The sequence below is a fragment of the Python bivittatus genome, unplaced genomic scaffold (assembly GCF_059951505.1).
Source record: "Python bivittatus isolate LINGU-HERP-01145 unplaced genomic scaffold, Pbiv_v1 ctg000560_np1212, whole genome shotgun sequence".
NCBI classification, from domain to species: Eukaryota; Metazoa; Chordata; class Lepidosauria; order Squamata; family Pythonidae; genus Python; species Python bivittatus.
Window position 1 is genome coordinate 4,093,019 of NW_028277083.1, and position 110,898 is coordinate 4,203,916.

Genomic DNA, 110,898 nt, shown 5'->3' on the forward strand with positions numbered 1-110,898 from the left:
TCTGGTAGTCTTTAAATGCATCAGGACTATATCTTCCAAAACTCCCAGCTGGCTGGTCCACCTCTCAAGACTTCCAAACTGGAAAAAGAGGCACTGGAAGAGCCCTGCATGCAATGCCCTGCTTCAACCTGCTCGCCTGCTGTAGTCATTTTCCTCCCTCCTTTTTTTCCTCCCACCCCTCTTCCAGCTCTCCCCTTCCTTTGCAAAGCAGCGCGACGTCCCGCGCCCAACGTCACCCGGAACGCTGGAACCAGGAACCTTGCGCTCAGCCCGGGCGGGTTTTAGGGCAGGACCTGCGCGCATGCGCAGAAGCGGCTTTCGCTGGGCGTGAAAGCCGCCCCCGGGCGTTGGGGGCTCTTCTCGGGTTTTTCCTCCTCCCCCCGAGTAGCCTCGGATCCGGGGAGGGAGAAGGGTGGGATGTGCTCAGCGGGGACGGGAAGCTTGCTGCGGCAGGCCAGGTAGGAGAAAGCGGAGGGAGAGGAGGAGGAGGAGGAAGGGGGCATAAGCCAGCTTCTGTCTGCTTGCTGGCTTATGAGGGCTCCCTTGATTCATCCTGGCTTGTCCTGATCTTCCTGGCTGCCTGAGCTCCGCCGGACCGCCCGCCCGGGGGCCCCATCAGCTCCCCCCTGCCTTCGCCCAAGGGGCTCAGCCTCGCGGCTCAGCGCCCCCACTTTCTGGCTTGGCCCCCCCCCCCCAAGCAGGAACCGAGTTTGCCCGGCTGGCTAAGCCAGGCAGTAGCCAGCCACGGGGGTGGCGCCCCCCCCAGCTTGTGCAGGGGCGGCGGGACGCAGCCCCCGCGTGGCAAGCCGGCCGGGCAGGCTTTCCCCGGCAGGAACGTGGCTCCGCGGAGGAAGCGGCGCGGTTTAATCCGAAGGAAGGGCGCCGTGCAAACGCAGCCCCCCAGGCTGGAGGGGGCGGCCCTGCGGAGGCAACGGCGCCGGGGGGACCGGCTAAGCTGGTTTAAGGGGCCGCAGGATCGCCCTTCGCGCCTGGCGGTTCTTGGGGGCAGCCGCGGAAGTTGTCCCTTGCGTATTCCGCGAAGGGGAGCGGCCGCTTTAAAACAATTCCCAGTATAATGCTTGCTCCTCGCTCCGTTTCTCTGTGTTGGGCTTCTCGGGGTGGTGCTAGGGGGCTGGGACCACTTACAGTATTTATTTTTATTTTATTTATTAAATTTCTCAGCCGCCCATCTCCCCCCAAAGGGGGAACTCTGGGCGACTCACAACAGACATTAAAAACATATATATAAATACATAAAACACTTCCTAGTTTCTGGTAACAAGGTTTGTTCTGGGGGAGCACGCGTGCATGTGGGCGCGTGCGCCTTCGAGTCTGTCTTGATGGTTTTTCATTTCTCTCCTAATGATGCTTTTTAAAAAAAAAACTAAAGCCCTTCAACTGCTTTAACAGATTAAATCAGCTGAGGAAATCCAAACTAGATGGATTTTAACAATGAAGTAAAAATAAAAAGCGCTTCTTTTCATCGAGTCAAGCCACCGATCCCTCTAACCTAGCTCAGCAGGGAATGCCGTGCATTGTAAAGGGAGCCAGATTTGCCTCCAGCCAATAATTTGTTCCATGCTGCTTCCCATGTTAGCATCCATTGGGGTGAAACGTGCTATCCTGCTTCAACTGTGGCGTGCAAGGTATAGGTTGTCCTCCGGCCTATATGAAGCCTTCTGGCCATCTTTCGATATTTTCTTCCTCTGCCTCCAATGGTCACCTGCTTACTAGTCTGACTAGAAGTGTATCTCTGTGGCGGATAGCAACAGAGCGCGTGACGTACGGAGGTTGTACAATTTGGTTGGTGACCTGAAGTTCTAAAGAGCATCTTCTCCCTTCTGGAGAACAGACCGTTGCCTTCGGTCTGTTAAATAGGTTTGGCCCTGTACTTGGAGTCTATCTAATCTCGATGTGGTGGGATGTATCTACGAAGGGTGGTGTGAGAGATCAAGGCTATCAGGAAGGAGGGGGTGCATTCCAGGAAGGGCAGAGAGACAAGGGACAACACAGTCCGGAGCAGGAGCGTGGGAAGCAGAAGAGGTTCAGGACAGCCACTCCCTAGAATCTCCCAGGGTAGATCCACTAGTTGCAGTAATATAGATTGAGTCTGGCAAGATCCTGCCTATAAGGTGTAAGCAAATAAAGGAACTTAACTCAACTGGACTGTTTCACTGTTGTTCTTGGGCTGGGCCTGACAATCTCTAGAGTCATCAGTACCATGGTCTTCCTGCTAATTAAAATCAACCAACTGGAACTGTTGGGAACAAGCTAGCATCTTTTCTTGGCCCTCTATGTGTTTTGCTATGAAACCTTTTGTCACTCAACCAGCGTGGGGTGTTTGGCAAAAACCTGACTTTGAGTTTTATCAAACATGGCATTTCTTAACTTGTATATTCATCTTTCCTGTTAGAGAGATCCAGGATGACGAACTTAAAAAATTCACTTCTCGGATCTCAGCCTTCCTCCAAAATCAAGACTTTGGAAATGAAACGATTGATTCCTTGCGAAGACTATTTCTTATTGTCTCGGCCACCAAATATAGTCGGAAGTGAGTGAGAACAAGCACTGAATATAACATGCATTGTTCTTTGTGGAATTTATTTTCCTAATCCAATTTGCTAATTGTTTATTTTTGTCTTTTGTGGAAGAAAGTAGCCTTTTTTCAGTATCTCTGCAGCATAATTTTAAAAAAAAAAACGAAATGACATACTCATTGAATTAAGACAGGCATCAGAAATCAGGAATTTGTTGTACAGAACAATGGGGAAAAATCGAGAATACAATGAAGGCATGGCAATTGTAATTAGATCCAGAAATGCCTTTTGTTGGGGAGATTTTTACGGGAAAATATCAAGTTGATGGTATATTGTTTAAGCATTGCTATTATTTTAAACTTCCTTTTTCTGGTGGGTTCTTTATTTGGATGGCTTTTTTTATAGATTGGAGGGCAAAGTTGTTCAGCTCCTGCAGACAACCCTGTACCTACCAAAATCTCCCGAGCAAGTACAGATACTTTGCAGTGCCATATTGAGAGAGATATTTTGTGAGAATTTATCTCTGCCTTGGGATAAATTCCGGGATCCCAAGCTCTTGAGCTTAGCTTTCTCCATCGTGCAACCCCAAGTAAGCAAGGCATTTTTATTATTATTTTTAATGCACTTTTTTCAATATTGTCTGTCTGTGTGATGGCTAGGAGTCGGAAACGACTTGATGGCTCGTAATCCATCAAGGCGGCTCCAGATGTCCATACTGTCCTACCATATGTAATCAAGATTCAAACAGCCAAACAGTAATCAATATTGCACAATAAAATATTGCTGTTTCTTTTTTGCAGGGGGGGGAGGCTACAGTTTTACAATTGTTTTGCTCTTGACCTCTGGCCGGGTTAGATTTTGGACATGATAAAAGCAGTTGCTGGATGAATGTTCTTAATGCTTTCTTTAAGCTCCCCCATGTGGTGGGAGTGGATATTTTGCAAATTCTGGAAATCCACAAAAACTAGAGGCTCTCTTGCATTAGGGCAGTGTTTCTCAACCTCAGCAACTTTAAGGTGGGTGGACTTCAACTCCCAGAATTCCCCAGCCAGCCATGCTGGCTGGGGAATTCTGGGAGTTGAAGTCCACCCACCTTAAAGTTGCTGAGGTTGAGAAGCATTGCATTAGGGTTTTTAAGTAGGCACACAAGCAATAAAATACGTTTCCAGAATTCAGATAGCTTTCCGACTGACTTTATTCACTTCTGCTGTTGACTATGGAATAACTGCTTTATCCAAAGCCCAATAAAAAGAGAACTGTTGAAGCTATGGGGCAGTATGTGATGAAAATTCTGGAAGGCAGACTTCCTGAAGACCAGAATGCACGGCTTCTTCTCCCCCTCTTGTCAAAAGTCATCAGTTCTGCACCGCTGAGCCTTAACGAAGGTGAATATATGAATTCTAAAACCATTACGCAATTTAGCATGATGAAGGATTCTGAATATTTGCTCTGCCGTATGGTTCTCATACTCCTTGACAATAGGGCATATAGGCTGGAGTTTGTAAGACTTGTTGCTAAAATACCTTGATCTGTCACAATGCCTAATTGTGCAGTGAGGCTCAGGAAATCAGTAAACATTATAGTATAGCTGCCTTGGTTTAGTTAAAATAACTAAGAAACAGTTGCGCAGAAGTGATCTTTTAGAAGCTGAGTGATGATCGCTTCTGCAGGCTACGTCTACACCAAGGAAGATCCTTTGCAGGAACAGGATGAGGTGGTAACAGGCACAAAACTATTGCATAGATCTTATGGGCAACAGATTTCTTTTACCCAGCAGAAACTGAAATAAAAGAAGTGAAGTAGGACTTGAAATAGGACCAAAGTTTGTTTATGGCTACATCCCACATTTTAGCCAAGATTCATCACTGCAAGTTGGATCCAGACTAAGTTCATTGACTTTAGTTCCCACTGAAAACAATAGATTTAAGTCATGGAATCAGTGTTACTCATTCTCCTCAGCCATGGTGAAACAACACAAAATTCTAACAGTAAAGATGGGATAGGTGGGGGAGAGGGGCACAGAATTTGAGGAAAAGGTAAAAATGGTAGCTTCTAGTGGAGGTGGTTGCAAAACACACATTGATATAAAAGAGGAAAAGTCAAGGAGATTTGGATAAGCAGGGCCCCCGTCTGCTGTTTCAGGGGGCTGAGTCCATTGGGGGCTGTTGGTTACTTCCTGATGAACTTAAAAAGTAAAAGTCACCTTTGGGTTGAGCTCATCTCCAGCTGACTGACATGGACATCACCATGCTGTTTTCTGGACAAGAGACTGGGCACTGCTTTCTATCAGGGTGTTTCTTTTCAACTTTGTGATCTAGGCTGCAGGACTAGGACCCTTCAGGCAGGTCCTTCACCATGGAGTAACAAGGTTGACCTGCTTAGCTTTCTAGATCAGCCAAGGCTACCTAGAGATTTAAAGCCTGATGAATGTGACCCCACTAAGTGCACAGACCCAAAGTTCAACCCACTCTGTTGGCTTCATCTCAGCTTGGGTTTTAGGGAGAAGATTAGTCTCTTTGGTTCCCTAATACAATTCAGGTAATATTTTCTTCCCTCCAAATAACACAGGCAGAAGCAGCTGCGAGGTGAATTTGGGCTGGCATATTGTCAGCCCCTCGATGTAGGCCAGATCGCAGAACTGATCGATAACACAAGGACCGCTGGAACTCTATTAATATAGGATATATTAACAGAATCCTGAAAACCTGTCAGACTTTGCCCTCTCTTATACCAAACTGAATCAAGGCGGGACAATCTTGAGTTTCCTTCTCACCCCGTTTTCCGTCCCAGGGCTAAGCTGATGTTTACTTAATGATTCTTACATTAAGCACCCTTATCAGTCAGACTTTGGTTGAGGGGGTGCAGTGGGACGTTTGGACTATGAGTTGTCTGGTAGAAAACATTAGAGTTGCCAATACAGCTTGCAGCCTCTTTAGTTGCATCTTTGTTTTGGGTCCCTAGACCAGATCAACCTGCTCAGCAAAAGGATGGTGGACTGGCTGCGGTACGCCAGCCTCCAGCAAGGAGCGTCCCCAGCGACCGGTGGCTTTTTCAACCCCAGAGCCAGACAGGTATTCAACCACGCTGTAGGGGCTCACCCCTAGATTGCTTTGCACGGCTGGAGTTGGGTCAAAGTCAAAGCGCGCTTGGGTAGTTTGTGGTTCGGTGTGTATGTGGAGGTGTGTTAGGAACTCTAATATGGGCTATTTGGTGGGATATAGCTTTGGTGTAAATCTGTGAATTATGTTTTGTTAACCGTAGTTAGGTTTAGTGTCTCATGTAAATGTCCCTCTGTTTGGGTGTACATGGACATGTTGGATTGCAAGTCCCACCCTGGGTCCCCTCCAAAAATAGGAAAATTCTCAGCAAAGGCCATACCGTCTGAAAGTTGAAACATTCTGGAAGCTGGATCCCATGTCTAAGGGTGCCTGGGTTGAGAAAAGCTGATGTAAAGGATCGTGGGGGAGGGTGGGAGTTGATGGGATATCGAGAGTTGGACAGGAATGCAGGACTCTGAAAAACACAGGAGGTTAGCTCAAGGTGGTTGAGGAAGGGGATCTTTTAATTAAAAAAACGCAGCTACTTTCTTCTTCTTCTGGGAAATAGCTGTAATGTTTTACAAGGCCATCAAATGTTCGGAGTGGGAAAACAAACTAAGCAGAACTAATGAAATACAGGTAGTCCCCGGGTTAAAAATGCAGATTTTCAGATGATTGTCTTACAGATAGTTAAGAACAGAGCCTATTGTAGCAAAATTCGAGTTAAATACACAATGATTCGAGTTAAATACACAATGGTTCCAGTTCATTACACAATACTACTTATATGATATTAATACTGTTCCGGCTTATGTACACATTCGACTTAAGGACAGACCTTGGGAACGGAACTCGTTCTTAAACTGGGGACTACCTGTAGTCCCCTTTGATTTTTTTTCTTTCCCCACCCCTTTTTTTTTTTGCACACCAATTGCATGTATCAGTCACCAGCACAAAGATTAACATCCTTTGCAGCTGGCATGCATTGTCCAAAAGCTGAGATATTCCCCCCACCACCACCTTTTTCAGCTTCAAGACTATTCTGTCCCCTGGGGACATGTGTATGAGAGAGCCAGCATAAATATGTCTGTAAAAGAGTGGTAGGGAAGAGAGAGTGAGTCTAACCAAAAATTGTTACCTACTGCTGACATCGTATTTTTGCTTCACTGGGCTTGAGTTCCTGCCCCAAGCCTTTGAATGGGCAGGAATCAGATATAGAGGAAAGAGTGGGTGAAAATGCAAAACTCTTTTAAAAGTCACAAGGAGCAACACAGCTGTTTGAAGCTTGAGGCCTTTTTAGTTTAGAAAAAAAAGATAACCAAAGAGCAGGAGAGATAATGGGATTTTTATACTGCTGAGAGGCAGCCTGGGAACGTGCACAGTAGCAAGAGAGAAAAGCAGAATTAACAGTTAAAAGCTAAAAAGGGTACCTCTGTTTGTTACACGCTAGGGACAAAGAACACGGCCCAGAAATTCTTGTGCCTTTCTCAGAGGCGGCTCTGTGAATCAGGATTCTGCACTTGATGATTTCAGTTTGATCCTACAGAGCTTTTAGATTTGCAGGCCTGAATCTGCCTTTTTCTGCCAGACGGTGGGGAAACCTTGCATTTAAACCTGGAGCTATAGTCCCGGCCTCTTGATAAGCTCCTGAAATCCTACAGTTTAACCTGCCTTTTGCCTTTCTCCCAGCCCGGCCCCATCACTGAGGTAGATGGCACGGTGGCCACCGACTTTTTCACCGTGCTCTCAGTGGGCCAGAATTACACCGAGGACCAGTGGCTCAACATGCAGGCTTTTTCCATGCTGCGGAAATGGCTCTTGTGCTACGGGAGTGACGGAACAAGCAATCCAAATTCAGGTGAGGGCTTTTCTGGGGACCCTGCAGTGGAAGAGAAATGTGCGTTTCCACATCCACGGGAGGATTTGGACTTGGTGTTCCAAGATAAGATGGGCCCTCCTGTCGAAACGCTGGGAAAAACTGGGAATTGAAAATATATATATATGATTTGCGTTCTCTCCTCTAGGAGCTCCCAGACCAGGTCCAGAAGCCACAAGCAAAGTCAGTGAGACTGATGAGGTTGTCTGTTGTCTCTCTGGATGATTTATTCCTCTGACTTTTTTGTTCTGCAGATAGGAGCTTAGGCTAGATCCCAGGTGTGGATTAGGGCTAACTGATGCATAGCCCAACAGTGGTGCTCCTCAATGGAAGCAAAGCTCTCATACCATGAGACGGAAACAAACATAGTATCTGACTGCACCTTCAAAACCAGACTTTTAAACTTGATCGATTGATTGAATCAATTCGTACAGCTGCCCATCTCAGACAAGTGACACTGGGCGGCGAGCAAAATTAAGAACAGAATAAAAACAATTACAATTACAACTCTGCGAAAATTAAAATATATAAGAGCCAAGAATAAATCATACACCACAGTCCCTCACTCTGCCAAAGAAAACCTTTTTTTAACAATGTAGATTAACGTCGAACAAGGCAGATAAGAACCATTACAAAAAATTCAACTAATGTTGAGTGGCAGTGAAAGAGTTAAGGGCGTAATCGTTGGGGGGAAAGACTCTGTGGTGCCCCCCTTCCCTTGGGGCCCTGAGCATGGGCTTGTTTTGCTTAATAGTTCCTCCAGGGGCTGCTTGAACCCTGATTGGAATACGGGCAGGTCATTCAGTCACTTGCAGTGCAGGGACCAGTAGAGTGACACTGAGGATGGCCCATTGCACTCCTGCACACACGTCATTCCTATGTCTATTTCACACAGGAGCTTAAGGCGATGTAGCTGTTGTTCCTCCTGTTTTTCCCCTGCAACAACCCTCTGAAGTAGATTGAGAGGTGACCAACCCAAAGTCACCCATGGAGCTTTCCTGGTCAAGGGTAGACTTCAACCTGGGTCTCTAGAATAGTCTTCTCCTGGAGATAGGTTGTCAAAAATGCCACTAGTGACTCACCTAAGAAGGTTGGGGAGGGTCCGCTTTTCTGAGGCTGAGCTTTCAACCCCCTCACCTTAGTTTTGAGATGGAGCTAAATCTCCACACGTGGGTCATAGGAAGTTCCTCCTTCCATTTGAATCCCTCTCGTTCACCTCGTGTGGCCCATCCAGCACCAAGGCACACTTCGTTCTGCCCCGTCTTGTCTCTTCTCTTACAGACGACAAGTCAGAGGTGGACGGGTCTCTAGTATCGATGGTCTCCGTCACGTCCACTTCGAGTCGGCTCCTCCCACCGAGGGAACGCTTGAGGGAAAAGGCATTTGAGTACTGCCAGCGGCTTCTGGAGCAGAGCAATCGCCGTGAGCATACCCCTTTTCCTGGGGGGGGGGGCAGGGGCCAGAACTGATGGTGGGTGGAGTTGGCAACTTAGCAAATCTATATCCCGCTCTTCCTGCCGCTGAGCAGCGGTTAGGATCCAAATGGGTTAGGGTTTGCCGCCTTGCGAAATCACCCGCCACGCTTGTTTTGGGTAAGCTGCGTGAAAATAGCAGGCAGGATTTGATCCTGGCGCCAAGGGTTCCCCATCCTGGCAATCAGGAATCTGAACTCAGTTAATTTTGTCCATCAGGGGCTCTGAAGAAAGCAGATGCGGAGCTGCAGAAAGCTGTAAGTATCGCCGAGAGATAGGGCTCTGGTTTAGAGGAGCCAGGGCTTGACTTCTGGCTCTCTTCCCCTTCCAGTGTCTTGTGGAAGCCGTCACCGTGATGGACATCATCTGCCGGCAAGACTCCTCTTATGTTTACCGCTCACTCTCCTGCCTGAAAAACCTCCACGGCCGGATCAGCGGGGATCTTTCTTATGCCCGCGTGCTGATCCCCATTGCCCAGTTTTTTCTGAACCACAGTGAGTCAGGAAGGTGGGGTTTTTCCAACCTTGCAGCTCAGGGCCTCTTTTTAAAACTTAAAAAAAAAAATCTTTGACCCCTTTTTGCAATTTTTCATTTTTTGGAGTGGGGTTTAAAACTCCACATCTCTCTCTCTCTCTCTTTTTTTTTTATTGTTAAGGGTTAAGCAAAACATTTCATGGCTGCGATTTGATGCTTTGCCAGGTTTGAGGGGCAGAGCATGTGCTGCAAAAAAGAGGGGGTGGCTTTCAGGTTGCCCACTTCTGGCATCAGCCTTAGCAGGGGCTTGCAGTCCAATTCGGCCTGGTCCAGAGCTGCATAGGTACAGGTAGTCCTCGCTTAGCAACCATTCATTTAGTGGCCATTCAAAGTTACAGCGGTGTTAAGTGACTTACAACTGGTGCCCAAAATTATGACCTTCCCAGCACCCCCAGTGTCACATGATCACGATCCAGGCGTTTGGCCACCAGCTTACACTTATGATGGTTGCAGCATTCCGGGGTCATGTGATTGCCATTTGTGACCTTCTCAGATGGCTTCCAGCAAGCAAAATCAATGGGGAACCATGTGATTCGCTTAATGACCATGTGACTCACTTAACCACAGTGATTCACTTAATGACCGCCATAAAGCAGGTTGTAAAATCAGGTCCAATTCGCTTAACAACCGCCCAGCTTAAGAACCAATTATCCGGTCCCTATTGTGGTTGTTAAGCGAGGACTACCTTATTTAAAGCATTTCTTTGCCACCCAGGTGAGACAGCAGCTGTGGACTCCGAAGCTGTTTACCGGCATCTCTTCAGCAAAGTTCCTGCTCAGCTTTTTCACAACCTCATCCTGGCCTATGAATTTCTCCAGTTCTGCCGGCAGAATGCTAGACTTTTTACTGAGAATTTCAGTGTCTTCCAACAGAGCACCCCCAATCTATTCAAGGTACGGGGCACCTGGCCCTTCTGGCCTTGTGAACTTCTGGCCCCCCTACAGGGGCGTCCGCAGGAGGTGCTTGCCAGTTTTAACACACACGCATCTCCTGTGGATGCCCTTGCCACCATCGGAGGTCACGTAACTTCCCGATTTCTGCAAGAACCCCGGAAAACGTCGGAGTTGCCAAAAAACTGGCAGCGTGGTTTACCATGATTTTGGCCTGGGAAATGCACTCAAACGTTAGCAAAGTTTTCATAGTCTTAATCAAGTTTTAACACCTTGAAAACTCAAGGAGAAGCAGAAAGTCCTGGCTCCGCCCAGACCTATTGCTTTTCCTCCTTGCTCTGCCCAGTTTGCCTTCCCTGCAAAGTTGCCTGTTTTGTAGCAGGCGGCTGAGATGGGAATGTTGGACCATTTCTCTTGCTTTCTGCCTTCCGTTGCAGCCATTCTTCCTTTGGCAGAAGACTGGACATTCTTTGCAAGCTGTTTTGTAGAAAACGTTTGCTTTCCCTTATCTTCCCCTGTTGGAATTCCAGTATTTCCTGACAGAAAGTTTAGCTGCTGGATACATTACAGCAAATTCAATCTTCCATCTCTGAACTTTGTTACACGTGGTCCTCAACTTATGACCAATCATTTAACGACCTTTCAAAGTTACAGTGGTGTTGAAAAAGTGACTTGTGACTTGTCCTGATGCTTATGACTGTTGCAGCATCCCCACGGTCTGGCATGTATTTACAACGGTTGCAGCATCCCGGGGTCACATGATTGCCATTTGCGATCTTCCCAGGGGGCTTCCAACAAGCAAAGTCAATGATGGAAACTGGATTCCCTTAATGCCCGCATGATTCACTTAATGACTGAAGTGAATTGTTTAACAATTGCAGCAAAAAAGGTCGTAAAATCAGGCACGACTCACTTAATGACCACATCGCTTAGCGACAGAAGTTCCAGTTCCAGTTGTAGTCATAAGTTGAGGACTACCTGTATTTGAGGGAAGGATGTAGCTCTGTGGCAGACAGCATGCCTTGCCCAAGGGACTGGGTATGCTGGGGAAGATGGGAGTCTTCCCAGCACCTCTGAAGGGACAAGCTTGGCAAAGCTGATGCAAGCAATAGGCAGCATTGCACACGGGGGTGGAGAGAACTCCCGTTGGGGATTTTTTCCTTGTCTGTTTCTTTGGATCCGCTCTGCTTTCTTCTCAGGGCAAGGTTCTCTTGAGATCTTCTAAGAAATCGATCCCATTCACGGCTGTTCATGTTGCTTCCCTTTGCAGCTCCTGGCGTGGAATAGCCCAGCCCTGATTGTTGAATACATAGATCTTTTACCAGCCCTGCTCAGCCCAGATAATGCCTTGGAGATCTTCCACTTGCTGCTTGATCTCCCTTGTTTAACAGCTGCACTGGACACCCAGCTGAGGTAACGTGGATGCCACCAGTCAAAAATTAATTTCCATTCTGGTTCTTGTAAGAGAAAAGGAGTTTCCTGTAATCCACGTCTAGGGACTGGTGGACTGAATGGGGCAAAGCTTTTTGTGAGAAGTGGCAAACCAAGATGCACAGACAAGCTTCAGAGGATGCGGGGAAGGGACTGACTGACCGTTGCAGTGGTCCTCCAGATGTTGTTGAACTACCCTTTCCAGCATCCCACCATTGGTTGGGGTGCTGGAAGTTGAAGTTGCGCAATATCTGGAGGGCAGTAGGTTGCCCCACTGTGGTCTTATCTCCAAATTCTTTGTCTGTGCATCTTTTAGTGGATGTTACAACTCACAAGGCTTGCGTATATGTGGCTGTATTCTCTCAAATCTCTCACTAGGTCTGTTCTGACCCCCCTATCTGAGAGGTCCACCACGGATCCAACTTCAAAGCCCGTCACGTGCCTGGAAGCCTTCCGCCACCCACAATACAGGGGCCTCTTCCATTATCTCCTGCGGGTTGAGTCCACTCCCGGTGACCCTGGCAGGTATCGTTGAGATCGAGTCCTTTTTATTGGATGCGGCTAATTTACACAGCCTCGTGTTGTGAACCGTGGCTCGTGTTGCTTGATTGTCAGCAGGCTGACTCCTCTCCGGCAGCTTTTGGGATCCATGGCCAGTAACCCTCGTGTCGGGCAATGTGCCCAAAGCGTCCCAGTCTTACTGCAGCTCTTCTTCAGGTCGGTGTCCAAGGTAAGATTTCTTCTCCAGGGTGGCCCATCTCCACGTGGTTCAAGAAGGTTTTCCCTAGAATGGCTTGAGGCGCATCGTCAGCCAAGGCCGTAGCATTCCAGTTGGATAATTGCTGGCCACATCAGATAAAAACGACCTGATTTGAACTCAGATTTTCCTGGTCCAAGCCCAGCATTTCATCCCTTGGAACACACCAGGAATCAATATTCATGGTTTGTTTACTTGGGTGTGCCAGACAACATCTGCAGCATTGTGGCTTTTTAATTAAACATCAGCCTTAGTCATAATGCTTAGCCACAAGGTAAGCAATAGCGAAGGAATCCCAATTGTGGCTTGCAAATCACAGTCTCAGGTCCTCTGTCCCTCTTTTGCAAAATAACTGCAGCACTTAAGAGAGCAAACCGTGGGATATATTCAAATATTTTGAAAAATATTTTCAAAATAGCCGCAGCACTTAAGAGAGCAAACCGTGGGATACATTCAAGACCTTAATCAGGTTTCCTGCAACAATCCGGGGTAAGCTCTGATGAAAGGCAAACACAGGGTCTACAGGAGAGTTGCCCCAAGACTTTTTTTTTTTTTAGACCTTTTTAACTCCTTGTTTTTATTTTACCAGTCAAAACAGGAAAGAGACAGTCAAAGAAAAAGGGTGCTAAAATGTGTTGTAATTGTTATTACTCAATGAAAAAAATGAACAGGACGATTCCAGGATTCTTTTGAGTTTCTTCTCTAGTTTGCAGATGACGTTCTTGCCAACAAACTGACTTTGGCAGCCCTGGAAAGGAGTGACCAGCTTTATGAGATCCCGTGGTTCAAGGCAGAGGTATTCAGGTGAGCAGAAGCCCTTCTAAATCAGAATAGAGCAATGTTTCTCAACCTCAGCAACTTTAAGATGTGTGGACTTCAACTCCCAGAATCCCCCCAGCCAGCATGCTGGCTGGGGGGATTCTGGGAGTTGAAGTCCACACATCTTAAAGTTGCTGAGGTTGAGAAACACCAGAATAGAGGAAGTTTACAGCAGAAATGGGGACCCCAGAGCAGGGCAGAAATGCATCATTTTCAGCCTGGTAGCAATGCAAAGTCCTGCGTGACACAAGCTGGTCACCCCTGCCCTAGATTTATTTATTTTTTAATTAAAACTTTTTCTTGTTGGGCAATTGTTTGTTGGCCCAATTTTCTTGTTGGGCAACAGAAGCAGCCTCTGTTGTTTCGTTTCTTTATTGGGTTTTTTCCAAAGGTTTATGGTTCTCTGCAGTGGTGCCCACAGTCCTCCCCCTTCTGATATGATCCCCACCCTCACAACCCTGTGATGTAGGTTGGGCTCAGAGTGATAGACTGGCCCACAAGCTGAGGGGAGATATGCACCTGGCTCTCCCCAGTCCGACATCCTCATTGCTAAGTGGCACCGATTTCATCACCAGCGTCCTCTTGAAAGTATTGCCCTGTGTCTGAAGGGTAAGGCCATCCAGGGTAGCAGCTGGATGCATCCCTGATGAGACGGGAGCTTTAGACAGATCAGCCCAGACAGGCTTCTGCTGGAAGCGTCTTCAGAAACTGGAGCTCATTTTTGTCCTCTGCTGGACCCTCAGGCAAGAACTCCCTGCCTCTCTTTGGGGAGGATCCTCCCTTTCTCAATGTCTCGCTTTACCTGGCAGAGTGATGAGTTCCCAGCTTCAGGTGTTATGTAAGCAGCACCCCTCCTCGGTCATGGACCTGTCCAAGCAGCTTCTGGAGTTTTCGGGAACAGTTTCCAACATTCAAACCAAGGAGGACCTCTTCACTCACGTGGTAAGGCGATAGCTGCACGTCCCAGAGAGTGGGGCCCCCAAATGTCCTCTAGCCCTTTTCCATAAGGAAGCTAAAGTCATCCTTGAATTTAGTGATTTTTCTGATCCTGCAGAACTATGACTTCCAGCCTCCCTCCCTGTTGATGGAGGCAGCTGGGAGTGGCGGTGCTGGTGATTGTATTCCATTTCTATCCTGCCAGCCTGGACCATTGAACAGTTGCAATTCAGCCACAGCTGGTCAACCCCACGAGTAGTTGCCTTACTGTTTCTAGCCCTTCAAGTGAGAAAGGAGGCCTGAATGGACCATCCTTCCTTGTCGGTCATGTTTTCCTCTAGGTCTGGGCCATTGGTGAATATGCATCAGTGTCGCATGATAAAAGGTGCACGGTGGAGCAGATCAACACCTTCTTTGAAGTTCTGGAAGCCATGCTCTTCGAGATCACCCAGCTGCGACCCTCAGCTAACATCCCCAAGTACTCCCCCCGTGTGATTGCGGTCCTCATGACTGCATTGACCAAGCTAGCATCTCGCAGCCAGGACCTGATCCCCAGGTTTGAATGGGCTCTGAGGAGCCTCTCTACCTCATTTGCTTGCAGGGACACAGCTCTTGATCTCTAGGGCAGCATTATGTGGGTTCAGATGCATGCATCACATTCCCAGATTTAAACTCCGGGTTCTCGGATATCAAGGCCTGGAAGACCTAAGATCTTTGCCAATCTATTTCCAGTCTTGAGAATACCATGGAGTTATCTCCATGTGTGGAAACTTGTAACCTTCCAGCCATAATAGAACTCCAATCCCCATCGCTCCTGCTGAAGATGATGGACATTGGAATTCCACTAACATCTGGGGGAACATGATCAAAGTCACCTGCTTTAGAATAAAACAGCTTCCTGTGTCTTTTGCCAGAATTCCTGCTCCCACACCAGTACTGATTCTATAAACCCATGCTCTTCGTTCAAAATGACTTTGTTTGTTTTGGCCTCCATGCAGAGTTTCTCTCTTCCTGTCTAAGATGAAGATATTTATCCAGACCCCAGCCGTTTCCTCTGGGTACAGCGCTGAAGATGTGGAAGCGATCCTATCCCGGGCTACAGAACTGACGAACTTACTGAAAATGCCCAGCGTGGCTCAGTTTGTGCTAAGGCCATCGTCCGAGGACCAACGTCACCGGGAGACCCACATCCCTTTGCTGCTTGCCATGAAGATGACCAGCCAGCTTTTGGAAGGAGGAACTGGATCTGTTCCTGGGTGAGGAAGCCCTCAAGACAAACCTAATGATATTAAGGGTCTCTTCCTGGTGGGGGTAGATCTTGCTTGTGCCTTCTCCATTTCTGAGGACTCTTAAGGCCCTTCTTCACCGTCCCCCAGCATCCTTGGGTGTCTTTACCATTGATGGCACGCGTTCCCTGCATCGGTACATCTTGCACCTTAGTTTATTAAAAGCATTAATAGTATACGCATCCTCCTCTAGCTTTAGCTGGGTTAAACGAACAAAGTGTCCTTCACTGATTAGTGACCTTGGGAAGGAGCTGGCCCAAGGAAGAAGCCTCCCAGGTCCACCTCTGGGAGAGTTGGCCTCTGGATTCCCAGTAGCGAGGGGAGAAGAGCAAACGCTGTATGATCCCTCAAGGACCAGCTTCCCTCCCCCTTCTGAGTTGATCTGGGTCCAGATAAAAGATGGGTCTCTCATTCCATGCCTGACTATAACAATACGGTAGGTTAGTCCCAACTGGTTATTCCTTGTCTCCACCCCACCCCCACCCCTTAAATGGGTTTGGAAGCACAGACTTGAACACAGCGATGCATTACGTTCTCCCTTTACTTCATCACATTCTTCATCACAGAAGGTAGCAGTTGGAATTCACCCACCTAACGTCCTTTGCCACATTACAACTATATACATTCCCCACCCACCTCCAAGATGCAGAGCAGATGAAGAAATACGAGCATGGGAAGGCGGTCGCCCTTAGCTCTTTACAAGCCAAAGATTCTCATTCTGTGGAAAAGGAACTGGCAACCTCTATTTCCCCCTTCAGTTTTCAGGAAATGGTTGTGAAATTTGCCTGGACAATGGTAACACGTCTGCTGTTTCTCGGGGTGAGCAGAATCCTGGGAGGCAAGTTTATGATCGATCGGTTGACTCTATGGATCTTGTTTACCGCTTTGTCAATAGCACCAGAGCTGTGAAGGGAGGGGATTTGTGGTTCAGGAAGGATGGAAGAGCCACAGGGAGTCCCCGGGTTAAGAACACCCGGGTTACAGACAACCCATAGTTAAGAATGGAACCTGTTGTAGCAAAATTCGAGTTAAATACACAATGATTCGAGTTAAATACACAATGGTTCGAGTTCACAATACAGCTTATACAGTATTATACCATAATACTGTTCCAGCTTATGTACAATTCGACTTAAGGACAGACTTTGGGAACGGAACTCGTTCCTAAACTGGGGACTACCTGTAGATACTGCTGAGTATTTGTTGTTGGAGACAAACAGAAGAGATGGACTATTGGTTGCAGTCCTGCAAAGAACTTGATATTAGCATAGAACAAAACAACCCTTGGCTTAGCTGAAGTACAGGAAAGGGCTGGGGGAAAAAATCCAGCAAATTTGGAGAGGTTGCCCCCACCACCTCAGTCTTGCCATCCACTTCTACGTGTCTTTTTAAGTGCAGACACCACCTGAATTTGCTGTTTTGAGCAGGATCTCTCAGCCACTTCTGTTGTCCACGACTTCCCACCTTTCAGATCGAGTTAAGACTACTCTTCCAGCCTCCCCCAACCTAGGCCCCCTCCAATCCAATCCAATCCAGTTGGATTGCCAATTCCCAAGAATTCCCCAGATAGCACTGATCCCTTGATCCTGAAAACGTTGGCATTTTAAAACTAAAGCATCTGGATAGCACCAAGGTTGGGGAACTATTTTTTTTTTTTTTTTTAATCTGCGCTCAGTCGTTACTGACTCTGCAGTGACTGCTTGGACGAGTCCTTGCGGTTTTCAAGGCAATTGTTTCAGAAGTGGTTTGCCAGAGCCTCCTTCCTAGGGCAGAGCCCAGCTGGCGAGCGCAGGAGGCGGGGTTTCCGTTGCTTCGCGCCCTTTTCGGGCGCGCACGGTTTTTCACGCTTACCGGCAACTGCTCCCGACTCCTTTTTGCAAGGCGCCACCAGCACTTTTCCTCCCACCAGAGTGAGAGTACCCATTTATCTACTCATGTGAGTTTTCGAACTGTTGGGTTTACAGGAACTGGGGAGGAAACAGGATACCATGATCTTAATTGTCTACTTTCCTGCAGTCTGTGGCAGATGGGAGGGAAGGTATTAGGTAGCTAAGGAATGAAAATCCACTTTATTTGAGGAGTTATTTTTGCAGCACAGCTACTGGCCACAAATCCCATCTGTCTTTGGGCTGGAAATCCTCCTCTGTCCTCCCCTTCTGATTGCAGTGGGACTGAGCAGCCCACCAGAGGGCAGCATGGCCTTGACAAAGTTGCAGCTCACGGATTGTTGCTCTTGGCATCCAGTGATGGTTGGAAGAGCTGAGCAATCCTCTTGGCTGTCGGTCCTCAGCAATTCAAACCATCTGATGTTCCTAAGAGGAAAATATTTGAATTTGAGTCTAGTCATACTTGAATGTCATCACCTGCCTAGGCGTTGGCCGCTGGTCTTTCAGACTCTGGCGAAGCTCATAAGTGAGTTCTGTCTGCCAGAAGTCCCAAAATGGAATGTCTTGGCCGGAGTAGAACAGACAGTCTTCTAATGGTGGGTTATGCTAATGGATAGAGGCACTGCCCCTTTAAGAGTTCTGTACAGGCAGACATCAGATGGTTTTCTTGACTGCTGCATCTCTGGACAGCCACTGGATGGCAGCAGAGATTTTGTGTGTTCTGGGTATCTGCTGCCATCTAGTGTTCATCTGGCTGGTTGCAGCCCAGATATGACAGCTCTACTGAAAAACCCTCTGAGGTAGGCTAAGCTAAGAATGATCACCCGGAAGGTGTCTTCATCTGACCCTCTAATCATGACCAGGCATTCCTGTAACGTTCCTTTCCAGAGCTATACCCGATATTGTTTTCAATTTATCACATGAATGACCCAAAGGTGGAAATCCTGCATGTGAGCTGGCCGCATTTGCAAGAGAGAACCACCCTTTTTTTTTTTTTAATAGCCCACCTTCCCTTATGTACACAGCAGCGTACTCTTGTTCCTTAACAAGGGAGGGGTGTGTTTTTTTTAATAAAGCATCCATCTTTGGTTACCGGCATGCAATTATTATTTCCCAAACCTAGTTAAAATGTCCTGATTTGATTTCCACACCCCACAGCAGGCAGCTGGTTCCAGACAAAGACCATTCTGAGCTGAATGCAGAGACCATTAGGGGAAAAGCAAGACTCGTGGCAAAGTTGAAAGCTCCAGGGCTTCCCAGTCAGGTGTGATGGAAACCCACCAACCCAATACTGTACCCTTAAAGTCCATTCATTTGACCAGTAGTTGCAACAAACACAGGTTGGTCCAGAGGGCCAACCAAGATATCTGTAACCAATGAACTTCTTTGCAGGAGCAGGTCCAGAATGACCATTTGAGGTCAGTGCAAGCTTTGTGTTAAAGGACTGTGTGACACAGACTGAATTCGTCGCTGTAAAACAAAGCGGAGGTGGGCTTGGCTTGTTCCAAACCCCAGTACCTGGTAGTTGCTAGAAGATCAGTGTTTCTGTCCTCTTGAAAAATGCTTTGCAATTGATGCTGGGGCACTTAGTGGAAAACCTCTGGATCTCAGAAGACCATGGCACTGTGTCCCCCTCCCCACACACACCCCTATTGACCAATTGCAACTCCAGGCAACATTTTGAACTTCCCAGGTGTGGCAACTGCTGCTCCTACCAGCTTACTCTGTTACCCTTGCAACACGTTCAACAGTCGATGAGTACAGAAGGGCGCTTGTGACCAGTTTTTATGGAGAAGGAGAAGAACTATAGCTGATCTTCTTGGCAACCTCCAGATCGGACTTGGCTACCAGGAAACACAGTTTCTTTCCCCCAGATCGGATGAGGTCTACAGCGCTGAAAGAGAAGAAAAGCTAAAAAGGATGAGCGAAACATGAGCTCCTTTGGCCATACAGCACTTCTCCCCTGAGTTTTTCATCATTTATGATGGGTCGCTAAATGTAGGATGGGGCTCCACAAATTAAGTGCTCCAGAAATCTGCAAGTTCTCTCTGGAATATTAAGATCTGCGATCTGTCTGCACGCGCAGCCTTCCCTTGGGCGCGAACAAGACCTGAATTCTCCCTTGACCAAAACATGCGGCTTGAGCCGTAGCGCTGATCTTTTTGAAGTTTCTAGCCCATCTAATGCAAAAGTGTGCTTGAAAACATGGGCTAACAATTCACAAATAAAAATAAAGCTTCAAGGTTTAAGACGCAGAGCAACCTTTCCCCATGTATAAAAGTTTTTCCAGAGAGGTAGCTGTGTTAATCTTTCACGGCAAAACCACTAACAGATTAATTACTTTTCTGGATGGCAATCCACTTGCAATAATGCATTTGTTAATCTTTACATGGCCATGAGACTTTTTCCCCCCTCCCTTTGGTAGAGGGTCTAACCATTGTATCTTGAAAATTGAATTAAGCAACGTTTGGGTTTTCTGGGTACGGAGTTTGACTTCTTTTTACATATAGCCTAGGAAATAAGAAATTACCCCAAGACCCAAGATTTGCAAGAACGTTCAGTATTTCTACTGGAGAGAAAGGAAGGAAAAATCAATGCCCCGTAGCAAGCACAGGCCTTGGGATAGCACGCTCCCAAATTTGGTTGCCTCCAAAGAAGTCCAAACTATAATTCCCAAAGCCTCTGTCAAAAGCTGCCACAGAGAAGTCAATGTCACACACGGGCTTCTTTGTACTGAAAAATCCATCTGCCTTACTTTGCCCCTACCTCTGATAATCGGAGCCAATGAGGCTTGTGCCGTTGACGGCAAGGATGCGGTCCCCAATGGAGAGTCTGCCATCTGCGGCCGCTGGGCTGTCTTGGATCAAAGTCCGAATGTAGATCCCAGGAGAACTTAAAGGGGTATGCTGCAGAAGAGGTCAGGGAAGAGCAGAGGAATATAAATGAGTCCTGGTATACCAGGTGACCACAAGCGAAGTAGAGAAAAGCCTCAAGGGGTTGAGGTTGAGAAGCTGCAGATCCTCTGTGCTACCTTATTTCCATCCTTCCTTACGAAAACAGATGGTTTTTGAAGTCCTTCCTCAAACCAGCAATCTCCATGTGTGATGGATTGGAACTCTCACAGGAGGGAGAAAAAGTGGGGCTAGCAGTTGTACAACTTGATCCTCACATAAGAACATTGCAAGACTCTTGTGGTGCGAAGAGAAGGTTCAGAATATCTGTCCCCTATAGATAGCTTCTGAAGGAGCACTGTTAGCCCAGTGGTGATCAAAGAACCTGTAATCTTAGACAAAGCAGTGTTTCTCAACCTTGGCAACTTGAAGATGTGTGGCTTCAACTCCCAGAACTCCCCAGCCAGCCCTGCTGGCTGGGGAATTCTGGGAGTTGAAGTCCACACATCTTCAAGTTGCCAAGGTTGAGAAACACTGGGCTAGAGAGAACACTATTATGACAACTTGGCAGAGAGATGATGGGACTTTCTCAAAGATGTGGAAGGTGGCCAGCCTAAAGGAGACCATTTTGTTTTTCCTCTCAAAATGCCAGAACTTAAGTTTGGAAGGGTCAAATAGATGCCACTGTGAGGAGGCCCAAAATTAGGCTTCTCAGTGACTTTTGTTTCATTGGTGAGCTAGAATGTGGTAAAGCTCATAAGCTTCGCTTCTCACCAAGAAGGATCTAACAGACCCTGGAGGTTATCCATTAGCAAAAGGAAAACAGACAAGCCAGACTGGAGGTCTGTTAAATTTCTATCTCTGGCTCTGATTTAGAGAGATGCACATTTTTGCTGATGCTCTCTGGGAGAAGAGATCAGTATGCCTTGTTTATACCTGCTCCACCTTATTTATAGAGGACACCATGCAGTAACTGAAGATTCTTCCTGTCAACTTCCTTCAGGACCAGTTGATTATAACACCTAAGTTAAAGCAGTGGGACATACCCAACATGTGGCCCCAGGGCCAAAGGTGCCTCCTACCAAGCTTTGCGAGGGGACCCCAATCTTTTCCAAAACCATCACAGGAGGAAAGACATGGAAGGAAGCCTTTCATTATCCTTGGAACCCAGCTTGACTCCAAGGAAACTATATTTTTATAGGATTCATAACTCTGCTGAGTTATGCAAACCAAGGCAGAATCTAATTTGTGAAATTCATTGTCTTTCATTGATGTAATTCAAATGGAAGGATGTTTCTGTTAAATCAAATGTGGGCTTTGTCTTGGTCCCAGACATTTTGGGGAGCGTGGCCCCTGGAAGCCACTCAGAGACCATTGTGATCCTTGTTCTGAAAGAGGCCTTGCCCCTCTTAACCCAGAAAATCTACTTACCAAGCCATCAATCAGTCCCATTCCCAAGCCGATGGGCCCCTTTTCCAGCTCCACCACAAAGACGTAGCAGAAATCATCCGTGGCTGAGCTGCGACTCGAAGAAGCAGGCGTAGGAAAGTCATAGGGTGTGGGAGAAGATCCTGAAGCCAAGAAAAACAATTTGGCCAGATGGTACTTTTATGAACATCGCACACTCTTGGCAGTTCCTTCTCATCCCATAATCCAGCCTCCCCAACCTGGATCTAGCTGGATTTCTAACCTGCGCAATCACTGGGAATTTTGAGATTTGCTCCAATGCACCCACAGGGTTGGAGAGGGTTGTGTTCTATTCTTGCCTTTCATTTTCATTCCTCTTCCCTTTTTCTCCTAAGATGGGTAAGGCTGCTCCAGGCACGATTAGCACAGTGGGATACAGAGTACAAAGCCCCCACCCCTGCTTAAAATAGCCCAGAGCTAAAGCAGCATTAGCCCAGCAATTTTTATAAAAGCAGCAGCAGGTAATCATCATCGCTATAATAATGTCAGCGGTTTGGAAAAAGCATGCCTAAATAAAACCAGATTGGCTGCTCCCCCAAAGCATAAAATCTTTGCACATTGCTGGGAAACCGTTGAAAACCCTGGCACCCAGGTTCCTCCTGCCAGGTGGGAACAGGAGTCAAAGGACCATCTCTGGTTTGGGGGTCTTGAATGGACTCATTTGATTCTACCTTGGCTACTTGGAGATCACTCTTGTCAAAGCCCCCTGTGTTTGTGCTCACGGTGCTGGACATCAGCAGCCTTCTGAAAGCACAGGGTCCTGCAAGTTAAGTTTCCCACAATGCTCCAGTGGGATGCTACTTTGAGCACCCAGTGGCTTCAGCAGCTGCCCAGAGGGGCCCAACAATGCTGCTGTTCCTACCTCCCCAGCATGGATCGCCCAACTTGATCTGCCTGTGGGATGTATCATGCAGTTGACTTGCTTCGGGGCCATTTCAGCACAAGCGTGGGGTTTAGAGGAAACCCTCTGGATTCTGAATGGGGATGAACTTTCAAACAATCTAAAGTTGGAGTTCAGGCAGGCCCGGGTCAGCTGGAGCTCCACCATGGCCAGAGAAGGGTTGACCGGCTTCTCAACTTCAACCTCCTTTTTTTACAGAAACAAGAACTTTTCAGATGAAAACTTGGAGGAGTGTCCAAAGCCACCAAACCTGTCTCCAGCCTTGAGGCTGGATTCTGCTGCTCCAAATGAACTTGGCAAGAATCCTCTCCAGCTGCCTCCATCCTCCAAGGAGAAGGACCAGGATAATGCATTTGCATTCCTTGGCTCTAGCCTTGAAGGCTTGGGGAGAATTTGGTAACTTCAGTCACCTTCATCAGCAGCTCGTTTTTCACCAGGGTTGGAGCTAAATCAACCCTGAACCATACAAGGGATTGTACCTCCCTGGGTCTCCTTTTTTCCTTCCTGCCCACTGACATTTGCTTTGCAAACCGAGAGGTAAGCAGCGTCTTCCCCGTGGCAGTCAGAAAGCGTGGTAGAATGAGAAGGTAAGAAAATGAACTCTGTAGCTGTAGCTTGCAAGTAGGTGAAGAGCCACTAGAAAAAGCTACTGATCAATATGGAGAATCAATCTTGCAAGGCGATGGGCAGAAAACTGCCGAGAAAGGAGCACAAATTCACAAAGCCCCACCACTGGTTTGTCTCAGCTGGTACCCGGGTTGGCTTAAATCTTTCTCCTGGCTGAGTCCATGCATTGAGGCTAAACCCCAACTGAATGAATTACAGCTTCATGCAATGGATAAACTCAAGCACAGTATCCATCTAGAAGTCAAGAGTACAATTCCAGCCGTTTGCTTTTCTTGCCTCTGCAACAGTGCCATTCTGGGCAAGGATCCTGACCCCCGGAACTAAATCAAGGTTTCCTTTCAGCATTTTCCTCATTGTGAAGGTCAAACCATTCACCATCCAACCCTGATGAACAACCCTTCATACCTTCCTGGGTTGCAGCTTGGGTGCCGTTCAGTCCATTTCTCCGAGGGTCTGGGATGTCCTTCCTAGGAGCCGTTTCTGGGGGCGATTCAAGACCAGTGGAGTCAGAGATCAGGGGTGTATTGGGTGGGGTCAGCAAACAAGAGGAATCGATGGACATCGTGACGGCCTTGGTCCCGTTCTTTCCCTTAGTTCCCTCAAGATGTTGCTGTTGGAGAGTTTTCGGTAGCTGTGTCTCACAAGTCCCGTAATCTGGGATGGATCCGTTGGTACCAGAGACCAGGGAGATGTTCCCCTCCATCTTTGGATTCTCACAGCTCATCGTCCGCCTGCCATCCGTCCAGTCAAAGGCGCTCCCCACCGACCCAACTATTGTCTCGGACTCCCCTGGGGGTGTCATTTGGCAGCTGACCGTTTCAGTCTGTAAGAAAAAGGTATGAAAACAAAGAAAAATGACTCTTCCCCCATAAAAGGATTGTTTTATGGTTTTCTCCCTCGCCAAGACATTTCTATTGATGCCCCACATTATCCTTGGAACCCAGCTGGACTCCAAGGAAACTATACTTTTATAAGATTCATAACTCTGCTGAGTTATGCAGACCAAGGCAAAATCTAATTTGTGAAATACATCCAGATTGAAAAGTGGGGTTACCTTTGGGGGTTCTGCTTCCAGAGAGTCACTAGAGTGGGGGCTTTTGCTGCGTAGGCTCCACAGGAAATGGCGGATGTAGAGGAGATGCCGGTAGACGTTGTCATCAAGCTGATCAGTCTCCAGGTCCACCTTGAACCCTCCGGTGGGCAGCATGATAGGGGGATGGTTATCAAAAGACTCCATGATATCATCTGCAATGACACCCCCCATCCAACAATTTTATTTCAATCTATGCTTGAATCAGGTTTCCCTCCAAGGCCGACTAACATATCTGGACCCACCAGGTTGGGGAATGCTCTTCCATGACGCTGCAAGAAAGTGTCTACTATGTGCTCTTTCTCCACATTAGCTCTTCCACGATGGAAGAAAACCCATCAAATGCTATGATCAGTTTAAAAAAAAAAAAACTTTTTATGGATTTGACACAAAATTATCCCTGGATGGAAATAGTTATTACCAAGGTTCTCTTTGGAAGGGGAAGACATCTTTTCCATCACAGCAGTCTTCTGTCATCTTATCATTTTTACGCTTCCCCTGGCATGAGAACACCCTGGGAAATAGCTGACATTCACGCACTGAGACAATTAAGGGGAGAGTCAAGCGTTGTGATGAGCTCCCTTGCACAAAAACCGGCAAAGAGTGGCACACTTCACACAAGATTCGTCAAAATACCTGAGGAATCATTAATTCTAAGACCCCAGAAGGCTTATCTGAATCCTGTGCTGCTAAATAAATTAAATACCAAATAAATAACGATCTAATAATGCATTTCTGAAATAAATAAAAGGTAAATAACCTTTGCTTACAAAGGAGGGGAACATTTTCCCAGAACAAAGAACACAGAAACGTTAGATCTTTCCCGAGGTCCCAACTGAATCCTGCAGACCTTTATCCACAGTATGGAAAAATTAAGGCCCATTTTTGGATTCTGAGAATGGCAAAGGACAGCACGTCAACCCTTGTTTGTTAGGCATGGGAGGGTTGGAAGGGGGTTAAAGGGCAAAGTGTTTGATTTGTGCCATCCTGAAGGGGAAAAATCAATCCTGGTTCAAGGAACATATGCTTTTTTTGAGGGGGTTGCCAAACTGAGGCTGGAGTGGGCCATGTGCATTGCTCCTACATTGTGTGGGGTACAACATCCATCAACTCAACACCCCATCAAGCTTTGCACTCCATGTCAAGTCCAAAAGTGGGCAGTGCCAAAGATCCAGTTTGGGAGGGAGGTTTGGGGCCTATAAACATCTGCCAGGCTGAGTGGCACCCATTTGGCCTCAATGTCTCACAAATGTAGAAAAGATCCAGCTGTTTTCCCCCACATCCTCAATAAAGGAATGCTGGGGCATTGCGGATGATCCCCAGGGTGCCCCTTTGAGGGCCATGTTATTTCGCTAACTAAGACTTCAGCTTCTCTTGGTAGCCAACAGGTTTGGGAGAACATGTTAATGGATCTCTGCTGAAATTTCTCCACGGTTCTAGCCTGAATTTTTCCAGGTCAACCAGCCCAGTCACATCATCTCAAGTCTCACCTGTCCTCACAGCTGCAAGAGCATCATTGTTGCTGGGTTGCCAAGCAGGAATGCACCCCATGGCAGATGAAGCCTGGTACTGGGTCAGGACGTGATTGAGCTGTGCTGCGTTCAAGGCAGGAAACTCACTTCTCAAGACTGGCCAGGTCATCTGAGCAAAGTAAGGAAGCGTCAGGTAAATTCTGTTTTTTCAACTCTGCTTATTTCTAAGTTTTGTCAGTTGTGCTCATCTCATGCATGATAACATGCAGGTTTTGAAAAACTCCCCAGAAAGAGCCCCACTGCAAGCCAGAGCAAACACAGTAATTGAATATATTCTTTAAGAAAAATATCGCAGCAGAAGAAAACAAGCACCATTTATAAATGCAGAAATTTATAACCCTGTAAGGTGTTATAAATAGTGGGAACTTTTTTTCCCATTTACAAGGTGGTGACACATATTTCTAGCAGCCTGGCTGCGCATGGAAAACCCACATTTTGGCCTTCGCTGACGACAGATCAAGCATGGCTGGGTGCTGCTGAAAAATCAGTTTAGAAGACTCTGGTTGTGACAAAGCTTCCTGGAGTTCAAAATGCAAGTTAGGCCGGAGGAGCTGTCTGGGGTCCCAAAAATGCCAGGACAGAGTGGCATTTTTGGGCCTTCCCCTTTGGTTGTGTTGCACTGCATTGTGGGACAGCACCGAAAGGTCTATCCATGACCCATCTTGATAAGAGGGTGAATGGCCTCAATGGAAGAGTGCCTGAAGCCAATGTTGTCTTATGTCAAACCAGCTGGTCTAGGAAGATGGGCATGCCAAACCTTCCCCATCCTAGAACTTCTGGATGTCTGTGGCAGCCCTTCACTATTTTAAGCAGCCAGCCACACCTGGTTGTGAGCTGACCCATGTTTCTGACTGTGTGGCCTTCAAAACGTCAGCCATGCAGTGCTCACTCCTCTGCAGACTCACCTGCAGCAGCTGAGAATTTGGCATAGCTAACAAGCTTGCAATGCTGGAGAGCTTGCTGAAGAACTGGTCTGCCAATGGCCCAAAGCCCACACTCTGGGCCCATTCCAGGAGAAGACGCAGGGTGGTCCGGATCCTGACACCTTTTGACCAGTGGAAACAGCCCAGAGAAGAACCTGGACATGAGAACAAGAACAGGGATGGATCTACCACATCTGGCCAATATATTTTTTAGAGTTCCTCAAGCTTCGCAAAAGCAAAAGACAGATACTGCCATCTTTGCGTTGTAGGCTCACTGGGGGAAAGAGCAAAGTGCCCCATGGTTTTATGAGTTCCCCAAGCAAGGATGAGCCAACTGTTCCTGCCTTTGTGGAAAGCAACTCACCTTTTTCCATGAGCTGGTTGAAGAGGAGGGTGTTGGAGAAGAAGAAGAGGTAGGCAAACATCTGGGAGGTGACTTCAGGGTGGACATTGTACTGACGGAGGAGGTCCAGGGCAGCTTGGTAAATCAGCACCACTTTGCGGATTTCTTCAGGCACCAGGGGTGAGGAGAGCCAACTGTCCCGGCCTTCACTTTGGAAGGGGTCACACTCCAACAAAGGAGGCAAAGCCACATACAGAGACTGAGAGAGGGTAGGAGAGAAAGAAGAAAACCAGCATTTCTTTATGGTTTCTGGTTATTATCTTCTGCTCCACCCTCCTTGCACCTCATGTAGGCCACTGTATCTTGCAGAGAACATCTGCTTCCACCTTCACAAAGAAATTACTGAGGGTTAGGCTGGGGGAAAGAATCTTGCCCCAATGTGTGACCAGCACAGCTTTGCCATCCTGGGGAACTCCTCGTGATACCTGTAGGCTACAATCTGGCTGAAGTAAAGCCAGGCTTTGAGCTGGAAAAAGCTATTCAAGATCTTTTTCTCTGGTTGGAGCCACTGGTTGTGTGCTTAAAGGACAATCATAAGCTGTACCATGCACTAAATGTCTCTGTTCATTTATTTTACTAAAATGTTTCTAGCCCATGCATTATCCTAAGGACCTCAGGGCAGGCTTGGATCCATAAAAGACACCGGAAAACCCTAGGGTAAAAGAAAACTAAGATTGTTTAAAAGAGTAACGCACTGTAACCATCCCATCGTAACAGAGAGGCACAGATTTTTTACAAGGGGCAACAGATCGTGGCTAGGCTGACTGGTAAATCTGCAAATGCAAGCAGGGTTGCCTTCCAGGAGCCATAGCAGAAACGTCTCTCTCTCGCATCCTCTTCCTTGCAGGTCTTAAATGTTCAGGCAGGTACATACAAACCCTTGTTGGGTAGCCTGTGATCCTCCAGATATTGTTGAACTATAGCTTCCAGCACCCCACCACTGGCTCTGCTGGCTGTGGCTGATGTAAACCATGGTGCAGGAACATCTGGAGAACCATCAGTGGTGATGGCTCACTTCTGCAGTGTGGAAGTGAATTAGATCCCATGTCTTTGCATAAATGATATGGACTGAAAAACTAAGAAATCTTGCAGGTAGTACCACCTAGCTGATCTTGACTATTCTTAGAAAGGTTAAGTAGGGCTGGACATGGGTTGTAGACCGCCAAGAGCTTTCAGTACTGTAGATTAAACAAGGAAACTGAAGCCACATTCCAGTAGGACACAACAGCAAAACATTTCCATGTTGTTCCTCACTGGTCCAGCTTGGAGGGAACTGCCCAACTGGAGAATACGGGAGAGGCTGTTGGAAAACTGACTTATTCTATGCCACAAGGAAAGGAGGGAGATGGAAAGACCAAGAACATGTGAAAGGAGAAAAATCTGGGCAGCTTTCCAAGTTGGGGGAGGCTCAAGACTCACCCCATGCCAGAAGTCAATCCCTGAAACTGTATAGTTCATCCTTGGGGCAGGACATCACCCCGTCCTTCAGACAGAAGTCTCCTTTCTTCCCCCTTGCACACTGCCTGTTCTGTTTAAATTTCTTCCCCCTCTTGTTCAAATGGCAACCAGAGATCCCTTCTCCTTGGGGGCCGGAGTGGATTTCAGAGCACATTTTTCTGGACGGGAACGCCATCTAACCAGAGTTTTTGCCGCACAGCAGAAATGTAAGCGAGAGGAAGAGAGGGGATGAGAAAGGCTTCTCCCCAAGGAATTCACAACCCAGATGTTTGATGGGGCAGAGACAGCAGAAGAGAGAAGCAATTCTGCTGCATAAAAAAACCCGAATATATTTCCCCTCTTCCAGAAACAAAGAAACAAGATCAGGAGGCAGTTAGAGACCTGTGGGGCTGACCTTGCGCCTAGGCAAGACCCAGATGTGATACTGAGAGCTCCACAGCAGGGAACACAGGAGGAGCATCTCCCCAGCGTTCACCTTCCCATCTACCTGAGCTGCGCTCCCAACCCAATTCAACGCCTCCTGCTTCTGACTCTGCTCGAAAGCATCTGTGTTTTGCTTTTTCTCCAGCCCAAGATGCAATGGAGAGGTCAGGCATAGCTGTTTAGCCCTCATTTGGGGATTTCAACCCCACTCATGAACATCTTTGCAGGCCTCTCCCACCCTTTCCTCCAGCAGTGTGGGATGATATTCTACCAGCCCCACTAGGTAGACCAAACCAGGAAACCATCTCCATAGAAAGACTGAAACTACATCTATTGAAACTGGCTAGAATAACAGAATCTCGCAAGCCTGATGGTGCTGAACCTTCTTCTCCTTCTTACACTCCAGTGAATCAGGGAGGTGTCTACCTGAGAGACTTCCAAATCTTATATCTCAATGTTCTGGGCTTAAAAAGTGTTTCAGCCCCTTTTGCCTAGGATACGGTGCCTGCATCAAGGTCATCTTCCTTACTTCTCTACATATTCCTAGATCTTTACCCTCCCTTCCTTTTATCTACACAACGGTCCTGCAGTGTCCACAGGCCTGACCAAAAGCTTGGTGGCCAAACAAGCATCTCAAACCGGGTCTCTTTGCTCCTGACTCAGCACGCCGATCCCGATCCCAGAAAAGCTTCAAGAGGAGGTGGCACGCGACCGAATCGGGTTCTTCGAGGAATTTTATTGGCTGAATTGATAGCTTCCGCACTTGCCAGCCCAGTGTTCTTACCCTAATGAAACTCCTCTCTCCGAAACGGTGCTTGTAGACTATAAGGCAGCGGCTGGCTTGCCCCTTCGCAGAAAAATTGGCTGTAGAATGCTTGCTCTTTGTTTTTTGTGGTTCATTGTGGTTAGTTAGGACGGCATGGCTAGTTCAGCTGGGGGGAGCACTGCAGGGGGAGCACAGCCACGCGGGCAGTGGCGCTTTCACCCTTTCACTTTCACGCTTCTCTGGGCACAGGGCAGCCGTCCGTGCAACCCAACTGTCATCGGTGGACCGAGAAGTTCTCCTCCTCCTCTCTTCTCCAGCTGCGCTATCCATGCCGATCTAGTCTATACGTTCCCCAAAACGAGCTGGTTTTTGGAATGAGCTGGAGATTGTTTTCCCAGACCCTCCCCAGTTCCCCGTGCCCAGCAAACTCTTAGCATCCTTTCCCTGACATGCTAGCTTGCAACATGCAGAGAACTAGAGCCTGCAGACCTATCGTTCCCGGTCTTCGCCAGCTGCAGAGTATTGTCTTTTAAGTCCATAGAGTGTAATTTTTTAAAATCTTGTTTTAAACAGAGATGGCACTTCGTAAACTCTTGCTTTGAGTTATTTTTGTTAGCTGCTTGGGGTGCTCTTTAAAAGGAAACGTCGATTAAAAACATTTTAACCACTAAGCCCAGTTCTCCAATCGCTGGATTAAACACTGCTGAATTTGAGTGAAATGAGGCTTGGATTTTGTTCCTCCTTCCAGCCAGCCATCTGGGCGGCTTACCATCTTCTGCCAGGCCTACTTCACAAGGTTGATGTGCAGATGAAAAGAGGAGGGGAGCAACTGCAAGAAGCAAAAGGCTGGAAATGTAGCGAGATGCACTAGAATCAACTTTTGAAGTGGAACGAGGCGAGAGAGTCCTCAAGTCGCAAAGAGAAGAAAAGATACAACTGGGAAATGCCCCCAAAATAGACAAATTTAATTATCTTGGGGAGATCAAAAATGAACTCCCTGTTGGTTAAAGCCCTTATCCATGGGCCCGGTTGGTGGTGGTGGTGGTGGGGTTAAACCATTTCTTTTCCGCTTCTGCTCAAGCTAGTGAAAAATCAAGGCTAAGCTGGGTTCTCCACTCGCAACAGAGGTGACTGTGGTCTCTTCAGACCAAACAAGAGAATCACCGTTTTCCAAAACTCCTCTAGATTGCGGGCATTCCTCTACTCACTTGCAGGGAGAAAGCTAGCATCAAACGTGGGCAGTTTTCTCCTTGCAATACACACTGTTCTGTTTTAGCCAACTATTTAGCTGGGGAGGAGGATCCAGTGGCCAAACCTCAGCCAAACCCCCACTCCCCTTGCTCCCTGGAGCCAGCTTGGGTTGACGTACCTTGGAGATGTAGTAAACGCACTGCTGAAAGGTGTACATGATAACTTCCTCCAGAACCGTCATGGCTTCCTCGCTGGCTGTGATGGTCAAGGAGAAGAGAGATTCCTTGGAACCTGGAGGGAGAGGAAAGACGCAACCCGTACATGGAGGTTTAGGTAGACACTTGCTTCGGGATCAGTCCAGCTCAACCCGCAGCCCCGCTTTTAGAAAACAAGTTTTCTTCCTTCTGGGATGCTAGCTTTCTACTTTGAGGAGGGAGGGAAATAAGAAAGGGGGAAAAGATGCTGGGAAATATAGTACAGGAATACCCAGAAGGCCACAGGTTCCCCACCTCTGCTCTAGAGAGGGTATCTCAACCTTGGCCACTTTGAGAGGGGTGGACTTCAACTCCCAGAATTCCCCAGCCAGCATGTGTGGACTTCAGTTCCCAGAATTGATCTGAACAGGTGACCAAAGAACAGGTGATCAAAGAACCTGTAATGTTAGACAAAGCAGTGTTTCTCAACTTTGGCCACTTTAAGAGGGGTGGACTTCAACTCCCAGAATTCCCCAGCCAACATGGCTGGCTGGGGAATTCTGGGAGTTGCAGTCCACCCCTCTTAAAGTGGCCAAGGTTGAGATACACTGTTCTAGACCAACATTATCCCTGATATGTTACTTCCATATGCATGAAGCATGGTTCAACTGGGTCAGTTCTCCTTGGTGGTTTCAAGCAGGACAGCCAGGACCAAGACTCGAGCCCATGTTATGATCATGATCTATTATTATTACTGTTGTTGATGATGATATTTCACTTACAAACTAAATTTGTTGCCTGTTATTGTTATCTCACTTCCCCTAACTTTTCTAAGTGCTCTGCAGAGATTCAAGAACAAGCCAAACTCACAATATAAATGGAAACTAAAGAAGAAAACAAGCCAGTTCAGATATGAATGCTCAGAGTCAGATTTCCTCAGCTGGATTCTTCAATCTGGGACTTAAAGACAGGCAAGTCCCAGACTGAAGGATCCACTTGAGGAATCCTTAAGTGCTTCCACATAGCTCCAAAGATTTTATTCCTTTGGGAAAGTCAAGAAGGAGACCTGGGTCCTACATTTCCTGGAGTTTATCACCTCCTCCTTCCACCGTCCTCAGCACACTCCCTCTTTCACTCTGCCAGGACCTTCCTCTTTTGCTAGAGGATCTGAACTTTGGTTGGAAACCATAGCGGAGCTTGAATTTTCCTGCCTGACCTTCTTTGGTGTACTATCAGCATGGGAACTGAGATAGGACAAAAACATGGAAGGCATCCAGAACATGGTTTGCTTGCTCTACTTTTCCCATTGGGATGAAGCTGGGCATGGAGGAGGAGAAGCAGAAAGATAACACAAGGTCACACAGCTGAGGAATTAGACAGTTTTCATCCAATTTGAGTTTGCTTTCCTCGCACTGGGAATTGTTTCTGTTAATCTGAGGGGGGATTTCTCTTTGCTGGGCAAAAAGATGCCTGTGTTTTCCTTCTATGACCTTTCATGGTCCAGCTGGTGGCCCATAAAAGAGTTGTTTGCACAGCAAAGAGAGGGAACTAGTGACCCTCCAAAATGTTGAGCTCTTTGCTTCCTTAAATCCCAATTTAACCACAACAGATCTCCAGGTGGGGTGCAGTGAATAAAACCAAGGGGCAAAGCAGCTCAAATATCACTCACCATGGGCCTCGTTGGCTGAGGATGGAGGGAAGGGTAGTTCAGGAATATTTGGAGGGCCACCAGTTTCCCCAACCCCCAGAAATGGCACTGGATTAAAGTCAGGTTCCACCTGACGTTCTAGTTCTATCCAAATTTCAAGGAAGCAATTATTGACACCTCAGATCTATTAATGGACATCCCACCATTTACCTTTGATGTCCAGCTCCTCTTCCATGTTCTGGATGTAAACGGGGGATTTCTGCTGAATGAAATACAGGATTTCGATGGAGTTGGACATCCAGAATAGCACATGCTGAAGGTCGGGCAGAAGGTCTGTGATGGTAAACCGGGAAAGCGACACTGGATCCTGGCTGACAAAACACACCAAGAATTAAAAGGCATTCCAAGGAGTCTAACCTGGCTATGAGAGCTCTCCTGGACCTGCCTTCCAGATGGGCTGGGAGAACAGCTCCCAGCATTCTCACTTGGTCCTATTTTGGGAGTTGTGTTCCTAGCACATCTGGAAGGCAGTGGGTTGGGAAGGGTGAGAACTGCCTCTCCCTACTTCAATCCCCAGTGGGATTTTTGCCTCTATGCCTGCTTGCAGCCAAGGACAACCCTGATGGAAATGAACTGAGTCTTGCAATTAATGGATTGACCATCCCAGCTTCTCATGCAAAACTGCAAGTCTATTTATGGATCTCACTTGCACATAGGCTGCCCTCTCCTGATCCAGATAAAGTAAGATCTGTGCAGCTGCATAGCCTGCAGGACCAGCTCACCTCCTCCCAATGTGTCCAGGATGAAGAGGGCTTAATCTGACAGAGTGGATCATCTCTCTGCAATCCAGAGAGCAAAGATGGGGAATAGAAGACTGGGGATTCAAAGGGCCTGTGTGCTGGGGGGCACATTCCCCAAAGGAGCTGGAGCCTGGAGCAAGAGGAGATCAGGGAGGACACATCCAAGGCTTTTGAGGAGCACCGATTGTGCACCCCTGATATAAATATGGAGCATCCACCTACTGATCTGCCTTGGACAATCTGTCCCCTTGGACAGACCATGGCTTACAAGCAACATTCAACTTTGCAAAGTCAGAAAACTAGGAGGAACAGATCGAAAAGTTCTAGCCTGACTTCTTTTAAATCACACATTCTTCTCTGGGCTTCTAAAAGCATTAGCAAAGGGGGACTGTTGCTAAAACTTGGATGAATGTTTCCTTCTGCCCTTTCAAGCACTCTCAGAGCAAAGATTATTCTTCTCGGCTACGTGGGCAATTTAACCAGGAGATGCTGCAGACTAAACTGAGGGCCTTCCGAACGAAAAGTACACGCACAGCCGTGAAGCGACAGGTCTTTCTCGATTATCAACCTCAACAAACTCCATTCCTCTTGACTTACTCTCCTAAACTGCAAAATTGAAGACGATTTCTAGTCTTCCCAGGCCATCAGCTTCTGGCTGTTGGACTGGCCAGAAGGAACCGTTGTTCTGTTGATGACTTTGTGCTGAGCCAACCAGTTTGGGCAACAGATCCCACCCTATTTGGTGCCTGCAGACAGATGTGTTGTTCTCACAGCTGTCCAAACTATTGCAGAGATCACATTGCAATTTCTGCACTGGGAGTTATACAAACCAAGCCCACTTTCCATTTGTAGGGTCCTGCATCGCCTGCCTGTTCAAATGCAGCTTGAACTGGGTCATTTTGCTGCCAGATTCCTGGGACTGAAAAGGGTTTCAAAAGGCCACCCAAGCTGTCTCCTTCTATGGGGAGCCAAATTACAATCTTTCCACTTCACTTTTGGCCTATTTTTCAGCTTATCAGTCTTCCAACAGTTTCTGCTCTCCCTGTTGGCCTGAGCAGAACATAATGCGCTGGTTGTATTTATTTCTCTCCTCAAATGACTTCATTGGTAGACCATGCTTCCTAACAGCACGAGACAATTGTCCTGGGATGACACAGATCTCTCCCCAACCACCACCCTGGGAAGTATGTTGGGTTGTGGGTTAAGGACAAACACAAAGCCAACCCAGCGAGTTCTGTCATCCAACAGCCACTTGAGCAATCAATCGAACATAGCTCTCACACTGGGCCCGTGGTGCAATTCCACCAGGAAGAAGAAGAGGAAGAGGAAGAGGAAGAGGAAGAGGAAGAGGAAGAGGAAGAGGAAGAGGAAGAGGAAGAGGAAGAGGAAGAGGAAGAGGAAGAAGAAAAATAGGGGCAGAAATGAACCCAAATATTGGAGCATGCTTCTTCTGAGATCCATCCCAGTTTGAACTTAAGGGGAATCTGCTTCTGGAAGGACCTACGTAAGACTGTGTTCCAAATATCATCTGGTTTTTTAATGGAAGGAAGTAAGCCAAGAGCAGAAGAACGTTGGGTGGCAAACAGCTGCAAAGAGAGGCCAGCCTAGCTCTTTCTCTAGGCTTCCAACTCCTGTTTGCAAGGGGAGACATGCCCTAGAGCTCAACGTCAGTCGCCCTTGTGCACCTCCAAAGGAGCTGGAATTACCTCTCCCCAAATGCTCAGCCAGCACAGGAGAAGTCCGTTCCATTCCTTGGTCATCAGCTTGACCACCAAGAAGCATGTGTGGGATTGGATGCTGGGAGAGAGCATTTCTTCCGATTAGACAGCTCATCCATCGCCCTGATAGGCAAGGAGAGTTAAAAGAAACCTCAGCTGGAAATTAGGATGACCGGTGAGCGGAAGTAAAGCGGGGATTTGTTTTCTGCAGAGAACTCTGCAGAACAGGTGGGCCTCTACTTTTCAAGGGTCCTACCCTGTCTGCTAGAGTGGTGAACGCACAGGGGAGAAAGAAAATAGGGAAATTCTTGGGGGAGCCCGTACAGTCCTTCACATCTCTACTAAAACAACACAATAGGTTAGACCAATGAACTTCAAGGCCGGGTGGGGGTTGAATCTGGGTCTCCCCCACCAAAATGTTCCCCTTATCCCTACACAGCACTGATGCTTCCTCTTCTTTGCTGGCTCAGATTTATCCCTTTTTAAAATACGAGCTCTTTTCTCATGCCTGCTGTGTTCTATCACTGCTCCCCTGTATCAGATCATTAGTCTTTTTACAAATGCCAGCAAAGGGAGGCTTCGAAATATGAAACATAAAACCGCAGGGGCTTCTTTCTCCGTTTCAATGAGGTCTGCCAAAAGGACAGCCCCCACCTCCCCACCCCCCAGTTATCCAGTAGGAGTGCTCCAATTATCTAAGGAAGACCGGAAACTCTGGATTAACTTTTTCGTGGATTTTTTTTTCCCACTTAGATTTTTTTTTTTTTTAAATGCTGCAGTCATAACTCAAACCTTTCTGAGTGGAGAGTCTCCTCAAAGCTATTTGATCTTGTGGAAGATATTTTGGGGTGCTGCTATCAAAGCTTTGCCTACAGGACAGCAAAAAAGGACATTTGCTCATCTGATAAGTGAACATCTGCTGCTCAAACATGATGAGGGATCGGTGTGTGCAAAGAAAACAGACTGATAGCGGTTGCAATTCCCCAAAAGATTCCATTGTCTCTTTCATGCGTCACCTGTTGCAAGCAACAACAACAAAAAAATCCAACCTAAATTTTGCTCCATGGGAATGCAAATTCTACACCAAGACGGGCAAGATTTTTTAATAGGCAAAGATGTAGTGCGTGACAAGATCTCTAGGGTTACTCTAGGGAACAAAGTATGGATAGTCAGACTGACATCATGAGAAGATTGCCAAGCAATACTAGGGACAATAACAAATGCCATGAGAAATAAAAGCTCTTTGTTGATGGTCTAAAAGTCATCAGGTGTGAAAGTTCATCTAACCTCCCTTTAAAAGGAATGACCAAATTCTGGTGCTACCACAGAGAAGGCCCTGTTTTGTCTTGCCACCAACTACATGTTTTTTTGATGGAGGGGATTTCCAAAGGCCCTTAAGATTCTGAAGAGAAAGATCATAGGCCAAGATGCCATCCTTCAGAGATCTTGGGCCCCACCCTTGCATGGGAGGTGACCCATTTTTGAAAGAAATAGGAATACAGAAAACTTACTGTAATGACTGCTTTTCTGCAAGCTCGTTTGTTTTCTCCTAGAACCAGGAAACACACCAAAACAAATAAAAAAAAATTAAAATATATGCCAGTGACATAAGGGAGTAGAGAAACAGACAAAGCTATCTCTGATCTCCAGGCTGGGTGTGTGTGTGTGTCTCATTGTGTGTAAACCAAAACAGCAAAAATTACGTGCAAGAGTCAGTGTTCTTTTCATGCTTGACCCGCACATTCCAGTTCCGGTGGCAGTTAGGAGGATGAGCGAGGATTTCATCTACATTTTTAAGAAGACCAACCCAATTCACGTTGCCTAAACGAGTGGGGCCATCAGAATGGAGTTTCCGTTCAGTGTCTGCACTTAACTTTGGTGTACGGGAGGGGCATGCAAAGCATTTCAACGTCAACCTGTTTGGAATTCAAAATGCCCCATTGTTAATTCAAAACGGTTGCTTCAAGTTGGAAATGGGCATTTGGCATTTGAAAGAGGCTGCTTTGATGCCTCTGCAAGTGTTTTGATGTTGAAACAACCATTCGGAATTCGAGCCGTTGTGCAAACCACAACTTTCCATTGAACGGCTTTTAAAAAGAAAGCAAAGCTGATAAACAATGCGTATAAAACTGATAAACAGTGCGTATTCTGAGAATAGGACACACACCATAAAGGCTTACAGTGGCATGGGTACAAAACTGAGGATCTTAGCATGATCCGGGTAAAATAACTTGCATTTTCTGAAAAAATGGCATTCAGAGATCGTGCAAATTTTGACACGGAGAGAGGGGAAGTGAACAGAAGAAGATGTGAGAGGCGGTGAAAACAGACTCAGGACTGAAACTGGCAAGGACTAAAGGTGCCCCACCATCAAAGCCCAAATCGTTAATCCTACCTATCCCCCACTTCCTCCTTTTAGCCAACAACAAAGCTACTGACCCACACACTCTTCTGGATCATTTTGGTTGACTTGAGAAGCAGTTGCCCAAAGTCTCCCAGCCCAAAGTGGGTGGCAGAGTGCTGGATGCAGAGACACAGTAAAAAGGCTGGTGCCAACTTGTGGTCATCTCCTGTGGGTTCGATGAGCGTGATGATTCTTCTCAGCAAGAGATCTTCATTGGCCTTGTCAAATTCCAGTTGCAGCTTCCTCCGGCCACCCTTCCGGCCAGAGGGGGGCTGGCCCTCCTGCTTCTTGGAAGAGGAGGCCTTGTCTTTGAAGTGGCTGCCACACATCTTGCAGGTTGACGACAGCTCGGGTTCAGAAGCCCGACGCATGGCTTTCAGCCTCACCAGGGTCTGAGTGGGCAGCAGCTGAGTTTTGAGAGGGTCCTTATAGAGGAACAGGTAGGAGAGGCCAAGGGAGATGAGATCGCCAGGACGGAGCACGACCGTTCTTCCCACCTCGGAGAAGTTGACGGAGACCCCAGCGCCCGGGATGGGTTCCAAGATGAGCTTCTCCTCGGAGCGGTGGTGAGAACGGCTGGGCAGCTTCACCCGCCGGATGGTGCAGTGGAGAGGAAGGATGTCCGGAGCCGAAAGGCTAATGCTCGGCTTGCTGGCTTGGGTCCTTTGGCCAACTGTGTGCTGTTCGCGGTTCAGCAGGTACACCAGACTGTCCTACGGAGTCCAACACACAAGCAGGTAGAAAGGGCCAAGCCCGGGGCAATCTGTTCTGACTGGGGGACCCCCATGTCAAGCTCAGGGGACTTGCAGAGAGGACTTCCCTTTCACAGCCCAAAAGAAGGGCCTCCAAAAGCAACACAGAGCTTCCCTCCCACACACAGACGGAGGACCCTGGTCCTACCAAACATGCTGGGATGATGGATGTCTTCTGGGGTGGGCCAGGATGGATGCTGGCTGAGAAGGGAAGGGGCTGAGAGGAGTGAATAAGTAATGGGTCTAGAGAACAGCAGGACAGGGAAGGATGCTGGCTGGGGGTAATGGGAGTTGTAGTCCAACCCTCCTGGAGAGAGGGAGTCACAGAACCTGGCTAGAGGAATACAAGTATTGTTGCAGTCTAAGGAACTCCAGGATAGGGGAGCATCCTGGCCACCAAGAATCACGAGCATGGCTATCCAATGCACTTGGAGGGTGGCTAGGAATAATGGAAGGTGCAGTCCAAGGCATCTAGTGGGGGGCAACTTGAAGAAGGCTGCCTCAGGTGAGAGGTGACACTTACATGCTGCTGGCTGTACCCCTGCAGGAGCAGAAGATGCGGGGACTGGTAGAGCGAGAGTCTCAGGCTGTTGCCTCCGTTGGGCTCTTCAGCGGGAGCCGCCCGCCCGTCCGGCACCCCCTCCAGACACCGGAGGGTCTCTGGCAGCGTGGAGTAGTGCCGCCGAAGGGGGCCCTCCTCTTTCTGGTCCTCTGGTGGGCCTGCCTGGCTGAGGCTGGTTTCGCTGACGGTGCGCCTAAGGCTGGGGGGCGAAGAGTGGCAAGCCGTCAAGAGGGTCATAGTGCCTTTGGTCCGGTTACGCTGGAGCTTCCGGGCCTGGGCGTTAATTCCTGGGGATGAAGAAGAAGTTTGGAAGGTAAGAAAGAACCATCTAACCATCTGCACCATCTAACCTAGCATCCTGTCTTGCCCCCTGGGCCTGGATGCTTCTTCCCTTACCCATGATACATTTCTTCTAACCTTGGAGGCTCCATACAGACACAGCTGAGATCCCTGTGGACAGCTGGCCTTCACCCCTTCTTGTGGCAAGGAATTCCCTAAGGAACACCTAACCCTACCGGTGTTACTTCCCAATTTGTTGGAATGAGGACTACAGCCCAGCTAAATGGATGCACCTCACTGATGCTGGCTGATCTTAAAAATGAAGCAGGATGCATGGGAAGCATCAGGAGATCCTAGGACCGCAAGCTGGACTGGGGCATTTAAAGACATCCAAGAAGAAGGCAAAGGTAAGACTTCCATATCATTGCCAACAGAATGTCATGGACATGTCCATGAAGTCCCCAGAAGACTTGAGTTCAGTTCAGTGACCACTCCTGTAAATTATAGTTCTGAGCCTTGATTGTGAAGAACAGTGCTAAACATTATTTCAGTCATCCTTAATATTTCTATAGAATAGTTGGGTGATTTTATACCTAAAAAAGCCTTCCTTACCCAAATATTTTAACTTCAACTGTCTATCTCGTTCCTAATCATATGAATGTGATACACTTAACAAAGCCTACTCAGTTTTCCCAATAGCCTTAATGACTGATTGCTTAATTACAGCACGATTTTCAGCCTAGAACATCAGGTCATTCTCAATACCCATCTGCCTCCTGGATATTCAAGTTGGGTTATTTATTAATGTCATGTCACATTAGAAATGAGCAACCTTTCGGCTGTGTTTTCCCACAATCAGCTGAAATCACAACACACATGGCCCAACATCCAGGTCATGATACTTGTACAATGTTCATTCACAGATCAGTCCAGTCCATTAAAGGCCCCCTGCAATGTTAACTAGTAGCTTCCTGCTTCAAGCTCTGACCCTTCTTATGTTCAGTTCAGTGTGATTAAAGAATTAGGAAAGAACAGCCCCTTAATTGCCCTTTCATTATTTAGATGATGTTCCATTATTCATTATTATTATTATTATTACTACTACTATTATTTTACTCTTTCATTGTAAAAGAATCCATATAAGTCAAGTCTGGTGGGAAATACCAGGATAACAAAATGAGAAACCCCATGAGTCTGAATTTAATTAAAAGTAAATGAAAAAAGCATAATTCCAAGGAGAAGATCTAATGAGGAACTTGGAGTCATTTTTGGATGGCTGTTTTACCCCATTTCACCCACTTTTTGTGGGTACCCCACCCCCACCCCCGCAAGTAAATAAATTTTTATTTGTTTGTTTATTTATTTACATATATATTTATTTATTTATATGTCAAATTTGTCACCGCCCATCTCGTTAAAAAAAACCCAACTCCAACTGCCAATTTCATCAGGAACATCCTTGGACCTCTACCTTTTTCCTGCTAACCTGGATCCCCCTGTGACCTCTTCGCTCTTTCAAATCCCAACGACATGCAGATTTTTAACTTCAGGAAATACGTAATTTAAAAAGGGAAAAAAAAAAGTTTGGGATGGTTGAGGAGGAAAAGGAGGGGACGACTCATCTGTCGTCAAAATCAAGCCGGGCAAAGATGTTTCCCTCTTCCTGCTCTCCATTTTGGCCTCCCGCCCAAACCCTGCAGCAAAACAAAAGCCAAAAATATATTCCAAGACAGATCACCCCCCCGCCCCTCCCCAAAAAAACATTTGGCTTGGTCATGCAAATGACATTCCTCTCCACTCCCCCCTCCAGCAGCCTTCTCCAGATTGCCTTGTGCCCTCTCTGCAACTCTACACTCTTTCTTCTTACACCCCCCCTCCCAAATTTCAGATCTTGTGCAGCAATCTTTTACAGCTGGCTTATGTTATGGGGAAAAGCCTCTCCTTCCCTTGCCCTCCCCTCCCCTCTTCCCAAATCAGAGTAAATAAGCCACAGCCGGGATGCAGAGCGTGACCTGCTCCTCTACCACGGAAGGTTGGAGGGGATAAATGCCTTACCGCAAAGTTGAACCAAGGGCTTTCCAGGGTCTCAGCCTCTCTAGCTAAGCTAAGCTTATTTGCCGGCGCACTGGCTGGTCGACAGGACCTGCTGACTGCAGTGGGAACTCTGCGCATTAGCCGCAGAGGGAAGAAACAGTTAACTTCTCCACACCGTCTCTGCGAGAGAGAGAGGGAGAGGGTCTGCCATGGGGCACGGCAAGGCTTGTGAATGCAAGCGCAGAAGTCCAGTGTGCCTTGTCCAGAGACAGGAGAAGCATCTCTCCCGCTTTTTCCCCGAGTGAAACACTCCTGTCTCTAAAATCTTTGCTCTTCAGCCTCCGAAGGAACCTTCTTGCTGGATTGAAGCAAAGTTCAAGGAGGCTCTGTAGGCACTTGGAGAAGGAAGCCCCAAGACCATTTGGGGGGTGGAAAATCCAACTACGCCAACCTTACGGTGGGGCAAGAGAACAAAAAACCCCCCAAACCATTGAGCGAATTCACCTTTTCTCCTAAAATCTGTCCTCTCTTCTCTGCCCAATGGAACAGCTGGCCCTAGTGATCCGTTCTCATGCCGTCCATCCGCCGTCTTCCCGTAGAGGCAGCGCATCACCTTCGGCTTGAGGAGCACCACCGTTTTCTGCAACTGCTTTCATTATTTTCCCCACCAAAAGCCCAAAAGGAGATTTCTCAGCTTTTTCTCACAGTCCCTCAGTGGGTGATTTAAAAAAAAAGAAAGAAAGAAAAATCCGCATTCCCCGGACATACATGACATTTAGAAACGGGACTCTTCCCCTTGGCAGAAGATGGAGAAAGAAAGAAAAGACCCAGCTTCTCTGTGGACGAAACAAGAAATCAGGACCAGAAAATTCTCCAAGCCCATTTATAAAGGAAACGGCTTAGAGCCCAACATGCAGTCTACCTTATTTGGTGAGGAACGGTCTTGCAGTTCTTAAATACATTTTTTTGTTTGCTTTAAAAACTATCTTTCCCTTTGCTGGGAAACTTAAAGAGGTGACTGGAACAGGGAAGGGGCAGAGAGGCTTGCTGGGACTGTTTGTAAGTCTCCAGATTGGCAAAAAAAGGACAAATAGAGCAGAATATTCTGCAGCAGTAACTGGAAGAGATTTCAGGTCAAGCTGGACCGAAAAGGCCTGGTAGCAAGTGGAATTCTGCCACCATACAGCAGGGCCAAAGTTCCCTCCCGAGAAGCAAAACCAAAGTCTAGAAGGGAAATGTGGACTTTTGTCCCTTAGGGTTGAGATGTACCCTAAAGAAGATTCTGTACCCCTAGGAAGAGCAGTTGGAAAACCAAACGTCATCTAGGCCTGGAGGCAAAGCTATGGTTGAGTTTGGATTCGGGTAGCAACGCTTGCCCCAAATCTTTTCCCCACTGGCATTTCCCACAACCACCCTGATCCCCAGAAACGGTTGGGAGGATGGGAATGATCCTCCAATCCATCAGCAGCCCAACTGGTCCTTCTTGATCTTTGAGGAACCTTCTTGATCTTTGAGCTTTTCAAAGCTTTATCACGGGACCAGGCACTTGCCAAAGCTGAGATCGGAAGCTCTGATTTTTTCTAATTAAGGCAGCCCCAGATGGGATGGGTGGAGGCACAAGAGCTCCAATTTTACTTGATGGGGCAGCCTGGAAAGAGATAATATTTTATCTTTTCCTCTTCCATCGTTCTCCTGATCTAAATAATCTGTAAAAAAAATACCAGTTCACCTTAGAAGTCGATCCCATACTTTACCCCAGAACGTGACCTCTTAAAAGCAACTCACAAGAGGGACTCAGATGATGAAATACAGAGATCAGGAATGGTCAACAGGTTCTTCTGAAGCCCACCTAGCTTCATGGCTTTAGCTAAACCCATTGCATGGGAAGATAATGCACAGACATGATTGTCCCATTTGTCCAATAATAGAGCTGGTTCTGGACTTTACTTTCCATTCGTTCCTTGGGGGGAAAATATACCTGTACAATCCCATCTCTAGAGAGAGTTAGAGGCAGAGATGCCTAAATTGGAGAAATACACAGGTGGACACTTTCACATCTAGCCTCTAGGCCCAACCTAAATTGGGCCTTTTTCCATGCATTTTTTAAAAAATCTAATCATACATGTCCTCCCCACCCCCCATAAGTAGCTTGCCATTATTCATGCCCCATCTGGCACATGCCAAAGCTTGCGTGTAAGAAATCCTTTTTAAAAGTTCTGGATTATTCACATTGCTTATGATGCCTTCTTCTCCATTCCTTTGCTGTTGGTAACCACGGCCTGAAAGATCTCAAAACCTTTCCCTCCTGTTCCGTGAGAAAAAAAACAAGCCTGCCCCAAAGAAAGGCTCAAGTGAAAATTAAGAAAAAATGAACTTCAGCACTCCGTCTCCAGCTTCTCCCACTAAAGAAACCCAACTTTTGATTTCCTTATCGGTAGGAAAGGAACCTTCTGTATTTACTTTGCGTAGGAAAAACCAAACCGGGGGGGGGGGGGGGGAATAGAGAAAGAAAAACAACAACATGGAGTTTTCACACTAGAAAGAAGGCTAGTGTTAGGTGCTGTCGAAACTCCCCAAGCTTTTCTGGAAAAACAAACACAGGACTTTTCCTGGATGTGGCCAAATCTTTCTATACCTCTCTCTGTCTGGGCTGCGGGTCTGAATTTCCCTCCCACGCTGCTGCGGATTGACGCTCTGCCGGGCTTCAGACAAAAACCCGGGTCTCTGGGCGTAACGTGGCTCCTACCGCTCTCCTATTTTTGCCGAAAAGTTTGACTTGGCCTACAGCTGGTGGTCTTGTTTACAACAGCCAAGCGTCCCCCACTTTCAAAGCCACAACGCTGCTTCGTGTAAAGACTGCACTCTTTCAGCCTAGCTGGCTTGCTCTTGAAAGATCGTGCTCTTCGAACTCCACTGGATGAGCAGATGCACCCAAACCTAGTTTGTAGACTAAACTGGCTTCCGCCAACCCAGAGAACCCCAAGCAAGGGTTTTCTGCAGCCCCGGTGAGCCTCCCTCTCTCTTTTGCATGCCCAGAAGCGCTCTCACCATTCTTGCCATTCTGGTGGCCCCAGAACAGCATCTGAAGGCAGATTCAAATTTTGCAGGTGTTTCCTTCCAGCATCCCTGTCCAAAATTTCACCCACCCCATTTGTTTCCTCCATTCCTCTTGCCCCCCTTTCATTCTAAGATGGGTAGCGGTCATTAAAAAAAAAAAATCCTCCAAAAAGGCCACACAATTCAAAAGCATCAGGAAGGCACAGTAGCCCTCGAGGGTCAATGCTCCACCTGGGAGCAACCTGAAGGGACCCCAAATCACTCCTCCCTCCAGGCTAAGGGATGGATGACCTTGAGGGAAGGCCATTTAGGGGGCCAGATGCTGCTCTGTCCCCAAAGAACATGTTGGTGACACGGGTTAGCCTGCAGGAGGAACCACAACAGAGTTGAGGCAGCAACAGATATTAAAAAAAAAACATTTCAGCAGGAATTTGGGCCATGCATAGTGACCATCAGTCCTTTATTATAAAGGACAGTCCTTAATGGCTGAAAGCTGCCCTTTAGATTTATTTATTTTTCAAAAACTCCCTTTGGTCCTTTCTTTGGGTCATTTAACTTTTACCATACAAATGGGGCCCCTTAATGCTCCGTCTTTCACATTCATGTGAAAAATAGAGAAATAGAATTCTTTTTTAAATACATTGACATCTACTGTTTGATTTTAGATATTTTTATTAGAATATGTGTCTTTGCAACGCTTTGCTTGGTTTTGTTCTCAAATTTTCCTTTGTAAAGCAAAGTTATTCATCATAAGCAATTAAACCATTTTTTAATGAAACCATTAACATTTTTTATCCTTCGGAACCTCTTTCAGATTTGCCCCTTTTTCAGGCTGGTCCTTTATTTTTTCCAAGAAAATAGGGTCACTGGTAGCCATACAATACGCTCAATTATTTCTGCCCAGCAGAATTTTTTTTTTACTGGATTTTAATCCTTGCATATTAAATATCCCCATAACTTGTTACCAAGGGAGGGGCTGCTTTTAGCTGCTGCAAGGAAAACACATAGGAGGGGTGGGTTTATAGACAGGTACCTGGAAAAGGTGAGAGAACCACTAGGGCTTTGTATAGTTTTAAAATCTAATTTTTTAAAAAAATGTGATGAGGTTTTTATTTTAATAAAAACTTATCTTTTCACAATGCTTGTTTTTATCCACTTGTTATTTTATTCCATGTTGTACGCCACCCAGAGTGGCTTTGCATGAAATGGGCAGCTAAATGGGACATAGAAACAAAGAAACAAATAAATTAGGCCTCGATTTGCTTCCCACCGACAGCGCGGTGCGATATTCAGAATATTAACCTGACTCAATGTCCTGCCCTTAATATCTCGCATCGTTTCTATGGTATGCAAAAGTGCAGCATTATGAATAAACTCTGCAGGAATTGCCACTGCATTGCAGTCCTTCTCTACCAGCAAGGAATGGATCCAGCCACGGTGCTCTGCTCCCCAAACCACCCACGTTTTAGGAGACAGAGAATGAAAAGAGCAGGGAGGGAAGAGGAGGTTGTAGCTGCTATGGCGCAACACAGCTTTAAGAAGGGAGCTGTGGGGGGGGGGCAATGCAGTGTTTGGCTTTTCCCTTCTGATTCCACCAACGAACCATCAGCTTTGCATCTTCCTCTTCCTCTAAGGAGCCCTGTGCTGTGTTTGACACTCGCACCAACGGCGAAGGGCAAACTAGGATAGTGAACCAATTAGAAGGACGTCTGGCCAGGCAAAGATTTCAACCCAGATCTTCTCCCCTCCCACCCCCATAGTCCAAAACCTAATCCCACCCCTCTGTGGGAAGTCCCAGAACTTCACCTCTCTAGCTATACCTTCTAAAGCTTAGTTATAGGTTTAACTAGGCTTACATATTTGGCTGAATAATTCATCTACACCCAGGTTTGCCTCATTGTAGATGCTTGAATGACCACAATTCTCTAGGTCTAAGCAACATGTTTATAGCACACACACACCCAGCAGTTTGCGCACTATGCTCAAACCCAACAAACCACAATGATGGCTTACGATATCGTACAGGCTGAATCTCAGTGTTGTAGACAGCAGTATCATCTTCCCAAAAGATCTTCTGTTCCTCACCTGCTGTGATGGTATCTTTGTCCTTGGCTGTCAGCTCCTCCACTTCAGATCTCTTCCGAAGCTCAAATCTCCGAGAGAAACCTTCTCGGGGCTTCCAAAGGTCCTGGATCAAAAGAGGTTTCTCATTGTCCCGAAGGATTCTCAAACCTTCCATCTTCCACTGGTTTTCCGAGCCAGCAAACTTCCCAACAACATCGCAGAGAACATAATGGCCCACATCTACTCTGCTGAGTCCATACCGCTCAAGAGCTTCTTTCAAGAGTTCTTGGGCACTTGAGCTCGCAGTCGCCAAGACACTCTTGTAGTGAGTGCCCACGCAGATGTGGCATCCAAAGATCTTGAGAACCCCAGGGGCTGAGACCTGGGTGGACAGTTCCGATGGGTCCTCCTTGCTCGCCCCTGAATAAGTGGCCACCGAGCTGCGGTCCCTATAGCTTAGTGTCCGGTACAAGACCTGGGAGAATATCCGGCTTTGTCGCTTGAATTTGCTTTTGGATGGTGGCGACATGGCTGAGGGTGACCTGTAGAACATCGCGCAGGAGGGCGTCATGGGTTGTGGCTGGACAGAAAGAAAGCAGAACCATGCAGTGTTGTCAGAAGGCCAAAAAAAGAGACAAATTGCTAATAAACAACAGATGTTCACAGAACCGCTGCAAAAGAGAAAGAACAAAAACACTGGAGCACAGGTGGCTTCAAGATCTTACGTTTGGCTAGTGTCCCAGAGGCAGCTTACTAACATTTTTTTGCAAATGGTACAAGAAGGACAAGAGGAAGCATGGTGAAATCACTTAAGGCAGTGTTTTTCAAACTTGGCAACTTTATGAGATGTGGACTTCAACTCCCAGAGTTCCCCAGCCAGCATCTTAAAGTTTCCAAGGTTGAAAAACACTGACTTAGGGCTTTCAAATACCATACAGTATACCCCACCTCTTTCTTAAGCACTGGGAAATGTCGTTTGGAGGAGAGCCATGCCTCCCTATATATGTACACCAGCAGTGGGCAACGTACAGCCTACAAGCCTACTTTTCACAACTCCAACCGCTCAGTCTTCAACCATGTTGAGGAGAAAACTGCAACCCCTAAAACAGGCTTTCCATGTTTTTTTTAAACAAGCAAATATAAATCCTTACCTCCCTCCAAACTTGAAAACTTATCCCTGGAAAATTTCAGCCCCACCATAGTCAGAATGTAGCCATGCCCATTTTGCAATCTTGCCTGACCCATGGCCACCCTTACTCCAGCCAAAAATGTTACTGGTAGCTTCCAGCTACCCAAAGTTTCCTCGCTTCTCATTTACTTGCTGGTAAAGTACAACCAATATGTTTTGTTTTGAGCCTGGACTTCTTATTCCTTTTTTCTAGACTGGAAGGTAGATCTCTTCCAGTGAGGGCTCAGAGGTATAGAATTCATACTTTTTTACTGGACGCAGAAAGATTCCAGGCAGAGCCTATTTCAAAAGGCAGACACTTAGAACTAGTTGGAATCACTGTCTCTCCTTAATCCATTCCTAGTATTCCCCAAGGAGTCTGTTTTGCCTTCATTTCAGTAGTATAACGTAGAGAGAGAACCACATTGCGGCTGCTATTGTTAAGAATAATTGGGATAAACACTTACTACTCTACCAAAAATCACCCAGATCCAAATTTATCTCCTGCCTACCCTGAACCAGAGCGTCTTATAAGCTGTGTGTTTTCCAAATATTACAATGGTCCCAGTCGTTCTGGCCCATCCTGTGGGTTGCCCCAATCTTTGCTCAGTCCAGCAATGTCACTGCAAGTCAAAAAAGTCATTTTGTCCTTGCAATCATTGAACACAACAGCAAACCATCTGGAGATCTTCCAGCAAATCCAGATCCAGTTATTGCCCATCCTTCTACCTAGTTCCTTCTTCTATCCCATTGCCAACCAAAGCCAGATTCTGGGTCAAGAGAAGATCGATCTTGCAACGTGTAAAAATTCCCCAAACAAAATGTCAAGAATTTTATTTACTTGCATCATTTATGCCAACAGCACCAGCCACCTTTCTCTTTGATACAGAATTTGGATCGTCTGGATGCGAATTTTTAACTTGTCTGAGCTTACAGTACACGCAAGTTCCTACGTAGGGTTACCAAGTTGGTATTCTTCAGCCAGGCAGGGGGACTAATACAGCTGCATGCTTTCTCTGAATCCTTTCTAAATATATATTGCCTTTTCTCCTCCACAAAGAATGTGGAGGACATTCCAAAGGCCCCTTTGCGGGTGGGACGGACATCTTCTCCCTGTTGGGAGGTTAATGAAACCTGTAGGGTATCTGCCATCACTTTGCTATTTTATCAAGCTCCCGCCTTGCGCAAGACCACAGCTTGTAGGGACGTACAATTACACACCAAAATCTCAGCTTCTATTTTTAGGGAAAGAGAGTCACCCCGCCTGGTGGCTGAGATCAATTTGAAACGAGGTCCTTTCAAGTTTCCACACAAAGGACGTATTAAAGCTTGGCTGGAAAGAGGCGGGGGAAGAGAAGGCAGGGAAGCAACATCCTGGCTTTGCTGGATGTAAAACTCAGCTTCTTGACAATCTTGCAATTCATTCCCACATACAAACATCTATCATTTGATATTCCCACCCTGGAAAACACGTTCTGCAGAATAATATGAATGCTTGTTCGGCAACCATCCGCTTATACAGCACGCTTTCCTATTTTGACCCTGCTTATCTTCTGCCTATCTGGACTGGGCTGTGGGGAGAAGCTAGGGATGACCCACACCTAGGGACAGGCAATGATTCAATTTAAATTACAGATTGGTGACTTGCGCCCTACCTCCAAGCACACTGCTGTTTTCAGCAGAGCTGTCAAACTCTATGTTCTGGATTTTTCCCAGCGAGCTTACAAATCCACTTCCTCTTGGGCGGCTTTGAAAGACTAAATCCTGTGTGCCACGCTGACTTGACAATGAAATAGTAGCAACGTACAACAATTTCCCAGTCAACAGCTCCAGAAGGTAGACCAGCACCATTAACCCAAACGAGGTGCAGAGTAGTGACTATTTGGAAATGCAATCTCTGAACTGAACCCGCCACTAACATGTATCAATGCCTTCCTTGCTCACAGATCATGCATTTAGCCACAATTCTAGACGCACCCTTGGCATCTTAAGGGTTTGTGCTGACATTATTAAATTACCTATTTAGCCTCAAACATATTTATCTGTCACACTCTGGGGAGAACGAACAGTCTTTATTCAGCAGATGTGGGGACCCAGCCTTTACAGGTGACTCTTATCAAACCATAAATGCACTGGTTCAGTTTTTGCAGGGCACTGACAAAAAGCTGTATTTAGTTGGCCGGATCCCTAATCATGTTTGGAGTGCACAAGGGCTACATAAGTGGGATGAAAAACAGGCAAGGCTCTATCCCACACGTGGACAGATGTTCCTTTATTTGAGGAGGAGGAGGAGGAAGGATGATTTGGAGTTGGAGGCTTTTGGTTTGCCTTGTTTCCCCTGGTCAAATCTTTGTAACACTACAGTTCTGTGTGTTTCCTGCTCCAAAATGTCAAGAACCCACAAATCCTGCTCTTCAGTTAGCACATCTCTGACATTTGGCACCAATATCAGAAGGTGCCTTGGAGAATACTTCTGGTCCAAAGGCCCATACTACAAGGCTAGTATAGGAATGAGCAATCAGCAATCTTCTGCAGAGTGGACGGAGGTGTGTTCTAGAGAATAAGCACTCGGAGGCAAATTTTAGGGTACAAAGTGCCAAACCCAACTGGTGTGGTTTTGAAGGCGCTTCCCATCCATACATTCCCCCAACTTTGGCTCCACGATGCCTCACTAACTGGTTTTGAAGGACTCAGCTGCTTGAGGCTCTCTTCTTTCTTATCCCCAGCTAGTAACTTTGGGTAGGTTCCTGATCTGCCATGAAAGGGGTATCTTCCATCTCCTGTCTGGCACAAGCTTTGCTGCATACACCATTTGTGGGGCTTTGGCAGCAACGGTGGGAAATGATTTGCTGGGCTGGGATCTGCCCAGTCTGTAAGGGCTGCCTTCAGCTGCTCTATGGGCTTCCCCATCCTTCTGGTCACTGCTGTCCTCCCTCCATGGTCACTTGGGTTGTGTTCTGGATTGACCTGACATCAGGAGAGGAGTAATAGCCCCAAGTAATCTGTACAGCAACCTGCCTGTACTGTGACATGACATGCATTGGTGTCTATACCAGTCTGACCGGAGGTCGCTGTACAGAGATCCTGGTCTACCAGCTATTGCTAGAGGAAGTGGTAGACCAGGAGATCTGCAAAGTGACTTGCTTCTCAGTCTATGTCAGCCTTACTAGGTAGATAGACCAGACAGGAAAAACAACCAGATGAGCTAATTTTACCTTATTGTAAAGCTACATCAACAGAATCATGCAAGTCTGAAAGTACAAATCTCCCACCGTTTCCTTTACAGCCCGAGAAACTAGGGAGGGTCTCTTCTGAGCCTCTTGCCCCACCCACTATCCAGCTGCAGGCTATGCCCCCCCTTATCTGACCATTCCCTAGGCAGCATCTCTTTGCCCCATCTCTCAAGGTCTTTCCCACATACCATTACAGTCTGGGGCAGTGTTTCTCAACCTTGGCAACTTGAAGATGTGTGGACTTCAACTCCCAGAATCACTGGGTCTAGGGCATTATTTCCTACACACGTCAGACAGGCAGGTTGCACCCAGATCATTACAGCACTGCTTATACTTAATGGTTCAGACCGACGGCTAAATCTGCAGCTCGAGCCATCTGCCAAAACTCAACTCCTCCCATAACCCTGGTCCAAATTGGAGGGAGCAACTGATGGATCTTTTTCCCACCAGCAGGGAAATCCTCCAAAGGCTGAACCAAAATTTGCTGCAGAGTAACCTGGTGACCCAGCACAGCCCATTGGCCTTACCAAGACACAGCTGAGAACAGCTACGGGGCAGAGCAGATCCTACCAACACAGTCCCTCTTCATGGACTGGAGGAAAGCATATTAAACCATCTGCCTGGATGCACCTGGCTCATCCAAAGCTAGATCTCTTAAGGGGAGGGCAAAACAAGAAACCTGTATAGCTTGCTTGAAGCAAACCATTGCTCCTTGCAACCCAAGTGCCTATGTTGATTTTGACTCTTCCCTGATCCTTAGCAATGCTGAGGGTTCTTCAGACCCAGGGTTTGACAAATCCTTCAAACACCTATCAGCCAGATGGTCCTCTAGCTCACAGCAAAACACAGCGTCAACGCCCTCCTCCCCCTGATTTCCAGGCAGTGCTTGCCTGGACTCTCAAGGATGGTTGTGTCTGCCTGAGACAGCACAGAGAACCACATCCCATAGTGGACATCTATTGGCAGGGTGACGCGTCACACTCTGCTGGCTGCTGGAAAGATTCTTTGCACCCTTGGTTGCACACAAGTGTGTGTGGTGGGGGAGGGGGGTCCTCTTCTTCTAATGCTATTAAAAAAAGCTTTCTTGGCTCCCTGCTGAGACCCTGCAAAACCAACTTTCCAAAGGTCACCTTCTAAAACCAGATTGCTTTCAAGGTCACCTTGAACTGAGCCTCCCTTGCCCTGCTTGATAGATGCACACATTCCCAGCTATGTTGTTGCTGTTGTTACTCCCTAATTATTTTAGGAAAATCTGATCACATTCCAAATTGTCTGCATTTCAGAGGCTAGAGCCGTATGGGTGCTGAGTCCCTGGGGTGCCCCTCACTGGAGACTACCCCAATTATAGTTGCTAATTGTAAACTTTAATGTGGCAGAAGAGGATAATTGTTAAAATACATCCATTTGCTATATTTAATTTTAATTTAGGCTAGTTAAATTTTGATCTGGTCACATACACCCCCTGCATACATATACTGCTTTCCAAATTGAAGTGTCCTGTACACATCCAAGGGCACATAACCCACAAAAACATGCACACCTTTGCAATAGCTGTTTTGCTTTTGTGATGCCAAGAACAAATATACAGGCTGAGTTATATCCAATGGTTAGTAAACAGTAAATTTCTCCCTGTAGTCCAGTTTTCCAGCCAGTGAGCGCAAATGCATGAAAGCTTGAAAGCGACCTTCTATTAAGTTAGACTCTTGGTTCATCTAGTCTTTATTGCCAACACTGACTGGCAGCAGCTGAGATGCCACACTTCAAACATGGGCAAATAGGAATTTGTCTTCTGAGTTAGACTCTTGGCCCATCAAACCAATATAATCAGCACTGGTTGGCAGCTCCTCTCCAAGCTTTCAGCAAGACGTTTTCAAGAATCAAAACTCAAGAATCAAATCTGGGTCCTTCTAAAGACACATAGAAAATTTCCTTCTGCTGAGCCAGATCGTTAGTCATCTAACTTCTGTTCTCAACTCTGACTGGCAGTTGCTTTCCAAGCTTTCCAATAGTAATTTTTTCAGCCACACTGGAGATCTCAAGGATCAAACTCAGGATATTCCTTAGATAAATAGAAACTTGTCTTCTGCTCAGTTGGATCTTTAATCCATCTAGCTTCTGTTGCCCACACTGAAAGCTGAGGTGCCAAACTCAAACTTGCTCCTGTCTACTGATGAACATGAAATGGTCTACGAAATCAAAACCTTGCTCCATATAGTCCAATACTACCAACATTGTTTGGCAGCCACTCTCCAAAATGTTGGCCAAGACTTTTTTCCAACTCTTCATGGAAAGATTGGGGTTTGAACCTGGGACTTCTACCTGCAAAATATGTTTTACTGTTAAGCTATAGATTCCTTTTCCCACCCAGATAATGGACCTGTACTCAGATCTGATTATGTTAGGCATATTGTATTATTTTGGTAACTATCCTGCTTCCCATCATTTATTCTATAATTATTTGATTGAACATGTTTTTGTTTCATTAGCCATTCTAAGGACTATAATTTGCTGATGGCCCTGCCAATAAATCAAATTGGTTGAGGGCAGGGTTTCTCAACCTTGGCAGCTTTCAGATGGGTGGACTTCAACTCCCAGAATTCCCCAGCCAGCAAGGCTGGCTGGGGAATTCTGGGAGTTGAAGTCCACCCATCTGAAAGCTGCCAAGGTTGAGAAACCCTGGTTGAGGGGCTATATTTGGCATCACTGTACTTTGATTCCCTTTTCCTTTGCCTTGATATCTAATCCTCCCCCATCCCCTTTTTGCCTTGTGTATGGAAATCAATTAAACCTTCACTGTCTTCATGGAACAAAAAAGCAGGCAAGAAACTAACATGTGGAGGGGAGAGAGAGGGAGGAATTGTTATTCCGGAGTTGCAATATGGAAAACATAATATTTCCAAAACAGCAAAGGAAGTAGAAGGGGAAAAAAATATGAATCCAAAGCAAAACTATGCTTTCTGCCAAATTATATATCCTGACCTTCTATCGAGCCAAACTAAGCATTTAGCCACAGGGTGACATCAACTGTTTGCTGCTGGTGGAGCATCCTTGGAAAATCTCCCACCCTGCGTCTTCCCTGGTCTTATCCCACTGGCTTGAAATAAGTAGCAGATGACAGACTCCCAAGGTGTGGTCAAAAAATGTCAAGGTGGTGGCCACAATGGTGCAGTGGAAGCTCTGACATACTTAAAAACAGACCGAGCTTTGATGGCACCTTCATGGTTGCCATCTTGACTACACCTTGGGCCTCTGCTTGTGTAATGGTAAGTGGAAATGACCTTGGGAGACAGGAGGAAGAGCTGCAGACTAGGCAACAGTCAGATAAGAGGCAGCTTAGCCCACAGAAGCAGTGGAGGTGTGGAAAACATCTCAGAAGGGACCCTCCCTAGTTTCTTGGGCTGGAAAGGCGAGGTGAGGGAGATGTACGTTCAGACTTGCAAGGTTCTGTTAATGTCACCTTACAATAAAGCTAGAGCTAGTACTTCTGGGTGTGCTTCTTCTCTGGACTACCTCGCAAGGCTGACAGCTTGCTTTCCAAAGAGATCAGTTGCTCCTATTTAATTGGGAACTGGACCAGAGAAGCCTGTGGAAGTCCTCCCCTCTCTGAAAATTTGAACGGGGGCTTCTTTCCTTTACGGCAGATCGATCAATCAAGGTGTGCATGTCACTCAGCCTTGGTTATTCCAAGCTTTCTTCCTTTCTGTAGGCTAAGTTACAGTGGTACCTTGGGTTACGAATTTAATTTGTTCCGTGACTCTGGTTGCAACCCGATTTGTTCACAACCCGAAGCAAATTTTCCCATAAGGTTCAATGTAATTACCATTAATCCATTCCAGCGTCCACAGACCACGCGTCAAGGGCGGAAAAACGGCTGCGGACTGCGCAGCAGGGTGGAAAAACGGCCGTGGACCGCGCGGCAGGGTGGAAAAACGGCCATGGACCATGTGGCACAGGCGGAAAAATGGCCGCGGACCATGTGGCATGGGTGGAAAATGGCCGCGGACCACGTGGCACAGGCGGAAAAATGGCCGTGGACCACGTGGCACGGGCAGAAAATGGCCGCGGACCACGTGGCATGGCGGAAAATGGCCGCGGATCCAGTTCGTACCCCGAGGCGGAGTTCGCAAACCGAGGTAAATTTTTGCGGCCGGAGCTGGTCACAACCCGAAAAGTTCGTAAGCAGAGGCGTTCGTAACCTAAGGTACCACTGTACTTTAAGGCAGTGTTTCTCAGCCTTGGCAATTTTAAGATGTGTGGACTTCAACTCCCAGAATTCCCCAGCCAGCAGGGCTGGCTGGGGACTTCTGGGAGTTGAAGTCCACGCATCTTAAAGTTGGTAAGGTTGAGAAACACTGCTTTAAGGCATAGCTTTTTTTCCTTTTTTTTATGGCCATCGCCCTCCATCTGAGGACCGAGAGCCACGCTTGTTAAGTTAAATTAGTTCTATGATGTGAATGCCATTGCTCCTTGTGTTTAAAATCATTCTCCCCTTTCTATCTCATACAAAAGTCTGGAAGGATTTGTGGGGGGGGGGAGTCCCACTCATAATTTTCAGGACCTGTACCTGCAACTTAAATCTGGAGCTTATGCATTTGGACAGAACTGTCCTTGGGGGTGGGGAGGAGCGTCAACTTCTGCAAACTCCTGGGGAAAATCACAGAGGTTTTTCCAGCAAACCTTCTGAATAAAAAACCTGCTTTGTTTCTGCTGACCAAGCCCGTTCTAAAAGGCTTCAGAGCAGGACCGTGTTAAAAAAAAAAAAAATCTGAAGATTCATAATGCTTGTGCCAACCAACTGGCTGTGAAGATTTCGGATCCAACCCACCCCAGCCAGTGGGCTAAACCAAAAAAAATCTCATCCTCTGAATCACTTAAAACGGAGCAAAGAAATGAAAAAAAAAATGCACCCAAAGCTGGTGCTGGAATCTTGTTGGCTCTTTAAAAATTCATGCTGGGCGTAGGAATTTTAAATGATTTTCCAGTCCAGGCACGGGCCACTGAGCTGCTACGCTGTTTGCCTCTCGAAAGGCCCAACGCAAAGACAAAAAAATGAGTTGTGTTGGTGTTCCAGCTCTTCCCAAACACCACGGTCTCTGAAGGCTGCTTAATGACGGTTTTATGACAGCCGTAATAATGATACAACCGCACAGAGCGCCGGAAATGGATAGTCCCACAGAATCCGCTACTGCTCCCATCCTTAAGGCTGGTCAAGCGACGCCACAGGCCCTGAAAAGCACCAGCTTTAATGCTGGCTTTTTGCAAAGCCCCCTAACACGTAAAACAGAGTCCAGTCCTTGTTTTGACTTCATTTTTCTCAAGCGACCTCTTCTGTTTTTGAAACCGCTCAGAAATTACACACACCAAGGAGGAGAAAATTCACCGCAACAACAGCGAGGTTTTTGTTTCTGCCCGCCCCCCTGCCCCGGCCTGACCAGAGTGCTTGGGTCTCCATGGAGCAGAAATGTAAGAGGTAGAGTTCCTTCTCCTCCTCCTGTTGAATGTTAGTCAAATTACAGCACAAAAGCCAACATTGAAAAAACAGAAGATGTGGATGGTCACCTCCAAATCTTTGATCTAGACCCAGTTGAAAGACTATCAAAGCATTTGGGGAGGGCAACCAAGCCCCCAACGGTCCAGTTCACCGTAGCTGGCACAATTTAGATCCGACTTGAGAGCAGAAAAGTTTTCATGATGAGTCTCACTGGCATAGCTAAGCCCAGTTGGGTCACCAAGGACAACCAGACCAGCTTCTACTTGCCCCTTTTGTGTGTGTGTGTGTGGGGGGGGTGTTCCTAGCTGCACTTTCCATGAACACAAGAAAATAAGCAAACGTCTTGGGCCGCTACTCATGGAGCGCATATTATTTGGGGAAGAACCAAAAATGAAAGAAGGAAAGAGAATCACATTTGCTTTGCTGACGCCTGCAAGAAAAGCTGCTGTCTTTGTGTCTCCTAATCTCTATGCGCTTGCATCACATGCTCATTTCCTACAGAAACGGTCGCTCTCTGATTATGTTCCCACGTGTTCTTTCCTCTTGTGATTCCCATCTTGTCTGTGGCTGGGGAATTCTGGGAGTTGAAGTCCACACATCTTAAAGTTGCTAAGGTTGAGGAACACTGCTGGAGACCATCTCTTTTGAGCAGGAAGGATTATTCAATCCCATGGATGTAGAAGATTTGGGGGGAATTACTGGACAACCTCACAGAAGCCACTCCACCACCACCACCCCATCCAGCACTGAGACTTTGAGGGCCTGTTCTCATAATGCCACTAGTTCTTCATAGCAACGTTCTACTTAAAACCAACGCCACACCCGACCTGAGAAGAGACAACATGTGGGAAGTCAGCCCTGTTCAAAGTCAGATCTTTGGTCACACGGCTGGGGGAGGATAGGAGCTGTAGTCCAACCCCTCTAGAGTCTTGTGATATAGAGAAAGCCAGTCGACCATGGTGATATGGGGAAGACTGTTCATAGTTTTCTAGGTATCCAGGCAGAATTCCTTCACCTCCCCACAAAAGGAAGAGCTACCTAGCTTTTCCAACTGCAGATACCGGAATTAAATCTTGGATTTAAAGAAGTAAGGGAAAGATTATCTCGAGTTGCATTAAACTTCTGGACAGACCATATACTTTTCTTTGGCAAAAGTACAGAAGTAGTTTTTTATCACTGCTGACTTCTTATTTAACCTACAGTCTTGGAGATCCCATCCAAATATGAACCAGATCTGACCTTGCCTAGCTTTCCAGAATCAACCAAGGTTGGCTGGATACTGCCAGCTAGCTGGGATGAACCTTGGATTCTCCACCCATCACTCTTCCAATGCAAGAACCATGTTATTCTTTGGGTTGCCTCTTGTCTGGCATGGAGAGACCTTGAGAGTAACCACATCATAGGTTTGCTCGGGGTCATTTCTTCTAGCTCAGCATGAGCTGAGGAACAAAACTGCAGAAACAAAAGCGACCCCCCAACTCGATAACGTCAGAATGGGTCTGTCCATATTGTGCCATGAGGTCTGCCCCAGAGGAACAGGATGCCTTGAACGTTGTCCAACAAACATGGACCGTTTTGACCATTCTGCACAGATAGCCTTCAAAACAAGTTCCCAAACCCCAAAGGAAACAGAGCAGAAGCCCCTCTCGGCTGGGATCTCCACACCACCATCCACGCGAGCTTCTGTTGCAACGGGCTACGGTGGCAACCTGCACAGCACATAGGAGACCCCTGCCCGGGTTCTAGGAAAACCGTTCACATCTCAGATGTTACAGACACAAGAGTCCCAACCCAACGACATTTCAGAAGAGGGAGGACAGGCGGGAGGTCAAGCCCCGCAGCGATGGCATGCAGGGGGGCGGGTGGGCCTTGCCAGAGCTGCCCTCATCTGCTTCGAGCCCTGCCTTCCCACATCAGATGCATTTAGCCCTGTGTCCTGACACCAGAAGGACAGCCAGCGTCCAACTTCCAAACTCAGCCACCTAACAAAACCCAGAGTGTTGATTGACGGAAAGGAGCATTTTCGAGCGCATTCGAGGGGGCAGGCAAGCAATCTCCAGTGCCAGCAAAGTGTCCTACCGAGGTGCTAATCCTTTTAAATCGGCTTTAAAGGACTTCCAGGCCTTCTTGGGCACAGACCTTGGGCAACCCCCCCCCCCCGCCTTTTCGTTGAGGGCTTGGCACTTGGGTTGACCTCCCTCCGGGGCCCCTCCTTCCCCCTCCACCCATGACACGCGACCAGCAACTCGCTTCCCTTTGTGAATTCACTTTGGGGGACCCCGCAATCTCCCCCCCACTCCCCGGGATTTTGCTCCCCAAAGGTCTTTAGCTCCGGCTCCCTCTGCCTCAATCCTTGGCCACTCTTCTTCCCGCTGCTCCAAATCGTTCTGCCTCCGTTGTGGGTGCCAATTGGAGAAGGGGGGCGGGGGGGGTAGGACCGGCCTATCAGTGCATCCTGTCTTCGGCCCCCCCACCCCTTCCCCCGAATCCGACTCCAGAAAAGCAGACCCCAGCCTCCGACTTGGAACGGGGAGGGGGCGCACCTCCGCTCCCCCCCCCGCCCCCGCGACCCGGACTGGCAAAGTGCGGCAACTTCCCACTCACCTTCCTCGCCGGGGTCTCCGCCACCGCCCGCGGGGCATCGTCCCCGTTCGGCGCCGTGGCGGCTCCGGGCGAGCCAGCGAGGCTGAGCCGAATTAAGCCCAGCGCAGGCGAGGCGACTTCTCGGCACGTCCCGGCAGCTGGAGCGGCGGAGCGCCACCTAGCGGCTGCCGCGCCCCGAAACGCGCCCCAGCAACGCGTTGGCGGTGCGGACGGCTGTTGCGGGCGGTGCGCGGCGGCCGAGGGCTTTCGCCGCCTTCCGCCCCTTCCCGGGCTGGATTTCTTTTCTCTGCTGGAGCGCAGCGGGGCACGAGTGGCGCGAGCGAGGGTCCCGTTCAGACGTGCGCTGGGCGTGCTGCAGCTCTGCGAGCGGAACGGCGAGAGAAGCCCGTGGCCAAAAGGCCGGTGACTCGGGGGAGTGTCGGTGGACCCCAAAGGCGTTGCACGTCGGTAAGTGCGCTTCCCCTTTCTCGCCCCCTCCTCCTCCTCCTCCTCCTCCCCTTTTAATTTGGGCAACCAGCTCTTTGCGCTTGGACCCACCGGCGCTTTTGACTTCCTGCTCAGCGGCTTTGGGGGAAACCGGCCGCCCGGCTTCATCCGAATGAACCCAGATTTAATGACCCAGGTTAGTATGCCTTTAGAGGCAGACAGCAGCGCTTTCCAGATTCCTAAATTCTCTTTCTAAGGCCCTTTGACCCCGTTTTGCTTCAACTTTCCCCTGAATTGGATTTCTCCCACTCTGGACCCTTCCAGGAGATGTTGGAATCGTCCCGTTCAACTGTTCTCCAAGGTGGTGGGAACCTGGGTCTTTCCTCTGTGTGGGCTAGACAGATCTCCTGTTTGGGCCGCCTGGAACGGGAATTGAAACTTTTGAGGAGGAGCTGCATGTCAGCAGCTGAAAAAGCAGAAATGTAGACCGGTCTCTAGCGAGTGGCAATAAAATACCCAATGGCATTTTGTGGATCATGGTTCTGGTGTGCCGTGACGATTTCACCCTGATGGTGTCGCTTCGCTTTGCTGATAAATGCCACATCACACGTCAAGCGAACTCTGAAGCAATCTTCCCCTTTACATTCATTTCCCCTGTAATGATCTTTGTGTACCCTGTTTGCACAAAAATGAGGTACCGCTGGTTATTCCAGCCGACTGCTAGGCGAGCTGCAACGTACAGTTGCAACGTGCGGTTTTTTAAAAAATCTATAAAGACGCTGGAAAGCGTATCAGATGGACGTTTTTAGTCCAAAAAACAGAAGCCTTCGCATTAAAAGGGTAAAGAAACATACTGTGGTGCATCAACTTTTGAGGAAACCTATTCCAGATTCATCCATAATGAGAGTTAAAAGCTTCAGCTGCCATAGCAATTTTTTTCACAATACGGGTCCTTCTGCAGAGAGAGAGAATGAACTGTTTTTTTATTGAACGGGTTTTTTAAGGCAAGAATATAATAAGCAAAGGGAAATCTAAAACACAAAGAAAAAGTAAAAGAACAAAATACAAATAATATGCAAATAGGTGAAAAATCATAAAGGCTATTTTCCAATTGTTCTTAATTATTTATGATATTATAACATGCCAGTTTAAAAAAAAAAAAATTCAGGTCTCTAACACACAGTATAAATCCCTAACATTTATACATTAAATCAGTACTAGAAATTTAACTTTCCATTGTTAAAATGTAAGTTCTGCATGTAGAGAAACCCAAATTTTGAGTATGGAGCAAATCCATGTATAAAGTTACAGTCCAAGAATGGTTTCCAATTAGAATTGAATTCTACATCAGATTTATGAGAATTAATTGTTAACGGTCCATGACCTGTAAAGCTGGGTATCATCAGCATGTTGATGATGGCCTCCCCTTTATAAAACTTCCCAAGAAAACTCCATTTCCCATTCTCATAACAATAAATACGAACACAAAGGAGTTATTTTTTTATTATTTAAATCTTATTCCACAAGAAACCATCTTCACTAACGTGACTGTATTACAACTGGCATTAAATAATACTGTGTTAAATATAAAATACTTATTTTTAAACAAGAGACAAACGGTTTAAAATACAGGACTTCTTTTTCCAAAAAAAAAAATCAGTCAGAAAGTTTAACCCACCGACATTCTTCTAAAGTTACAAAGTCATGAAAAATTAGTACAAAACACTAGGACGATCAGTATAACCCAGCCGTTCCCTTGATGATAGAGTACAAAATGGTCACAAAACAGAAAAAAAATACAAAATAGCCAAAAACAGAGATTTCAAGGAATCCAAGTTTGTTTCAATGAAGGGTTGATAAAAGAATTCTCAATTCTCATAAAGCGAGGGAGAGCATCTGGCTGACCTCTTTGAAGCTTGGAAGCTAAGCAGGGTCAGGCATGGTTAATACTTGGATGGGAGACCAGCAGAGAATTCCAGTGCTGTAGGCTAGAGTGGAAATTTGGAAACTCATCCTGGCTTCCATATTGTTGTCAAGAAAACTACAGGAAGTCACCGGCAGTGAACCTGATGTGATGGAGAATCACCTTTGCCATTTCATGAATGGGAAAGCTATAAGTTATGGACCCAGTTTTTAACTGACTCTTATTCTCCTTGGGAGGAAATCATAACTGCCAGTGATCCAGGTATGAGCACTAACTCTTATCTAGCCAACATTACACCAAGCAAGCTCAAGAGAGGTACCAACGGCCTTCGAGAACTCTTAAGTTTGTGGCAACCCTAAAGGTCTAGTCCAGTGTTGTCCAAACTTGGCCACTTTAAGATGAGTGGGCTTCAACTCCCAGAATTCCCCAGCCAGCATGTTGAAGTCCACTCATCTTAAAGTGGCCAAGTTTGGACAACACTGGTCTAGTCTATCCAAGAAGCATCATGAGGTAGTCAGAATCCTGGGGTGGGTTGTGCTCTGGACGGCTGCAGAAAATTGGGAGGGTGGACTGATTGCACCTTCTCCCAGCAAGTAAACATTGACAGAGAGACAGAGAGAGAAATTCAGAGCCTGCTCGGTGCTTACATGGCTAGTTGGGATCGGAGAGGAATTTTTACACACGGGGAAATGTGAAAAAGAGAATATAAAGCGACGCGGTCTCTTCCGCCATCTCGCCATATGCCTTCGGAATGAGATGGTCAAAGGGCTTCAAAATTGATTTGGTGCAACCCTTTTGTAACATATCTTGATATCTGACATGATTACCTTCTATTTAATCATCAAACCACCTCTCAAATGCATGCACGACAAAGAATTCAATAAGTTGAAATTTGGCTGAACATTAAACGTGGCTGAAATTTCAGCATTATCTGCTTAGGACCAGGAATAAGAAGAGACGGTAATAATGGTTGGTGTAACTGTGAGACCATCTTTTTGTAGCCAAGAGTCATAAACCTCTTCTGGACATCATTGCTTCAAACCCATTAACACAGATGTTTGCATGGCTTGATTCAAAGTGCATTGCAGTTCAGTGAGCAGCACTAAAGTGCATTGGAGTGCATTTTCATTTTCTCTTCCACAGGGAGTAGTCTAACAAAAGGAATGGCCATAGAACCAAAGGAAGGAGAGCTAGTGGAAGTCTATCTGGCATGCTCCATGGTTAACCTGGCTTTGCCCATGGCTGATCAGAACTAGCGACAACCAGTGTTGCTTTTGGAAGTTAAAAAACCAACATTCCTCGGTTTTAACTTTTTTTAACATATAATTCTGTCCGTTTTGTATAAGTTAAACTCTCTTTTGGGGTCTTTAGGAGAAACTGCAGCCAAGGCCCAGTAAATTCTTAACAGTCCAGAATCTCAAGCAGTCGTTTGCTCTTACCTTCCGTCCAATTATACCTGGACTCTTTTTACATGCAAAGCAAGTACTGGGTCTCTGAGCTGTAATTCTCCCTTGAGTTTTGCACTGCAAACTGTATGAAGGGAAAGAGTTTGGTAGGAGAGAGGGGACTGAAATAAAAATGACGGTCCCGTTCTCACGGAGGCGATCAATTTGCATCTGCCTGTTTGCAGGGTTGAGTGGGATTTTCTGGGACCAGCGCTATTATGTCTTAATGTTCGCTTGTCATCCTACGTGGCAAAGCTGAGAAACATACCTATCAGCTCATCCTCTGCTTGTGTAACATTTCAGGATTCTGTATCAATCAACCAAGGAATATTCCACACTCTAGGTATTATTAATTCCTAAATCTTCAGATATTATCCAGATGCTGTTTGTCATAAGCAGCAATGGAACACCATCACAGTTCCTTCACAATGCCTGGAAATTGCTCAAGGACACCGCCGTGGTGTTCTTGCAAAAGTCCATGAGGTCCAGAGGGTGTCCCTTTTAGCAATTTCTACAGGCCCTTGGACTGTACCATCTGTGACCTCACAGAAGCTAGACCATGACAGTTCTCCTTCCACAATCTGTTTGCAGTTGCTTAGAGAGAATCAGCTAACTGTGTTGTAAGAGGTAGAGTAGAAGGCCAGCAGATGACTTCTTTTGTGGTAGGAGAAAGAATGGGAGCACAATTGAACGGATGGACCTTCCGTTGGCTAGTATTAAAGCATCTCTCCTCACCAACCTCTTGCATCGCTTCTTGCTTCTTGGTTGAGTTCTTGGGCTCTTGAGACTTAACCAGATGTTCCCAACTGTTTTTGAAAAGAGGTTGCTTCCTAACTTTCCTTTTCACTAGGACCCATTAACTGTTCATTGTGTAGCAAAACCTTCATCTAAAAACAATAAGTGCTATTACAGTTCTTTTGTATTAAAGGAAAAGAAACTTTGCACCTTCAACATTTTGGGCCTGGGCAAGATTGGGCAAGAAGTCCATTGTAAGAACCACCATCTCCCCTTGGAAGTCCTGAAGAATGTGGAAGAGCAGGATCAACCTTCCAGAAGAGACAAAAAGAGGGAAGGAAGGATCTCCTCTCCCTGAACCCTGCATCTTTGAATCCTTAAGGCAACTGTCTATCTGGAAGTTTTAGACTCAACCGCATCGGGCCGATAGAGGTACCTCCAAATAGCATAATAATGGGTACCAGCTCCAAAAGCCACAAAGAGATGCCAGATGGCGTGGGCGAAGGGGATGCGTCCATCGCTCTTGAAGAAGATGGTGCCCAAGCAGTAGAAAATGCCACCAGCCACCAGCTCCAGCAGACCTTCAGTGTTGGGCTGCAATAACCAGGAAAAGCAGAGGAGGGAGTCAGAGGATTAGCAGAAGAAGCCCCACTATTCATGAAACTCAGGTAGCTCCTGATTCTTCCAGGAGGGAGACCCTTCTATAGACATTGCCCCATTCTGCATTTCCACTGGGTCACTTACCATGGAGAGAATGACCACAGCAGGGAAAAAGCCCATTGCCAGGTAACAAAGCAGTTCCACCAGCTTGTACCTGGGGAAAAGACAAGCCAAACCGAGTTTGAGAAGCCCTGATGCAGTCTGCATCTCAAGCTAAGCCGTGATCTGCTTAACCAGTTGCTGAATTAATCCCAGTCGTCTGGGCTCACATCCCTCAGGAAGCCATAAACCATAGTTTCTAAACCACAGGGGTTGGGAGTCACAAGGTACACTGCTCCATAAGTCAAGCCTCTCTCAGGGCAGGGAACCCATGTAGCTACGTAGAGGAGCAGCTATTGAGAAAACTCTGTTCTTCTCTCTGAGCAACTTGGGGCCATGAGTTGTGGGACAAGCCTTCCTTCCCTCTTTTCAAGATTTTCAGATCACGTTTCTATCTTTTTTCAGTAACCAAAGCACGATAAAGGGTTAAAAGCAAACCAAAAGGAACCCCTGTGATATATTGCATTCCGCAAGAGGGCGGTATATGCCCATCAAAGATATAGCTCCCTTCCAAGCAAAAGCATGGATTTCTCCCTCTCGGCATCTTCCAAAATGCTCACCGTTCATGGAAAAAGAAGACGTAGACCGTCCCAACCGAGGCCATGATCCAGATGATCCAGCGCATGTGGGATGCCCAAGGACCCAACTCCCGCAGGTTGAGCCTGGCAGCACAATGGGGATATGGGATCGTGGAGAGAAACAGCCGCTAGAAATGCACGCAGGTGACCGAGATGACTTCAAAACATCGACTATGCGATTGCACAAATGAGATCAGTCACATCAGGGGTGGCATATGGGATTTAACAGGCACCTCCTCCCCCGTACCACCAGCCTCTTACATCCAGATTTTACCGTGCACAAGTCTTGTCACCATCCTGTGGTTTTAGGTTGCTCCACCCGCCACTTGAAATACTATGAAAACATGGAAAAACTAGTTTCGCCCCAGATCCCTCTCATTCACACAGACTCTCCCACAAAGAGAACCATTTTGATAAACGACAGCAGTTTGACAACGGCCCTGCTGAAAAGCAGAGAGCTATACACAGTTTGTCGGAACTCACCAAGGAGCGTAGGAAGCTGCAATGAAGAAATAAATTACCATTCGGTCGAACATGTGTAGGCAGTGCTCTACAGTCCTGCAAAATATGTATGGGGAGAAAGCCTGGGTTTGCTTAGTTTCATTTTCTTTTGTGGAATGGCAAGGTGTGGGGGGAGGGGGTTGGTTGGTTGTTTTGCCCCTGAAACTTTGCACCTCCACGCTGGTGAAGCAATTCCAATGTGCACAAGCAAGAGGGCCATAGCCCACGAGATCTTGCCAAGGGCTAAGTTACCAGGATGGGCCTGGCTGGGGTTTCCTGATCGTTTCTTGGCATTTGGGAAGGGGAGATTTGTTGCCTGGTTGACCTTTGTGAATCTCAAAATACTAAGCAGGACCAAAGCTGGTTAGAACTGAAAAGAAGGGCCCTTGTACTCTTGGTGGTCAAAGACTTGGTAGTCAACCAATAGACCCCCAAAGAATGCAACGGTGAAGAGCTTGATTCCTCTTGGCAGGGAAATTCCATGGATGTGTCCTTGAAGTCACCAAGAGTCAAGCTCAGTTTGGGAGACCTTTGCCTGGAGACTATTTTAGGGTTTGCTGGTTTGTTTCCTGCCTCAAAATTTCTGGAAGTCATGCTGCCATTTCCAAAATAAGGGTTCTTACGGGGCCAAGTGGTGCTGGGACCTCAAGTTGTCCACCCCAAGATTATAAACCCCTGGGTTCCGTGACAGAGAAGATATGTCAATATGGACATTCAGTCCTTGGCAGGTGGAAAAAATCCCTGGATGAAGCCCTGAAGAACTTAGGCCAAGTTGCATAAAGCATCATTAAACCAGCACAATCAGATGGTGCTGCAAATAAATCTAGAGGATCAGAAGACAGCTGAGAGTTATCTATTTGCCACCCTCTCGTGGTTATCTAGATTTTTGCAGCCCAAATCTGGTAGCTCTAATTAAACTACTGTAAATGGGCCAAGCATCTGCTGTAGCTTCCTCTGACAATAAGCTTTCCTTGCTGCCACCCTCACGGTTGACAGAATTACCTTAAATGCCGTTTCTTCCAAGAGATGGTATGAAAAGTGGTGGATACAATGAAGAGTCCTGACAACCCAGAGCCATAGATCCATGCAGAAATTGTCTCCCACTGATTGTCAGACAGGATGTAGAGAACTGAACTGCCTAGGATGCTTGGGACGATCCAAAACTAGAAGAAAGATGGAAAAGAGAATGTTCTGGTACCAGGTTGGAGAAGACAGACATCATGGATTGCTAGGTCCCCCTTGGGCCCTGAGCCAAACCCAGCCTCTTGTTTCATCCCACCAGAATGCTCCCTAGAGAACACGTGTACAACTCACCGCATGGGTGGCACAGTTGGCTGCATGTTCATACTCGGTTGGTTGGTACCTTCGGTTGGGTGGGACCCTGTGATTCATAAACCTTGAATGAGAGACGGAAGCAGGGAGAGTACGTCAACTAACTATGATCTGCAACAGAAGAGATCTGCCAGAGCTGTTCGGCGATGCTTTAATCCCAATGCATGTTTTGAAATTTAAAATGATAACCTCATTTTGCAGTGCTCCTAAAGCTGCACCCACACCCTCCCCACAATTATCCTTAGCCATGCCCAAGACGTCTGGAAACTTTCTTTTAGCAGCAAGATGGCCTCATCCCAAGAAGGATTGAAGCAGTGGAAGGCAACAAGAGACAGTACTCGTGCATGCCCATTTATACTGCCAGACTAGGAGGAAGGGTTTTTCCTGGACTGTAATGAAATTGATACTTTGGGAAGGCTGTTCGTCCAGGAAATGATTTGCTAGCTGCCATTATGAATTGCTAGTTTCCTTTGTAAAAAGTGATTATACTAATTAATCTACATATCCTGCTGGGATGGCTAAATTACGCAGCCTTTATGTCAGCCTCACCAGGTAGACCAGACAGGAATCACGACCAAATGAGCTAATTCTACTTTATTGTAAAGCTACATGAACAGAATCTTGCAAGTCTGAAAGTACAGTTCTTCCCCCATCTCCTTTACAGCCTGAGAAACTAGGGAGGGTCCCTTCTGGGCCTCTTTCTCCATCCATTATGCAGCTGTGGGCTATGCCCTCTCTTCTCTGACCATTCCCTAGGCAGCGTCTCTTCGCCTGTCTCCCAAGGTCTTTCCCACAGACCATTACACCTTAAGGCTCTCAGTTCCAGAGCCAAAATGCAGCCTAGGTGCCTGTAAGCTCTCATATGATGCCTTTCGTACTGCTGATTTCTCTCCCATTACTGGAACAGAGATTGTAAATTGTGTAAGGACGGTGCAAATTTTACTATAGTTGTGAGTCGTTGAGAGTCGGGCGACATACAAGTTTAATTGACGATGATGATGAAGAAGAAGAAGAAGAAGCAATAGATAGGGTATGATTAATAACCACCACCGTATATTTCCCTCCATGTGTTACATCTCAACACATTCTCCCCCAGCTTGATGATCTCCCACTGCATAGGACTATCACCACTATCATCATTCTGGGAAATTAGCTTCAAGGCTTCTGGCGCGCTTCTTTCTTGGAATAAGACTTTCCAAACTCCAGGTGGATTAAAACAAAACAAGGACCCCTTCCTTCCTATCCTCCAAAAGGCTTCAACCCACATTTTGAACCCATGCAAGATTTTTTGGTTCGTTTGTTTTAACAGGCATGGGATTCTTTTTGTAAAGATGGATGGATTAGTCTCTTGAAGGGTCTTGTAAATTTCTTAGGCCTAGAAACTTTCCCAGGGAATTCTCTCCCCAGCAAAACCGAAGGCAGAAAGAGTTGATGAATTTACGCCCCAGTGAAACTAAAAGTCTATTTATTAAACCGTCGGCCTCCTGCTTCCTCTTCTTGCATCTCGATCCCAGTTAACAAAGAGACTTGGGCTGTCTTCTTCGCTCCTGGCCTTGAGGTTGGATTTGTGCATTTCAATTCACCAGCAGCAAGTCTCTTGCAGACAAGGGAGCATTATTCCCCCGGGATGGGTTGCTAAGCCACCGCCCAGCCCTTTCCCCAATTTCGGTGCCTTCGCATCTTTGGGGGGTCCTTTTGCATGTCCTGCATTCAGAGCTGCAGAGTGATGTCACAGTGTCCAAAGAAACACATGGGAACCATTTCAGTCAAATAACTAAGGGGAAGATAGGTGAGTCTGGTCTTATCTTGGACAGAACTGGAATAATGCCACCTTGGGTCACAAAACAGTAGTTAAGAAACCAACAGAAACATGTCCTCCTGCTTTCAACCCTCTCCCCTTCACCCCCCATCTACTTCCCAGAACAGTGAACAAAGGTCAAGTTTGCACATCTTGCTAAGCCGTGTTGCCTTTAACTGTGGGGTCTGGACTAAGCTTGGTGAACTACATACGTACACCCAACACACCGTACGAGAAACCGTGATTTATAAGCCACAGTGGCCACGTTCATGTGACAGGCTCAGCCAATGCCAGCAAATAACAACAACACTTTAACTAGGAGTTGAAATCCAACATTTCTCCAACAGATGAGGCTGGAACGTGTCTCTCTCAAACATCCATCTTCCCCTTCAGGAGAACCAAATGTTTCAAGGATGCTTACAGGAGCAAAATGCATCAGATCACGATTCTAAGCTTCTAAGATTCCAAGATTCTAAGGTTCTAAGAATCTAAGTTTCTAGGATGTGTGTGCACCCCCCAAAGCCTTTCACGCTGCAGAGAGAGCCCCCCTCCCCACCTACTTTAGCCCGAGCATCATGATTACGTCAAGTGGGCAATAACTTCCTGGGATTCTCATGCCATTTCTGGGCTTCTCACAACCCTGTTGGATGCTGGTCTTTTTCTGGCGCCATGTCTCAGAGCCAGGGAGAGATTGCAAGACAACAGCCTTGTGCTCTCCGCTTTCTGGACCCCCAAACAAAGCACTGTTTGTCTTAGGAAATGAAAGGGACGTCTGAAGCCCGTCACTCACTTTCCCTTGCTTTGCCTGCCCTTTGTTAGCTCTGAGTCAGAAAGAAAGGCCTTCTGCTGAATGCCAGCCTGCCCAATGGGGCTGGTTTTTCCTTCTGAACATTGAAATTCATCAGGGAACATATGGTCCCTTGGCAAGGCGTCCAAACTCTGCATCAGAAGCCTGCTTACGTTGACAAGATCCCAGGAATGAGGGAAAAGATTCTGTGTAGATATATGGCTGGGACCTTGAGCATTTCACCCCAAGCACTAAACCGTGATTTGAAACCATTCTTTGTCAGCTCAGCCCCAGAACACGCTCCGCCAAGACCCCCACAGTGGCTTAGGGTGAGATGTGAGCCTAGTTCCCAAGTAGCTAAGCAGAAAAGAGTCCCACTGATTCTCTTACAGATGTTTCTGAGCCATAGGTCCCAGCATCTTTCCATCTGATGAAAGTTGTCCCCCAGGATGTCTGGAGGACATTAGATTACCTGTTCTGGGAAGAAATATTGTTGGGTTTCTTTAACAGCCTAGCCCGAGATTCAGGTAGAAGAAACAGTGGTTTAAGTATTGCAGGGTGGTGATAAAGGGTATTGGACTAGGCCTGGGGAAACCCAGGTTCAAATCTACCTTGGGTGCAACCTCACAGTTGTGGGCCTTGGACGCTGCAGGTAATAAGAGGCTCCAGAAGGAAAAAGGATCTGTAGGAGATTGGAGTAGCCTATAAACCTAATCACTCAATCAATCCAGCAATGAAGGACATAGGATGCCCACATTCCCACTTCTGTCATGAGAAGGAGTTGTCAGGGACACAGAACTGGATGAAGAACAGACTGAGGTTCAGGTTGCAAAAGGAAAACAACGAGGGGAGAGAACATGTCCCAACCTCCTCTGAGCATAAGAGGTAAGCCAGGGACGAGCCACCTTTTCCACTCCAGGGGCCCTTGAACTTAGAGGCCTGCTTAGGGACCCCCATGCAGAAAGCAGGTGGGGCCAGGCTGTAGAAGACCTCCAGCTGAATTCGGTTTAAACTAATTCAAACCCAGCCAGGAGTGACGTCTTTGCTCTTGGATAACATCTCCCTCCTGTCCCATTAAAAATGACCATTTAAAAATGACCATTACAATGAAACATTTTTAATTATAAAACAATTACCCCATTTAGAAAGTCTCTGGCAAGCATCTAAGAGTTTTTGAAGGTACAGACCAGCCGGAGAAATGTATTTTCAAATAACAAAGCTGGGGAAAAGGAGATAATCCGGGTTGCCTACATTTTTTTTTTTCTTCCATCACGCCATCCTACCTGAGAGAGTGGACCATAATCCACGATGCTTAGGCTATGATTAGTGGCTTATTCCTTAAATTGGCCACAAGGCCCTTCATTGTTTTGTTTCGTTTCGCTGGTTAATACAACTTTTGCTTTGAAAAAATGTCTTTTTCTTATTGCGTTTATCTGCCTTTGATAAATGCAAGGGGCTCCCTTCCCAGAGGCTGGATTCCTTCATATCCTTTCCACTTCTCATTCCTCCGTGTTCTCCCTCCCTGCTCCAGAATAGGATTCCAATCCTCTTATCCTGAACAGATTAGCAGGCTGTGTCTGGATGGGAGTGATTCAACCAACAAGTTTCACAAGACAAGAGTAAGCCTTACATCCAGGCCTGTCACCTTCTTTCTCTCTCTTTTTTTTAAATGCATTTTTATTAAAAGTTTTTACATAGCTAAAAGGCACATACAAAAATATTTAAAGAAAAGAAAGAAAAAGAGAAAAGGAAAAGTGCAGAAAAGAACACAGTTAAAGAAGGGGAAAAAAAGATAGTTAAAGAACTACCTTCTTTGCAGCAGTTACAAACAAACTCATTATCCCGCCTCCCTCCTGAACGTTACAATAATCCCTTCAGCCCCTTAGTCAGTCTTTTTTTCCATCATCAAATCCAGAAATCACCGTTTTGCTTTTTCCCGTTTTCAGCAAAAAGTCCATAAAAGGTTTCCGGTCTCCTGTAAAAGTACTTATTGCTCTGTCCCTGACCAAAAGCAGTTGGTTTTGCCATCTCTGCTCGTTCTGCTGTCTTCACAATCCATTCCTCCTTTGCCCCACCACCTTCTTTCTCAAAAAGGATATTCAGAGCCCAAGCAAATACAGAAAAGGGAAACTCAAGGACTACGGCAGTTCCCCTATGGGGAAAGGGAATATTTTCTTGGTATAGGGACATACCATGATAGCCTTGCATGGAAAAAGTGAAGAATGGAAGCAGAGGGCTTTTCTCCTCTGGACATTAGAGTAGAGGGAGGGTGGATCATCTAGGAATGAAAGGTGGAAGATCTGGGTGGAGTGGACAGAAGCACTTGATTGCACCCCTTGTGCTTAAGCTGGGGAGATCCCTTTCATAGGATGGAGGCCAACTTCGAAGAGCTTGACAAGATGAGGAGACAAAGTCATGGAGAACAAGGCTGTTGAAGAGGCACTGGTTGGGTTGGCTGTAGATTGCTTCCAGTTTCAGAAAAAAATAGGTCTGTTGTAGCTGTTGCTGTGAGGAAACCAAGCCAGAGAGTGCCTTCTTCAAGTCATGATTGACCATTGTGGAATTAGAATGCTGGAAGAGATGACCCTTTGGCTTCATCTCGTGCAAACCCTTCTGCTCATCTTGGGTGTCACCATCCATTATAAGGGACTACACTGATCCTTTCTGAAGATCCTGCTCTGTATGAGGCACTGGATTTTCAATCAACGTAGGAGGATGACTTCCAACAAAAATTACTCCTGGAAGAATCCCAACCCTGTCAGCTGACAGGGCCTTGCCAAAACGCCCACATCGAGCTCTATGTGCTGTACCTTGTTTCTGAACAACCAGATGCCTTGCCATCAGATGATGTGGGTCCTAGCTCCCTCACACCCATGTGGAGCCCTGGGTACTTGGAGCTTTATGCTGTGCAAATTCAGTCTTTTAGAGATAGCCAGACAACAGGTTTGCTCACTCAGCCTGCAGAAGATGTCCATTAGATGCTGGTGAAGTCTGGAGACGCTTCCATGAAGGGCTGACACGTGTCTTCCTTTAGGACAGGTTCTCTGCTGGAACAGAATATAAGCCTAAAGAGGCCCCAGGGTGGGAATTCAACACTTTCCAGATGTTTTGCCCTGCAGTTCCCCAGCCATGTTGGATAGGACTAATAGAAGCTGACAACCAACCCAACTCAAGACACCAGGTGGCCTGTTCTTGAGATAGGTCTGACTCATCATGGCATATTTTATACTGCCTGGGGCCCTGTGTTCTCCGAGTCTGAACACGCGCAAACATCTGAAATATTGCTCACTCTGCTCTGCAACAAACGTGTCCTCAAAAAACAAGTCACCTGTTTATCTTGAAAATGATGAGTGGAATTGTTGGGATTTGGGCTGGGGGGTAGCAGCGGGTGCATCCGAACAAGCAATAGTTGAGGAAGAAGTTGCTTTGATGACCAATATTGATTGATCAATGAAGATAACAACCAGTTATCCAAACAGAAGGAACAGCAAGGAATAAGCAGGGTTTAATCTGGGTTTGTTTGTTTTCTGATAATGATTCATTTCTTAAAAATTAATACACAAGCATTCTTGAGAAGAGAGAGACACCCACTGCATTTAGACAGAGGTGATCTTTACAGAGAGACGGGAAGGGCTGAAAATAAACCAGAAAAATGGGTTAAAAAACCCTCAAAAGTTTCCTGGATGTTTTTTTAGACTTGGGGGGAAAATGCTGTTTTTTTTCTCCAATTGCTTCTGTTTTTGTTTTTTTTTCCCTGATCTTCCCATCTTTGTTTCAAAAGACAATCTTCCCTTCTAGAAGGAAAAGTCATTTTCTATTGCCCAAAAGGCCCTGATTTTTTTTTTTTTCTGATCCATTTTTTAAAGAGGGGGGTGGATTCTCTTCCCCACTTCAAAGTGCTCTGATCCCAGTGTAGAGAACTTTAATATTTTTCACCACCTCTCTCACTCCCCTCTACTTTTGATCCCCATGGAAACGCTTTGCAAATGATTTGCAGAGATTCAGAATCAAAACTGGGGATGGGCAAGGAAGCAACTGTATTGCAGGAAATTCAAACCACTCACTTTTTTTTGGATTGGACAACTCTTTAAAAGGGGGAAAAAAAGCTGCTTTGATACAGAATGATCAAGTGGCTAGTCCATTTGTAAATCCAAGGACCCAAAAGGATTTTCTTTAACTCCTCCCGAGTACATGAACATACACACATTTCGTGCAGCCACGAGGCAAGGAACTGGACTGCTTATACTTTTTCATGACCCACTTACACCCACCAAGTAAAAGTGGTGAGAGAAATGCAGTGTTCCCTTTCCAGGGTATTCTTCGGTTGGGCCAGGGGTGTCTTGCAGGAAGAGGGTCAAAAAAGTCAAGATGGCCACCGCCTTGACTTTGCTGAGACACACCCCATGTATGCTCTGCTTGCAAATGGCTAGTCTCTCATCTTCAGAGTCCGAAAGGCCCCATCTTCGTGGCAAGGGAACCTGGAGACTGAAACATTGCCAGTTCCTCTTTCTTGAAAAGGAGAAAAAAAGATTCCCTTCCCCTTTCGTGCTCATGGAGCAAACTTAATGCCAAACCTTCGAGGAACTGCGAACATCTCTTTTCCCTCACAGGGAGCTTTGCCAGGGCATCGTTACCTAGTTGGCAGGTAAGCTGGTTGGGCAGCGGTTGAGACACACAAGCTGGCAAAGGGGGTTGGTGCAGATCCCCGGGACATGGACGTTAATCAAGCCAGCTTTAGCAATTAGCTGAGTTCGGGTGCTCCCTTAAGCCGCAGAATTGGGGTGCTATGAAAAGGCAGCAAGTGTGATTGACCATTAGGGGGTTCTGATTCCTGAAACGTTTGGACAGGTTTGCGCTTCAGTGGCCAAATAATTTGGGCTGATTTACTACTATGAGCCCGACGTCTTCGCAAAGCGTCCCTGAGAATTTATATCCCACATTTCTGAGCTCACCAGGAAGACGGGTATAAGCCATCTTGGGTCAGATCCCCCAGGTTTGGGGGCCCCAAAGGAGAAACAAGTGAGGTGAAGTCCCCAAACAGGAACGATCCAAGTCAGGAAAGACCGTGAGCTGAAGCCGGAACATTTTGCCGGAATCTGATCCTTAAGTTTAGGGTCTCTTCTGTCCATTTCTACCCCAATGTCCATTTCTGGCATCTGCAGCTTGCGCAGAACTCATTGAAAAAGTTTGCTCTCAAAGAAAACAAGCCGCCTGCTCGCGGGTGTGTAGGAAATCCTTTGCACTGATTCACCGGCCATCTCTATCCATTCAAAGGTCACCCCTCTTTGGGCTGCTGCGTTTCACAATCGCCACTGGTCCCCCAGGCGTAGGGAAAGAGGGCTGGCGGGGAAAAGGCACCTGATATTGCACGTGCACCCCCTCTCCAAATTCTGCAAACTTGGCTTGCAGATCGTTGCGTCTCGGTTTACCATTCCCGATGCGCGGATGGCGATCATTCCTGGAATTCTCTTCTCGGCTTTCAGGAGGCAAAGGGCAGGTTGGAAGGGAAGAGGAAACGCTGGAAAAATCCAGGCCGGGGGAAAAAAAATAGGCCGCTAACAGAAGCAACAGGGCCTCGGTCTGGCATCCTTCAGAGGCGTCGGCTTCAGTTCCTGAATGGGGGGGGGGGCACAAGTTGGCAAAAGGCACCTCCCAGAAGCTCCAATTTAACCTAAACGGGAGTTCTCAAAGCCGTCATCCATCAGGTAAAGCCACGACCCTTCAGACAACTAGTTTCGCTGTTTAGGGGTGCCTGAAGAGGGATTTGGTGTAACTGGAAAGGGGCAGACAAAATATTGCATCCGCCTCGGCGGATCTCATCCCAGCGAAGCAGGATCGCGCCTGGTTAGTTTGGGATGGGAGACCACTAGGAAATCTTGGGGTTCTAGGTTTGACTGGGAAGGTAAAGAAAAAAATAAATAACATGCTAGAAGGACACTATTAGCAAACCTGTTCCATTTGACCGCCAAGAAAACTCTGTGAATTCCCTAGGAACTGAATGTCTTGCATGGTCAGAGTTTCCTTTTTTTAAGATGATTGCGGGGAAAGGTTCATTTTGGTGCCCTTCCACACAGAGTTGCTTTTCCCTTCGCTTCATCCTGTATGATTCCCCCCCCCTCTGGTTTTGGTCCATTAAAGTCATAAATGCCTTGATTTAAAAAAAAGAAGCCATCTCCATCTCCATCTCCATCTCCATCTAGGAGATGGTGCCCCCAAATGAAGCCCCCTTGGGGTGCCCCGTTCTGATCCCACCCTTGCTGTAAAGAGGCCCTGAGTTTAGCCGTGGAACCCGACGCCAAATGACTCACAAATAAGGCAGTTTAGAGAAATGGAGGGGGGTCTCCCCTCTGCCTCGGCCCCCCCTCCCCAGAACTTTTCTTACCTGCCGTAGCGAGTCTTCTGAAAATCCAGGAGTCTGGAGATGAACATGGTGAGATTTCCACCAGGTTGTCGCTTCAGAGCTGGAGGCGGGGGGGGGGGGGCAAAGCAGGGCTGGGGGGTCCCTCAGCTCCTTAGAGCCTCCCCCGGTGTTCTGGAGGAAGGTGCCTCTGGCCCCCCAGCGGGGTCTCCCCGAAGCCGCCCATCGCCCATCCCCGCCTGCGAGCCGCCGAAGGAACGGGCTGCATGTCTCGGTCCGGCGGGGGAAGACGAGGCGCCCGCCGCCCGGGCGAAGGGGTGTCAATTGGCCTGCCGGGCGGAGGGCGGCATCCTCCCCCCGCCCCGGGGAAGGAACGGGAGGGGAGGGCTAAGCAGGCAAGACAGGAGACTCCCCCCGCCTAGCCTCTGTTGCATGGAAAGGAGGAGGAGGGGAAGGACGGGAGGGGAGGGGAGGGGAGGGGGCTGTGTCAGAGGCAGATATTGAACTCCGATTCTTAAGGGGAGGGAGGAAGGCGAGCAAGAGACCGCGAAGGAGGTGTGATGGAGGGGTGGGGTGGGGTGGGGAGAAGTTGCAGGGCACCATAGCTGAGGGAAAGGGGGGGAAAGAGGGAGGAAGAGAGAGAACAAGGGGTGGGGGGTGGGGGGGGGAGAGAAAATCTCCCCGCTCGTAAAGTAGTCCAAGAGACTTGTCCAAACGCCTGTTGAGTAAGCCAGCTTGGGCAAGCTATAAATATCGCCTGCACACGCGCTCCCGCACACTCCCACGGATCAAATAGCAGATTTCCAAATACAATCCCGGCCGCAGGGAGGTAAAGGGAAGATGGGGGGCAGGGAGGGCAGGGGGAGTTCTTCACCTGCCCCCTTCCTTTCAAAAAGAACTTCACTCCCTTCCCCACAAGACAACTCGACCTGGGCTTGCTGTATTCCAGAGGATTTACTTTTTAACTAGGAAGGGCGGCCTGACCCCATTTGCATCCTTTAGGCACTGCGCCGGGGGTCTGAGCCTTCGTGAGCTTGGGGGCGGGGTGGTGGTGGTGGTCTCGAAGGCCGTTCTGTTGAGTAAACCACCATTGGTTGGGCGCACACAGCATGTTTTGGGCCATCAGCCATGGGGTTCCTGGCCACCACCCCGGCTTTGTGCAGGACACTAAGCCCAATTCAAACCAGGCAAAGAATGGTTTAGCAGGGCCTGTATGTTTAGGGGTGCTGCTTGGCAGTGGTTCATTCAGTTCACCCCATCCCCTAGGCTAGAATAGAGTTGGATAGGTTGTGCTGGATTCACCCATGGGTACCCCCAGAGAGAACCAGGGGGCACAAGTGATGCCATGACATCATTGTGCAAATGATACCAGTTATGGGATGTGCAACCAAGACACATTTCATCATTTGCATGGTTTGAGTGATGCTGTAATCATACGGGTGACATCGTCATAGCTTGTCCCGGGCACCATGGATTAGGCTAAAATGGGGTTGGATTGTTTGTGCATCGATGTGCTGGGGGAAACCCAGTCACCAACCTAATGTATGTCATGAACCAGATCTTCACTGGAAGCCGCAGTACGGTCAGGCAATGCATGTTGTCAGAACAAAGCCATTATGGTTGATTCACCTGTTCCTCCAGTGATGGTGTTGAGGAGGTACAGCTTACCATTCAACTGAGCGAAGAGTAGGCCTTGGCCATCTGATGTGTGGGTGTCATGAGAAGAGAGGAAAGGTTTAGCTACTGAGTTTATCATTGTGCCAGTTCTCAGCCAGAGAAATACTGGTGAGATCATCTGTCTCAGGAGCCAAAATAGCATGCCATGAGTCCTATGACTAAAGTAGAACCACTGTGTGGATGGATCTAGACTTCTGCAACGCACACCTCACCCCACACTCACCACAGTTGGCAACTGCAGGAGGACCAATGATGTGGGAGGGAGCCAGGGCAAGAAGCTTTGTAAGAAACTTGGATATATTTGCAAGAGGTCATGTCTGTTGAGAGCTATCAGTCTTGGAGACTCAACATTGGGGACAGAATACTTCCAAGTATCAGCTGAGAGAAAACAACACTGGGAGAGAGGTCTATATCCATTTTCTGCCTATGAGCATCCTGGTTACCTGCTTAAGAAACAAAATTGAACTAGGAAGGACCTTAACCTGATCAAGCTTATTTTCTTAAGACTTGGTGATGGCCACTAACTTGGATGACTTTCCAAAGGGGTTGGATAAACTCAGCGGAGGACAGATCGACCAAGGACTAAGTCTTAAAGGCTCAACATCATCTGTGGTTTCTGACTGCAGTTGTGCCTCCAAGTCAAGGATGGTTTCCCTCTTGTGTGTGAGCGCATCTAGTTGGCTGAGAAACACAATGCAGGGCTAGGATAAACCTGGACCTGACCAGCAAGGCCGTTCTTAGGTTCTCAAGATGCCGCAAGCCGAGTTTCACCGCTGATTGGCTTTCTTGACTCAAGTCCCCAAATAACTTCACCCAACTCTGTGGAAAGACAGGATATAAGTGTAATAAATACATGTACACACATGCTGCCCTTCCCTCTCTTCCCTACCAACAGGCGTCCATCTGGCCCACCTTCTCCAAGTCCACAGAAGACAGGGTACCTCCTGACCCAAACTGCAGGAGGCTTTGTATGGTTGCTTCCACCTTGAACAGCTGAAAAAGGAACTCTTCCACCATACCAACCGCAGAAAACTTTTCCCACACCCTTTCCCCTCTTCCTTGGTCTGATCAGAGCTGGGGTTTGGAGAACCCAATCACACTTCAGGGGTGCACTGTTCTGCGGCCCTTTTTTGCAGAGCGCAGGCCTGTTTTGCTTCTGGCGGTCCTTCAAGCCGCTCAGGAGATGCACGATCCATTTTGAAACAGCGCAAAAGAGAACGGGCTCAAAGCTGAGAGGGCTGGGGGGGCAGGAGGGTTGGAAGCAAAGAATGTTCCCATCCATTCGACAAAAACAGGTCAGCGTTCACTTGGCAAGCCAGACCACAGCCTGTTTTCCTAGGCCAGGAAGAGCCAGCACATCATTATGAAGCAGCAACAGCCTTGGAATGGTTCCTGTTATGGAGAACTATTTTAACTCCCAATTTTTTTATTTTATTTTATTTATTTTCTTTCTTTCTCTTTCTTCCTTTCTTTCTCTCTGTCACTCTTTTTCCTCCCTCCCTCCCTCCCTCCCTCTTTCTCTCTCTCTCTCTCTCTTTCTTTCTCTTTCCTTTTCCTTTTCCCCTTCCCCTTCCTTTTTTCTTCTTGGAAAGGGGAGGGAACAATTCCTTATCAAAGTCTTGTTTAGTGCAACTAACTAGCATCCTTTCTAAACTGGAACCCAAGAAAAAGGTTGAACTGGAATTCCCATTACAATGGCTTGGGAGAATGGGAGTCGGAACGTATTGAGAGGGTACCAAACTGGAAAAAGCCGATGGAATGACATTGTAGGAGCAGAGCCGTGTTCGCCGGAAGGAGCCATGCCTTTAAATCCTGCCAAGCGCTTTGGGACGCTCTGCTTTGTTCTCTGATAACATAGTCTACCTCGTGGGGTTGTTGTGAAGATTATAGGGGGGAAATGAGAACTGGTGATGTTGCCTTGAGTTTCAGATGGCTGGAAAATATCTTTTTGTTACTGTAACAACCTTGTTTTATCAGCAAAACAATGGGATGGAGTAATCTTTCCCAATGCTGCGAGTTCCATTCGTTATGAAGCTCAAAGGGTATCATTTATGGGCAAGAGATGGGTGTCAGCTTGTTAGGATAAATCAGGAATTTTGTAAAGAATAAGGGTATGGCTGAGGAAGATGCAAAGTTATTCAAAGGTACCTGTTAAAAAGCAGGTGACTTATCAATGAACTAGCCTTAATCAGTGGACAGAAGAGGTTCAAAAGCAGAATGTGCTGAAAATGTTCATCTTTTTTTTCTTTTTAATGGTGTTTTCTCCACTGGTCCATCAGGACCCATGTAACATTTTCCTCCCCTGGAGCAGTAGTAATAGTGACCAGAAAGAGCACACTTTTTCATATTCCAATTAATCCTAATTAAGCTCTGATCATACACCTCTGATGGTGTGACTCCCACCATGCCCTGCTAAATCTCCTGAGACTCAATTTCATCTCTGTCGTGGTATGGCCCTACACCAACTACAATGCCTCCAGTTCAGACTTCCAAATTGATTGGCCTCGGGTCAACCGGATTTAAATCCTGGATCTCTCTCGCTGGCTGGGGAGAACCGGTTCATTCAAACTGGAATTGCTAAGCTCAGCCTACCTGTTTCGATCACTGGTTCTGTAGGTCCAAGATACCTGCCCTAAATTCCTCCCCGATGAGAAGTGAGTAGCAAGGAAGAATCATTGTGACCCTATCTGTCCCCAAACAAACCCCAGACCTAACACTTGGTCCCTTCTTACCTTGAAAGGTGGCTTACATCTTGAGTTGGGCCTTGTCCTGATAGAAATGGCTGGGGAAGTAGAATTGATCATGACCATTTCCCCACCAATGATTTATAGCACCTTCATAGTGTCACTCAGCCATCGTTGACGTGACCTAATGCCCATCCTCGTTTAGCACAACAATGGTTGGTTGACTCAGCAAGACAGATGAAATCTCCAGCGATCCAGGTGCCTTTTTTTTTTTTAAAGAAACCAAGGAGCCTTGCACAGGAACAGCAAAAGATGGCAAACAGAATGGCAGAAGGAGGATAGAAGCTGGTAAATGATGGGAAGAATTTTCTAAGAAAGGCCAGGAGAAACCTAATGTGTGTTCAGTAGCAGAATCTCTGCTTTTGCTCAAGAGTCCCCTTCAGGCTACAATCTCCAGTTGAGTGCCTGGTAATTAGGGGAAAATATCCAGAGATTTGCACAAACCAGGGCCATCTGGAACCTTGAGAGCACTAAGGCTGCTCCACCTGGATGGGGGCACCCAGTTCATCGGGGATAAGAAAGACCTGAAATAAACTGGCAGGACAAAAATAGCCTTGGTTGTAAGGGCAGAAGAGGAGCTGAATGAAAAACACATTACTATTTTTAAAACCTGGATCTGGTTGCCAGGGCAACCAGCATCTTTTGAAGCAGATAGCGGAATAATGGCAGAACTTGCGGTAGGGTGACGGTGGGAGGGGACAGAGGTCATTCTCAGCTGGACAAGCTTAATAATTCCCTGGCTGCCACTTGGGAGAAATATTCGCACCTCTCAACATTCAATACACTTAATGGCCAGCCTTGGGGGGGGGGGGCTCTTCCTTCAGCCTCGAGGCCAATGATTCAACTCAACTCCCCCAACCTGCCACCGTCCAGATGTGTGGACAACAGCCCCCCATCATTCTCAGGCATCATGGTGTGGATGCAATGCCAACAGATTTTGGAGGGCACCAGGTTGAGGAAATTTCAAGCCCACCCCGGCAAATAAACAGACCCATTTTACAGACGGAAAATATGGGAGTTCTTACTTAGCCTGGCTTTATACCACGAGGTTATTATTTGGATAAATTGGAGGAGAAAAGCTATTGATGCCACCACACCTGCCGGAGGGAAGTAGAATATAAATGCAATAAAATCAATTTAATATTGACGGGGAGGAGAGTAACAGAGAATGCAATTCTTTCCCCGCAATTTGTAAGCGTTAAAAATTACATCTGGAGGAAGATCATTTTTTTTCTTGTTTGTTTTTAGAGCTCCATCCTATGCTGATCAGAGAAAAAAGTAATTGCGATAACTTAGGAAAAGCAGCTAAATTTGCCCGGCGGTGGTTTATTAACACCTGGAGCTGCAAAAACCTAAGGAATTCTGCCCTCGCCGCTCCTTATTATCAGGGGTTTGGTTGCTGTTTGAAAAACATTTCACAAACCAAGTTTCTTTGATATCGTTAAAGAAATGGTCTTGAGGGGGAGAATATGTTAAAGCCAAATTCTACAAGAAATCCATGGTCGATGTTGCAAAAATCCAGGCGGCTTACTTTCTTACATTCTTACAAAATGCTGGAACCTGCCTGCAATCCTATTTATTGATTTATGAGATTTACAGTGTGTTTCACACATACCGTCACCCCCACCATCTGATACAACTCTGGACATCTTACAAAATACAACAATAAAAATATAGTAAAACCACAAAATAGGGTCTGGAAAAATCAACCGTCAATTAAAAGACCAAATTTAGCATTAGCTGGGAGCACAACTACTTGAAAGCCATTTGCTTTATTTCTGTGTCGGTGAGGACAAGTAAACAGATAAAATCCCCCGAGGCAAAAATGCTCCAACTCAGCTTCATGGCCTCTGCCCTGACCCAACCTAGGATTTTGAACCTTGAATTGTTGCAAGCTTCAAAAGTTTAGCTGTGCCTGTGTGGGTGAAGAACCAGCTAGTGGATGCAAGAGCCACCAATGCATCTCTTTCTACTGGAGTTACACGCCCTGTACCAAGATCCGATGCTGAACTCATGTTTCTAATTCTAAACCTTTTTATTTGATGCTCGCCTCTGCCCTCTGGTGCCACTAGCCAGAACTGCAACCCGTAAAGGCACATCTCCAAGGACCTCTGAAATGGGAGTGTATGTGAGGTTGGTCAGCTCATTAGCACTTGGAAGAGCAGCCATGAAGGCCTTGGAAAAGATGTTCAAACACCGTGATGTGTCTCTACCTACAAAGATCAGAATGGGACAAGCCATGCTATTCCCTGTGACCCTCTATGGAAACGAAAGTTGGACTTTGAAGAAGCAGGATAGGAAGAGTATCGATGCGTTTGAACATTGGTGTTGGAGACTCTGAGAATACCACAGACGGCCAAGAAAATGAACAAATGGATCATCAAACAAATCACCCCGGAGCTCTCACTAGAGGCACAAAGGACCAGGCTCAAAGTATCCTCTGAAGACCCAACTCTCTGGAGAAGGTTCCAAGGATGGGAAAAATGGAAGGAAAGAGAAGAGGATGACCAGCAGCAAGGTGGGGGGACTCAGTCTCAGTGGCGACGGGGGCACTGTTGGGACACCTAAGGACCAGGTTAGGAATAGATCGTCACGGAGAAAATCTTTGTGGTTGTTAGGAGTCGAAAATGACTTGATGGTACATAATCAATCAGTCAGTCATCCCATTTACAACATCTGCACTGGCCCCCTCCCCTTTTAACTGGTGATCCTAGGATGGTAAATTTAGGCCCTTCTGCCTGCAGTGCCCAGAGGTGCAGGTGATTTTCAGCACCAGATGTTGATAAAATCCGGGTGAAGCGTGTTTAGAAGTGCAGCCTTACAAAGCTTCCTCTGTGCCCAGGGAATCAAGCCGGCCGATGAAACAGAACCGGGGCCTGGGAAATTAATAAGCCCTTTGTGTTTCTTCCCCTCCACCCCTGGAAATCTCTTGATTCAATTTTGCGGCTCTTTCGCTTCCCTGCTCTTCCACCGCCATCTGTTGCCCTTCATGCAAACCAAGGCTTGCATCCTCAGAAGAGGCTCAGGGTAAGCAAATCTCTTCTGCTTATCGGCTAATGGAGACAGCACTTAGCGTGAGTCACCTCTGGCCTGGCTGTCTTGCTGATCTAACGAGAGGATGACCTTAGAAATGGCCTTAAGGGACAAAATAACTTCCTGACACCCTTGATTGTGTCTGGGAAAAGTCGCATGGCAGAAGCATCATCCTTTGAAAGAGAATATTGCAAAAATGAAATATTCCACTGTAGTTTGGTTAAATAAGCTCCTTCAAATTCGCTTCTCTGGTGAAATTAGAAGGGGAGCAAAAATGAGGACTATTGTACAGGCTGAATTTGCACCTTGTTCCATTTCTGTATTTTTTTCCAAAAACATTAATGGTTCTTTCCATTCATTGGCTTGATCTTGCATTTCGCTGCGCTCCCTTCCTTGAGCTAGCAAATGAATCAGGTCTTCACTTTTTATTTTTTGGGCTCTATTTTTAAATTATTTGGCTATTTTTAGCTAAGCGCTCACAACCGGCTTCAATGATCGAGTTATCTTTTTGGAATCTTTTTGCCTCGTCTTTTGAACCGCTTTTTCCATCCCTTTCTCTCTGCAAAACAACCTGCAGCCAGAAATCAGAGCCGCGCCTGCGCACAAAGCCCAGCTCGGCGGCTCTCGGGAGCCGTGCGCAGGCGCCCGCCGCCCTCCTAGGATGGCCATCTTCCTCCAAGGCGCCTGCGCGAGGGCCAAGAGGCTCCTGGGAAAGGAGGGGCGGGATGGCGCACGCGCGCAGAGGCTTCGGCCGCTAGCCGAGCGTAAACAAGGCGCCGCTGAGAGGGATGAGGAGACGGCCGGAGAAGATGGGCCGGGCCGGGCGCCTCCGAGGCTGAGCCTCCCGTCCTTCTTGCGCTCCCCCGGCGGAGGACGCGGAACGAGGCCGCCATGAACTTAGCCAGCCAGAGCGGCGAGGCCGGCCCCGGCCAACTGCTCTTCGCCAACTTCAACCAGGACAACACGTAAGGGGGCGTGGCCAGGGGAGCGCGCACGCGCGTGCTCGCCGCGGGGGGCGAGAGGCAGGAGCCAAGATTCGAAAGCAGGTGGGAAGGAGGGGGCGTGGCCAGGATGCCCTTTCCCCACCTGGCTTCCTCCCGCTTGGACCTCCTCCCAGCTGACTGTGGATTATGGGCCAGGGGGGAAGGCTGCCCTAAGCCAGCAATGCATCACAGAAGGGAAGGGTAGGGTAGGGTAGGGTAGGGTGGGGTGGGGTGGGGTGGGGGCACGCAGAGGCCATCTGGTCCAGCCCTTGGCCCTGGGCAGGGAAAGCCCATTGAGGGGAAGCCCTCCAGCCTCTTCTTGGAAGCCTCCAGAGATGCAGGACCCACAATTTCCATGGGGAGATGTCCAAGTAGGGGTTCATTTTGCTGGGTGGGCTTCAGAAAGGCGGGAGGGGGGAATGGAAGGTTCACCAAGAGGGGCGTTTGGGGGAGATTTGCCTAGCAGGGGAGACTGGCCTGATACCCCGGGCTCTGTGGGACCTCCTTGAAAGTAAATTGGGGCGTGGGATTTGTGACTCCTTGGAAAACATGCACGTTTTCATTTAGGAAAGCCCTTAAAACGTGGCTCTTAGACCAGGCTTTGCAGCACTGCACTGGCATTGGGGTTTTATTCCTTGGTTTTCATTTGGTGGGGCGGTATTACTGTTTTCTTCTTGTTTTATGATTTTAGCATGCTGTATGCGGCCCTGAGTTGCTTGAACAGATAAATACATGTAAGGAGCCCCTGGTTTGATTTAGGAGAGTCTTAAAGACAACGCAGTTTTGAGTTAGATTTGTTGCTGGTTTGGCTCTGGCCAGGCCTTCTCCAGTGGTGGCCCCCATTTTGTGGAATTCTCTTCTCATGAATGTATGGATGGCCCTTGCATTACAGGTGTTAAAAAACAGACCAACTGTTCCACCAGGCCTTTGGCCTAACATACAAATAACACTTTGAAATGCTATTTTTTTATTGTTGATTTCTATCATTTATATATGTTTTAACACATTCTTTATAGACTTTGTACGCTCCCCAGAGTTAATTAAGATAGGGGGGAGATTAAAAATATCAATAAATCTAAACCATATTAGCTTGAGAGTTGATGTCCCATTCTCAACATGAATTAATCTGGAATAACTGGGATTCTTATCCTTAGTTGATAAAATGTTCCTTGAAAATGCCATCAACATCTAGGCTTTTGTATTCTTCTTTAACCCACCCAGGGAGTATGATAATTTAGGAAATGGTTTGATAGAAAAGCTAATCTAGATACTTTAATATGGAATTTGCATCATGGGGAGACCAGAGTTTCCCTGGAAGAAGAGCTCAGCTGATTGGCATGTAGGAATGAGGAAGAGAGCAAAGGACAGATTACAGCATTTTTTAGATTAGAAAGAAGGCAAATAGAGGGGATGTGACAGAAATGTATGGTGCTGAGCCTGTCGGGAGAGAGAAAAGTTTTTTCCCCATCTTCCAGATGATTAAATTATTGGACTGGAGAGCTGAGGAGATCCAGGCCTGGTAAAAGGAAGTGCTTCTTTACAAAATAGTTAATGTGAAAGATGCTGCTGTCAGAGGGGGTGTTAGTCCTTAATTTATGTAGCTTTAAAAGGAGAGCAGACAAATTCAAAGAGAATTGAGCACTCAGTTGCTAATCTTCACGGCTGCATATTACTCCCAGAATTAATGGCATTGTAGCTTAAATACCAGTTTTGGGGAAGCCATAGTGAACCAGGGCACCGCTTTCATTCTCCAAGGCAAGACTCAGCTTGGGCTGCAGTGGAACTGCTTGTTCAGGGGGGCTCCCGTTAGCAGAAAAAAAAACCTTTAGGGAAACATCATCCTGACAGATCGCTTGGTCGTAATTGGGTTGCAAAGGCACAAGAGTGCATTTAGATCTTTTTGTCTTTGCAGTGATGCAACAGTAAAGTGCCTTGCAGTTTCTTAAGTCCAGCTAAAAAGGCTCAGGTAATGAAGAAAGAAATGGAGAAACAATTACTAACTTCACTAGTTAATACTGCTGATTCTTTCCTCTAAGGAGACTTTTCCCTCTCCTGAAACAGATGTTGTAATTTTAGCAAAACCCGCCCCAAAGTTAGGAATATTAAAATGAAGGGGAGGGAAGCCAGTTTTTTCCCCTGTATCCCTGTCTGCTTTAACACAGTTCTCTCACAACATAATGGTGAGAGAAAGGAGTTCTAATGGCTCATGTTTCTGCATGTTTTGCTTGAATCTGAGCAAAACTGATTTTGCTCACTCTAAACAGCACAGGGCTGTCTAAGAAAGCCACCTCAGATGTTTTATATGTAGTTCACTTGGGAGAACCACCCTAAACTGCTTTGGCTGTTCCTGTCTACCCTTTTTCTTTCTTTACTGCTAAATATGTGGCTTGTTCTGTTAGCTGCAATGGTGGTTACTTGCGTGTATGTGTGAGTTTGTGAGGTGGCAAGAGAACCCAAAACTGAAATGCTGCAGAGGCCTTGTCTCTTGAATGCAAAGTAGGATTAATTCTCACGTAAAAGGGAAAGAGGTTACACAGGCACAACTTAGGAGCTTTGAAACACTAGCATGTGAAAGAGGATCAGGAGTGTGATAAATCAGCCATTGCTAGTTAAGAAAGGATGACCCGTAGGGAGTGAATAACAGGAAATGATTAAACTTTGCAGTTGAACTGCTTTTAGAATTGATGTGCAAAGAAGAATACACCATTCACTTCCTTGATCCTCAGCAACTAATGCCAAGCCCAACAACCCTCTTTCTCCCTCCTCAACATGTAGTTATCAGTTTGCATAATTGAGCTGGTGGGTTTAATTGTGAATGAGATGCTATTACTGGTGGATCTGAACACATATCCCTGGGAGGAAATTTGGGAGCTGTGTTGTGTAGCGTGGCCTTCCCTAACCTGTTTTCTCCTGAGGTTTGACTGCAGCTTCCATAATCTCCAGCTGGTTAATTATGTTAACTAAAGATGGGGGTCGTAGTCTAAGTCTGTGGAGGGCATCATTTGGAAAAGAATAGTGTAATAGGTAGGTTAGAATTGGAATATGGAACTTCTTAACACAAACCCTGTCGTTGGATATCTTGACCAAGGAAAGATGAGATTCAGATTCGGCTTTTTCCTAACTTGAGAGTGGGCTTGGAGAAGACATTGATACATTCTCTCTTGACTTCAGTTTTGGGAGGTTGCAAATGTCATCCTGATGTCATTTTGGAGCCACCAAAATTTGTTATGAACTGAGTGTTTTGGTGAACTGGAGGCTACCATTGAACACTGAATCAAAGCAAGATTAGGGGAATCTAAGTGTGGCATAGTTTCACATGGTGTTTGGATTAACAAATGGTAGTAGTGTCCATTTCTCTTTCTCTGTGGGTGGCTATGTCTAGAGACTAGAGCATCTGGACTTCATCACAAAATTAATTGCTCAGAATGATCGTACTGGTTAGAAGTAGAAAAACGGCAAGAGCTGTGTGTCTTAAACATCTTCTTTCATGACTTGGCATATGCAATATTTGTCAGCGCTTATCAGTTGTTTCCATAATAGCATTTGATAGGCCTATAGAAATACTAATAGTAAGGTGGTTATCGTTGTTAGTTGTTTCTATAGGCTTGATTATTAGCTACTGTCATTTAAAATGGGACTTTTGAATTTTTTTTTTTGAAATAATTAAATCCCTGCTCTTCATCATTGGGATACGGTGCATTGCAACGTGATTTGCTACAGATTTTGTCCTCCAGAAGTTCTGAAGTCATCAAAAGGTTGAGGGAGAGAAAAGAACTTGTTTTTTTGGATAATTACTGATGTTTCTGCTACTTAACAAAGATTGGCTAAAGCAGTGCGCTCTGTCTGTGTGTAGATAAAATTGTTCTTTTGCTAGAAAGCTTGTGGTTTCCTGTACTTTTCTTGCATGCATTTGGAATAAGGTAAAAATGTCACAGCACCTCTGTTTGCAAATGTATTTTTGATTTTTCTAGCAGTATTTACCAACTGAACCCCATAGTCATTTGATAAATAGCTGTGACCCATAAAAATGTATGCCACAATAAATCTATTAAACTTTCCAAGAAACATGATGTGCTTTTACAGAATGCACGTCTGTGTGGAAAAATACTTATTTACAAACAGGCCCACACAAATTATTAAATCCACCTGTCCAAACCTGTATTTGTTAATAGCCTGTGGCACATCAGTTATCCGGAAGACAAAAAGGGAAATCCAGATTAGAAATTGGGTTTTTTTTTCTTTTCCTTTTTATATTGTGCATTAGCCCAGCCTTATTTCCTTTCTTTCTCTCTTTAATTTTATTTACAGTACAGTGAAGAGACTATAGAGGTATCTAAAGAGATCAGTTTGCCACAGAGTGGGAAAGAAAGCATTCTTGCTGCAGTGCATCATATATTTATGGATCTTGTGGTCATTGGTGACATTCTGAGAGGTCAGAAACACTCAAAATGCAGAGACCCATTGACGTCTAGTAGAGTTAAACGGGCCAAGTATGGATTAGATTGCTGGGGCCAAAAATGGGAGAAAAGAGTAGTATTTAGCCTCAGTAGGAAGCAGGAATTTGCACTAGTTGTACACCAATCTAAGTGGTTGTTTGTTTTAACCATATTGTTGGATATGCCACAAGTTCATGCAGAATTCTCAAGCTGTAAGCCACATTTACAAATGATTGTGGGTGGGGTTCCTGCAGCGCATGAAGCCTGAGCCTAACCAACCGTATTTTGCTTTGAAGTGGTGTGTGAATGAAGTCTGTATCTGATCCAGCCACACTCAGCATAGCTTTTCTTTACGTTGTGCTTCACAGGCTTGTTGAAATGATCAATGATGCTTCCGGGGATGTGGCAGACTGTCACCTTGTGCAATGGGTTAGTCCATCACAAGGTGAAAGAACTACTCCAAGGCACTCTTCCAATGATCCAGCCTTTATAGAAGGACTTTGATATGACTTGGTTGTTTGCTGTTGTTCGAACAGTTGTAAGAACCGCGGTACTCAGTCCCCAATGAAAGCAACTCTCATTGAAACCAGTGCAGGTTCAAAGGAAAGTTCATTTATTGGAAAGTAGTGAACAGCTCTAGAAGCATAGCTGGAACTGAGTCCTGCGCGTGCCAAAACTTAGTTTTGCCTCACCCCCACTTCATCCCCCCTACTGTCTTTGAATCTCTCTTGCGCATGTCAAAGATCCTCTCCAGTTCTCACATTGGTACGACCTTGGGCTTTCCTGAGAGCCAGATAATAGTCCATCTGTGCCTAACAGTTAACCTTCCAGCCTTCCCTCCCTTCCTCCCCTTCACTGTAACATCAGAAACGAAGCGGGCGAACTAGCAGGGCAAGTGATTGGATAAATATTAGTGTCTTCTACAGCAGGTACTCCACTGTTTGGTGGGCAAAAACCTTGTTTGCCTTTCGGAGGCTGCTGGCAACTGGAGCGAAGGAACAGAAGGCCCTCTAGCTCATCCACCATCAGAGCTTGGCTGGGGTTACATTTTTAGGAGAGGACTTCGAAAGCTCAATAATGGGTGATGAGAACTAAATGGATTAAATGGTTGAAGATTCTGATGAGCCTAATACTAGTTCCACAGGAGAGGCTGTCTAATGTTTGCATGTACCTGTGTTAAACCTAAAGCATCATTAAGTCTTCTTGATCCTGGAGCACTGAGGGTTGCCTGGCTTCAGTCTAGTCATACCCAAAAGTGAAATAAGATCTAGGGCTCCTTGAGGAGAGAGGTTGCCTTTCCATCTTTGCTGTCTTGATAGAAAACCAAATGAACTGCACCAGCATCCTCCTCTTTGATGCTGTGGAAATTGTTAATATTTCTTCAGGGGTTCTTCACTCCAGTGTTCATGTTATTAGCATATACAACCTGCTCAGTCCTGGAGCTTCCCACAAGCTGAGTGATCCCAAATAATTAAGCAAGTGCAAATAAGAGATCTAGAAGCTGATGAAACATTATTTCTCACCAGTGGCTAATTTCAGAAATCATGTGAAATTTCAGTGTGGATTACTGCTAGAGACTACATTATTATATTGAGTTTTGAAAAAAGTATGGGCAAATCTGACTTTGCACCTGCTTGGCATTCCAGCTGGCTGGGGAATTCTGGGAGTTGAAGTCCACCCATCTTAAAGTTGCCAAGGCTGAGCAACACTGTCTCTGAGGATTTGATCATGTATTATAGTAACTGCCTCAAGCAATAGCACCCATGGCCTGACTTCCTTCCCCTATCCACCACTTGTGCATATCAGCATGTTGGTCATGACAGGGCACGTGTATTTCCTTACATCCCATGTGAATAGAGTTGTGCAGTTGCAAAGATTTTTCTTTAGGTTGTTTTTGTGCTCAGAGTGAAGGACTTCAGTGTGGGACTGCTACTTATTCTCCGCTTAAGCTCTGTGAGCATAAATTTCAAATCTAGATCACCACCCCAGGACAAACTATATTCTGATAGCTATGTCTCAAGCATTTTTAAAACAGTATTTGCAGAGCTTGGCTTGAAAAATTTGAGAGCTGTTTCAGCAAGAGATTACTTGGTGGGGGACTGAGAAGGAGCACCCTGGTAGAGTGAGTGAACCTTCCAGTTGGAAAGGACGGTCAAAGCCAGCATTTTGCAACCACAATCTGTTTTCTCCTTCTGACAAGCGTAGGCTTAATTATTTATGATCATAACTCTCAGTGACTGGTAATTGATCTCTGGTGCCATTTGGAAGAGTAATAGAGGGTGACTAACTTTGTATGTCTGTACGTGTCTTTCATTGAGAAACAGGAAGGGGTCATTTCTACACCGTGGCTTTCAAAATGGGAGTAGGATGGGGAGGGTTGTCCCCTTCTTATCTTCTTTATAGTTCTAGGTCCTTTTTTGGTGATGGAATCTAGGTGGTGTCTCAGCTTCTAAATAAGAGGGTAGGTGTCAAGAAAAGAGGGCAAGATGTAGCTTGAGCACCATGATTCCTACTCCTTCTAAAGAGAACACAAGAACCAAAGAGCCTAAGCACTGCCCTGCTGGATCAGACCCCTGGCCGATCTAGTCCAGCCGTCTGTTCTCACACTGCACAAGGAAGCCTGCGAATCTCCCAGCAGACGGCTTTCAGAGGCAGTCACCCCGCCATCAAGGCTAATAGCCATTGATCCCCATGACTTCCATCAACTAGCCCAACCCTTCTTTGAAGCCAGTGAGGGTGGTAGCCAGCATCGCATTTCGTGGTAGCAAATTCCAAATGTGGAGACAGCGCCTGTTGGTTAACTTGCCACTCCCTTCTTCGACTGCTTACATTATGAGATCTGTTTGATCTTGTTATTTTTTTAAAAAAAAGTCTGATTAAAAACTCTTGGCTGTGTTTTGTGTTTGGCCTCCAGGGTACCAAAAAAGGGAGCCTTGATTATGCTTGAATTGCATTTTTCCCCTTAGAGGACAATAAAATAATACCATTCTGCTGAATATTTCTTATTCCTGGATGACAGGATTATCTTTAGTCTACCTTGCTCTTCAAAAATGACCCTTTTTTCCTTCTTCTTTTTTTTAAATCATTAACAAAAGAACATATTGTGAGTTTTGCTTGCTTTAGTGTCTGTTACAATTGATAGTGACTTATAAATAATGGACAGTATAAACTCTATAAATAATCTTGAAACAACTAGATTAAAAATACTGACTTCCCCTTTGGGGCACATTATAGCGAACCATTTTAGTTTCCTGCCCAAGTTTTCTGCCTAAAAGAAAATGAATTGTCATGTGATTCGTGTTCATGCTGAGATACAAATGAGTTTTTATAATCAATAGCCATCTCTCTCTTGAGGATAACCAGCCTTAGCAATAAACTGGGAGAAAATATTCCCTGTCTCTCCTTCCCTGGCCTTCTCAAATAGAAGAATTTTGCTTGGAGCCAGGATCGCAGAGCGTAGACAAAATATTATCTTCTTGAGGCAAACAAATTGCACAGCGATCAACCCAGTACAAGTACATTAGTTCTGTTTTGGACTGTCACTGTTTGCAACATGCTGTGTTTGTTGGTCGGTAGGTGTTTTTTGGGGGTATGCCACAAGCAAAAGGTTGCTAACTGGATTTCACAAATGGAGGGCATGGGGTGCCTCAGGACAAGTATTGGTGTTAAGCATGCTTTGTCAAAATGAACATGAGCTGTTGGGTCACACTCCTGTAGAATCGGGAGCTAGGTCCATCCCTCATCCTTGTTTGACCTAGTCTTTACTTTGCAGATCTTTAGCTGTTGGCAACAAGTCGGGCTACAAATTCTTCTCCCTTTCTTCTGTGGATAAACTGGAGCAGATCTATGAATGCAGTAAGTGTTCTTTCGGGTTCTTTTCTCCTTCTAGGTCTTTTTTGTCTCACTTTTCCCAAATTACTACTGCAGACTAGGGCAGTGTTTCTCAGCCTTCTCCACTTTAAGATGGATGAACTTCAATTCCCAGAATTCCCCAGCCAGCATGCTGGCTGGGGAATTCTGGGAATTGAAGTCCACACATCTTAAAAGTTGCTGAAGTTGAGAAGCACTGGATTAGGGGTATGTGGGCCAGCTCCCAAAATATAATCCATTTGAAGCACTTGATCTGACAATTCAACTTTCTGATTGGATCGGAAAGTTGATTCGGTGTAGAAATTTGGCTTGATTGACTCCAAATCGACGTACTGAAAAGCAGCTTTGTATGGCCATATTATAGATCATTCCTGGAAAAGCTTTATCCGCTTGTTCTGTGTAGTACCCCAAGATATCTGAGGATGACAAAGAGCTTTTGCTGTGAGGGAAAACAGCTTGGGCTTAGGCAGTGGCCTGTCTTCAGTAAAAGCTGTGCTGCAAGACCCAGATGTTCTGCACCTCCTGGGTGCAGAAGCAGGGTTCTGCTGAAAACCCTGTTTTAGTAACTTAGAGAAAAAAGCTTTATTGATCCCCAAGTTCTTCCAGATGCACCTGACAAGAAAAAAGATAGAGACCAGTTCCATGTTCCTGAATACCATCACGTCAGATTTCACGTGCGATCTTCCATTAGCCGTCAGAACAAGCTACATAACATCTGCATCTGGCAGGGCAGTTGTTACAGAAGACAAGCTGCTGCCTGGATGTGACCCATTTTCTCTCCCGGCAGAGGCGTTTTGCCATTTGTAAATACCAATATGGCTGCCGAGAGTGGGTGTCGATTCACACTGGCCTCCTTTAGACCACAAAAATTCAAGGCTAGCTCCACGTTTCGCACCCCAGCTGCGTTTGTACCGCACCCCTGATGAAGGCACTTCAGGGCCTCATGCCTGCCTTTTCACAACATGCTAGCCTTGGTTAGTGTTAACCTCAGTTAGTTTTTTTCTGGCTTGCTGAGCCGTATGAACCCAAGCTCTTTGGCTAGCTTATGGTTCCTCCGAAGGTCCTGTTGCAGAAAATGAGTTAATTCAAGAAACAGCTAAAGTGGCTTGAATGAAGGCCATTACAGTTTCTCCTTGGGCAGCGCTATTTCCCCTGCAGGAAATAATAATGGGCAACGTGGAAGCATTTATAACTAGCAAATAAGGTTGTTCGCCAGCCCACGGCACTGTGTATCCGTTATTGTCCCCTCTTTGACGGGAGACAGATTTGTCACAGAGCAAAAGGTGTGTGGGTGCCCTTGTTTGCGGCTCCCAGACGCGGGGTGAATGGAGCAGATGATCTCCTTGCTGCAATGGCCAGCAGGCAGTTACTGGGGCTATGGGGAGCACCCCAGTTCCGGTTTCCAGCAGGAGGAACTCCTCTGTTACATCCCAGCAGTTCCCCGTGGCCTGGGGTCACGTGCAGCTCTTGCGAAGCGCATGCCTCGCCTCAGACTTCCGGAACTTCTCCTAATAGCCCAGAGAACAGAGCGACGTCTCCCGGTTTGATGGGCTCATGAATCAGGCCCTCTAAAGATATTAACTTCCTGGCAGTTTTCCTAGTTGGCCAATACTGGCTGTGGTGCCACTTGATATGTTAGATTTATATTAATAGCTCCGGCCAGGAAGTCTCGGTATAGCTGCCTGAAATGTGTTTAGCGGCACAAATTTTTAGTTGCTTTTTATTTACAGCTCTCAAAGCTGCAGCAAGTGGAGGACTTACCCCTCTTGTTCTTTTGCCTTCACCCGCTTAACAGCTTTGCTCTTCTCCGTGAAATATTGCAGGCTATTTATAGCCCGCTGTGCTAGGAAATGGCGACCTATCGATCCACAAGGGAGAGCCAGTCTCTGGCTGGCGGTAGCTTAATTGACTGCCTCCATGTTCTGGTTCAGTTTGAAAGGGTCTCTCCCTTAGACCCATGTTCCCAGGCCCTTGTTTTTAAAATAAAGTAATAGGAGCTATAGATGCCCAATATTCTAGACCAGTGTTTCTCAAGCTTGGGAACTTTAAGAGGTGTGGACTTCAACTGCCAGAATTCCCCAGCCAGCTGGCTGGGGAATTCTGACAGTTGAAGTCCACACCTCTTAAAGTTCCCAAGCTTGAGAAACACTGGTCTGGATAGACAGCCTTCCAGAGACATCCTGGACAGCTTCCTTGGGAATGAGTCCCACAGGATTCCCATATCAACTAGTTTCAATGTTACACACTAGGACCCTGGCTGTGAGCATTACAAGTTTGTCCATGGTTTTCAAATATCCTTCCTCCAGGGAATTCTTGTTCTGCTGGGACTTCTGCTAAGCCACTTTCCTGTGGAGCAGAACGTTCAGAAGGATGTAGGGTATGAGATCCTGGGATTTGGGAACTGACAATCCAGTCTAACTGATCAGGTGTTATTAGAATCATCCATTGACGTTGGGTCTCAGACACATGGTTGGGTTGATCAGTGTTGGGAAGTTGATTTGTGGGGGGGAAGCACTTTTCTGCCTTCACAAACAGCTGTTGCTTTGTCAGATTGGTTTAGAAATCTCTGATTTAACAGTACAGTCCAAATCCAGTCTCTGAAGTCAGTTCAGTTTGCAGATTTGATTCCAGAGCTTACCTCTGCACATCTCTAGCACTTAAAAGCAGTGGGCAGTCTCCTTTTTTGGAAGGAAACCTTTTTATCAATTCTGTTGCTGCAAAACTCATTGGAAGCCTCCAGAGAACTTTCTCCACCACAGGAGATTATTCCAAGAACCACTGGCTTCTTATGATTTATCGAGGAAACAAAATGATGGGAAGATGGTTCTTTCCTAGCTCAGGCTTCAGGGTACCAGAAGGAATAGTTTAGTTTTATGGTGATAGATTTTGAGGTTTGTAGTAGAAGAAAGCTCAAGGCTCAATCCTGCCCTCAAATAATTGCTGGACCTTCCAGTAGTCCTGAATTGGAAGCTAATTCTGACTTGCATTTGAGGTCTTTCCTCTCCTGCATCTGCAGTTAACCCTGATTCTTCTGTTTCTGTTTCATGCCACCCTGCTCCCTTTCCATGGCCACCCCACAGCTGACACAGAAGACGTGTGCATCGTGGAACGGCTCTTCTCCAGCAGCTTGGTAGCCATCGTGAGCCTCAGAGCGCCTCGCAAGCTGAAAGTCTGCCACTTCAAGAAAGGGACAGAGATCTGCAACTACAGCTATTCCAACACGATCTTGGCCGTCAAGCTGAATAGGCAGGTGAGTAGGGGCGCTTTCAGGTGATCTCCTGTTGGTGTTTTTCTATGTGCTTCTCCCTCTTCTCTTTTTATTTCCCTCCCCCAGAGATTGATCGTATGCCTAGAAGAGTCTCTGTACATACATAATATACGGGATATGAAGGTGCTGCACACCATCAGGGAGACGCCCCCCAACCCTGCGGGTAAAGATGCTCCTTCCTCTCCTTATTCCGCCTCTGACTTTGCTACCTTTCTACTCCCCATTTTAGCTGGTTACATCCAAGACAATGAGGTGGGCTTGTTCATGTGCAGGGATGTTAGCTGAGCTTATCCGATGTTTCTGACATCACCTGGATTTTGAAGTTGTGATGCACACCCAACCGTTGACTCTCTTGACTCCTCAGGCCCAAAAGCAGGGCTAATCAGATTTAGACAGCCCCCTTCCATGTTTGCTTGGCCCTGCATTCGAACTAGTGCCTCATCTTGTTTTTCAAAAGCCAAGAACCAGATCTGGATAACATTACCTCTGTTACTGCAAGCATTTGGAACTGAAATTAGGGAACTGATATTACCTGAATTACTCGCCTTGGTCTACCCAGACCTCTCTGCCCATTTAAATTAGGCTGCATCGGTTTCCTCCTCCAAAGGAATATTTATCCAAGCTGTTTCTCGGCCCTTCCATCAGGACGGGGACATTTTCTAACACACATCGTAAAATCTCCGATAGGACAATAAATAGAAGACAGTGTGGTTGCCCGAATCTTCTCCATTGCCTGAAAAAAAAATCCCAGGGATTTTTGAAGATATTAACTTTTTTTTTCAAATAATTTTATTAAGTATTGCAGTTGTACAGATAAAACCTAATGCAAACTACAAAAAATAAAGGAATAGAAAGAAAAAATAAAAAGTGCAGAAAAGAAAAAAGGAAAGAAAAAAGAATAATACAAAAGAAAGAATAGAGAAGAAAGAAAAGAATATTAACAAAAAGGAAATATAAAGAAATAGCTTTCCCCTTCATCTCAACAAGAATAAACCATTTTAACAACTTATCACTTTCTCTTAAGACACAATCAACAACCTCTTCATCCCATGTCCCATCTCTTATCTATAGACAAATCCTTAAAACCACGTCATTCAGTCCTGGTCAGCAAAAGTCTATTAAGCGTTGAAAATATTAACTTTTTAATTAATATTGATTCTTTCATGATGGTTTTGGAAATGGGAGGGTCTGATCGTGCCCTTTCCTCCCTGTTTTTCTCAGGTTTATGCGCCCTGTCCATAAACAATGATAACTGTTACCTGGCCTATCCAGGAAGTGCCACCATCGGGGAAGTGCAAGTCTTTGACACCATCAACCTGGTAAGATCTGCACGCTTCCACCGTGCTCTGACTCAGAAAATGATTTGGGGGGTGAGAGGGCAGGACCAGCCATCCCGCACTAAGGTCTTGCGTTCTGTTCTCGGGCTTCTCTGCAGAGAGCTACCAACATGATCCCCGCTCACGACAGTCCTTTGGCCGCGCTGGCTTTTGACGCAAGCGGTACAAAACTAGCCACCGCCTCAGAAAAGGTGAGCTTCAAATTCTGCGGCATCTCCCTGGAAGAAAATGAAAAGCCCTTTTTCTTTAGCAACCTGAAAGCTCCTGTAGGATGTCAAAAGCTCATGTTAGACAAAATGCAAGTAATTATCACAATGTTCCGCTCTAAAGAATTCCAGAATTGACAGAGTTTGGGGTTGTGGTGTTTTTGCGTGGTCTGGTGGGAGGAGTGTATTCAGTTCCAGTTCGCTTTTGTGGGTGATGATTACAGGCTCTGGGACTGGGAACTTGAGGGGGAGGCGTGGAAAAGACTTATAAGATATACCATTATGTGGATAGAATAAGACACTTTCCTTTCGTTCTTGGAATGCTGGAGCTTGAGTTTATCCAGAGAGATTAAACTGGACCAGACAGGCAGAGTAAACAAGTCACTTTCAAAAGATGAGGTGGTGGTTTTAAAAGGTGGACTTCTTTCCCCAACAGGGTACGGTGATCCGGGTATTTTCCATTCCAGAGGGGCAGAAGCTGTTTGAATTCCGAAGGGGCATGAAGAGGTGATGAATGGCTGCAGTCAGAAAATGGTCCTTGTGGGAGATTTAAGGCTACATGAACTGTTCTGTCTCAGAATGTTTCAACACCAAAAGGGGGGCTTCCTTCCATCCCTGAGGACTTCTGACCTCATTCTAGAACAGGTTGTTCTAGGGTGGCCCCATTTGTCCTGTTTCAAGGTCAGCTTTGATCCGTCTCAATGTTACACCATGGCCCGAATGCCCAGATTGGCCCGTTCAGGATTGGGATGTTCTCCTTTTGCAGATTCTTAACCCACAAACTCCTGTTAGATGAATAGTCTTGAGATTCCTCAAGGCAGCAATTAAAATAGGAGTGCTTAAGGCAACATGGCCCATGGCAACTGGAGTCCCATCCAGTCTTGAAGGCAGGGGGTTGCCTTCTTCCTCAACCTAATCTGTGAGTTCTTGCTGGAAAAGGAGGGTCATTCTTCCTCCTTTCTCTCAAAAGCATTTTCTGGGTTTTGAGGCTCTTTGCCCAGCGAGGACAGACTTTTACTAGGTTTCTGATTATGGGGAGGCCCTTTCTCCCTTCCAGAGGCTTTGCCAGCATCTTATGGCCACTATAGGGCAGGCAAGGAGGTGGATTCCAGCTTAAGAGACAGTGAACAGTGAGGAGCTGCATGCAACAGCCCATTGCCTCTTTCTTCACCGTGGCTGTTTTCTTCCTTCCTCCAGATGCGTCAGCATCTCTTCCTTGGCCTTTAGCATGGATGGCATGTTCCTGTCTGCTTCCAGTAACACAGAGACAGTGCATATTTTCAAATTGGAGACTGTGAAAGAGAAGTAAGTTTTCGGAGGTCAGGGCAATTTCTGTATTTGCTTAAAAATGGGGCGATGGAACGGAAGGCTTTGGGACTGACTGGCCTCATCATCAGGAGTAACCTGCAGGGTCTCTTACAAGAGAAAGAAACGTTTGGGGGCAGAGGGGTGTTGCTTGTGTCCCTGTGCTACCTATGCATTATTTTGGATCAGATTGTGGTTTCCTGCAGTGCCTCACAAGATGGCCAGTCCTCTTTTAATGTATGTGCATGTGCGTATAGAAATATTTTAAAAAAAAGAGACATCCCCAGCTTCTTGAAGAGGACAGTCATGTTTATGAAAACTCGGGAACAATTTTGAAGATCCTCTTTCTTCCCTCCTTCCTCACTTCCAGACCTCAAGAGGAACCCACAACCTGGACAGGGTATTTTGTGGAGACCATTAGGACTTTCCCAAACTACCTTCCTGCCCAGGTGACCGAAATGTTCAACCAAGGCCGAGCCTTTGCAACTGTCCGTCTCCCTTTCTGTGGGCACAGAAACATCTGCACATTGGCCACGTGAGTAGCGGCGTGGGACGAGAGCTCTTCAGCTACAAATACCTTCTACTTGGAGATGGAGGGTTATGATGCACCTCAATGACTCCAGTTTTGTAACTCTGCTGCGTTGGTCAAAATTAAATGGATAGCCTTCAAAATACAGCCTTGAGGCTCCTTCTCCTGGTGCAATTGTGAGACTTAAAAAAGGTTGCTCTGCAGATCCCCCTCTACCTATAGATGTAAAAGAACTTGGAGACAACTTCCATGCCTTGCTAGTAAGCTTCCGAGAGGCATCATTCCAATTCCATATTGCAAACACTGCTGGACTAAAAGATGCCTGATCGTTGATCTTTGGTAGTTCTCTGTGTTGAGATGGCAGAGTTGGCCCAGCAGAATGAACAGTTGGGATGAAGGGACTAGGCTGTTTTTAAAATCCCATGCTTCAGGACATGTGAAAAGATAGGCCTTTTTGTTTAAACCAGATGCATCTTTGATTCCTTACAGAATTCAGAAAATTCCCCGACTTTTGGTAGCAGCTGCTGACGGGTATCTCTACATGTACAATTTGGACCCTCAGGAAGGGGGTGAATGCACACTGATGAAACAGCACAAGTGAGTCCTCTCCCTCGCTGTCTCTTCCCCCTTTGCACAAAACTCTTCTTTGAGGGTTTTGCATTGGTCCTAAACATACAATACAGGCTTCCAGGCATGAAAGAGGGTGGAGGATGGGGTGGCACAAGGCTTTGCAACACATGCCTGTTGAATTGGTCTTCAGTGACGGTGAAGAATAAGATCTGAGCATATGTTTTCTTGAAGTATTCAGTCATGTTTGAAAACCAGTGTTCCAAAAAAATCATAATTAAAATTGGGCTCTATTGGGGGAGGAATCTTTTTGATTGGAAATAAAGCTGGTTCCTGCAACCATCACTGAGTTTTCCTGCTGAACAGCCAGCTGTGCTGTTAACGCAACCCCAGCATGCTTTGTTATCCCTGTCTGTTCCCATAGGTTGGATGGCAGCATGGAGCCAGCCAATGAAATTCTAGAATCTGCCTCCCACGACAGACCATTAGTAGCACAGACTTACAGTGCCGCTGTGACTAAAGGTGCTACTTATATGCCTTCTTCACCTACAAGACATGGTAAGAACCAAGCCCAGGAGGCCTTCCAGTCACGCCACTGTAGACTTAGAAGTTTGTAGGAATTACTGTTAGGGAGACTCCATCCATGTAACTCAGTGTTTCTCAACCTTGGCAGCTTTAAGATGCGTGGACTTCACCTCTCAGAATTCCCCAGCCAGCGTGCTGGCTGGGGGATTCTGGGAGTTGAAGTCCATGCATCTTAAAAGTTGTCAAGGTTGAGAAACACCGATGTAACTTAATAAGCCCCTTGGGTGAATGGCACATATTTTCACTGCCACCTTTCCAGTCAACATTAAAATGGAAGCATTGACTACATCAACATTGCTTTGGCAAAACAATAGAAAACAGGATTCCATTGGTCCTCTTTCTGCCCCTTGTCTGTTTCTGGTCTGATGGTCAAGGTCAATGACTCAAGAGATTGTCTTTCCTGCTCTTTGGTGGAAGGCTGTCCTTGTTATCTTCTCTTGATCTGCTTCCCTTGTTGAGAGAGTCATAGACAAGGGGTAGGACTTCCAACAATGATTTAAGGAGGAGTTTTCCCCTTGAGGGCTGCAAAAGATATCCCTAGGAACTCAAGAGATCTTGGGACATGGATCCTTTAGAGTTGAACTGAGACAGCTACATTTTTCTTCTGAATGGTATCCCTTTTTCATATTCCTTCAGTCTACAATGAGGATCTGGGGGCAGTTGGTGGCGTTTGCCTGGAAGATGACATCGGCGCTCTGCGACTCGATGAGGACAGCGAACACCCTCCGATGATCCTTCGGACTGATTGAACTTCAACCTGTGAACTTCACTCCTGAAGCTGAGAACACTGGCCTGATACTTCTGGGGGACTAGTATCAACGCTGCTATGGACTTCGGCCTGAACCAAGAGTGTGACAGTTGAAGAAGACAGACTCTCTAAAATAGTCTCAAAGCAAAACACACACCCACACACAAACACCATTATAGTTGTAGTGCCGATTCCATGCCACGTGGGGTGGGAACACATCCAGATTTCACTTTGGTGGCTTTTACGTTCCGCTCTTTTAGCCGTCAGGAAATAACCCGTATATTTTTGTTGTTGCCAAAACCGGCTATTTATTCAGCACCTTCTAGCTTTGCATGCCTTCTTGTGCCAAGCAGACATAGGCGAGCAGATTGATTTTATAGCAGGTTTTTCTAAAGAAACAAATTGGTGGACCTCGCACAGGGCATTGGAGAGGGGAAAGAGTAGCAGCGATGTTGGGTTCAGACGCTTTAGCTTCTTCTGCCTGGACAAAAAAAAAGAAATCCAAGTGGCTTTTTGTGCACGGCTTACAGGCGTGCCTGGTGAATTTGACACACTACTTTTACTAAAGATCAAGCGTTCTTCTTTGGGTCTTTCTCGCCTCCGCCTCTCCTTCATGATCCATTTCCTCTGCCTCTTTTCTCTGGTTTGTATCATTTTGCTTTCTCCTCAGCTCCTCAGACCATTTTGGTAATTAAAACTCCTGATTCTGCCTCGTTTGTGGGATTGTTGTATTTTTCTCTTCTAAAAGGGTGCGAGACCTTGTTTTTCCAAGCCACCTCAACCATGAAGATAAGGCTTTGAGCCCAAAGGAGAGATAAGGGAGAGAAACCTTTATTTGTCTTTTGGGGCCACCTTTAGAAGCTGTGTGAAGCCAGGAATCCTGGCTTAATAGACCATAGTGTGTTGCATATTGATGGCACGTAACAGGGTGGTGAAGCAATCTGAATTCGGAGGGCAAAAGATGACTTGGAGCTCCCGTGGGGGCACACATTGGCAGTTTCTTAAATGCCTCTTTTTCCTTGGGACTGCTGTGCGAGCTCAGAGTTGCTGGGAGGAGGGTTCCCCCGCATATCCCTCCGGTTCACCTTCTCCATTTTTGAATTTAGACCCCTGCCCAGCCCTAAGCAGAGAACTCCTCCCACGCTGCTTGGATCCCAGTTTAAGCCAGCTTCCAAGGCTGGATTGTTTGGGTACGTGCCTGGACTTGATGTGAAAATCCGTCCTGCTTTATTTGCTTGTTTGGAGAGCAGAGGAAACGGGCTGCTTGCACCAGCATCACGGTTTGTTGAGCCAAATCCCCTTGGCTTCCTATGACGTCATAACCTGGCTAGCATGTTGAGTTTAACAAGTGTTAAGTTCTTAACCAGAAAGCGTGTTCCTCCTCCTGTTCTTTTTGTCCAAGCTGTATAAATCTATGTCTCACTTCAGTCCTTCCCAGGCTTGTAGCCTTCTGGCTAAGGCTCTTCTCAGAAGCTGTTGGCATTCTTGGTCTGTCCTGTTTTGCCTTTTTTCTCCTCCGTTCTTCAGAGTGGAACGAGCTCCTGTTGAGATCGACCTTACCTCAGGCTCTCCTTCTCTGTCAGGAAGTTTATCCCTACATTTCGCATATTGTCATGCTGGCGTTTTCCCGTCCATCATCAGTTGCAACTGCCGCTAACAGCATCTCTAGGAGGTTAAAGGGGTGAAGCCTGAATGTTGGGGTGACTTCTCAGGGATACATTCACAGAGAGAGCTAATTTCTAGCACGTCAGTTAAGGCCCGAGTTGTTCTCCTTAAGTTGCGGTTCAAGGTTTAGACTGAATCATGTTCCTGTATCATTGTTTGTCCCCTTGGCTCAGCTCTTCCTCCTCCTCCTCCTCCTCTCTTGAGGTGTTGCCTAACCTGTTGTACCATTTCTCACTTGCGACAGCTTGCGCAAAGGTTCCCGTGTCGTGGAGAGGACGGGTTTGCTTGGAGCTGCCAGGACTTGGATGAAAGAGTGACCAAAATTGGGGAAACCCACCTCCTCTTTACAGAGCTGTGACATGCCTTGTTTTGCTCTGTTTTGTTTTTTAAACCTTTGAGATTTGTTTCCGTCAGCAAAGAAGAAAAATTATGTGGAAAACCTTTTGGGTGTGAACGTTTTGTTTTTCATAGAATGTTAGCCATCTTCCCCCCCCTCCTTTTGATTAAATTATTACTCACTCTCCCTCTATTGTGGCATTCTCTTCTGGGAAGAAAAATTAATCAAAATGGACATGTTTGCTGGAGGAAATGCAGGAAAAGAAAGACGGGGGGAAATGCTTCTTTGCAAGAAGGAAAAATGTTTCTTTTTGCACGTCTTCATTCCTCAAAGGTGCCCCAGGAATTTCCATGTAGCCATGAGGGCTGGGGATCATTGGGACGGAAGTTCAGACTTCCTGAAAGAATCAGAGTAGGAAAATCTTTTCCTGAACCGGAAAATTCATGTAATTCATGATACGACCACTAGATGTTAACTGTCTTCTGGGTTTTGCCTGTCCGAGCATGTGCACCTCAAAACCAAACACATTTTGCACTCATCACTTTAAATGCAGCTCTCTCAGAAGAGCTTCACTTTATTGTAAGAAGATTCTCCGGTGCTCTGGGTGGGAAGCCATTGAGAACAAGGGAGAGAGCCTTCTGTATAAGGGGGTTTGGGCGTGAGAAACCTGAGCATAGCTGCTAGTCGAGGTTTGGGTGATCAGACAAAATACAGCGTGGTCAGGCTTGGCAGCTGTTTCAAGGGTAAAGGCAGTATTTTCCTTTTCAAAAACAAGACCTGGAGCCAACCGCTTCCTCTCGGAACATCTCACTGGTGAAAAAAACCAAGGTCACCCTTGGAGAAAATAAGTTGGACCGTTCCAACTCGACCAAGGTTGTCTGCTCCATCTGATCCTGGGTTTCTAGAAATATTCTCCAATGTTTCCCTTTATGGGGGATGTGGTGGCAGCACCTGGCTTGACCTTAGCTTCTGGCGTGGGAAGCTAAGCAGAGATAGGCCTGATTCATCTTCAGGCGGGAGACCTCAACAACTCCAGAGCTGCAGGCTCTGTTAAGTTAAATTAAATCCTGGGAGAAAATTAAAATTAAATTAAGTTAAGTTAAATCCTGGGAGAAAGCAGATGGCTACCTCCAACCCTGCAGACCTTTAGAAAGGTACTAAAAACATGGCTATTTCTTTGTGCATTTGGGCCGTGATAATCAAGAGTTCCCAGGAGGAGTGTGAGAAACGTGAGTCCCTGGTTGCTAATTAATGGTCTGACTTTGATTTTAGCTGGAATTGTTTTGTTCTGGATTCTGTGAAGCATGGCTGGCTGGGGAATTCTGGGAGTTGAAGTCCACACAGCTTAAAGTGGCCAAGGTTGAGAAACACTGCCATGGATGGATGGATGGATGGATGGATGGATGGATGGATGGATGGATGGATGGATGGATGGCAGGCATGACATGACATGACATGACATGACATGACATGACATGACATGACAGAGAAAGAGGGAGATGCAATAGCAGAGCTGGCCCATGCAGTTCCCAGGAACCAAGCTTGAATCAAAATTTGGATCAAGGCAGGAATGGTCGTTGTCCTCTTTCACATCAACCATACACAATCTTGCTTTTGTTAATTGTCCTTGCAAAGCGTGCTGACAAAGTCACTTGGCACAAAAGCGAAAAAGCTCTTTGCAAAAGATAGGCTCCCTCGCATGCTAATTAATAGCAGCGCTGTAACCAGTCATCTTCAAGTTGAGAAAAGATAAATTCAAATTACAAATGGAGCTAAAGTAACTTAAAAGTTGCAGTTCAAGCTGAAAAGGCAGCTGTGATGTGTAGGGTGATTTCATTTTATTACCCACTTGTTGACTGGTTTCTTTACAGCGTGGCCTGCTGCCAGCAAGGTGCTTGTAGCTCTATTAATTTCAGTCAGAGAAGAAGCTTCTTGTGCACCAGTACCTGCATATAATTGGCAAATGATAACACAGAAATGGATAGAAGAATGCTCCTGAAATTTCTCAAATATGGGGCACGTTTTTGTGGAAGAAGCAGTGGACGTTAAAGAAAATTACTTCTCATATTTGCACTTAAAAACAAAACAGCTACCATTGCGAATTTCAGAGTGCACATTTGGAAAAATAACTTTTCAGTTTGTGGGTTGCTGGGTTGGGCAATGCTGAACCCCCTTTTCTCTGGCTGTGTTTGCATAACCCATGGTTAACTGAATAGCAGTTTACTGATTTAACCCGACTGACTAGAACCACACAACCCAACTGCCAAGCACTATGCAGTTGGGCACAATCAAGAAAACAAAAGCACAGAGTTCGGGAAGCTATTTTTAATGTTAGACTGTTAATGCAAATAAATCAAGAAGAATTTCCCACTCATTTCTATTGAGTTCATTAAGTTCATTTGAAATGTTTCTTCCCAAGTTTCTCTTCACCTGGGCTAAGTTGCCATTTAGGAGATCTTCTCCTCATCTGTCTCTCGACTGTTTCGATCTGCTCTTCCTCCTATTACAGTCCCGGCCTCCCTGCAGTCTCCCCTCGGCGAACCAACCCGTGACATTTTAGCTTCATGAATTGTGCAAACCAGTTTGTGTCTCCTATTTCTGTGTGCACCCTTTAGGTGTTATTTTGGGCATCTTGCAATTTGCAAAGGTCTGCTCTACTACAGACAGCTTGTCAGCTTCCTGCAAGGTCCAGTCTACTACAGACGGCTTGTCAGAGGCCTTGGCAATGGTTTGTCAACAATCTCCGCCTGTCACCTTTATCTTTTCTTTCCAAGCACCCTCACCAACAGCAGAACAAAACCCGCAGGGAAGCTGCAGCACAGATGACAAAGGAAATGGGCATTAAATTAATCTTCCTCCCCAATTCTCCTCCTCCTGAGAATATGAAGCTGTTCAAGCTAAAGAGGAAGGAAAGGAAAGTTTTAATGTCCTATCTGAGACAAGCTTGCCTTGTTTTCTCACCTGCACAGCAATTTAGTTTCAAGAAGCCAGCATGGAACTTAGTTCTCATGGAACACTTCTCCTAGCATCTAAAATAATTTCTAATGCCTCAACTATGTATGGGGGAATATGAATTGTTCTCCCATCTCCCTCTTTTATGCACTTAGACATTCTGTGACTGTTGCTCTTGTAGGAGAAGAGTTGTGTTAGTCTATGGGAGCCAAGAATCAGGAGGAGTCTGGAGCGCCTTTTCAGACTAACCAACTTTATTATAGCATCACCCAGTGGTGGTTGAGGTGATATAAAGCCCGTCCACATTACTGCTGTATTTGCACAATGATGTTCAGATGACATTAGAAGACACTAGCAACCCAAGGCAGCTCTTGAGTTTTGGAGCAAGCGCATCTGGAGCTTTCCAAGGTCCTGAAACTCCTGACAGTTGCTAACAGCAACCTGTCAATTGACTGCAAAAGCTTTTCTCCACCTGAGGTTCTGTAGATGTTCTGGAACCATAATCCCCAGTTGCAATCATTACTGAAAGTTCTGCAAGTTAGAGCTGCGGAGCATCTGTGGTCCAGCTGAGGACAGTTGAGGCTGAGGAAAGTCGCCATTCACAGTCACCCAGTTGATCCCCACCTCGGGCCAGGTAAGGCACTTCAGCTGGGAATACCTGATAAAATTGATTTTTGAAAAAAATTGCATGAAATAAACAGGCTTGGTTTCCTCAGGGTAACATACAATTCCAGCACAGCAATTCAACCAATTTTCGTGATCTCCTAATATGTATGGGCAGTAGACGTTTGTTTGTTTGTCTGACTTATATGGCTGCCTATCTCATACAATAACTCTCTCAGCTCACAAAAATCCATGAAACATAGTTAAAAACCTACCCTACCCCCCAGGCACCAGGCCAAACATTCTCACAGCTCAACCCCCCATCCTATCCCAATGCTTGGCGGAAGAGCCAGGACTTCACAGCCCCCAGGAAGGCTAAAAGGGTAGGGTAAAGTATATCAAACATGCTCATAATTATTGTTGTAAAGTGAAGAAAAAACCCTAAGTAATACAGAATTCAAAGGTAGCCCAAGTAAAGAACCAAGACAGACAGACAATAGATCTAAAAGGAGATTTATTGCAAAATGCAAACATTTTAAATACCAATTTTCAATATGCTCATGAGTTTCCCAAAATTGGCACTGAACTGTAGTTTCAACTGTGATTGAAAGAGATGATTTATAAACGATCCGTTATTTTATGTAATGACTTCAAATTAAACTCATTTGCATATAAGTGTCCAACTGAGTTGAATCAAATGTTGCTTTTGTCTTGCCCCAGATTCCCTTTGGGGCAAGACAAAGCAACCCAAGGCCAAGGGTGGTTCCCCATTGCTAAACGTCATTCTGTAGAGCAAAGACTTTGATGTTTCTCCTACAACCGTTAAGAAGAAAAACACCCAGGAAAATATAGAACTCAGGGCCTGAGTTCTCCGGAACTCAGAATCCGATTGGAGTAGATATGCCAGGTGAAAAACAAAATAGGAAATTATCAGCCTAACAATCCTGACCGGTTGCAAACTATCACAGGATTTGTCCATATGACTTTTGTAGTACAACTATGCACGCAAATAAGAGAAAAACGGGGAAGCTTGGTGATGCACCCAAACACTTGAAGAACGTTCACATTATTCACAAATGCGTGACAGGAGACCTGTCATAGCAGTCCCACCTTTTCTGAAAGATGGTGGTTTGAGGATGGCTGAACTAGATTCCCCAGGAAAGCCCTACAATTATTAAGTCAAGTTCCTCTCTGCCAATGAAAGCATCAGAGGAGCAAAGAAGCTGCAAAGAAGCTGGACGTGAGCTCTCCACTAGCTCTTCTGCTGATGTCCTGCTGTTGACCAGTTGTGATCCCCCCCCCATTCCTACTTTAGGACATGGGTGCAAATGAAAAGGCAGTGGGAGGGAGCCAAGCCAACCGCCCTAAGCTGCTGCTTAAACAAAGAGAAAGAGAGAGAGTGTGTCTGTTGTCAAAGAGCAATAGATCTAAATCAAATGGCTGGTCAGGCTTGAACACAAGTGCGTGCATAGATGGCAGTAAGCGTGCCAACCTCTTGACGAGCTGTTGAGAGGACAAAGGAACTGTTTGCCAGAATAAAAATGCTACAGTGACCGCAGATAACAGCAGTTTGGAAACAAAACATCAGACTTGTAATCTCTAGCATCCATCAGCTTCAACGCCAGTGGAGATAGGATTCAGCCCGCCTTGACAGATGGAGCCGGATGCCCCAACCACCTCCTGATGGTGCCTCCCGTTATCCAGCTACATCCAACTATACCCACCTTACACTTCCAATATTTTAAAGGCCATTTGAATAGGCAGGGAATTTGGACTCATTTGCAAAAACTCATCAGGCCAGGTTAATCACCCGCAGCTATTACTTAGAGAGAGTGCCAGACTAACACAGAGCTGTTTTCTGGGTTGTTGTGTTTGGCTCAGGGTGATGTTCAGCCCACCCCAAGAAAGGAAGCATGCTTATTTTATTGAAGAGCATGGGTTATTATTGCACTATGAATCCTGGCTTGTTTTTACCAAAGCTTGATACTATGTCTAAACGCAGAATCTTGGTTGAATCCTGGTTGGGTTTTTTGCTCCCTCCACTTCTTCTGGGGGCTAGCAGAAAGACAGGTTAAAAAAAAAAAAAGAAACCAGGGATTGGCTGAAGAAGCCATGAATTCTTGCTTATCTGCAAAGCCAACCCTGTCCTATTCAGGAAAGCAGGGGCTCTCTAGAGCTCAAAGCAAGCTTCTCATCTGGTCCTTCTCATCCCAACATCAGTTAAAGAGCCAATGGCTGCATGTCAAGAAAGATTACCTCTTGGGGTCTTCCCTCTGGGATGGGACAGTGCCTTCAGGTTGCATCAATATTGGGGTGACCAGATCTGTTCTGATACAATCCACAGCTGCCCCCTGATCCTCACTTTCCTCATAACAACATCCCTATGAGTAGGCTGAGTTAAGAGACCCAGGGAGCTTTTGTGACAGAGGAAGAACTAGAACCTCGGTCTCCCCAGCACCAGTCTAACATCTTAACCACTACACCACCCTGCTTCTTCTGATTCTTGGTGTCCAGTTCCCCAGATGGCTTCTCTCTTGGCTTTGCTTCTGATGTGCAACTTTCAGGTAGCTATCAAACAGGACCTAGGAGGATTAAAATCATGGTGCCACCTTTGTGATTCTGAGATGTTTGGAAGCTGAGCTGCCTCAAAAGCCTTCTGCTAAGCTTGATCTTGTTTCTTTTAGCGGGAGGTATCATTAAGCCCTTTTTTCTCTCAGCTCCTTTTCTTTCTCTTGCATGAAATTATGCAAATCCTCAGTAAGACGTTGAATGGAGCTGAGTTTATGGAGAAGCGGAGGACCTCGGAGAAAGGCGCATTCATGCATATCTTCTTCGATGGAAGCAAGAAAGCTTGACCTTGTAAGTTGATGCTTCTGGTCCCAGCTGGGCAATGGAGTGGTTTCTCTTGAGCTTCTGAGGATGAACATTCACTTCTGGCCTGCTAGTTTGTCCCCAGTTTTCAATGAACAGAAAAGCTAATGTTGAATATCTCTCTGACAACCATCCTTAAAGACTCTTGAAAGATTTTGAATTTAGGAAATGTGGAGCTGGGCTTGTCTGAACTTATTCCTAGGTTTCTCCCATGGTTGGTGAGAAAGAGGGCTACCTTGGGTCTGTTGGTGGCTCTGAAATGGATTGGAAGTAGGGACTCAGAAATAGAAGAAGGGGATTGTTCTCCTGTGAGATGAATGTTATATATTGAGGCCTCGTCATAACACAAAGCTTCACAGCCAGAATCATGTCAAGAACACAGCTGGATCTTATGAAGACAGCTGGACAACTGGGCACTCTATATAGCTCCTAAGCCCTTTCTTGTCCCTGGAAACAACGATCCTACAAGATAGTTGGGCCAAGAGAGAAGGTGAGTGGCCCAAAGTCCCCCAAGGAGAATCTGTGGCAGAACTACAACCTGGATCTCCCCACTCCTAGTGGACCACCTTCCCTGCTAGACCACACTAACTGTTGGGCTGAGCAGAAAGCACTGGTCCAAAGTCATCCATCCAGCTTCTATGCCTAAGGGAGGATTAGAACATGGATCCCCGACTCCTAGTCCAGCACCTTCACCACTACTCCACCATGTTTTTTTGGGTTCTAGGAAGGGACTGACCTAAAGACACAGAAAGAGCTTCTCTGACCAGGGCTGGAGAGCTAGAACTTGGACGTTCCCACTCCAGTACCACCATTAGGCCAGACTGATTCTTGGGCTTAGAGGGAGGAACTAGCCCACAGGCTGAAAGGGGATTAGACCCTGGGTGTCCCTACTCCTAGTCCAGCACCTTCCCCACTAGACCATACTGGCTCTCCTTCAGAAAAGTGTGCAAGTTGGGTCTCCATCACAAGGGATGCTGTCTAGCAAATATGAATCTCTTTTGACTGCTTTCTGCTGTTTCAGCCGGGCTTATTAAAAGGGGGTCTCGTGGAAGTGACAAGGGGCAGAGAGAAGGCCAAAGCGATGGCTTTTTATGGATCTCAGCACAAGCTGTTTAGCCACAAACCACCCGAACCATGAGCACTAAAGTTTCCATAGGTTCTAAACTGCTTCTAACTGGAGCTCAGACGACACCCAGGGGAAGGGTGTGCTTCACAAGGCACTGGGTTTAAAGAAACATTATTTAAAGAAACAGCTTCTACCAGGCCTGCATTTCAAAGCCATGGCAGGAACTCAGTGCCATCCCATTACTAATGGGATGACTAATAATAGGATGACTAATAATGACTAATAATGAACCCCAGGTGAAAATGAAGTCAAGGAATGCTTTGTAGGGGCC

General features: G+C 46.5%; 4 protein-coding genes across 9 annotated transcripts; 2 read left to right on the forward strand and 2 right to left on the reverse strand.

Annotated features, from left to right (window-relative positions):
• Window positions 1-304: 304 nt before the first annotated feature.
• AP5Z1 (adaptor related protein complex 5 subunit zeta 1) lies at window positions 305-17,235 on the forward strand. Of its 2 annotated transcripts, none has more exons than XM_007438480.4 (17): window positions 305-458; window positions 2,414-2,551; window positions 2,943-3,126; window positions 3,778-3,922; window positions 5,499-5,608; window positions 7,265-7,433; window positions 8,733-8,873; window positions 9,143-9,180; window positions 9,255-9,417; window positions 10,172-10,350; window positions 11,618-11,760; window positions 12,157-12,303; window positions 12,394-12,508; window positions 13,242-13,339; window positions 14,164-14,296; window positions 14,632-14,846; window positions 15,289-17,235. In XM_007438480.4, the coding sequence occupies exons 1-17, from the start codon at window positions 418-420 to the stop codon at window positions 15,548-15,550; spliced, it is 2,421 nt and encodes an 806-aa protein (XP_007438542.2). In that variant the 5' UTR covers window positions 305-417; the 3' UTR covers window positions 15,551-17,235. The 2 variants fall into 2 exon arrangements, with proteins under 2 accessions (XP_007438542.2, XP_025029127.2); XM_025173359.2 differs by having other exon boundaries at window positions 12,397-12,508.
• A 1,077-nt stretch (window positions 17,236-18,312) lies between these two features.
• Window positions 18,313-59,275, reverse strand: RADIL (Rap associating with DIL domain). 4 transcript variants are annotated; one of them, XM_088148000.1, is made up of 15 exons: window positions 59,143-59,275; window positions 46,668-47,226; window positions 39,174-39,499; window positions 37,934-38,611; window positions 37,006-37,043; window positions 33,187-33,347; window positions 31,313-31,425; window positions 27,258-27,495; window positions 26,876-27,048; window positions 25,929-26,079; window positions 24,403-24,593; window positions 23,754-24,171; window positions 21,785-21,924; window positions 20,229-20,368; window positions 18,313-19,356 (listed from the first exon to the last, which is right to left on the reverse strand). In XM_088148000.1, exons 2-15 carry the CDS (start codon window positions 47,215-47,217, stop codon window positions 19,248-19,250), a joined length of 3,426 nt encoding a protein of 1,141 aa, XP_088004126.1. In that variant the 5' UTR covers window positions 47,218-47,226; window positions 59,143-59,275; the 3' UTR covers window positions 18,313-19,247. The 4 variants fall into 4 exon arrangements, with proteins under 4 accessions (XP_088004126.1, XP_088004125.1, XP_025029129.1 ...); XM_088147999.1 differs by having other exon boundaries at window positions 46,596-47,226; XM_025173361.2 differs by lacking the exon at window positions 59,143-59,275 and adding an exon at window positions 42,030-45,795 and having other exon boundaries at window positions 46,668-46,794.
• Window positions 59,276-59,449: 174 nt separating this feature from the next.
• On the forward strand, window positions 59,450-101,789 carry WIPI2 (WD repeat domain, phosphoinositide interacting 2). Of its 2 annotated transcripts, none has more exons than XM_088148003.1 (12): window positions 59,450-59,589; window positions 92,431-92,513; window positions 95,609-95,778; window positions 95,863-95,959; window positions 97,018-97,115; window positions 97,232-97,324; window positions 97,776-97,846; window positions 98,537-98,644; window positions 99,015-99,179; window positions 99,663-99,770; window positions 100,165-100,298; window positions 100,962-101,789. In XM_088148003.1, the coding sequence occupies exons 4-12, from the start codon at window positions 95,914-95,916 to the stop codon at window positions 101,072-101,074; spliced, it is 936 nt and encodes a 311-aa protein (XP_088004129.1). In that variant the 5' UTR covers window positions 59,450-59,589; window positions 92,431-92,513; window positions 95,609-95,778; window positions 95,863-95,913; the 3' UTR covers window positions 101,075-101,789. The 2 variants fall into 2 exon arrangements, with proteins under 2 accessions (XP_088004129.1, XP_007435846.1); XM_007435784.4 differs by lacking the exon at window positions 59,450-59,589 and adding an exon at window positions 83,952-84,204.
• On the reverse strand, window positions 63,870-76,257 carry MMD2 (monocyte to macrophage differentiation associated 2). Its single transcript, XM_088148004.1, has 7 exons — window positions 75,810-76,257; window positions 66,825-66,906; window positions 66,513-66,673; window positions 65,493-65,567; window positions 64,992-65,093; window positions 64,417-64,486; window positions 63,870-64,266 (listed from the first exon to the last, which is right to left on the reverse strand). The coding sequence occupies exons 1-7, from the start codon at window positions 75,854-75,856 to the stop codon at window positions 64,063-64,065; spliced, it is 741 nt and encodes a 246-aa protein (XP_088004130.1). The 5' UTR covers window positions 75,857-76,257; the 3' UTR covers window positions 63,870-64,062.
• Window positions 101,790-110,898: the final 9,109 nt, after the last annotated feature.

Bases quoted from the DNA above. Each gene is read 5' to 3' on its own strand.
- AP5Z1 (XM_007438480.4), top strand. From the start codon at position 418: ATGTGCTCAGCGGGGACGGGAAGCTTGCTGCGGCAGGCCAG. The intron at 8,874-9,142 runs GTGAGCATACCC...TTTGTCCATCAG, and splicing joins TCTGGAGCAGAGCAATCGCC to GGGCTCTGAAGAAAGCAGAT. The intron at 12,509-13,241 runs GTAAGATTTCTT...TTTCTTCTCTAG, and splicing joins TCTTCAGGTCGGTGTCCAAG to TTTGCAGATGACGTTCTTGC.
- RADIL (XM_088147999.1), bottom strand. From the start codon at position 47,217: ATGACGCCCTCCTGCGCGATGTTCTACAGGTCACCCTCAGCCATGTCG. The intron at 24,594-25,928 runs GTGAGACTTGAG...GTGTCATTGCAG, and splicing joins TCTTGCAGCTGTGAGGACAG to ATGATATCATGGAGTCTTTT. The intron at 24,172-24,402 runs GTAACCCCACTT...TTTTTCTTACAG, and splicing joins TGGAAGCAGAACCCCCAAAG to ACTGAAACGGTCAGCTGCCA.
- MMD2 (XM_088148004.1), bottom strand. From the start codon at position 75,856: ATGTTCATCTCCAGACTCCTGGATTTTCAGAAGACTCGCTACGGCAG. The intron at 65,568-66,512 runs GTAATTCTGTCA...CATATTTTGCAG, and splicing joins TGGAAGAAACGGCATTTAAG to GACTGTAGAGCACTGCCTAC. The intron at 64,487-64,991 runs GTGAGCATTTTG...TCTTTTCCCCAG, and splicing joins GTCTTCTTTTTCCATGAACG to GTACAAGCTGGTGGAACTGC.
- WIPI2 (XM_007435784.4), top strand. From the start codon at position 84,131: ATGAACTTAGCCAGCCAGAGCGGCGAGGCCGGCCCCGGCCAACTGCTC. The intron at 92,514-95,608 runs GTAAGTGTTCTT...GCCACCCCACAG, and splicing joins GGAGCAGATCTATGAATGCA to CTGACACAGAAGACGTGTGC. The intron at 100,299-100,961 runs GTAAGAACCAAG...ATATTCCTTCAG, and splicing joins TTCTTCACCTACAAGACATG to TCTACAATGAGGATCTGGGG.